Source organism: Musa acuminata, chromosome BXJ2-7, assembly GCF_036884655.1.
Source record: "Musa acuminata AAA Group cultivar baxijiao chromosome BXJ2-7, Cavendish_Baxijiao_AAA, whole genome shotgun sequence".
Classification (NCBI taxonomy): Eukaryota; Viridiplantae; Streptophyta; class Magnoliopsida; order Zingiberales; family Musaceae; genus Musa; species Musa acuminata.
Genome location: NC_088344.1, coordinates 8,905,543 through 9,028,816, shown reverse-complemented (window position 1 = coordinate 9,028,816; position 123,274 = coordinate 8,905,543). Strand labels below are relative to the sequence as shown.

The following is a 123,274-nucleotide window of genomic DNA, read 5'->3' as shown; positions in this document are numbered from 1 at the left end:
AGCTTTCCAGCAGCAAAGAGGAGAAGAAAAAGATAAAAAAACAAGAGAAAGAAAGAGAAGAAAACATTACTTAGGGAGGTTTTAGATATTGTGGACAGTGACGTGATCCTTGTATCCCAGTTGTTCTCTTGTGATTGTTGCTAGAGTTTAGAGCAAAAGATTATGATTTGTATATTTAGTATTTTCATAGTGAATTATCTTTAGTTTCACGTATATCTTGGTGTTCTATTTGATTATGATTTCATTTAATTCCGCTGCATGTCATGGCTTGCTAATATTTGTTCATATACAAAAATTATTACACTTTATATCCCATCACATGTGACACTTTAGATGATACATCTATGCTCACCGTTACAACCATTCAAGAAAAATAAGAGACGTCATCAAGGCCGGCCTTCTCCTTTTCCCTAACATATCCTACGCCAAATCGTCCTCAAGAACATGTACGAGGGTTTCTCTGTGGGCTAACTCGATCATTTTGAGGCCTACAACATACTCAGCAATACTTCCATTAGACGGATTACGATGCATTAACAAGCCAAATGTGGGTAAAAAGCTCAGTTCATTCCATAGTTAACCAATGGCCCCCCGTGTACACCTCTCATCACCTGTCTCCCTTCCCTAATCCATTGGCAAAGTTCCAAGCGAGGTGGGTTTGGCGCCTAACTTTGGACACCCAGCAGGACTCCCTTATCGTATCTCCTTGACCGTCAAAGATCGATGACCTCTTCTCCTTGTAGTTGGCCACGAACTCAATGCAACAGATTTCAGATCTTATGATCTCCAAGCAAATGTCAGTGCCTCACGACCTGTGCCATGTCGGATTGCCGGTTTTCGATGTAGGCTTACTTTTGACTGACGACGTTGCTGTGGATGCATCACGTATGCCGAAACTCTATTGGTGTTCTCCATCTTACGGGATTTTAGGCTTTGGTCAATGATGATTCTTCTTTTCACTGGATTATGATACTTCATTAAATATTGGTACGATACTAATATATTATATCTATTTATCGGATTCGAAATTTCAATCGGTATGAAACTTAGAAACCTCATCGAAGATAGTTTAGATACCTAAAGGAGGGTTGAAACATTATGATGTACTTTGTAAAGAAGATTGAGAGTAATAGACAAACCCAATCAACCACATCATGTTGAATATATCGCATTAAGTCAGCTCAATAAATAGAAGCAGAATCTCAAGTTCACCTCAGTCTCTGACAAGCGACTGTGGCAACCTGCACACCTCTACCGTGCATGCATCTGCCCAGAGAACTGCAATCAGCTGCCGAGGGGAAGAAACCTAAGCTTCTGCTAGCCTAAAAAGGTTTGGGAGACCGAGCCAGCCCAACAGGAAGGACCAGCGTCTTCCCCATTAGTTTATCATGTGAGAGAGAGTACGTTGCATGTGTCGGAAGTCTCCTGCACCGATGAACCTGCCTGCCTATCCAACACTACCATGACTACACATTAGATTAAGACTTTTCCCATTGTCTTCTCTCTTTGGAACTTGAGATGGTTCTGCTCCCACGCCTCGTTGCTGCGGGCATGATTCGCAGTTGCCACGAGGAACGGAGTTCCGATGTCTGCGGCCGTGTCACGAGCATATGTCCCCCGGCAAGCTTGTCGTGGCTGCATGCGAGGGAAGAACCTGATGCAGTCGGGCATCACAGGTGCTCACTCATCACATCGCAAGTTCCTTGCGATCTGCCACAACCTTTGAGTAGGAAAAGCTTGTAATGCATGAGGGTGAACCTCCAGCTGATGCTGCATCGAGCTGACCATTGTCTGAGACGGTATGTCGGTCAAGAGGAAAGAGTCTCAATTGCATGGAACACAAGTTTCCAGCTGATCACCAACTGAAGCGATCTCATCACCAATCCAGCATTATTGCCACACAGCTGAAATCTAAGGAACACTATTTGCACTAACCTTATCCTTGATATGTGATTAGGAATTGCAAGAGAAGGTTTCCTTTCAATTACATCAATTCTATCAATTATGAAACCATGGCTCAATGAATTAGGATACATAAATATATATATACATGTAGAGCTTGAGAGGAAACCTCATACATAGTGCTCAACATCACATGAAATCAGAAGAGAGAATTCAGAATCTCCAACAAAATTCACTTCCAAGAGAAAGAAAAAACTTTGATGAGTAAAAGAAGATTAAATCCATATCTCGCATACGCACGCGTTTCTCTTTTTCCTTTAGACTATACAACAACAAGAGAAGCTTAGAATTTGCAAAGCCGATCCTTCGAAATGAACAAATGAGTAAAAGACAGCACGGAGAAAAGAGGAGACGGAAAAGTAAAAAGGAGATGGAAATGTCACTTGTTGTGAAGTGGGTCAGGGCAACTCGGAACACGTCGCTTACTCTCATCGACGCCGGAAGCCGAGGTTGCCGCGTGAGACGGCGCCAGTCTTTTCGCGGTCATCACCTCCAGATCTCTACCGCCTGTCTCTGGGCGAAGTACCGGAATCGCCACCGCTCGGTAGCAGCAGCAGACGAAGATGGTGTACAGTACCACCAAGCAGAAGAAAGGCCTCCGCCTCCTGTTCATCTTGTCGGTTATCGGGAGCATCGATCGCACGGCCACCACTGCCCAAAGGCGTTTCTCGGAGTCTGGTGACGCTGATGATTGTCTTCTACTACTTGGCCTGGAGAGAGGTAACCACAAGAGTTAGTAAGGTTGGAGAGGAAGCAGCAGTCGTACCCATTTCAAGACGCAAAGAGGGAGAGGGAGGGTGAGAGTGGGATTCTGCTCTTGGCTTGGAGACACATAGTGCATGGCATTTGGGTTCGCGCATCAGCCACATGGAGAAGTGAGTCCCGCGTATAACGGGCTCTCTCTCTCTCTCTCTCTCTCTCTCTCTCTCTCTCTCTCAGCCAATATTTTACCTCTGATAGGAATGGCTGAAAGAGGCTGAAACATGTGAGTCCATAAATAATCATACAGACGTGATCTATATCTGTCCAAGCGGGCCCCATTGGTACGGCTTCACATGTGGCCTCACGTGCCCGCTGTATTCCTCTTGCGTTAAATGTCGCGCAGACATATCAAGATCCCAAAAAACACACACTTACAATCATTTCAACCACCTCAAATCACTCGTAAAGATGACAACCATTACGATACCAATATTAGGTTCGGCAGCCTAACCATTGCCATGCATGCATTGGTTTCTGCACACACACGCGCACAAGCTTTCCCCTCCCTCGAGTTGGAACTTTGCGGGCTTCTTCTCCTTCGTCCTTTGCGTCCTCAAACTTTTTGGCACCTTGCGCTTGTCCACTGCATCACAGTTTGGCTTCTACGTGATGCCTGCCTTCTTGTCCTCTCTCCAACCCATACTATGCAAGGGCTCAGTTGGCCGGAACACTAGAAACCTAACAGTGTCTTTTCCAGTCCACGGGGCTATAATATAGGTTGATTCTGAGGAAAGAGAAACACGTCTTCTTCTTTCTTTTTCCTTCTCGAGGAGGTGTGGGTTGAATTGCGTTCATCCATCAACCTTCTTGATTTCAGTTTATTCTAAGTTTAATGTAAATATGGCCATTTCCTCCTTGGTTTTACCCTATACATGCACATATATCAGTATGATAATATGCATGCACATAATATACAACATTTGAGGCCACATATACACGTAGTTTGTTTGTCAATCTCTAGTAAGAGAATTATTTCCGTGACAATTTATAGTTCGTCGTCAATTATAGTAGTTATTATTACTAAATTTTGTATCTTTATTGTTCTTTGCTGTTCTTTTTATCTGTTTTCATATAGGGAAGATAAACACCTTTAAAGTAAGGAAAAAAGAGATTAATCCCATAACTCTTCCTTAGCTAGGCTTGGGCAGAATAGTAGAGCAAGCACAAGTATTAGTAGCATAGTAAAAATATATATTTCATCATTAATATATTTTTTCTATCGGAAAAATCAATGTCTGCATCCTTGATACATTGCTAGTATATCATCAGAGAATTCTGAATTAGCTATTTACAAGAGATATATTGATGTAATAAATATATCTCCTGTAAATAGCTAATTCAGAATTGTGTAATAGGAAAAGCTTTATTAAAATTTTCGAGATGCATATTGATGTAATAAATTCCTTCAAGCAAATGTTGAATAATTAGGCCATTTTCTCTCCATTCTCCTGCAACGAGGATGATACAGCTTGTCGATTATTCTAGAAGCTTCTCGAAGTGTATATGTGGCTGGTAGATTCCATATAATTAAATATTACTATTTGATATTTTATCACATCGTTGCTTGCGCAGATGGCTTTGCTATAAGCCATATTAAAATTGGCTTCCTTTTAAGTGATGCTTGTGGAGATTAGGCAGTGGAACTTTCTTGTCTTTACTAACAAAAAAAAATATTAAATTAATAGAAGGTAAAAAAAAATTTACTTGATTTGTTGTAGCAAGATTGGTTCTCAAGACACTGTGCATGTCTGCCTTTTAAATTGAGGATAACTCGATCCTTAACTCCAAGCAAACTAAAGGTGATGAAATGCCTGATAAGTACTGAGTCCTCCCTCTCGCCCTCCTTCGTCTTCCTCCGGAGCTCCAGTAAGTGACGTGACGTGGCGAAGAGGGAGATCTAATGGCTCGAACCGGACCCGGGAGTTGGCCGACACCTTTTGAAGGTCGCTGCTGGAGACGGCACCATCGCCGGTGGTCTTGGACACATGGCGGATGTCGTATGGCTTGGGAGTGGCAGCGTCGGGAGGAGGCAAGCCGACGGAACCGAGACCGGGTTGATGATCCTTCCACAGGCCGGAAAATAGATAAAGGCGAGTAGGAGAAGGAGGATGCCAAACAACGGCAGCAACAAACTGCTGCCGTTTCACGTCTCGATCTTTGGAATATAGAATACACCAACACACCGCTACAAAGTACGACGACTTGACGAGAGGTTGAGATTCGACACTAATGTTTTGGGATTAATAAGAAAGAGAAACTTGATCCTGATTTGGTTACGTATGCATGTATCATTTTGAAAACTATTTTTAGGAACAAAAACACATTTGAATCCTGCAAACGAGGGTAAAAGGTGAAGTTTTGAGCCAAAAATAGCGCTGTGTCTTGCATGCGTGGCAGACGACGTGGAGGATGGAAGTGGTGGGATTTATAATAAGCAGCGGCACGTGGAGCCCACGAGATCAGAGGGGAAATGAGAGGACAAGGGAAGGCGGTGACTCGCATAGGACGCTCGTGACGGAATGAAACCAGACTCCGGTTTCCATGCGACTGTGGGCGCGCCCAACGGTAACACTAGTTGTTTATTTATTAGGAGTTGGTTCCCGGGAATGAGGTGTCCTCCGGCACCGCGTCCACCATCACCAACCCACTCACAACCTGCGCACCCACCTCTTCTTCCGTGTAATTCCAACTAGAGCAAGTGTAACGTCAATACTAACTTGTACTGCGCTCTCGGACAATACGCGCCAACGGAAGTTACGACTTCAACTAGAGCACGACAACACCTTCCTGATAACATGATGAGCCTATCCCGGGAAAGTGCGTCAGCTGGACCACTCACGTGCCGAACTGTCCCGTATTAGATGTCATCGGTGGTGCAAGAGTTAGGCAAACCAAATACACTTTCAGATTTCAGAAAATGGAAACAAAAACTTGAGAAGGTAATTCGAGAAGGAAAAACTCACCTCTGGGTATTTTGATGGCTAAAGAATTAGTCCGAGCAAGATGAAGCATTCTAAGAAGACGCAAATGGAAGGTTAATGGCCATGGTATGAGGTCATGGACGCTCGAGTGCTCCGCTCTCCACAATATATGGCCATGACTGATCATGGGAATAAGCTTTATTATACTATATCTAATTCTCGGACACTTCAGCGTTCTCCTGTTGCTCTGGACGACAGCATTTTATTTATGATGCAGTTGCCAAGAGACTATATACATATTCACATCTTCTCTACTTTATCCCTTTCAAGAACTACGGGAGCTGCCGGTATGCTGAACCACCATTCTCTCCATCTTCTTGCCCACCTCTCTGTGCTCGCCCTTCGTGGTGGCGACTGCCTCGTAAATATCTCCAGAAATATCACGAAGAGTATCAGTTTAGCTGGTAAAATGGCTACAGTCAATGCCATCAAAACCAGTGTGAGTACAGCTGTATTGGCCGCCTGTTCACCATGATCAAACAAGTTAACCAACAAATGTTAGACGCTAATTTTCGTGGTTTTAGTGGAGGATGGGAAGCATTTACATATGTAGAAAAAGGATCTTAAAACATCAAATAAACAAGTTCATATACATTGTTCATATATGTTTTGAAGTAATATACCATGTATTCGGCCAGTGGGAATTGGCATTTGACATGAACATCATGTAGGACATGCACATACACAATACTACTAGCGTGCAGAGGCTCATAACTAGAACTCAGCATAGCGCAGCACATACCGTAATGATGGTCTGATTCCAGCATGGTAAGATATGTCTGGCATGGCAATCTATGTTTATATCTCTAACAAATCGACACTACTAACTAGTGATATATAGGAAGACAGAGAACCAAACCACTTAGGAACAAGATGTAAAACTAGAAGCACTGGGAGGAATATAACAAATGATGCACCTCTAGACAATCCTGATTTTTCCTAACCATTTTCTCACAAAGATAAGGTTATGTAGATTTTTGAACTCAATAATGATTTCATTGAAACAACACATAATAAAATTTAGGAAGAAGGTAAGATAACCTGCGAAGAAACAGAGAGCAACAATGCTCGTAGCTTCAAGAGAGTAATATTCCCATTCTGGACAAGCTCTTCAACTTGAGAAATTGCATTCTGAACTGCTAGGAGCTGTTCCATAGTATTCATAGATGGGGGAGCCATCACCTTGACCTGATCGATTGGCCTTCCTTGATTGATAAATCGAGTGAGCAGTATGAATATTGCAACTAAGAGAAAAACCATGACAAGTAGAAAACCAAGCAATCCCCTGCATAAATTCAATATCATAAACAATCCACAAAATTTCTAAAATTATAGGGTTAAAAGTACCTTAAAATGGAATAATACTTTTGAAACTCAAATTAACTGAAATTTGACTTCCCAACTTTGTTCAGTCACCAATATTCACCTCCTACAGTAAGTGTCTAAGAACTAACAAAAACAACAACACTTGAGACAATGAACTGTGTTTAATGTGTGTTCTCGAGTTATTTTACGTACGCTACCATAACTTCACCTAATATCAATGCATAATGATCATAACTTGTTCAATAATGCCATACTAGCACCACATGAATTTCTGGTAACATCTTCAAATTTTACCGAGTTCTAGAGACTAGACTTGGGAAGACAACCCATCCATACACTCCCATACATTCCATGACTCCATTAAATTCTGAGTTTCAAACTCTATATATGTATGTATGTGTGTGTGTATATATATATATATGTAATATATATATATATGTATGTATATATATATATATATTCGCAACCTCTCCCATAACAGATATTGATGTAAAAGGCGAACATTTTTACTCTAATTTAGGACTGTAGAATCTTGTTCTGACAGTTGGTGTGTACTTCCATAATGAACACCAAAAATCCCTTTAAAAAAGTACCCTCTGGTCCAAAAAACAGAAATGAAAAACAAAAAAGCACAACAAATGGAAGAAAACTAGGAAACAAGACAAAACAAATAGATCTCAATTTTTAGAAAAGGAAAAAGAAAATGCCTGCAACTGCTTGCAATACAATTAAAACTTGGATGCTTCACTTGGTAGATCCTAACTCCTAGCCAAAATATTTTTAGATACATCATTTTATTTTCTGTTACATATATCTTGCTTTTGAGGAAGCCATGCCTTATTAGGCACCTTTTGACAATCTCATAATTCAATAAATTTAAAAGTCAATTTGCCTAAGAAGTGTTGTGTTCATCCATTGATGATTTTCCATCTAGCACCAACCTCATATTATCTGTTTAGAAAATCTCCTTGTTGCATTATCTTCCTCACATTTTCATGATAATATGGAAACAGAAGAAATAAAAATAAACCAAAGAAAGGAACAAGGGGAAGATACAGAAGCAGGAAAGTTTAAAATAGTTTCATTTTTGAGAAATGAATTGGTGTTGCCAATATGAGATTTAACTTGTGTAGATCATGCATGAGGGAAATTGGAATATTGCAAACCTACCAATATTCTAGGCCAAGAACAAGATAATAACCAATAAGATCAACACAATCAAATAAAGTTTTCAACTGCTCAACAATGTAATATTTCAAGTCACAAAGTCTGTAGGTTTTGAGACTGAGAGCTATAATGTTTTCATGCATATGAAAAGTATTTTGGTCAGTGGGCTTCTGAGAGGCATCATTTTTGCACTTCCAGGTTCAAATTAAGAAGGTAAGAATCAGGTCCGGTGCTACTGTCTAACAATGCAAATAAGAATGCACCTCAGGTTATCCAAGAGCATTAATTTTATAATTATTCTCATAATTATGATAGATACGGTCCGTTGTTGTTTGTTCACAGTATATGCATTCGGTAAACACTGATAAAAGTATCAAGACTTCTAAGCTATAAATCTTTCAAGTAATTGACCAATCATCTTAATGACCATTAAGTTGTTAAAATTCACAAACTTAACAATGCACGGACCGGCCATGAAGAACAGGAATAGGAGTTAAGCAAAAAAAGAATTAATAATATCTTGCACCAAGTTTGTGCATGTAAGAATTTAACGGATCAAACCTGAGAATGATGTAAAAAGATGCACAGCAAAATACAAACGACTTCACAGGGTCATCCCAAGATGCCAAAGTCACAAGGAAATTTCCAAGTTTGATAACGGGATGTAGCAATTCCTGTAGGTAAAAGTAAATAATAAAGTAAAACAACATTAAAGCAAGTAGCACACTGATGCCTAAGATAGTTGTTAAAATATTGAAAGTTTCCAAAGTCCACCTACAACATCTAAAAAAATAACCAGTAAAGGGGCCTTATTAAGCTTTAAAAGAGTCTACATTTGAGAAGAGAAGTGATGCGATGCAGAAATCATACCTTCATTAGTGCCAAATTGGTATCAAGTCCATCTACTTTAACCACATCAACTGTAGCCTGTGCTTGCTCAACCTTTTTATAATTAGTCATAGACTGTGTGACAGCTCTTTCTAAGGTTGTCATCTCCCCTACAATCATTTCACCAACAAGAAGACTTTCATCATTTGAGACTTGTGACACAACCCCCAGGTTTGACAATATACCCAAAGCAGATGTAGAGTAGTGCATTAAACTTCCAGAATCAGATTCATTAGTCCGTTCCAACCTCCTTGATGCTATCATACCAGCAAGTGTTTCAAGTATGAGGTCACCTCCAGGAAGCTGGTCACAGAGACTGAATGTTAAAAATGTCTCATATCTAATGATCTGTGAAGGAACTAACTCTACAAGAGCTTGTAATCTCAGAATGCCCAGCACAGCCTTCAAAAGCATTTCTTCTTTTTCAACACCCTCTATCTGGAACTTTCTAAGAAACCTATGTGCATAAAGAACTTCTCGCATGATAGCTAGCCAATAATCACGCCGAGAATGACCCGTGAGCTCAGGAAACTCCATGAACACTGGTTCTGATCTACAAAATTGAATATTTAATTAATACCGAACCAACAGTTAACCAAACATCACGTAACTTCCAGAATTCCTTGCTAAAACAAATATAAAAAAAGAAAAAGAAACATAAGTGGCTCGATTCAAAGTTAAGATAGCATAGCCCACAAACTGGTATTACGCTGATATTTAAGGCACTTACAAGGATATGGATTTGTACATGACTGCCTTGTCAAAAAGACGTGAGCCCCATGGACCTGTCAATTCAGGCTTGATACACTGTTTTAGATCATCTGCAAGATCATACACCTTTGGCTTATTGTAAGCCACAACTTTCAGAGCTTCAAAGTAGAGAGCATGATCGGTCAGTGTGAGTCTTCCTGCAAATACCCCGAAAATGGTAAAAGAAGATTTCTAAATCTAAACAAACTCAAGTCATTTACCAAGGATTAATTAAAGATATTGCTTATGATTCATTACCCCACTAAAATAAACTTAGTACAGCAACCCACCAGGCCATGCAGAATTTCCTACATGTTCAAGCACTGGTTGAGCAGTCAGTGTTCCATCCATATCAAGTATCCTTTCTCCTCTATGGAAACGAAGATCTGAAAGAAGAGATGATTCTGACTGAGTCTTCATTTTCTTTATTGCTCTGTACACCAGGAAATTTTCTAGACTTAGAGAATAATTGTCTAATATTTTTTTCAGAACACACAGTACGTTAAGATTTCCTAGTGTAATAATTCTACTTGGAAAAGCAAACAAATTGACAATAGCATTTAAGACCATATTCTTGCTTCCAAGAAAAGAAACATTGTTAAAATTCAGCAATTACTCTGAACGATCAGACTAATTTTGTATCGCTATGATGTGATGGAATCATGAAAATACCCGTCTAGATTGCGCAAATACTTGTCATATATAGCAAAAGAAAGCCTCCCTCCAGTTGAGGCTGTAAGCACATTGAAAATATTTGAGCAGTTAACTACATCTGCAACGGAGGGAATTGCAGGTGCTATCCGGGAAAAAGCTTCCACACCAACCGGTCTCTCCCCGCCCTCCTGCCAAGAGATCCTAAACATGAACTCTCAACCACTTAACAAAATCACTTACCTCTCACTCTCCTTTATCAGCATAAACTGTCTCACATTAGGATTTGTACAACCTCAGCTGATAATGAATGTTAAGACAAATGTGGTTGACTACCTTAGCCTGAGGTGAAGGAGGCGGGCTTGATGCAGGAGAGTCCCAGGCCAACATCATGTCGAAGGTGAGGCGGTGGAAGCTCTTATCGGAGAGGTATCCCGCAACTCGAGTGGACAGCGCGAGCGTTGTGAAGCAACAGTACTCCACCAAATTTCTCGCGTAACGCGAGGGGCGTCTTATAGCCTCAGACGCTTTGGCATCGAAATTATGCTGAATATCGTCCACAGAAACCCCAAGGATTCTGAAAATTATGGAAGGGAGACGAGAATTCGATGACTGATGTGTTGATCGGACAACTCGAAACTCTCATGATACAAGAAGAAAGGACGAGGAGGATGAAGGATATAATATTACAGGGAGCATCGGGCGACGACGAGGTTAGCGATGGGGGACAGGGCGGCGATCGAGGTGGCCTGGCGGCCGGAGGGCGAGCGGGACAAATCGTCGAACTCGTCGTCGCCGTGGAAGGAGGTGCGGCGGGTGAGCGCCCAGTTGAAGGACGACTCCCTCACCAGATCTTCCAGTAGATCCCTCGTCTTGTTCATCATCACCGTCATCGCCATCTTCTGCTTCCTCCCCCCTCTGGTCGGTTCCCCCAATTAAGAACCCCACCGGCTCTTATCATGATGCAACAAATTTGATGAGATGTGTTACGATGATCATCATCATCATCTCTCCTCGAGGATTAGAAGGGCAGATTCGGCTGGGTGGAATGTTTTCCACGTTACGATTAAATCGTAGCTAAAGTAGTGACTCACCACCCACTTTAGCTTGACAATACGATTATAATTAGATGTCCTCGTGGGGTCCACGTAAAGACTGTCCGAGTGAACTCACGACTTGGTGGTTCGAACCAAGCCGCGCACTCCGGATCACCTGTCAAGGACGTGAGTCGTGCCGTGACTCGACAAGCGAACCGCCGTCCCAGAGAAGAAACGGTCCGGTTTTATTTTTACTAGAAAAAGCGAAAATTCCTATTTTCAGGGTGAATTTTTGAGAAAAATTTCTTTTTTTTTCTTTTTTTATATTTCTTAAATAGCATCTTATTTGTCCTAATCCCTAAAAGGTCTTCTAATAAATACAATACTTGGTACATCCTATGGAGCGATTGTAATATATAAAAATATTATCTTAAATAAATATCTTTATTAATTTAGAAATAAAAATAGATAAGAGTATCTTAGAGATTTTTATGTCAATTGTGATATTTTTAAATAATTTTATAATAATTTTCCTATAAAGTTTGGGCTGTTTCTTTGTATAAGGTATCTTAAAAAAAGATAAAAACGGATTAAATTCTATTCAAATATTTTTTTATTACATTTGAAGCAACTATTGAGATAATTTATAAATTATCTCTTATAATTAGTTATCTTTAGTATTTTGATCTTTATAATTTTTTATATTTACGAAAGAAAAACATTTAATCTTTTATTCCAAGAAGATCCTTCTCTCTTTTAATTTTTAATCATGTAAAATTATCTTTTTAATCCTATCTTAATATTTTGTTTTCATAAATATAAAGATTTTAATATAATTTTTAAAATATAAAAAAAATAAGATATTAACGATAATTAATTATAATATATATATATATATTTATTTATTTAGTTCGAAAACATGTGATCCATACTAGAATAGAAAATATCTTCCGATCCCATGCTGAGGAGGCTCTCCAATGATACAACGTAAGAAGCCTCTTAGCATCTTCCAGAACCTGTCTTTATAATTATCATTGTACCCCCACAATGACAACATCGACAAACCGAAGGGGAAAGGATAGAGACATAAATGAACTCAACCCCTATTATAGAGCTCACCAAAGTCTATCCCTTGTTATCGACTTGTTAACTATGTAGAAGAACAACACCTTACTGCCCTTCTTTGTTTTATTTTGTAGGGTCAATCTCGTTCCAGTACATTAATTTAATCGATTCTATCTCTCTCACCGTTGATGGACGACCTTCATGTGACCACGTAATCATGGAGTCACAGAAATAATGAAACATATATATTTTTATTATTTTCTAATTTATATGTTAAATAATGGAACACATTTTCATTGTCACCAAATAATAATTGTGAAGTTGCAGAAAGAATCAAACATATGTTTGTTCTGATCCTTTTCCAATTGGTATGTTATGAAAGAATGGAACACATTTTCATGATCGGCACATATAATTTATAATCAAAATACCAACAAATTGTACTAATAAAGATAGGAAATTATTTATTTTTTTCTTTTTTTTTCTTGGGAAAAAATGAGTAGCATCATACAATATTGACCAGAATATATACATTACATAAAAGAATACATTTGTAAAAGTTTTATTATATTTATTCATAAAAAATAAAGAATATTTTTATATTAAAAAATTCTTAATGTTATATTTTTAAGTAATAATGCTTCCATAATTAATTTTTATTTATGGATGCTTTTTTTAATCGAACAAAAATATCTCTTTATCGTCAATCAGTTGCCCGAGGGTCATTATTTATCATAGACGTTATTGTCTCCACCTCATGCTCTCGTTGTGAGCAATGTCACCTCTCCTTATCACTATCGCCCATATCATCGTTTCTTTCATTTGCTTTCCAATATCGTTATCATCATCCTGCTTTCCTTACAATCATCTCATCTTCTAGTATCATCATTGCCCCCTCCTTTCTTGCTTATGACAGAGTCTCATTCTTCTTATCATTACTATGCCTTTTAATATTATTGCTTACCCTCATCCGACACCTCTCTCGCCTTCTAATATCATTGTCATCCTACCCTTTTTCATCGGGGGCAATAAATACATCCTCCTCCCTATCACTACCTAGCCCATCCGATCTACTCACGAGGCTTTCAACTATAACCTCAACATTGTTCATATTATCTTATGTTGCTTCCCCTTCTTCATTCTTTGCTCATATCGTTATCTATCATTTAACGATCCTCGAAGGGAACTGGTTAATCATAGTGACGACAAAAGTTATCGCTCGAGATGAAAGGTGGAGGAATATTTTTGTCTAATCAATAAAAAAAAGTTTTTAGGTAAAAATTAATTATAGGGGTTTTTCAAGATAAAATGCCAAAAAACATTAATTCGGAAAAAAAATCACTCTATACATACGAGTATACGACTGAATACCATTAAAAACACGGTCAAGAAAACAAATCAGAGAACAGTGCACGCCCAATTCCACTACCCACCTGCAATTTTAGCATCATCTCTCTTTCTCCTCTTCCTCGGCGCCTCTGCCCATCCAATTGTCCTCTATTTAAACACCATACTGGTCTCCTCTCCGGCACACAAGGCGCCATGGAAGAAGAGGCTACTATAGATCCGTCGCTCCTCGAGGCGGCCTCCGCCAAGGCCGCCGGCGACCCCAACCACGGCTGGCAGAAGGTCACCTACTCCAAGCGCCAGCGCAGGCCCCAGCCTCCGCCTGCTAACGACCACTCCAACGAAGTCCCCGATCGCTCCCATGTCTTCGCTTCCCTCGAGCAGAAGGCCCTCGAGCGTCGGCGCGCCATTGAGTCTGCCTCCACCGTGACGGAAGCTACCGCCGCCAGATCGACGCCCGCCACAGCCGCCTCCGACGTCGGGGACGATGATAGCGGCGCAGAGGCCCCTCCTGAGGCACACGAGAAGGGGACGGAAGCCGCCAAGAAGGTGAAGCAGAAGAAGCCCAAGGTCACCGTCGCCGAGGCCGCGGCCAACATCGATGCAGAAGATCTTGGTGTGTTCCTTGTCGAAATCTCGGTGAGAATCCAGACTCTTTAGGTTTCCTGGATTTTAGTGATCGGAATTTTAATTAGCCTTTACCAAAAATTTTGGCGATTTTATCCTCTCAGGCTTCCTACGAGTCGCAACAGAATATTCAGCTGATGCGGTTTGCGGATTACTTTGCCCGCTCATTTGCCTCCGTGAGCGCATCACAGTTCCCCTGGGTTAAGATGTTCAAGGAATCTCCTGTTAACAAGATTGCTGATGTGAGTTTGGTCTGCCTCTTCTGGGATTAATTTCTCTGTATTAATATTTTTTTTAGAATATAGTGTCCTCAAAATTCGTTCTTCTTAAACGTGATTTTATCTGAAATTTCTTGATTTGGTTTATAATCTGCTCAATTACTGATGAAAGAATATGTGAGTTTGGTCTGCCTCTTCTGGGATTAATTTCTCACTATTAATATTTTTTTAGAATATAGTGTCCTCAAAATTCGTTCTTCTTAAAGGTGATTTTATCTGACATTACTTGATTTGGTTCATAATCTGCTCAAATACTGATGAAAGAATATGTGAGTTTGGTCTGCCTCTTCTGGGATTAATTTCTCAGTATTAATATTTCTTTTAGAATATAGTGTCCTCAAAATTCGTTCTTCTTAAAGGTGATTTTATCTGACATTACTTGATTTGGTTTATAATCTGCTCAATTACTGATGAAAGAATATGTGAGTTTGGTCTGCCTCTTCTGGGATTAATTTCTCACTATTAATATTTTTTAGAATATAGTGTCCTCAAAATTCGTTCTTCTTAAAGGTGATTTTATCTGACATTACTTGATTTGGTTCAGAATCTGCTCAATTACTGACGAAAGAATATGTGAGTTTGGTCTGCCTCTTCTGGGATTAATTTCTCAGTATTAATATATTTTTTAGAATATAGTGTCCTCAAAATTCGTTCTTCTATCTGGCATTACTTGATTTGGTTCATAATCTGCTCAATTACCGATGAAAGAATATGTGAGTTTGGTCTGCCTCTTCTGGGATTAATTTCTCACTATTAATATTTTTTTAGAATATAGTGTCCTCAAAATTCGTTCTTCTTAAAGGTGATTTTATCTGACATTACTTGATTTGGTTCATAATCTGCTCAAATACTGATGAAAGAATATGTGAGTTTGGTCTGCCTCTTCTGGGATTAATTTCTCAGTATTAATATTTCTTTTAGAATATAGTGTCCTCAAAATTCGTTCTTCTTAAAGGTGATTTTATCTGACATTACTTGATTTGGTTTATAATCTGCTCAATTACTGATGAAAGAATATGTGAGTTTGGTCTGCCTCTTCTGGGATTAATTTCTCACTATTAATATTTTTTAGAATATAGTGTCCTCAAAATTCGTTCTTCTTAAAGGTGATTTTATCTGACATTACTTGATTTGGTTCAGAATCTGCTCAATTACTGACGAAAGAATATGTGAGTTTGGTCTGCCTCTTCTGGGATTAATTTCTCAGTATTAATATATTTTTTAGAATATAGTGTCCTCAAAATTCGTTCTTCTATCTGGCATTACTTGATTTGGTTCATAATCTGCTCAATTACCGATGAAAGAATATGTGAGTTTGGTCTGCCTCTTCTGGGATTAATTTCTCACTATTAATATTTTTTTAGAATATAGTGTCCTCAAAATTCGTTCTTCTTAAAGGTGATTTTATCTGACATTACTTGATTTGGTTCATAATCTGCTCAAATACTGATGAAAGAATATGTGAGTTTGGTCTGCCTCTTCTGGGATTAATTTCTCAGTATTAATATTTCTTTTAGAATATAGTGTCCTCAAAATTCGTTCTTCTTAAAGGTGATTTTATCTGACATTACTTGATTTGGTTCATAATCTGTTCAATTACTGATGAAAGAATATGTGAGTTTGGTCTGCCTCTTCTGGGATTCATTTCTCACTATTAATATTTTTTTAGAATATAGTGTCCTCAAAATTCGTTCTTCTTAAAGGTGATTTTATCTGACATTACTTGATTTGGTTCATAATCTGCTCAAATACTGATGAAAGAATATGTGAGTTTGGTCTGCCTCTTCTGGGATTAATTTCTCAGTATTAATATTTCTTTTAGAATATAGTGTCCTCAAAATTCGTTCTTCTTAAAGGTGATTTTATCTGACATTACTTGATTTGGTTCATAATCTGTTCAATCACTGATGAAAGAATATGATGAGTAGATGATTTAAAATGATAACGTGCATAACTATCAATAATCTTTGAAATATATATTGTCAATGATATGCTACTGCAAGTAGGATTAGATTGTTATACCTATGTTTTCTTATGCAATTGGCTGATCATCTTTCTTAGTTTGGTTATACCTATGTGCTCTTATTTTCTGTCAACACCCATGTCCTTTTCTTACGCCCCTGCAAATTTGTGCTTAGTTTTTAGTTTTGCTACATGCAGTGCAGCTTTTTAGCTGAGCGTAATAACATAGTTGCTTAATTTTTTGAGGAGCAAACATGATTCTGTTGTAAACAAAAGCCTTCTTCTATCGTTTTACTTAAAGTTGATGTTGGTCTTTTGTTTCCTTTTCTTTTCGATAGATGAGTATAACCCTATGTTTAGCATTCCCATCCTTGCTTTACAACAAGGATTGTAATTTCGGTCTGTACCAATATACCGAGCCCTATTCAGTATGCTATGTACCGAGGCGTATCGATGGTACGTCAGGTCATATCGATGGTATGCCCAAATTCATTAAAAAAATTCAAAAAATATTAAAAAAATAAAAAAAGTTATATTATGGTTTTAAAGTTAAAAATAAATATAAATTTAGTATAATTCTAGCAAAAATAATGTAAATTAGGAAAAAATAGTGACACGTGTCTCTTTCGAGTTTTGAGGAGTAGTTTTGTGGTACGTTCCAGATTTTCTTTCCGTTAATATTGAATTATCTATGAAGAAATTATTTGAATTGTTAGATTATTTTTTATACAATGAAACTTTAAGATTCATATGAATTAAGTAATCAATCGATGGATATACTTGGATCTGCAAAAAAAAAGAACGACGGGACTCCACGGGCATTGGATCGGGGCCTTCGATCCTATGCACAACAAAAGAACACTCTAATACCCGTACCGGTCCATTAGTTGACCGGTACATCGATCACCCGTTACTGGACGGAATATATATATATATTTATATTTATATTTATATTTATATTTATATTTATGTGTGTGTGTGTGTGTGTGTGTGTGTGTACCGAACGGTATATCGCACGGTATACAATATCATACCGTACCGAGCGAATGTCGAAACTCTGGTACGGTACGATATTTCAATCCTTGGTATTAACATAGTTAATTAAACCCTAATTAGTTCTTTCACCGTTATAAATATGTCAAACACCCTAATAGGTATTAAAGACATTTAATTGCCCTAATATCGATTATTTTTTGATTAAATCATCATTAAAACCACTAATTATAGTATTAAAAAAACTTAATTAAACTCTAATTAGTTTTATTTTACTATTATAAATGTGTTAAAAACTCTAAGAAGCATTAAATATATAATTTTGATCCCTTATAGGTCAAATTATGATGAAATCATCATTTGATACACTAATCACATCATTAACATAGTTAATTACTCACTAATTATTTCTTTTTCATCACTATAAATATGTCAAATACTCTAATAGACATTAAAGACATTTAATTGACCCAACATGGGTCAAATTTCGATATCGTCGTAATTAAATACACTAATCACAGTATTAACATAGTTAATTAATTCCTAATTAATATTCTTTCATCGCTATAAACATGTCAAACACCCTAATAGGTATTAAAGACAGTTAATTGACCCAATATCGATCAAATTTTGATTGAATCATCATTAAAACTACCGATCACAACATTAAAAAACTTTATTAAAACCTAATTAAACCTATTATACTATCACAAACATATGATCCAATCCTTAATATGCATAAAATATAAAAATTTGATCTATTAAGTATCTAATTTTTAAAAAAAATAATATTAAACGCACTAATCACAACATTAAAGACCTTAATTACTCCCTAATTAATACTATTCTATCATCAAAAACATACATATTAGACATTAAGTCATATACCACATAGAATAGAACAGGTTTAATCATCTTATAAATCAATAAAATTCTAGAAAGAAACCTCTTAATTAAAGTGCTCTTCTTCTTAATCCCCCTAAATTTGATCCAATCCACAAATCGTAGCTTTATTGAGTTTAGGAGAATGAAAATGTGAGACTAATAGAGATATGAGTAAAAAAAAGTTTGAGAGATTGAGAGATTAAAATGGGTTGAAAGAGAGGGAGGAAAGGATTTAGAAACCCTTTTCTAAGCCTCAAACAATCAAATTGACCATTTGAAATAAAACAATCTCAGCATTTGATTGGTAACGGTCAAAATTCGACTGTTATCGACTGGTACAGGTTGGTAATGATCGGATCTCGTCTGTTACCGCCTGATACATGTTGGTAACGGTTGGATTTTGATCGTTACCGCCTAATACAAGTAAGTAATGGTTGAAATCCGAACGTATCGATCGGTACACGTCGGTAATGGTTAGATTTTGATCGTTATTGCTCGATACAAACTCCGTATCGCCCGATACGGGATCAAGTGACTGGTATCTCCCGATAGAGGGCGGTCCGCATACTAGTATCCTATCGGACCAGTATGTACCGCCAATACTAGGTGGTACGCATCGGTATAACAAACCCTACTTTACATGATTTCTTTTTTCACCATAACATTACTTGATAACCGTGTTTTAATCCAGTGTGTGATATTCATTTATTTAATTCTCAGGAGACTTGGAATTCTAGGAACTTTTGATCGGTGGTCTCCAAAACTAGCCTTTAACTGTGACATTGCATGCATGTTATTCATTTTAAGTTATGCTTCGTAACTATATATACAGTTTGATGCAATAATGGAACACATTAGAAATTTCCACGTTACTTTAAGTGTTACACCAAGTTGGTTTCACTAATTTTTTGTCTGCTCTTCTTGTATTAGATGTATGGTCATTTTAATCCATGAGTAAAATCTAAAAGTGGTTGGTTATCTGGAACAGGTTCCACTGTGCCATGTATCTGACTCTATTTATAAGATCTCAGCTGACTGGATTGCTGAGAAATCCCCCGAATGTGTGGGTGACTTTATTTTGTGGTGTTTGGATGGCATCATTTCTGACATGGCAAGTCAACAAGCAACCGTTAAGGGATCAAAGAGACATGTACCACAGGCTCCTTCAAAAGCTCAGGTAACATTCAGCTACATGTTTTACCATCTTTTTTTTTTCTTGCACGTAAAGTTTTCCTGGTAGAATGTGTGAGCGAAAAAGTTGCTCTATGAATATAGTTCTTTTGCAAAATAATTCACACAGAATGCAAAAATAATCTATCGAGGAGATTTTGTTTTGATCTCAGTCCATCATGCAAATTAGAATCTTCAACACTTTCCTGATATTCATGTTTAACTTTGTTCCAAAATTTTTTAGTTAGAACGCTTAGGAATATCTTCACTTTTTGTTTTCTCTCACTTTTGTTTTCGCTATCGCCGTCTCTCATCGGTAGAGTCAATGCCACATCAAGAGACTGCTAGCAAGTGCCTTTCTCTCCCTCCCTTTATATTTTCTTTGTTACTTTTTCTCCATGTATTTCCTTCTTTCTCTTCTACCCTTCTCTAAACTATTCTATCTTGTCTTGCCCTCTCTCTGGTGTGGTGGCCTGTGTTTATCAGTTAGGAGGCTGCCACAATGACCAAGGGCTGCACTTGCAACATGCTGGTGTCAGCAGTGTCATTGGCCAGTTGCAGCAACATAGATGTCATATGCAAAGTTCCATAACAAATAAATATAATTGAAATAAGCATATATAATAAATAATAATCACAATGAGTAAATGTTCTCAACATAGCATAGGCCTTTATAGTAAGCCTCACCATGTACACGATGAAAATCAAGAGTAATACTGCTATGCCACACTTTGGCATGAGTTGCTGACAGGAAATGTACATATGGTGGTAGGTTGTAGACTATGGGGCAGTGTGCCTTTGGATGTATGTCACATCCAGAAATCATGCCTAAAGTTGGGCACCAAGTTGTGTCATGCAGCATCTCTAGATGAACAGTGGGAAGATCCCTATGGTTCTGAGTATTGTAAGCCACCTATTTTATCAAATTGTCTGACCTTGATAATCTAAACCTTTATAATTTAGCAACCCACCCCAGAGCCCTTATTGTATTTTCTGGACTTCACTTTTACAATCAGTTGGAGAATTGAAGTCCAAAGGTGCAGAATTGCAATGCTTTGACTAAAGATTTATAAAAGGGCATTGAGACGGTCACGAGGTCATCCTATATCACAAGTCAGATGAAAGCCCATTGAGTGTGCTCAAGCCCACAGGTCACAAAGGGGTCATTTTTCATATTGGTGGGGAAAATAAGCAACTTGTGAAAGATGGGATCAAACCCCACAAGGGTAGAGATATTCTATCATCCAAGATGAGGGATGGTTGCCATTTTTTTATAAAAAATTGCAGGTAGGGGTTGAAAATCGAGTGCAGGTACCACTGGACTCAGTGTTGATCCGTAAACTTGATTTAAGAGGATTTACTTTTGTTATTCATGCACAACTTTTACAAAGTCACCACACTGAATCACTGATGTTTGTTTGGTTAGGGCCGTTGGTTTTGGGTTTAAGTTGACCAGATTAAAACCATCAATATAAGGGATGAAAAATTATCGTGTTCATGAGTTACCAAATGAATTATGCACATTTTTTGTGTAGGAGTTTTTGAGAGATCATGAGGCTCAGTTTTCTCCCCCCCCTTAGTTGATGAGTCTTATTTTCTATTATAGTCATCATACATGACATAGCCATCTGCAGGTTGCAATATTTGTTGTTCTGGCAATGGCCTTAAGACGGAAGCCTGATATACTAATTAGCCTTTTGCCAAAAATAAGGGACAATCTCAAATTTCAAGGGCAAGAGAAACTCCCAATTATAGTGTGGGCCATTGCTCAGGTAATGTTACCACTGTCTTTTCTTTGCTGTTTGAATTAAGGAAGCAACAATTTAGCAAGAGTATTGCTGTTTAGCTGATTGATATCCTCTTTTTGTAGTCTTCTCTGGGTGACACAGTTATTGGAATGTATCTATGGGCACATTACCTATTACCTATGGTTTGTGGAAAATCTAGTGTGAATCCACAATCAAGGGACTTGGTTTTGCAATTGGTTGAAAGGTTTGCTGCGTGGCAGAGTTAGCCTGGTAAAGAAAATATGGTGTTTTGTCTGCTAAAATCTAGAATTTTGGTTGTGTTATTTGCAGAATTCTTTCAGGACCAAAAGCTCGACCTATTTTACTCAATGGTGTTGTCAGAAAGGGAGAACGTCTAATTCCTCCTGCTGCACTTGATTTGCTTATGCGCAATGCATTTCCTGCTTCAACTGCTCGTGTCAAGGTGTGTGTTCCTTTTTTATTGAATAGTGCCATCATCTTCGACAATTGAGACTAGCATTATTCCTGGAACAGGCTACTGAGAGGTTTGAGGCCATATATCCTACTTTGAAGGAACTGGCTCTTGCTGGTTCTCCTGGGACCAAAACCACAAAACAAGCATCACAGCAGCTCTTGCCTCGTACAATCCAGGCAATCCAAGAAGGTATGCCTGATAAATAAATGTGCTGTTCATATATTCTGTCTGGTCCTTTTTGGTTCATATATTCTGTTTGATACTTTTGGGTCTGGTAATAGTTGTACTTATGAATGTCACCTAATTATAGGTAATTCAGAGTTAGCAAAAGAAGCAACGGATATATTCATCTGGTGTTTGATACAAAATGCTGAATGTTACAGGCAGTGGGTGAGCGGTTCTGAGACAACTTGGAACCTTTCCTGTTTCTCTTTTATAATTGGAACACCTAATCTAATTGCTTTATTTGATGTATGTTGAAATTTGGATATCAGGAAAAACTTCACCTGGAGAATGTTGATGCAAGTGTTGCTGTTCTTAGGAAGCTGACGAATGAATGGAAGGATTACGCAGACAAAATCTCCTTGGGTACCCTTAGGGAGACAATCAATCACTTAAGGGCTAAGGTACATAACTTTGTCATTGGTTTGATTTCTTTTAGTTGGATCAGAGACTATATTTTCTGCTAGATAAATGATCAATTTTGGGTGTTGAAATTGGCTATCATGGACTTGCTAATATTTAAATATGCTTAGATATTAGAATTTGGGATATGTCCTCAATAAATTGATTAAAGGTCCTTTATTCTGTTATACAGAATGAAGAGGCCCTATCTGGGGATATGGGCATCAGCAAACAAGCATCCATCAAAGATGCGGACAAGTACTGCAAGGTCATCTTGAGAAAGTCAGCAAGTCGCTCTTGTTTTACGAAGTTTGGTGTTGTGCTCATGCTTATGATTGCAATTTGCTTTTCTCTCTTCCCAAATATGAAATTATTGGCATGGAAGAAACTCAATTCCGTGTTTCAGTTCCAATGACATCCGAAACAATCTCTAGCTTAACAACCTTTATCAACTGAAAAGAGCAGAGTAGGAGTTTTAGAAAGATGTTATTCTCTCTCAGTGGTTCTCGTATGCCATTTATTTTCTTGAAAATGATGTTACTGAAAAATATTGTTGAGATAAGGAGTGTTTCTTGGATCATTTTGGAATGTTTTAGGTCAACTGAAATGGTAGAAGCATGACTTTGTGGTGTAATTTATTGACCTTGCTAGACATTATGACAGTCTATATTTGATGGTTTTCTTCTACTTCCAGTTGCAGCCGCTTACCTCATCTTGGTGGAATGGTGAGTGTTGAAACTATTCAGTGCTTAATTGTTCTTATCTCTTATGCCTTCCCTAATTCTTTCACCATTTGGTTTTCTATAGGGTCCTTGTTCCTAACCCACTATCCTATTGTGAATTCTTTTTGAGTGCCGGAATTACGGCTTGGGTTGCTTCACAACAAGGAATGCTGAGCGTCGATCAGATGCCCAGTGATCTACAGTGAGGTTATTCGTCTTGCTTCTCCGACTGAATGCATCAAATAAACTGCTAAAGCGGCTTCTTTTTTCTTCTTCTTCTTCTGTTGGTTTTTTTTGATGGTACGAATGGGCTTCTTTTTTCTTCTTCTTCTTCTGTTGGTTTTTTTTGATGGTACGAATGGGCGTGTTATAGCTTTCTCGCTCACTCTCTTGGGTACTTGTTGGCAGTCGTAAATAAGGCAGACGATAATACCGTTCGACTGCCAACTCACGAACACGGCACGACTTGTTAGTGGTCAATGATCTGGCAGTGGACCATTGATGCTGGGAATAGCAGTGGCTGGACCAGTGATCGGCCGAGTCACATTCTATCGTCCCCGGGCCGCCAGTGGAGCGGCTCCATGTAAACCATCCAAGTGGTCGATTACCGAGCCCAACGAGTCGTTGGGTGCCGATTGCATCTCCGCCATGGCCAGTCAGTCGTCTCTTTCTTCTGCCAGTGCTCGCTCCACTTCTCCCGATCCGTGTGTGGTTTCTGAGTCGTCATCAATCAAAAGGGCGAGGAACACAATAGGAAAGCCTCCCTCGCTATCTCCCTCACATGATGTTTTTCGCTTATTTAAGCTGGCCCAGGAGATGAGATGGGGAGGTCCCTCATCGTGCTACTGCTCTTTCCGTTTCTCTCCATAGGAAATGTCCCCTCTCTTCTGCTGCCCCTGCAGCACCCTCGTCTCTCCCCGCCTGCCGTCGCCCTCTTGGGTACCATCGCATCCCTCTTCCTCCTTTCTTGTTGTTTCACATGAGTAATTCACCTGTCACGTAACTTTCCTTTCCTGAGATTTATGTCGCCGTTGGATTGAATTTGCCCCGATTTTTCATCCGTGTAGGCAACACTGCCGAGAATTTCTATCACCAGAGTGCAGAGATATGTTGGTTCAAGCATGAACAGTGATGCCCTCAAGGTTGTACCTCTCCGCAGCAAGCATCAACTTCACTGGAGTTTCATTGGAGGGTCGAGAATCCAACACGAGCCGAGGGGTTCAAGGATTGTTCGTCGTCAAAGAGGGTTTCGGCCGTCAGCTTCATGTAATTCTCTCGCCCTCTTGACCTATTAATTTTTAATGGTTGTCGAGCTTAACCAGATGTGTGTACTTCGAAGCTGTGTGGCTTGGCTGACTGTGAGTGACGGTATTCGTGAAATGTAGTGAATGAACATACCTTGGACTGCTCTAGAAGGATTATAGCAACAACATTTTGGAAAGAAGAACGTCATTGTGGAACAGTAATAATAATTTATGATTTATTCTTTTGGTGCATGATGAACTTCTAGACGAAATGAATGGTCATAAGTTCTGTGAACTTCAGGAAACTAATTCTTGCATAAAGTCATGCCCTCATTTAGTTGATATTGAATCAGACAAATCTTACCATTTATGTAATATTGAATTTTCTTTTCAATATGCTACTTGCTATGTTTGCCTAATGCCAAATCGTCTTTTTGACCTAATTTCTTCTTCTTTTGTTGATTGAATTGTTGTAATGGTAACATTGCATTGTGCAATTTTCACATAAATCTTAAGAAATATTTCTCACTTTCTTTTGTCTAATTAATATTGAAATTTTCACCTAATTTCTTCTTTTAATGATTGAATTCTTTCACGATAACATTGCATTGTGCAATTTTTACATAAATCTTAAGAAATATTTCTCACACTTCTTTTGTTGCTTGATGATCTAATATAATTAATATTGAATTTTCTTTTCAAGATGCTACTTGCTATGTTTGCCTAATGCCAAATTGTCTTTTTCACCTAATTTCTTCTTTTGATGATTGAATTGCTGTCACGATAACATTGCATTGTGCAATTTTCACATAAATCTTAAGAAATATTTCTCACACTTCTTTTGTTGCTTGATGATATAATCTAATTAATATTGAATTTTCTTTTCAAGATGCTACTTGCTATGTTTTGCTAATGCCAAATTGTCTTTTTCACCTAATTTCTTCTTTTGATGATTGAATTGCTGTCATGATAACATTTCATTGTGCAATTTTCACATAAATCTTAAGAAATATTTCTCACACTTCTTTTGTTGCTTGATGATATGATCTAATTAATATTGAATTTTCTTTTCAAGATGCTACTTGCTATGTTTGCCTAATGCCAAATTGTCTTTTTCACCTAATTTCTTCTTTTGATGATTGAATTGCTGTCACGATAACATTGCATTGTGCAATTTTCACATAAATCTTAAGAAATATTTCTCACACTTCTTTTGTCGCTTGATGATCTAATCTAACTAAAGCATGATTAGACACATTAATTGAAGTCAAGATGAATGCTATATAATTTGGTGTTATTAAATTTCATCTTATTCATAATTGTTGAATAGTTCATTGGTGCAGATGATGGCTACATGATACTAGAACATTTCTCCATTTTAACCATATTTTCATTGATGTTCATTAGGATTTTGCCAAGCATGCATAATTTGAATATTTTATAGATTTATTTGAAACATTTTCCAAGTTTGTTTTTGGTTGAGCATGTGAGTGTAGAACATGTTTATGTATTGATGGCTTCTACGTTTTTGATGCAACTCTCATATCCTGGTTACATATGATTTATTCTTTTCCAAGAATGTCACTAATCGAAAGTTACTGACTAATTTTTTGTACTTTTGTATTCTTTTTGTAAATGTTTGTAAGAAAATAATGTGTTTCCTAGTGGTCTTTAACTCAGGCTAAAGTCTCTTGCTAATTTTGTTCAAACTTACAGAATATAGTGATTTAAATCTCTGTGTAACAATGCTAGTAGGTACTATAGTTAATATGCCAAGTTGGCTTGATTACATTCCAGATATCATTTATGTTAGATTTTAAAGTGTCCTTCTAAAGAAATTCCTCGTGATAGGGCTTACAAGTTCACAGATTGCTAGCAATGCTTTCACTTGGGGCACGGTTGCTGTTCTTCCTTTCTACACTTTGATGGTATTGGCTCCTAAAGCTTCATTTGTAAGTACAGTTTTTGCAGAATTTGTAGTGAATAATACTTCAAATTGGTCAGTACATGAGCATGTTAGCATAAGTGCAAGCATAATAGCATCTGATGCCTATAATTTGTTTTTTGTTTTTTCAATATGACAATGTACAGACTAGAAGAACCATGGAGAGCAGTGTGCCATACATTGCCCTTGGAGTTCTATATGCATACCTTCTGTATCTGTCATGGACTCCTGACACATTTAGAATGATGTTTGCTAGTAAATACTGGCTGCCAGAGGTTTGCGCTTGGATTAAAGCTATGATGGTTAGTATTTTCTATGTTCTGTGATCTAATATGTCTTATTGTAACGTCTTCAGTTAGCTGGAATAGCAAAAATGTTCACCAATGAATTGACGGTGGCTTCAGCATGGATTCACTTATTGGCTGTAGACCTTTTCGCTGCAAGGTCCTACCTCAAACCCTTATTCTCCTTTTTTGAGTTTGTTACTGCAGTGAAAGAAAATGATGTATTTCCGTGAAGCAAGCATTGGTTTCACAGGTTTTTATTTGGTTGAGCAATATTCCAAAATTTTACAAAATTTTACCAGAATTGATCAATAACAGTTGAATTGCTCATGAGTTTTACAATTTGTTCCTGAATACTTATGTATTATTTTGAAAAACTACGATACGTTTTCCGGATAATTTTTCATTTTCAAATTATCTAGAACCATGTGTATTTGTTTATTTATTCACAACTTTCTACAATTGATTCCAGAATCAATTGAATATCTTTTAAGAAAATTAGCTTAATAGTGCTCTTGCTTCTCGTCAACTCTAATGACAGATCTGTGACCATGTTGTTCGGAGGTGAAACAATGTGATACCTTCGTGTCTTTCATATTTATCTGCGCCATGTCATCCATGTGCTCCATATAACAATTATTATCTGTGCTTTTGTTCAGGCAGGTATTCCACGACGGTTTAAAGAAAAATGTTGAGACCCGACACTCAGTTTCTTTGTGCCTACTCTTCTGTCCGATGGGAATTTTTTCTCACTGCATCACCATGCTGCTTGCCCAGATGGCCAATCGGTCGCATTGATGCTTAACGGCAGAAAAGTGCCAGCTTGATCTCCAATTTTTTCTGCTTCTGAGAAGGAGAGAGAACAGAAACCAAGATAATCCTCTCCTGTCACATTCATTTAGGTCAAACTAACGCAATCAGATATAGTTGTTAGTTTTCTGTCATAGACTATGGTTGCATAGTCCATGTATCTCATTTAGAAAATATGGTCGAACAACAAAGTTTCATGGTGAAAATGTTTAATTTGAACTTCTTTATGAGCGTGTCTGATCCAGTGCTTCTGCAAACTAATTCTTAGACTCCTGCTTCAGTGTCTGATATGTCAATATGGATCATCTAGTGAATATGTTTATCATCTGGTAAGCTTGTTCTAGTAAACAGCTATTTGTGCTGCAAGTTAATCTTAGTTTGGAGCTTATTTGACAGCAGCTATATTTCTCTCAGAGAAACTCTGGTGGAGCTCCTCCATTCTCATAAGACATCATCCTCAGCTTCAGAGATCAAAGGAACAGGTGATGTGTTCATCAAATTTTACTACATTTGTGTCCTGTGAGGTACATATTTAACCTCCTCTTTAAGTTCTATCTGAAACTTCTTATCCACACTTTCTTTTACATGACTAATTAGCGCTAACATATCTTGCGAGGTCGAGCCATTGAAGTTGACGAAGAAATTTGCATGAACGTTGGAAACCTTCGCACCTCCCACGGCGAAACCTTTGAGTCCTGCCAACTCAATCAGCCTTCCCGCTGACATTTCTGCACCCGAAGGGTTCCGAAACACCGATCCAGCACTACGTTCTCCGATCGGTTGAGTTCTTCTACGCCTACAGTTTGACATTTGGAACTGGTCCGGCTATAAGAGATGATAGACAACTGGGTCTTGGAACTGAGTTCTTCTTCTTACCTCTCCAGGAACGCCCTCTGACGCTCTGTTGCCGCGGTGCTGGGCGTCAATCGAAACGTGACCGCTACGATCGCAGCTAAATCCTTCATGTCTTGGAACGCAGACCAACGATACCCGAACGCTAGCTCCGACCTCCTCAGCACCTGCAACTCTCCGTCCATCGTCACGATCTCCACACTGTCCACCACGTCTCCCGTCTCCTGTCGCAGGATGATTGGATTAGGCTCGTTTCGGAGATGGGTCATTTCGTCGAACAACAGAGGTTCAAGAATCTCGATGAAGGGTCGATCACCTGGCAGTCGGCACCGGCATTCATGAACACGGCTCCGCCAACTGTTCCCGGAATGCCGCCGGCGAATTCAAGGCCTGAGAAACCCTCGGCGGAGCATCGCACTCCGAGCCGGTTGAAGTGGAACCCGCTTCCGACCCTGTAAACACCCGGTTCTGTCACCTCGAGCTGGTCCACCCGGTTGAGCATGACGAAGCCGTCGAAGCCGCGGTCGTCGAAGAGGCAATTAGAGCCTCTGCCGAGGACCAGGAACGGAATGCACCTCTCCCTGCAGTACCTGCAAGAGGGGGAAAAGTGAGTTCTCGACAAGCCACCCACCGCCCTGCACATCCTGTTCGATGAAATGTCCACTCACCGAACGGCGGCGACGAGCTGGGAAGCTCGCGAGGTTCGGAGGAAGTAGCGGCATGGGCCGCCGATGCCCCAGCTGCTGAGCTCCCTTAGGCACTTGCGATCGCAAAGGATGCAGTTCTCGATGAGCGGTTGGCCTTGTCGGTGACCGAGAACCACCAAAGATTGTGACTTCTTGCGGTGGGGAGACGGTTCTCCACCGGAGGGACAAGTGAGGAAGTGGTGATGGTGGGAGACGGAAGAAGGGGTTGGAACGCGAGAAGAGCCACAGGGGTTGGTCTTAAAGGTGGGCGATGAGAAGGGAGACGGTAACGCCATGCTTCTCAACCTCTCGAAGTGTCTTTGAAGCCTAATATCAAATAGTATACCCAATAACATGGGCTTTGGGCGCTCATCTATAATGCCAAGGATATCAAATGAGCAATTTCATTTCATTAGAGATCATGGAGAATTGCCTTCATTTATACTTAGAATTCCGTGGTTTCAACAAGAAACCTTCACACTCTCGTAGAGATTAAGTTTTCGTCGTTGCACTTTTGCTTCTTTTCCATAATGCAATCGAGCAGCGAATTGAGATACTTGGAATGCTCGGAGCAAAAACAATTGCCAGTGTTATATATAAATTGCACTGGTATCATAATTGAAGAGAGACTCCCAAATCCAAGGGTTTGATGCTGGGAGATCACTTTTATAAGATAACAAGTGACAGCATATCTTGGGGATTTGTTTAGCGTTGGACATGAAGGGGATAGCCGCCACCTATATGATGGTGGCTATGGAACAACTTTAACTTCGTTTACTCACAAAAAAAACATATTCAGTTGTACTGAATTCATTTTGAGTTGTTTACGTAACATATTGTCATGTTACCAATTAATACTGATTTCAATCTTCATACAGGTGACATCTCGAGAGTATGATATTTTCATCTCAAAAATATATTAAATATTTTTTATGCACACAAGTCTGGATTATTTCAGATATCAATAATATATATATATATATATCATAAATATATAAAATAATTATATCTAATTTATACCAGCTGAATTTATAAAAATAATTAATTTAAATTTAATAAATTAATTATCTCATCAAATTGGATCACACAATCATTCTTACTCAGCAAGGGGAAACATACATCTAAAGCAAATACCTCGGTACTGTTGTTATGCTGTGGATTGGAGCAGAGAGAGAGAGAGAGAGATAGCAAAATAATTGAGATCCGTTGATGTAAGGTTGATGCGAGTCTTTCATGAATGATGAATAGATACCCATTCATCAACTTGATAGCTATCAGCATACAACTTGTTGACGAATGAACCATGATGACTCCATAATTGAAGATAAGGTTGCGATGGTATGAGACACCAGTCTACATTGCGAGTCCCACCACCACTGTAACATACGACTGTTAGCTATTTTTGCTGATCCTGACAATGGAAATCATCGCGACTATTTTGCTCCATTGCTTGTCCCTTGTGAGTTCAGTTTCTTCACCGCACGGCAAGTCTGATGCTTTGCCACACTTATCTCCACCATGCCATGGAATCCTATATATTCCACAGCAACAGCTTACCTTGTCCTACCGATAAAGCTGGCACTGTACACCTTTTCTTTCTCGTATCACACACGTTTGGATCATGAACTCATGATGCCGTCGTACACGGCCTGCCAATCGCTGCGAGCTCCAACAAGCGTGGCGGTGGTGGAGTTGTGCCTCACGGTCTCTTCTCGGTTGTGACTCGTATGACTAATCGACCACTTTATGGTTCTTACATTTTGCTTGCTTGTTGGCGAACAAGGGTTGCAACCAACATGGATACATACGTCAATCTATTTGTCGATTGTCCCAAATCTATTGCATTTGATCCTCTAACATTGACACAACATCATGTTGTTACCATATATATGCGTATAATTCAATGTTCAAACATCAAACCATAAGGTAAATCTAAGAGAAGAGATCTATAGGAAGGAGATGTAGGAATGGAAGGCGCAGGAGTTCGTTCTTGGTATACTATATAGAGTGCTATCCTGTGAACAGCCGAGTCACGACCCCGTGGGTGCCAGTCTGAGCTGCAGATCCAAGCCAAACGAGTCGCCCGATTTCGCCGAGTCGGCATCGGCAGCGACCGGAGCGATGACAGGGAACCTCCCAAACGAGTTCGCGCTCTCCTCGGAGATCCGTGGGCCACTACCGGCGGCGGAGTATAAGAATGCAGAGGGGAGGACCGGCTGGCTCCGGAGGGCCGACGAGAAGGGGAAGGCGCATGCACGAGACGCTTGGAACGTAGGAGCCGCCCGGGAGAAGTACTCCCACCCGGCGGAGCCTGGGTTTCTGCGGAGCGGCAGCACGAAAGTCGGAGGCCAGAAGCAGCCTCCGAGGTGGTCGTGCTGCTGCTGCAGCATCATCTGGGCGCGCTTCAGCTGCTGCCGCTCCTTCTTGTGCGCGTTCTGGTGGCCGCCTAAGGCCTGCGAGTTGGCAAACTCGCGGTAGCAGTACTGGCACTCGTACTTCCGCCCGTCTGCGCAGTCGCCTCCGCCGGGGGAGGTGGCAGTCACCGTCGTGGTCGTCGACGAGGAAGAAGAATCAGACCTGAGCCCGGTCTCCTCTTCCTCTGACACGTGGAACCCGAACAGCTTCAGCCCCGAGCTACTGCTGCTCTTCTTGGACGTGCTCTTGACGCCTGACATATTTGGTTCTCTCTCTCTCTCTCTGAAGAGTGCACAGAGCGAGAACGAGTATTGCGACAGAGAAAGAGGTTTGCTTTGGTTTGCCTCTAAGATGAGCTCAGATCTCTTTATATACGTCAATAAGGATGATTCAACTTTCGGATACAGCGAGTATTATAAGCTAAGGAAAGGAAAGCAGTAATAACGCCAAAGACCATACTGAGACAAGAGTAGAAGTGGGTGGAGAGAAATATATCCATGGATACATAATATTTACAGACACGCCATAGACCGTAGTGAGAGAAAGAGTCGAAGTGGGTGAAGTCAAAAATGCTTTACAGTCTGTACAAACTTCAATGGTGATACCAATAATACGGTCGCAGAGATCTACCAACGATGCTTGGTTGTGTTCATCACTGGGTTTTGAAGGAGTTCAATAATGAGTATTTGCTATATACTACTGCTTGTGGGGACAGTGATGTCCAGATCCGTGGTTGAGGAACCACAAACTGGTGCGAGAAATCAAAGGCTGCTTGCTACATGAACTCCATTAATGAGGTAAGACTCACACCGCTTGCACTTCCTACCTAGAAGCATAGATGGGAGACCTCGGAAAAGATTCGAGCAACTTTAAGTTCAATCATAGATTTGGTAAACCGAATTCTTTTGACAAGAAGGAGGAGAAGAATATTAGGTTAGAGGCGAACTTCCAACCCACACTCGGCACTGCTTATTGAGTTATCTTCATCTGCCGCCATGGACGTGAACCTCGTGTTGCACATGTAATCTTCTCTGTCGAGGAGAATCCTTCTTACCTCACAAAGCTACCCTTGAATCTTGCTGACCACACACAAGCTTTCCATCGTCTTCTCCTCTACTCCCAACCCTTCCCTCCCACCAGCGAACAGATACATGCGAGTGCAAACAAAAGCTACTACTCCACTCGTACACATTCAGCTACAGAATTTGAATTCCCAAACCCTCTGATCATTGCCAAGAATCCTCGCTGTAGGTTTCTGCTAGGGAACATGAATGATGGGTGTGGGTAATGATGAAACCTATCATTCGCAAAAAGAAAGGGTATCTTCAACATGATTGTAATTAATTGTATTGAGATTAGACATTAAGGCCCCATCTGCTGTCTCAACTCCTCCCATCTATCTAGGTAGTCTCGAGTCCCGCCACGAGAAGTGCTTGAGCTGACCCTTTTAGATATCTGTCATGTTACCATCTACCAATACTGATCTTAGATTCTCTCCTTGGATTCAGCATAGTGAACCTGATCAAATCACCTGCTGACATCAAGGCCCTCTTCTCCATGTCCTTCCCTATCATGCTATGAGTCTTATCCAATAAAGTGAGTAACTTTATAGAACCTACACCTCTACTGTTCTTTCCGGAGACCTGTGTGATCAAACATGTCCAACAGAAAGCTGCAAGTTTGGGGTGGAATGCGTTATGCTTTTTGGAGATTGGTAGGTAACAAAGCAATAAAAGCTTTTGCATGATGTTTCGGCTAATCTGCATCTTCATATGGAGGAAAGGTAACGTCCTCATCTTCCTCTCTGTGGTTGCTTGGAGCAGTTGAAGACAGTCATGAAAACACTCAGTGAGCATCCATTTCACTGTTCTCGTTTGCTTTCTGGAATGGGAGAGCATGTTGCTGATGACGTAGAAGATTCTGGTAATCCCAGTTGAGGTGTAGCTGCCTGCTGATGCAACTGAGAAGAAATCTTGTGCCAGATGTATACCTAACAAAAGATGAACTCATCCATTTCCTCTCGATCGATGATGGATCGTCTGCAACACATGCCTGTACTGTACTTTCGGATTAGCTTGGAAGAGAGGAGGAGAGAAAGTAGTATGTTAGGTTACGATCAATCATAGGACAGACGTGGACGTCGAAAGATAGTTGACAGTCCAAGCAATGTGTGGGAGGGAGGGACGAGCCTTCATTTTTCCAAGTGAGATGACCTACTTCCACCAACAAAAGTGAGTTTGTGCGTAGATGTGTTTGAGCTCAAGTCATTCTACGGGCACAGTTCTTCGGTGGCAGTTGGCCTGTAAATTCGAAGACACAGACAGCATTTGCGGGAGACTTCAGTGACAAAATAAATTGACAGGTGGATGCACAAATGGACGTTCTTAAAAAGAGTAGATATAGGCATATGCTTGCTGAAACCGAATTACATGATATATTTATAATTAGAAAACAGAAAAAAATATTATTTTTATTAGATTATATGGTTTTATATAATTAGTAAAATATATTATAGACCTGATTAGATTCTAATAATAATTATCGATAAAATTTAAGATTTTTTAGAAGATCATTTTGATGAGAGGATACTAGATCCACTGCTCTTCCTTATAAAAAGTCATAGAGATGATATATTAATAATTATGATTATAAATATTTTGAATCTTTGTTATGCACTAATTCATCGCTCATAGCAGTCAAATACGAATTAAAAAAATATAAATATAGTTCTCCTTGTAATATCATTGTGGTTTTCAAATCCGATGATAATGTGCTTGTAGGTCAAATAAAGACTTTTTGAATGACATCAAAAGGTGTATATCGTAAATTTAATATATCGTTATTTGATTTTAATTTTTAGTATTAAAATTTTTTGCATAATAATAACATAATCCTGGTCTATATTACAATTTTATCATTCCCTTTGCATTTCTTTTTTTTTTTTGGCTGAATAAATGAAGGTGCAGTATTTTTTTTCTTTCTTTATAAATGACAGAGATAAGATTCGATTCAATATTATTATTAACCATCAAGAATTTGATCAGCTAATTTTTTTGATAAACTTTTTTCCATTAAAATGCGGTAGTTAAATGCTTAATAAATAAAGGACGAATGCTTAATAGTGCTTGGATTTATTTTCCCTATAGTGCAATTGTTTTGGTTTTTGCCTGTGGAGAACTCTCTCTTTTCGTTTTGTTCTTCTTGTCTTTTCTTGGTCGACTCTTAGATTTTGGTTCCTGTGTTTGGTTCAACTGGACCGATTCTTAACCCGTTCGACCGGCCCAACAGAGAACCGACCGCAAAGAAAGATGAGGGAAAATGAAAAAAAAAAAAGAAAGAAAGAAAGAATTGAGATTTTAATTTAATAATTAATGTCACTCCATCCGAAAAAGAAATAAAAATAAAAAATAAGAGTTAATATAAAAATAAAAAGGGTAATTTACGAAATTACGTAAAAAAAATTGATTCTTTTATATGAATCGATCTGATTCAATAAAATTTTATTTATTTGTTCGATTTGGTATGATCGAATCCTATTTGATCCGTTAATGTCTCTCTTATGAGTCTCTTCATAGGTTTTATTTATTTATTTATTTTTTAAAAAAATTACGATTCTATAAAACCCTAAAAATTTACTAATATTTTTTTTTGAAATATAATTCGCCCCATAAATAAATAATCAGAAAACAACTTTTCATTTTAATTATGAAAAATAGAAAAAAACGATAAGAATTTGGACGAAGGTCAAAAAAGAAAAAAAAAAAAGGAATTTAATTACGACAGAAATGCACCGTCACACCGGCGTGGCGCCACAACTGCGTCCCGTGTTGCTCGTCCGTTAACTGCGTCTGTTTCTCGAGTCTCGTGTCGTCGTGGCTTCCGCCCGTTACGAAGCGACCTCTCGGCCGGCCGCGGAGTCCTCGCCACCATGGCCCGATACAGGCTCGTGGCCGTGATCAAGAACCCTTCTGACGAGGACTTTCTTGTGGTACGTCAGGCTCCGCCTCCCCCGCTGCCGGAGGAGGAGTACCGAAGTTTCGTGGATTCCGATCTCTGGGACTTGCCATCGGCGCCGCTGAACCCTCTGGGGGGAGATCGCCGGTCGGAGACGGTTGTCGAGGGCGCTTACTCCCTGTTGGATGACCTTGATTTGGAAAAGTTCGATGTCGATTCCGCCCTCGATGAGGTAATTTTTGCTTCTCTTGTCCGGTTGAGCTAGGGTTACTGTTCTCTTGCTTTTAATTAATCTTTGGTGGAATAGTTTTTGTGTAACTTCAATTCAAGAAGACGGTCAATTGATGCTATATGTGTTGCAAAACCTAGTTGCCGTGATCTAAATTTGCTAGTATGAGTCTGCCGTGCCGAAAGCCGAACTGATAGGAAGACTTGGTGAAGGATGGGAGAAGGGCCTTTGGCGGCATCGATGGTGGCTTTCTAGTGCTTCAACTCTAGGTGATGATGGCATTGGTCAGGTTGAAGTACTCATGCCGAACATGTGAACTATCAGCCAAAGAAAACGATTATTTCACCTGATACACACTCTATGTCTGATATGTCTCCGGAGATTTTACGTTTATGTTGTTTAGCCAGAAAGAAACCCCAAAGGGATCGTGGGGACTTATCAGGATAATATATCAATCAACAGGTATCACTTGTACAAATGTTTGGTAACCAAGAAGTGCTACACATGCTCGCACATGTATGGAACTCATTTGTCTAATGCCAGTGAATCAGGTGAAACCCATCAACATGGTTCTGCTATTTGATGGTAACGTGTTTTTAAACTGATTTTACCAACATGGGTACTTATGTCATCCATCATCACCTATGCTATGATACTATCTCATGCTGTTTAATAAGATTCTGATGATGATCGATCTCTATGGTCTTTCAGTTTTTCAGTTCCTTGTATGGATGTACTGCTCTTTAATTTCTTTGCTGTAATGACATTTTGGTATTTAATATACTTGGATGATTTGACCCGTAGCAACTCTGCTGTGTCATTTTGATGCTATCTTTATCTGCTTTTATGAATTTATTTTCCATGGAAAAGTAGTTGTATCCATGGAAAACATACATTTGTTTGTCTCTTACCTGTACCGTACATCCTTTTTCACACAAATGCTTGTGTGTAGGTTTTATCACTATCCTATCTGGAAAGCCCACTCGAAGGACGATGGTCGGTATGGAAGTTTGTCAAAGAACCTGAATTTGGTCCAGGACCACCTGTCAATGTACTGTTTATACTTGGAATTGTAAAATCAAAGGAAGGGATCTTAAAAGGTACTTGTATATAACCAGACATGATTTCCTAGACTTTAGCATGATCTTGAAAGTTTATATAAATTTAGAAATGTTCGGTTCAGAACCCTGCATAGGTTCGAATTGAATGATGTAGTTATCATTGCATTATGTTGGTTATTCATCTGATTTAACATCAATTCTTCATTAAGAAAATAGCTGAAGATGGTATGTTCTTTAAGAAAATGCTTGATATAGGTTAGGTTTGACTTTAAAAATGAAGACCCAAAGAGGAATAATGAGGTTCCTGGTGGTTTAGGCTGTTCCTACTGAGTTGACGTTGTTCTGCAGAATAAAAATCTAAACCCATTTTGGGAGTTTAGGAACTTATAACCTTATTGCTCATATTATGTATTATGTGCATGTTGACAGACATGCTTATTTGATGACAATAGCATAGCTGAGATGTTGATCATTTATCATAGATCTAACTTTTCTCGGCATTTGAGGAAGGATTGTGGACATTCTTTATCTTTTTAACCATTATGCCTGTCATTTGTTTCTTGTAGGTTATTTCATTGCACTTAATTTATGGGTTTTATGTACATCCTTTGCCAACTTCACCATGAATTTCATGCTGGAGATCATTTTCCAAATATCAAATAAACTATTACCTTATCCCTTGGCAAATATTTTGTCCCAGGTAGCAGCATAGTTTCTGCTGATCTGTGTAGAGATATACTGTTTTCTAATACTAGTCACTAATTTATTATTTGGAAAGCAACAAAACAATTTGTTTGAATAATAGAAATTAATGAGTGTTTACTGGATTATTGATGTTGCTGATATAGACATGTGAATAGGTACTTTTTCAGGTTGTGTCTCTGAATAGTTTTTTCTATATGAAATTAGTCAAATCAACAACTTGCTTGAAGTTTTTTCTTACCCATTTATCTTTTAGATAATTGTGAGTTATGTTTGATCCTTGTGTTCTAATCCTTGGTATAGATCATAGTGCAGAAAAATCCTTTGGGCACGTATAACTAGATTAGGAATGAAAGTTTCAACAGTATCCAGAATATTAAGTGCTATATCAAGGATGTCTTGCTGGCACAGTATGCTGCCTGCATTGCTGTTAGGGATGTTCCTTTTGTGTTGGATGCATGTGTGTGTCCTTTTTCTTTTTTTTTTTCGGTTGGGGTTGGGGTTGTGGTGGAGATTGTTGGAACTTACGGCTTTGTTATTGTTGTTAGTTGTGGTGGGAATTGTCAAATTCTCTTGCCTTTGTGTCCTTCATCAGATGTTTTCCTCCAGAAAAGTCACTTGGAAGTATGCTGGGAATGAAGGTAGCAACAATTTCTAACTAAGGGAAGTTGGTGTTGAAGGCTCAAAGCCATTTGTGGAACAAAGGGTGACCTGTTTTTTTCAGATACTTCATATTGCATTTTTGTTTAGATTTTCTCACATAATTTTCATAAATAAACATAACAAATCAATTGAATATTATTTTGACAAAAGTAGGATGGTTAAAATTATGCCTGTCATAGTGGGATCTCATGCAGTTTATGTATTCTATTCTTGGATAAAGTTGCTCTGATGGCATTAATCTTCTACCTTGCAGTCTTATACTTCCATTTAATTTTGTTGAACTTTAAGTGTACTTGTTTTTAATAAATTTATTAAAGAGTTACCAAAGCATAATATGTGTTGTATTGGATAGTTCTACTAATTCTGGTGAAGTTCATCCCACTTGGTTATCCGCAATTAAGATTTTTGAGTGTAAAGGTCTTAAAATTTTTCAAGAGCTTGGATTAGAGCGTATAGCCATAGAGAAGCTTTGGACGGGGGAGGATTGACATATCTGTAAGAAGACATGGATCCCATGCTTTGTCAGTATGGACGATGAATGAAGAAGAGTTAGAAAGTGACGATAGGTTACAGTAAGTGAAGGTATCTTCTTCTTTTATGTCTGCAAAGTAAATCCCAAATTTATGACAAGTGAGGATATTTTCTTTCTCATATAATTTGTGAAGCAGAGTTGTAAGGATGGACAGTTTTGTCTCTCAGATCTAGCTTAGTTACTTGGAACACTGCCTAGTTGACCCTCTTGCTTGTTATGTATTTCTTGGGTAATTTGCAAAACATACGAAATTCTTGTTTCTTGTTATAGTACTTTAACCACATTGTCTATTGATGCTTTCGTAGAGTCATGCCAGTGGTTGTCAAAAGAGAGTGCCTTGATGTTGCTTCAGGAAGTAAAGGCAAGTGCCACATGTGTAGGGCCTTTTGTATTCATGGGAATTGTTCCTGGCGTAGCAAAAGCTACCAATGTTTCAGCAACTTGCACCTTGCATTATCAGGTTCTCTGGTTCCCCCTGACTTTTTGCCATCAGATGGTTTAAATACTTCAAATCATCTTGTTCTTCCTTCATTAACTTTTTTTCCTTGTTCTTAAAGTTATCTTTATTAGGTGCATGATTCAATTTTTCACATTTACTATGAGAAATTGTTGCAGGAACTTAAATGCTATGCTACTGTTTGCCAAAAAATTAGGACCTCTTATTACAATCATGCCATTATTTGATGTCTGATGAAAGCATATGCCGAACAAGATTGAAATTCTATAATAAGCGATATGTTGAAATTCCAAGTTATTATGGATCAGGTCTGCTAATCTACCTATTTTTGCTTTATTTTATGAGGATACTTGTTGATATTCCTGTGTATGCATATCTGAATTTGTCTGATCTTTGTCTTTTGATTGATTTTTAGATTAAACAAAATAAATTCATATTTTACCTTTTATCAGACTTATAAGATATTTCTTTATTGTTCAGTGAAAATATCTAAGTTCTTATGACATCATGGTATATTATTTAATCTGCTCTTTAGCCCTTATACTGGGTAGTTGAATTTCTTCATTAAGTCAAATAACTGTGTCTTACACAAGAAATGCTGCTATATTTAATTGCGAACATGCTTTTGTATCAGGAGTACCCTCCAGGTATCACACTTGTGCCAATGAAGAGTAGAACTAGAGAGCCATTTCACACTACAAATCTGATTGTAGTGGCGGCAGATGATGCAATTAATGAACAAAAAGATTCTAGCTTTGTTACTTAATTCTCTGCTTGTTGATCCTGGATGCTCGTCACGTTTCCATCCTGATGTAAGGAAATCTCTTTTTTTTTTTACTGATGAAATTTGTTTATAGTTATTTTTATTAATGCTTTATTGTTTGATGATTAAAAGACTTATCACTCAAAACAATCAAAACACATGATTTGTAGTCGAACAATTCTTTGATAATCATTTTTAGTTAAAAGTCATAATTTTGTTATCACAACATACAAATTTTTATAATTGGAAAGTGCTCAGCAAGGGTGGAAATATGTAACTCAATCTTGTTATTTGTTAGTCTCCTACATCATTGGAGCTTATTGATTCAAATTTACCATAATTTTTTTCGTTTAAATTGACCAGAATCCATTTTGATTTAAGTGTTGGTTAGTATATCTGAACTCTAATATACCTTTTGGTACATTTAATCATGTGATGGTTATGGAATGGTACGTTTTTTATTTGTACTGTGATGGTGGTCTATCGAGGCCATGGAGGGAGGACATTACTATGTTATCTTCAATCTCAATGTGATAGGAGTTCCACACTTTTGTCCTGTCATATTTATATCCATAGTGGTAAAGTTTAAGTCTCTAAAGGTTTTTTGGGCACATGTTGCTTCAGCATTGAGTAGGATTAAGTTACACCAATGACTAGGACGTATTGGACATGTAATTGGGATTATATTTTTAGCTTATATGATTATAATGTGATCGATGGTTGATTTTTGTATTGACACCATTTTTTATCATTATATGTGTAATTTTGGATTGTATCTAATGAGCTTATACAGGTCGATACTCATGGTATGTCATGTATCTCTAATTTCAGTTGATATTATAAGAGGACATACTAGTGAAGGGGTTTTGCTAAAATTGGTGAAGATAATTCTGAAAAGTCACTAATAGCATTGTCATCAAAGGGTGGGAGAATGTTATTTTTGGTGATATTATAAGAGGACACACTAGTCAAGGGGTTTTGCTAAAATAGGTGAAGATAATTCTGAAAAGTCATTAATAGCATTGTCATCAATGGGTGGGAGAATGTTATTTTTGGTGACTGCAATTATGCTATTGATGGCAAGTACTGATGATTTTATTAAGGATGTGTGACTCAGGTGATGACTAAGCATGATGAATGAACTTCAACAATCATCAGTCAAGAATGACATATGCACTCTGTGAAGCTTATATTGAGACAATGATTGAGTGACAATGATCAAGTGATGGTGGCAATGTTTAACACTTTGAAGACTCAATCAAGGAATTTTTATATATGTATTTGATATACCATTTTTTTATTCTTTTTAGAATTATATTAAAATTTGAAAGGTAATTAAATGTCTTTTAGACACATCGCACCCTCTGTTGCACATGGATGCATATGGTCCTCAAAATGGGAGTAAATGTTAGCATCGAAACCATTGCAAGGGATCCTTCAAGAATCTCACTTGCAAGTAACAGAAATTGCATCATTAATTGCTCAAACTAGAGTTTTCTCAGTTTGTTGTGCAAAAGAATTTCTATTAACATATGATTGCCCCTATAGATTCTCTTTTTCTATATTTTGTTTTATTTGTTAATCTACAAATGAAATGGATTGATTGTATCATAGCATTCCCTCTTACTATTTTCAAAGTGCATTGACATTTTTTTATATCTAGCTGTTCCTTTTTTCATTCTTATTTGTTCTCTGTGTTTCTTATTAGTTGGCAGATCTTGTAGCTAAATTGCCAAGAAAGTTAGTGGTGTTTGTCACTCATCATCACTATGATCATGTGGATGGTATGCCTTCCATTCAGATATGATTCAAATTTCATTATATATAGCTACTGTTTCTTCTAAGATATTACCAGTTTGCAACCCTACTTAAATATTGTCATGTTGATCGGGATGTGTTGATATGATTTAAAATGTTCTATTCCAGCAAAGCATCAGCTATGCTAGTCCATGTTGGAGTGGCCAATATATGGTTAAGCTAATTTTTGACTTGTACTGATGGAGATAGTGGTGTGTTAACCAGCATGATGTGGAACTATACTGTGTCAGATAGGTATCAGTGTGTCTTCATGCCATGTTATGCCAATCCTTTCTCCTACTTAACATACTGTTAGGGGGTTAGATTTTTATTTCATTCTTATATTATATTTGGCTCTTTTAGCAGTGATCATTTCTTAATAAGGACATTATTTGTCAGACACCACCATTCTCTCTCCCTCTCTATGTATAGATTAAGTGTTCTTGATTATCCAAGAAGACATTCTCGTTAAATCGTCTTTGTTTTAATTTTTGACCAGAACTGATCATGTGCAACTCTAAATTGACTAGCTAAAGCCTGGTTTATCCTTGTTTTACCCCAAAACAAGAGAAAGCCTAGCTTGTTAAATCATGTCTAAAGGCTCAACCTATACAAAAGATGAAACTTTATATAATTTCATGGATCTTTGACTCTCTTAAAGTACTTGTTGGGGTTTGTACATACCCTTACTTGTAAAGACAAGTTTGTTATATTATATTAGTTGTTCATACACCAAAAATGACAGTCTCATTTTTGGATGCATAATTGACTCGAGATCTAGGCAAACAAGTATTAGCAGCAAATACGTTATTGAATGCAGATCTAATATCTCTTTTTCTTTTTTTCTTTCATGATGTAGATTATATTGCTAGATCATTTACTTTCAGGTCTCTCGGTTATCCAGAAATGCAATCCTGATGCGGTTCTGTTAGCACATGAAAACACTAGTCGTCACATAGGAAGAGGTATAACTTTGTTTCAATTTTGGCTCTGTTGAAGTATATGAATTGACATTAAGCACACCCTATTTTGCAGTTTATCTTCATTATATATAGCTAGTCCTGATCGAAATGGGGTCATGCTACTGGTACAAATGAAATAAAAAAACATCGAGTTTCGAGAAAAAGGGCCACGTTTTTATTTGCATGTTCTTTTTTGGATTGATTAGGAAAAGTCTGTAGCATACTGAAAATAAAAATTATAAAAATTTCTTAGATTGTCAAGCTTTAACCTTGTCACAATCCGACCCGATGTGGGGACAAGAGTTGGCACAGGATTGCATTATATTGACATATTTGCACCTTTAAGTTTGAACCCAAATTTTTGGATAATAATAAGTGTTCTTATATATATATGTATGTATATATATATATATATATTCACCGTGCTTTGCATAATGTGGCAGGTGAATGGTCTCTTTGTCGCACCTTGATATCTGGTGGAGAGAAAATACAAATAGGTGATCATCGATTTGAAGTTATCTTTGCACCGGTATGAATGTGTTCAACAATTCAAAGCTATTTCTGTGCTGAAAATACATGTGTATGTTTATGTTACGTATGTATGTCCACATGTTTGCATGCATGATCATACGAAATATGTATCATTATATATGTGTAGACATATATAAAGAGAAACTATTGTGAAGAAAGATTTATTAGTGAAAATGTGAAATATCACTAGAATTTAGTTGAGAAGGTTAATATATAATAGAGCTCCTAATGATGCTTCGTTCTTGGGAAATGGTTGTGTATGTACCTCTAAGGGATGTTGTCACCCAAAATTTTCTATATTGGTCGTATGTAAAGGTACAAGCCTACACTAATGAGTGGGCTGCCGTATTCCAGTTGAAGGCATTTGAGTTTTGACCGAATTTATCAAAATTTCATGGTTTTGCTGATATTTGAGTCAGCTCTGGAGTCCTGAGGGGGACTGCTTTTTTAAAATTGTCTATATTTCAAACATCACTAATTTTTCCAATATACTTCGCTATATGTCAAGCCCTTGACTTCTTTTACATGCCTAGATTTGATATCAACCATATAATTATTGGTCTAATATGCTTTCAACTTGGCGTACGTAAATGTATTATGGTGTCTTCTTTTACAAGACTACAATGGACAAAAAGGAAACCTAGTGACATGGTTTTGTAGATTATTCTTGTGGAACTGAATTCCTTAAGTTGGATAATGATGAGAATTCACCAGATCAGCTCTTTAAAATATTTTTGCAGTCTAATTTATAATACCTACTCTTTTCTTGGCTTATATGTACTTACCAAGCTACTCTCTGAATTCAGGGTCACACAGATGGTCATCTTGCTTTGCTTCATGTTTCTACAAACTCACTCATTGTTGGAGATCATTGTGTAGGGTAAGAATTTGAATACTATCAAGGAGATCAGTATTGTGGCATAGCTCTATAACAGAAAAAAATAAATTAGGAAAATGAAGCATGCTCACATCTTGTTTGGTTACATGAGAGGATGAATATTTCTTCTTTTTTTCTTAGCCAATTTTTAAATGTTTAAACAACTTAAGCTAAGGATTTCCTGATCACTCTCATAATAAAAATCTTTATTAGTGAGCTCCATAAACATTCATCAGTATTCTTGTGAGCATGAATCTCATGCTACTTTTTTCCAGAAGTATGAGTGTATAATTAGTATTGAGGAGTAGTTTGAGTCTTTGTTTTGTTATATTGTCCTTTTATGAAGATTTTGCCACTGGAGTTTTATTTCATTAGCTTTAGTAAGGAATATAATCAGTGATAAATATCTCCAGAGATTTATCTGAATTATGCTGTATAATCTTACAAATGATTACTGTTAAGAGACTCTAATTCAGTTTTGCTGTTTCACCATTCTGTTACCTCCAGAATGTAAACTCATTTATTGTCCTTTAGGGATCATTAAATCAATAGTGAGAAATCCCGTTTTGTCACGGACAAACTTCTAAACAAGGTGTTTGATGTAATTCTTATGTATGTTCGTGTCTTTTGGCATGTTCATGCCTTGTACAGCATGTAAAGGGGCGGCTGAAGGCTTAATAGTCCCATTTTAGTTGAGTTGGTGGCCTCTTTAGGTTTATAAATAAAGGTTGTGTCATGTGGACACATGCGAGAGATTTTCGGTCTGTAATGGATCATTTTACCCTTTGTTGTGTAACTGTTCAGAGCTTGTAAAGTATGTTTGTAATTTGCATTGTCTATGTAGTGTTTTTCGGAGATGTTTGCTTGTGGATCCCGATTGAGACGTTTTCTCTAACCCGTTATCTCTTTCGTGGGTCCTAAGGGATAGGGGAGACTTCGGGGAGGCTGACCTTTGCGGACGGACACGCAAGGGTGCCGCACGACTTAGGCAAAACCAGCTAAGTCCGTGACAGATGGTATCAGAGCGGGACAAGCACTCATAGAAACACTTAGCATGCAAACGTGGGGGACCTAGCGGGGCTGCGTTGAGGGCAGTCAGTACACGCGCGACCGTTTGGGGGAAAACGGGCATGGAGATGTAGGGAAAAGGAGTCGCTCAGAGGAATGGCCAACCCTTCGCGCAAGAGGCACCATGAGAACAGGCAAGCTTGGAAGAATGTGGAGCGCACAAAGGTTGGGATGGCTGAGTTTGAGCTACAGCTCAACGTTGACAACTATACTTGATGGTGCTCAAGCCAAGCGAGGCGCTTGGTAAAGGATGAGACCATGCAAGATGGAATGAGTTGCTCAACGACCAAAAGAGTTATGCAAAGCTCACAGAGGTGAGGGGAATTGCTAACTCGAAGAATTTGGTACTCATGCATGGGCTTCTATGCGGACGATGGAATGTTCGTGGCCATCCCAAGGCGACCGAAACTCGACGCTATGGAGCATTGAAACTTTCTCTTCGGCATGTGAAGGATACGTCCGTAGGAGGCTGAAGTGTGCAATGAGTTCAGCATGTTGCTAGGCCTTGAGTGGTGCAGCGGGGGTTGTATTGACGTTGAGTCGCAATCTAGCAAGTGCGTTTGCAGGAGGTAGAACAATGCACAGTTTGTCCAGCAGATCGGAGTAGTCCAAGGGGATGGTGGTCTCTGAAATGAAGAGAGATGTTGCTCTAATGGGACAGTTATCCAGGAGGGATAAGTCCCGGCTTTCCAGAGGGAGAATCATGTGAGACGGACCTCACATGTTGAGGAGGAGTACCTCAACAAACAACAACTCCACGAAGCTCGATGGACTGAGCAAGCGGCGAGGAGTCGTCGCATGATCTCGCTTGAGAGAATGCATTGGTGGATGCATTGTGAGATCAAGTGGGGGAGCGACCCAAAGCAACACAAATGAAAGCACACTTGGAGTCGATGTGGAGATCGGACTCAAGGGAGGGCTGACCCGTAGAATGGTGGGCACGAGGACCACCATCGACTCAATGTGAAAACGAGGAGCGGAGCAACTTGGGTGTAACTTGGCGAAGTACCCAAGCCGCATGAAGGGAGCCAGCATAGAAGTTGGAACGTGGAGCAGAGGCATAGTGCTTTCCTTAGACAGAGGTCAAGGACATGAACTCTTACAGAGGCAAGAGTAGGATTATGTTGTTCCATGGGTCCTTTATTCTGACGGAGCGGACTCATCTTGCATGGTGCCAAAGACGAAGGGAGCTTCGGGGCACATGCACTTTATCTCGGAGAAGCATTTGATGGAGGAACTAAGGCGACTCAATTTGCGGAGGCGAAGTTGGGTTCAGAAGGCCTTAGCACGGGGCAAGAGGACGCAGAGGCGGGTACTCTTGAAGAATATGCCACAGTGTTGCCATTCAAGTTGCCATGAAGGAAGCAGTGCGCAGCGGAGATTGTGCTGGTAGGGGCAGAGGCCCAGGATCCAGACAATGGAGCATAAATTACAGTGAAGTCGGTGGACTTCGGGAGCTACTAGGCGACGGACTGTCCTAGAGCGGTGCTTCATCTAGGTGTGACCCAAGAGTGGGTGGATGAAGATCGATTGCCAAATGAGCGAACAAAATCGAAGGTGAAAGAGACCCTGCGATGTATTGGCAGAGGCCACACATGGAGGGTTCACAATTCGAGTTTATTCCACAAGGATCAGAATGCAATGGAGATGTCACCAGGAGGCGACATGGTGCAGCGGATCGTGGTGGAACAGTTCGTGGCAATGCGATACACACGACATAGCCCCGTGAGGGACTAGATCATACGGATGTATGATCGGGAGCTACTGGAAGTTCCACTTCGGTGAATAATACGACGGCAAGAAGGGCTATGGATTCAAGGAGTGAAGGCCATGGTACCGCAGAGGCGAGTCTTCCGGGCGTGCATCGAATTTTGCATCGGATGAAAGCCTTGGTCATCAGCATATCGGGGTTGTGTTCCACCAAGGGAAAAGTTCGAATGCAAGTACCAGTGAGTTCTATGGGAAGGACTTGATCATGCAGAGGTATGATCGAAGCAGCTGGAGAGTTGGACTGCTCCAGAGCTCATATTCGCTTAAGGGAGCCCGGCAAGTCAGAGGACAAGGTCGAGTAAGCGAACGTTGCTACCAAGGAAGCTAAGGAGAACAGAATTGGTGCAAACCCTATAATGCGATGGCAGAGACCATGCATGGGAGTTGCAGTATGTCTTTCCATCGACCAAAGGAGAGCTGCTTGGAGAACACAGAGGTGTTGAAGCAGGGGGTCGAAAGGGGCGAGGAAGCGACGACGAGTCAAGAGGGACTTAGCTACCCAAAAATCAAGCATCAGTTAAAATGGAGGTGGACTCAGAGGAGTGCCACGAAGACATATCTACTGATCGTGAAGAAAAGGGATGCAGATGCGAGGCGACGGATAGTAGGGCCATGGGCATGGCAGCGCCATGGTACCGCAGAGGCGGGACTTCCGTGAAAGTCATTGATCCCTTGCTCTCATGGAGGGAGAGCGCTTGGTCGTGAAAGGGGCCGAGGAGGTGGAGCATGCAGAGGCAATCTCCAAGTACCGAGACAAGGCTGAAGGGCAAAGGCCGAGGAACTTCGTAAGACCGGTGTCAATGAACTTCTCATCAAGATAGCCGAAAGTGAAGGACTTCGGGTCATGCAAGAGTGCATAACCAAGGAACGAAGCAGGCAGTACGCGGTGTTGTACCTTTGCTACTCAGTGGAGTAGGCGACAGGATTGATGGAGAAGACGGTACAATCCCAGAGGCGACCAAACCTATGAGAGAATTATTCCAAGTTGGGGTGAAAACTTCCCGCATTCCAGAAGTTCGATGGCATTGAGAAGGTGAATCATAGTAACTAACTTAACGCAAGGAGTGCAAACACTTCAAGTGCTTCAGAAGTGTGAGCAAAGAGCAGGCGAAGGCTAGTAACCAGCTCGATGCATGGAGTACAACCTCGAGGAGGCGGGCGAAGTCAAGTAACCTTTGCCTTCTCAACCCTTAAGAGAATGGGCGAAACCGAGTACCCCAATTCTCTTATCTATCCAGCAGAGGAGCTCTGCACAAGTTCAAAGACCCTTCGAAGATAATGAAAGACAATAGTTGTCAAATCCTCACCAACGGTGATCAGTGCTACTGAGAGTAGATTGTCCGCTTCATTTCCCAACGAAATGCCAATCGAAAGCGGAAGTGATGCGAACCTACTTGGATATGACAACTAAGTGAAAGGAGAGTCAATGAGCAAATTTTGTGGAGGAAGGACCCAAAACTTCAGAAGTTTGTGAGATGATGCTCGTTAAAGCTCCAACAAGCATCCACCCAGTTCAAGCAGCATGAGGCATTTGAGAGACTGGCGCAGTAAGGATGGTCTTTTCCTTCATCTGGGGGATCCGCAGGAATCAACAAGGATCAACACAACTCAGCTAACCCCACGCCAGAGTCAGAGTCATTGGTGAGTTGAAGCAGCATGGCGGATCAAAGGTTCGACTACTCAAAAACAACAGTGGAGAGCAGCTAGGAGCCAAGAGGCGCATTGTAGCTGGAGCAGAAGATTGAAGACTCAGCAAAGGCGAGGAGTTGCAGTGTCGACAAAGGCTTCAACGAGGACGTCGAAGGAATAAGTGGGGGAGAATGTCACGGACAAACTTCTAAACAAGGCGTTTGATGTAATGCTTATGTATGTCCGTGTCTTTTGGCATGTTCATGCCTTGTACAGCATGTAAAGGGGCGGCCGAAGGCTTAATAGTCTCATTTTAGTTGGGTTGGTGGCCTCTTTAGGCTTGTAAATAAAGGTTGTGTCATGTGGACACGTGCGAGAGATTTTCGGTCTGTAATGGACCATTTTACCCTTTGTTGTGTAACTGTTCAGAGCTTGTAAAGTCTGTTTGTAATTTGCATTGTCTATGAAGTGTTTTTCGGAGATGTTTGCTTGTGGATCCCGATTGAGGCGTTTTCTCTAACCCGTTCTCTCTTTCGTGGGTCCTAAGGGACAGGGGAGACTTCGGGGAGGCTGACCTTTGCGGACGGACACGCAAGAGTGCCGCACGACTTAGGCAAAACCAGCTAAGTCCATGACAGATTAGTGAGGTTATCATGCAAAACATCTTGAAATGGTACCTGTGGCAAGAGACGCAAGCAATTGATATCTAGATGCTGAAATTTGACCTCTCTCATTGATAGGTTTGGCCAGATCATTTGTAACACAAACCAAGAGATCCTTTGTTGCAGTTATGTGAGTTATTATAATCTCCCAGTCATACAATGCCATAGGGTTTCCATGCACCCTCTTTAAGATCTACTATTCACTTGCCATTACTTAATCATGACTCACCGGCATGAAGTACAATACCAGGATTCAGAATTATTAACTCTAATTTTGTTCAATACACACATGGAGATTGTCTGTAACTTTAGTTCATGTAATACCCTGCGTAGTTGTACTCGGACTGTCTTATACTGGAATAGTTTATTATCTGACTAATTAATGTCCTTCACACCCACATAATAGTATTTGAAATTTAAGGAACTAGGTGTCCGGAATGAACTTTAGTCCATGTAGTACCCCTTCATTGTTGTGCTTCGTACTGTCTTATACTGGAGAAGCTTATCGTCTGACTAATTAATGTTCTTCATGCCCTGATAATACTATGAAATTCAAGGATCTAGGTGTCTTGAATGATAACATATTTTCTACGTTTACTATGATGATAACTTCTCTGTGATCTTTTTTGCCAAATTTTTTATATTTTCTCAGGCAAGGAAGTGCTGTTCTGGATGTAAGAGCTGGTGGAAATTTGAAGGTATTTATTCTTTGTAGAAGGTGTATGGCAAAACTAATTTCTGCTGGGAAATCTTTTGATGGTTATTAGTATCTCTCACCATTACATGTTATATTTGGAGTTCCTTTATAACTTTATTTGACTTTTTTTATCTCCATGGTACAGCAATTGTTAACAAACTATCATATATCTTACCTCATCTTATATGACCTGATAAATTTCTGACATTTAGATTATTTTCTTGTTTTGTTTTATCATATTTTTTAATCACTTAATATTAGAATTGCCTTTGCTCAACAAAATTATTTTGTTTGCTTTCTGACAAGATCATGTCAGTTAGGAGTTTAAATGTTTGGATGTGCAGGAGTATTTCCAGACAACTTACAGATTCTTGGATCTCTCACCACATGTTTTAATTCCAATGCATGGTAGGATCAACCTTTGGCCAAAACGGATGCTTTGTGGATACCTCAAGTATGACACTGGTTACTGTATGCATGTCCTGTTAAGTAATTTTGACATCATTCTATTGATTAATTTAATGCTTCATGTCATGGACCAAATCTGTTCAATAGTTAAAAGGGGCACCCATTAGATAAAGTGCCTGCAAAGGTACCTGGAACTAATGGTACTTCCATCACTTTCTGGGAATTTTTCATGTAGAAAGGTCATGCTTCCTTTCTTGTGCTTGTATTTGTGCTACTGCAAATTAGAGGAATTGTCAATTTAAGAGATAGATTTTTGAGATTTTCAATATTCTCATCAACAAATATGGGAGAGGACAACTATTGTTTTGATTGTCGGGACTTGGTTTATGTTGAATCATATTTGTTTCAGTTGATATGATTATCTTAAGCTGAAAAGCTAAAATATTCTTTTAATCTTATTCTGAGCACTCAGGTATGACTCATCTTTGTCTAGAAGACTAAGGTCGACTCCATTGTCGAAGTAGCACATAAACTAAATCAAATTATGCTTTGAACTTACAAAGTCAATATTTTTGCATAAAAAATAAAAAAGGTTTAATGATTATACCTTCATTTTGCAGGCACCGAAGAGACCGGGAATTGTCCATTTTGAATGCCATTGAAAATGGATCAAAAACTTTATTTGATATAATTTCTAAATCATATGCTGATGTGGATATCAAATTTTGGCTTCCAGCTTCTTCGAATGTAAGAATTCATGTGGATCATCTTGCCTACCAAGAGAAGCTCCCAAAGGTAATTTCATTGCGTTATTTATCAAATTCCCTACCAAGAGAACATGATGCACATCTAGAAGTGCACCATCTTGACTCTGGACCTCTCTTGCCTCCTTAATGTGTGTCACTTTCACCCCTCATGTCTTGATCATGATTTGAGCCACGACATGAAGCAGAATGCTTTCTATTACTAAAAACTGATGACCAAGTGGTGAAGCTTGTGACTAGTTCTTGTTGTGATTGGTTGGTATTTTTAGCCATGAGTTACAATTGGCTGTGGTTATTAAGGCCTAACTGATAATTGTAGGTTTTAGTATATTTCAAAGTGTTATTTCCATTGAATGGTTCATATACTCTTTAGTCATTGATTAATTTTGTCTAAGCCATGAGTTACAATTGGCTGTGGTTATTAAGGCTTAATTGATAATTGTAGGTTTAGTATATTTTGAAGTGTTATTTCCATTGAATGATTCATATACTCTTAGTCATTGATTAATTGTCTGAACCATGAGTTACAATTGGCTGCATTTATTATACTTAATTGAGAACCGTAGGCTGCAGTAGATCCCCAACTGTTTTTCCATTGCATGTTTTATATACTGTTGAAGCATGCAGGATTTCTCCATGGAAGATTTCATTCACAGTTACGAGATGTTCCTTGAAGAAATGGGTGTTAGCAACACAGAAGAATAAATCAATATGAAGCTTGTCGGATTTTCTCCTCCTTTCTCTTCGATTATGGTTCGTCTTTAATGATGTCCAAGTGAATATATTGTAAGACTCCTCAATGATATATGAAACCTATAAAGAAACTGACCGGTGATGGATTCTTTGTTCATAAATAATGTCACAAGTCATTCTGTATTTGGTTGCAAATGATCTTAACTTGTATTATAGTATTCAGTGAACATTAATCCCATGCTCCTATATATGATAAACATTGACCACTAGGCTGTTCTATGATGAAGCGTTTACAGAAACAAACAAATTCCTCTTTATTAGAACATTAACCTCACCATTTGCATTGGTTATGCAGGATTTTTCCATTCAAAAATTCCAGGCATCCTGTGGGTCGCATTTTCTCTGTCGATGGTCATGGACATATTTGAAGAGCCGAGGCATTGTTAAAGTGATTGGAGTTATCGGAGCTGCAAGTTTTGCCATTGCCTTTGCTGTAAAGGAGAAATTCAGTGGATGAAATCTGAACCCCTTTGTTTTGATCCACTCGCTTTGGTTTGATTTCCTCGTGAACTCGTGAGGAACAGAGGAAACAAGTTAGATAAATGATCTAAGATGCACATGATCCTGATTGGGAAATTGTTTGCAGCGGAAACTATTACAAGCTTCGATGTGCATTTTTCCATTAGGTTTGTTCCTTCTTGAATTCAACACCTTCTTAGAGGTTGATTAGAAGCCACTCATTGACTTTAAGCTCATGTGATTCTTCTCTAAATTTTGTTTTACTAACACAAAACAGTGGTGTAACTTCTTTGTAATTTGTTTTATGCCACTTTTCGTCGACTCTTTGACGTGCCATTTACATGTATGATACATTCATTGCAAAGAAAGATGTTCCAAATGCAATCATACATTTCGGTGTTTGGCACGATACCTCTGGACATCTCCCAAATCATACATCTTTTCTTTGTTTATTTCTCGTTCTCTTTCTTGAAAGCCTGATGGCCATTCCATAGCCATCCTTGCGAAGCCCAGAGATTACAGGGGCTGTCACCTCCCACGCTATAAATATTTCGAGCCACTGCTCCCATTTGGATCCCATGAGAAGCGAGCTAACCCTGCAAACAGTCACAACCAATCCTCTTGCCTTCCTAATCAGCCTGTTCTCGACAAGCATCTCCTTCATCCGACGCAGCAACGCCTTCGACACCTTCCGCTCCGCACCCTTTCCGAATCACTGCCTTCAACACCCGGATTGACCGGAAGGAGACCCCGGAGGCCCACGTCCTCAAGGCCGACCTCCCGAGCGTCGAGAAGGCCGGAGACGGAGGATGGCAGGGCGCTCAGGAGGTCAAGACCATCGACATCTCCGGCTACTGTGAGCGTATGCGCCTCTGACAACGTATTAATACTGCGCTCTGGTTTGTCGAGGCTGCTCGACCAAGAGAAGAATCCCCACACGTCAGCTTGATTCACGAGCTCGGCACACGTCATGAGTGCTTTCGATTTGAAGGGGGCTCATTCTTCGTTCATGAATCGGAGCTGCACACGCAACGAGGCCGCCACCGTCAATTGTCTCCCAACGCGGCGATCCGCGCCTCCTCCTGCCCGTCCCTTCTCCTGCCGAAACGTGTCCTTGACGCCACGTGTCAGGTTACCAACCATCTGATCACTTGAAAAGGATACTGTAACCGTGTGCTAATGGCAATGCCAGGCTTCATTGAGCGGTTAAATTAAATTATTCGCTAATCCCTAACCCCAATCTTTCTCCTATTAATACCCCGTCCCACTGGCTTTGTTCCTTCCTTCCTTCCTTCGGTGCCTTCCTATCGATCGACGTCAGTTTGCAACCCTAATCGCGGCGTTTCTCCGATTCCTTTTCCTTCCTTCAAGATTCTTCCTGGTTCTGCCCCCCTTCTATTCTTTCTTGAGGTCGCTCGCTTGCCCTGCCGGTCGGGCTCTAGGGTTCGATTGCATACGACGTCTTGAGGGTTCCGACCCCAGATTGGGGGAATTTAGGCGTTCTTGACGGGTTGATCGGTGCCTGGGTTCTGTAGCCATGTTGGGCACGAGTTTGCAATGGGGACCTGCGCACCAGGGGGATCGCTCCTACATTGCCGTCAAGCCGCGGAGGAACCATCGCCGTCAACACCAGCGGAGCCCGCAAAGGTCCCGGTGCAACCCTTCCACCGCCGCCGCTGGAGTGTCCCCTGCCGCTCCTCCGGTTTCCAAGGACGGCGGCGCTGTGGCGGGGGTCGCCGATTCCCGTGACTCGAACAACCAGGCTGGATTGGAGGAGCCACCTTCGAAGCCCCTGTCGGTGGCCCCTCGGCCCTGTAACTTGGACCGATTCTTGGAGTCCACCACCCCATCGTTTCCCGCTCAATACTTGTCCAAGGTTCGGAAAGTTAAGGCTCCTTTTCGTGATCTTTTTTTGGTTCTGGGAGTTCTATTAAGGTTTTCTTGGTTTTCAGACGACGATTAAAGGGTGGAGGACTTGCAATGTGAAGTTCAAACCTTATTTTGCTCTTTCAGACCTCTGGGAGTCATTCAAGGAATGGAGTGCTTACGGTGTCGGTGTTCCTCTTCTTCTTCATGGCAATGATAGTGTCATTCAGTACTACGTTCCCTTCTTGTCTGGGATTCAGTTGTATGGTCAATCGCGCGCCCCATCTGCCAGTTCTAGGTATTGATTCTTGCGACAGTTTGGAGCCTTCCAATCATGATTTCTTCATCTTGGCACGAAAAATATTTCTTCTTGCTTTTGTTTATCCTCTTAGAAGTAGCTGCCATGTTGAATTGTTTATTGCATATATACGTTGTTATATATGCATTCTATTATTAGTGTTATATGTTGATTCTTCCTGATATGACTTGCCTATTGGATTTTGGTAACATAGAGCAAAGTAACTGGGGCTTGTTCAGCATGTCATCTTATCAAAGTAATTGGGGATCCTCTTATCTATGGAGTGAGCATTGTGAAATTCACAAAAGTTGAATATGTTATGTTGGTTAAATTCACTCTAGCACGTGGAAGATAGCACTTCTGTTAAGTTCACCATCTTTAATCATTTGCAAGTTGTATGTGAATACATAGAGTATATACGGAAATAGATTTGGATACATCTCTTTATCCATGGATTGATCTCTTTATCTTTCTTTGTTTCGAACTGATGGTGTAGGATTTATTGCTGTACCATCTGATGTCCTACTTATCTAAGTTGTTGACTAAATAGTGATAAACTGTCTAGTGTGTGTATTCAAGTTTTTATAAAAAAGGAGATCAAGATGCTGTAGAAGTTATGAGAAATTTGGAATGTGCTACTTGTCCAATGTTTGCATGTTCTTGCATGATCTCATATGATATTATCCTTCTCTGATGATACAATTTGGTTGTCACTTGAATGAATCGGTCAGCCTTTCCTAATATTGCATCATGTGCTAAGCTAATTGTTAGCCGATATCAAGTTCTGTAGAACAGTTCATGTTCAGGATGGATCAGACCATTTAAATCACATTGGTGGGGGGTTGGATAATTCAAAACAGATAGAAATTGATCAGACCACATTGAAACCTGAACGATTGGAATTAGCTAGTAATGATTGAGACTTGGTTGAGATGAATCAACTAGATTAAAACGTTTGAGAGTCGGTCAGATTGCCTGGAGTACAGTTCAAACTTAAAACTGGCTGGAATCTGTTTCAGACTCTCTGGAACCGGTCATGCATGATTTGGCTGATCGGTAACATGATGGAATTGGCCAGTGCAGCTGGAATTGATTGAAACTAGCATGGAATCAACTAAAATTGGTCTGGGTTGGCTAATTCCACCTGATGATGCCTAGTGGATCTCTGGATCGGGCACAGCTGCAAAAGTAGTATAACTGTGTTCATCATATTATTTATGAAATCTTGAAGTATCATTCTCTAGTTTTCAAATTAACTGGTTTGAGGAATCAAACTGAAATTTTTACATTTTGACCTTTTCATAATCTATGTTTCTTCTTCCGTAGATACAAGTTGCTCCTAACTGGTTAAGTCTTTTCATGCCCCATAAAAGTTATTTTCTTCTTGCATGTTAGATTAAAATATCACCACTTGACACCTAGATCTATCATGAACTCTTTGCTACATTTTGTCAAAGGCCATTGCATCTTTAACATTTTCTTGGGCTTCCATGTGCATTGGACATGGTTTTTTTTTCTTTCAGAATGGAAAGAGCCTATTTATGACTCTGTTCTATCCATCAAAAAGTAGAAAACCATATTGCAAATTTCATATTGTGAAGTTCATTATTTGTGGATATGGATGATGGTTACTCTGCTTGTTTCTTGTATAATTACTACTCGATAGTGTATGATTCAATATTTGTAATTATTTAAGGCTGCCACAAGTTAGCCTGTTCTTATTAATTATGCACAACAGGCAGATGAGTCAGGAAAGTGATGGAGATTGTCGTGATTCTAGTAGTGATGGAAGTGATGAATATGAGTCTGAAAAGGGCCCGAACTATTCAAGTGAGTGGATATCAACTGGTGGCACCAGTCTGAGGATGAATAAGTTGTATGTGAGTGAGAAGCAAGCACACAGGCAAGATGGATCCTCTAGCGATGATGATAATTTTGGAAATTCTCAATGTCATCTGCTCTTTGAGTTCCTTGAACAGGATCCTCCATTCATTCGTGAACCTTTAGCTGACAAGGCACGTTTTTCAACTTATTACAGGCATATATGTCCCTAGGGTTTTAAACCTGCTTATGATGATGACCTTTTGTGTCTCGCAGATTTCCGATCTTGCTAGGCACTTTCCTGCACTAAAGACACTAAGAAGTTGTGACCTGTTGCCATCCAGTTGGCTTTCTGTTGCATGGTAAGATTTATTGATAAAGTCTTACTTGCATCATAGATGATACTCAAATATTTCTATGTGCAGGTACCCTATATACCGGATACCAACTGGCCCAACCTTGAAGGATCTGGATGCTTGCTTTCTGACCTTTTATTCTCTTTCTACACCGGCAAAAGGTAATCTTTATCTTCTCCTTGTTTTTTTTTATTTAATGCTTCCATGTATAACGTCATGATATTTTGATTTAATGTTTCTTTTTCTTAGATGGAGAGTAGAAACAACAAGATTGCCCCTTTGATTATTGATTATGCCTATTGCATCAGTGATTAAAAGGAACAAATCCTTGAAGCAGAATGTTAGATCCTTTTTAAGTTAAAAAATAAAGAACATGAAACATCAGATGCTGTCTTGTATGATTTTGTACTTACGTGCTGTGCTTTTTGTGCAGATGATGGTAGTGCTTGTCCAAGCATTAAGCACTCGCAGGAGGTAGATGGTGTACATATGATATCTCTTCCCCTTTTTGGGTTGGCGTCCTACAAGTTCAAAAGCACTGTATGGACTCCTAATGGTGGGTCTGAGTTGCAACTGGCAAACTCCCTGCTGCAAGATGCAGACAACTGGTTGCGCCTCCATCATGTTGAACACCCGGATTACAAGTTTTTTGCTTCACATGGTGCATACCGAAGATGAAACCTAGCAGTTAGTGTCTAGGTTTTCATTGTCTAATGTTCCCAATAGGTTGAAACTGATGACTGAAAGATGGATGGGTACATATCTTGCAGGCCCTTCACTATTTTAGTGGGCCCTTGCATGAATGTTCTTGAGAGCATGATTTAGGAAAGTAGGGCAAGATAAGGAGAGCAAGGACAAAGATTTGTCGAAATAAAATTAAAAAAAGAAAAATGGGAAAAAAAGTAAATGGCAGAAAAGATACCTCTGCTGGAGGGCTGGAGGAAGGGAAAAGAGGAAAAAAAAAAAAAACAGGAAGGAAAGAGTAAAATAAGATGATGATGAGCTCGATGAATTGAAGGGGAACTGAACACTTAAAGCTGGTGAAAGATGAGCCGTGCAGGTTGGATCGCCCTGGGAACTAGATCTGGTAGACGACGACAAAGGGGTAAATGTTCTGTGTGCTTTTCGGTTCACGGATATTGGAGTGGACATAGATTTTTTTGTATTATGTCCTCATAAATCAGAAGGTCATGCCTAATAATATTCTTTGGCATGCCCGATGAAGCCCCTTGATTCCATCTAATTCAGGCTAACTTGATTGTATTTTTTTGTTCTTTTTCTTGTTCTGTATGACTGGAACTTTTTTAATCAATAGGAACTGGGCTTAGGTATGTTCGTGAATTTTTTCTTGTCCGTTGATCATTAACGGCATTGTCTTTCTAGGGAACATTTGTTTTGGATGCCACGAGCTCAGCTCCCGTGTGGCTTACTTATTCTGACCGACAAAGTGCAATCAATCCATGTGGTGGAAGCTAGGCTTGCCCGGAGGCATGAGAGGTGGGCATCGTTCAGCTGTTCGTTGCTCGATGCCGCACGTTTGTGTTGGTGATGACCCGTGTCGCTGTTCTCCCTTGCTTAAATCAGTCATCAAGCGGATTCCACGTCAGTTGTCGCGGAGCCGTGGTAGGCTGGTACTCTTGATTCTCGAGCATGTTGGTGAGTCGTTGTGGATATCGGTGCTCGTCCCTTCGTGCTTAATGCTGCAGTAGTTCACATCATTGTCTTCAAGTGAGCGCAGCAGCGAATGGCCAACGTTCTGCTTGGATGCATCTTAAGATATACACGATCGATCACCAGGTCGATGGTGCCGTGCGGCAAATAGACGGACGGCGACAATGATTTCATCGCCCGCCGTGAATGACGCAAATGACGCGAAGACGTAATCTCGACAGGGCAAGGCATTTCCACTATGAGGTAGCCAAGGTGATGAGGGTAATAATGACGACATGACGTGCCACGACGTCATGCCCGAGGGGGAGGGCAATAATGCCGACTCGATGTGCGTCGACGTCACCCGCTCTCAGACAACGACTTCCTCGTTGCCTGACCCTGCGCGCTTGGTCGAGGCAGAGGGGGACGACGACCGAGACTCGCTCATACCCTGCGGCAGTTCGGTTCTCCACGCAACACCAACGACAATGTCAGACGCCATCAGAGGTACGGTCCTGCCCCTGCAGGCAGGCACAACAGGTAGCACTAAACTTACCTATAAATATCCCAAAGTTCTAAATGAACGGGGGGGGGGGGGGGGGGGGGGACTTCTTGATACCAAAATCCCCTTCGCATCCACTGACTTGATCGTCGGAGGGGTCAGGCCGAGCTTCCGACCCGACCTTTGTGCAGGTGCGAAGCTGAAAGTCCCCACTGGATGCACAGGCGAGGAGTTTTTGCCCGGAGGAAACGACGACCTCGTCCCGACCGACCACTGAGAGACCTCGAGGGACGCTGCGCGAGATCCCCATCATTCGGACCCCTGACCAAGCCGCGTCGACCCCGAGATCACGGCATAAAATTGTTTACACTAACACAAAGGTACTCGCCACTATTAACTACTTCAACCACCAAAGTGTAGGTGAGTTTCAATGTTCCGTAGGACCTAACTCCGTTGCCTTCTTATTGGAGGAAAACGACACGAGATCGGAGAACTGGGACCCCGAGGAAGCTGCGACGGACGACACCAGCGATGCAATGCAATATGCCATCCATGTGGATGGATAGTGGTGGTGGCCCCATTCACGTCACATGCCTAATCCATTGAGGTTTGCCCCAGCGGGCGCCAAACTATGCCCGCATTCCTCCTCGGTCGAATCCACTCTCTAGTCCCCCCATATGGAGGGGAAGATCGAAGACTCCCCCACACCCATGTGCTCGCACACAACCAAAAAAAAGAGGTCGTCCGGTCTTCAAGGGAGAATCCCTCCCCACCCCCCCCAACTCACCAACCACCAGCCTCGCCTCATCTTAGTTTCAACATAAGAAACATAATATACACACACGACGACTGCAATCGAGCAAGTTGGAACCCAAACTACGATTTCACTTACTATCATTCACATAATGAACTGACAAGCTCCATTTTGCCCTACCTGCAGATAAAAAATAAGGCGTTGAACAGGGCAGCAGAGGGGGCTACTAACCTCATGTATCCATCGGAGCACATGAATCCCACCAACTTCCAGCAACATTTACTGGCCCAGCGACCCTCCCCGCCTGACTCATGCAGCTACCATGCAACCAACAGCAGTCCCACGTACATTCCTCTTATAGACTCTAATCTACCCCCCATTGCACTAAATCTATCTAATGCGATCGCACGGTATAAACTAGTTACACCGACATCACTTCAATAACTTCACTGTAGCAAAAGCGGGAAAATTGAAGGAATGCAGTGAATAGAAAAAAAAAAAAAAAAAAAGGAAAATAAATATTTGAAACACCACTTGACAGCCTGGACTTTTTGTCCTCATCGCTCCCTCCCTTACTGACCTATTGCTAACATCATCATTACTACTAACTATTACTTACTTGCTACTGCTGCTGCTCCTTTGCTTCTCAGCACTTGTTAGGGGAGAAGCCCACCACGGCGTTGTCGAGGTCGAAGCTGACACGTATCTCCTGCTGCTGCACGTTGCCGATGATGGAGAGTGAAGCCGAGGTCGGGGCGAAGGCCAGGCAGTAGGTACCCGCGTCGTCCACCGGGACCAGATAGTTCTTCGCCGGTAGCCGCAGCTCCTTGCTGCTCGGGAAGTGGAACCCCACCGTCGGCACCTCCACGCTCGTCCGCGACGACAGGTCGTAGCACGTGTCGAACAGCGACCACGCCGAAGCCGACGGCAGCGACGCCGTCCCCGCCCGGAACGCGTCGCGCAGCGCGGTGTAGGTCGGGCCCTGCAACCGCGTTACCGCGGTGCCCGAGTCTACGATCACGCCCCCGGCCCCGCTCTCGTCCATCGCGAAGGCTGACGGCGGGATGGACAGCATCTGCCCGCCCACGCTGATCCCAGTCAGGCCGACGTAGTGGAAGGTCTCCAGCCGGCGGTTGCGGAGGAGGGGCGCGGTCACCGCAGGAGCCTCGCCGGATCGTGCGGCCCCGGCGCTGATAACGAGGGTGGAGGAGGATGAGGAGTCGCGGTCCACCAGGCAGTAGGAAAAGGAGCGGGCCGAGATCTGGGAGGGGAAGGAGAGGGGCCCAGCGCCAAGGGCGAGCAGCCCGGCCGCACCGACGAACAGGCCCTCGTTGTCGTGGCCGCACCCGATGGCGACGCCGGAGACGGGATCCGACCGACCAAAGGTCAGCGTCTCCGTGGCGAGGTCCCCGACCGTGAACGACCCATCCCCGTAAGAAACCTGGTACAGGCAGATCCCCTCGCCGCCACTGGCGACTGCAGCTTCGGTCGAAGAAGAGCTCCGGCAGGCTGAGGCGTCGAGGGAGCGGCACTGAGATGAGTCGCAGGAGAGAGGGGCGTAGGAGGAGGAAGCGGAGGGGTCGAAGACAGGGTCAGTCTGCTGGTAGCAGTCGGCGCAGGGGAGGCACTGTAACCAGCTGACGTCGCTGCCGGTATCAAGCACCATGTAGAACGGCCGGGCGGGGCTGCCGACCCCCACCCGGGAGAAGTACTCGCCGCTCCCCACGCTGGTCCCGGAGACGACGGGTCCCTCGATCGAGTCCGCAGCGGCGATCGGGGCGGCCTTATCCTCGGCGACAGGCTTCAGATCGGACGCGGCGACTCCGCTGACAGCCAAGGCGGCTCGGGCAGCGATGGAGCGGACGCGGGCGGCGTCGCGGCGGAGGCGGGCCAGGGTCAATGCCTTGTAGTCTGGATGACGGTGGGCGGCGGAGGAGGGGAGGAAGTCGCGGGAGTGGAAAGAAAGTGAGATTGCAGCGGAGGAGGAGTGGTTATGGGGGCCGAGGTAAGAAGGGGGTTGGTGGGAAGAGGGAGAGAAGGTGAGGGCCTGGAGGGCTTGGGCGCGGGTGGCGGAGACGTCCAGTGTGGCGGTGGCGAGGGATCGGGTGCTCCCCGGCGGCAGATGACGCGCCACGGCTGGGTAGGTGGAGAACGTGAAATGGGACAGAAGGAAGAGGAGAAGGAAGTGGCAGCGGTGTGTGCTGTCCTCCGCCATCTGATATCAACGGCGAGAACAGAGGTGGCTCAGCGGGCGAGAACGTTGGGGAGCGAAATTTAAGGGGTAGAAGGGAAACAAAAAGGACATTTGGTTCACGTCATCATCCACCGCTTCAAAATGATACGCTCGTACCACAACAAAGGAAAACACCCCCCATCATCCACCGTCAACGTCACATCAAGATTGATTTATATCATCACCGCCTTCTTCTCGCTGGACCGCGCGCGATCAGGAATCATTGTACCCTTCTGGGAGGTACAGTACACCGCTTTCTTTCGCCGCGGGGCCCCCTCCGCTTGAGGCCGCACCCTAACTCGTGACAAGTTCGATTAGGGTGGGATACCACCACTCTAATCGAACTTGTCACGTGATTGGACAAGGATTTCGATTTGGGCTCGACACGGTCACCCTAATTGAATTGAGAGAAGGATTCAAACCTCATCTCCCTCAATAAACGTGAGATAGATCAAAAGCGGTATGGATCGATTGGGCTCGCAAATTTGGACTCCCAACTATTTGGTACAGATCGTTTGGGCTTTATTGGCATCTTAATAGTGGGACGGAGACCAATGGGAAGGCCCACCCGATTGACTCTACCCTCGTTGGCTCGTCTGCTCCTTCCAAGACCTAAATCCGCCTCTTTTCGCACCATCCTGACGCCCGGTAAGCCCACCAAGGAGGTATCCGTAACTCACAGGAATTCAAAACTACAAAGCTCTGGACACCGTGAGTGAGCAAAAGAAACGCAGATTTGAATGATTGGTTGCATTTTTTCCAAATTTTTGGCGTCTTTGACGCCATCCTGACGAGCGGTAAGCTCACCAGGAAGGTATTGCTAATATATAGGAGTTCATACCGACAAAGGTCTGCTCACTGCTGGTGGACATAAGAAGCTCAAATTTGGATGATTTGTTGCAATTTTCAAAAAATTTGGCCTCTAAGGCCATTATGATACGCGGTAAGCTCACCCTGAGGTATTCCAAACGGTAAGGTCCGCTCACCGGACGTGAACCTAGGAAACTTAACCTGGATGATCTATTAAGATTTTTCGAAATTTTTTCGCCTCTTTGACGCCGGCCTGACGAGCGGTAAGCTCACGAAGACAGGAATTCATGGATTACAAGCTCTGCCGACCGTCGTCAACATAAGAAACTACACAGAAGCTGATCTGGTGCAATTTTCGACATTTTTGGCCTCTCTAACGCCACTTTGAGGCGCGGTAAGTGCACCAAGATGGTATCCCGACTTCAAGGGATTTTGACAGAGTCGTATGTTTGGAGCGACATTATCGAAATTGCATAATAAATCGAAGCAAATTTGGTCTTCGAGCAGCTCTTCTGTCAAGGTTGGACCGTCTCCATCAAAGTCGGCCGCCATGAATCACCGAATTGTGGCTTGGTCGAACGAATTGTGGTGGGCAATGGAAGCTTTCTCGTTGGCGAGATGCAGGCCACTGTCTACCTTTGCTTAATAACATGGCAAGGCATCCTCGCGATCGCAGGGCCACCGTGTGCGGGTTGCAGCCACACACGCGAAGCAGCCTTTCCTGCATCGACGACAAGTAAACGGAAAGCAGGAGATCCTCCAAAAGGCGATGCATCGATACTTGCCTCTGTCCTTGAGCTCTCTGCTGCTTCTGCCGCCCTGGGGGGACAAGTACGGTCTCTCCTTTCTCCTCGGCGGAATGGGCACCGTCATCGACTCCCATTTCTTGGCGCTCACCGCCATCGTTACGGTTAGCCCCCCTCTCTGTTGTCCTCCTTCTCTTCTTTGGATATTGGGGGTTTCTATGTCGTCATCTGTGTTCTGTAATTGGGCAGGTGGGTTATCAGTTCCTTTTCTTCGTCGTCACGGCGCTCCTCAAATTCGACAAGGTCACGGATTTTGCCGGTAAATCCACCTTTTGCATGCGAGATTTTCCTGTAGACTCATGTCGTCGATTTGAAAGGTTTTTGTCACGGATTTCTCCGTACAGATTGTTCTAATGTTTTCAATCAAGAAAACTAAAATAGTGTTAAACACTAGGTAAAACTAAGAACACTTATAAAATATTTTTAAGTGTATGTACTTTTTGCTTTATGAATCATGATCTTATTTATAGGATCTAATGATAACTATGTCATCCATGATTAAGTTAGGTATAAGAATTACTCGTATGATAATAATTTTTTAGATCATGGGCTACTTAGGTAAAATTATTTAGAAAATGATTAGAACTATCTAAAACATGATAATTAGTTAAAATAACTAACTATGAATCAATTCTCAATACTTTCCTTTGATTAATAGTTATATATACCGATTTGAGATATGAAATAAACATACTTCTAAAATGAAAATGACTTAGTGAGAATATCTACAACTCGTTCATCTGTACAATAATATTTTATTATTATGACTCCACTTTCTACAAGATCTTGGATGAAACGATAGCGTATCTCTATATGTTTTATTCTTCTATGAAAGATTGGATTCTTCGTCATTACAATTGTGGTTTTGTTATCACAAAATATTTTAGTTAATTTATTTTTCTCTTAATGAAGATATATAAGAAGTCTTCTAAGCCATATTGCTTCACAAGTTGCTGATGTTGCAGCTACATATTCTGCTTTCGATGTTGATAACGTAGTTGTTGTTTGCTTCTTTGAACTCCAAGATATAACCCTTGATCCGAGGCTAAAAATATTGCTTGAAGTACTCTTTTTATCATCCAAAGCTTTTGCCTAATCATTATAAATGAAACCAAATGATTTACATTTAAAATTATGAAAATATCAAATGTCATAATCTGTAGTTTCAACAATATAACGTAGAATTCTTTTAACAGTTTTGAGATGATGTTTGCTTAGATTATGCATAAACCCTGGATATTATGCCAACAGAGAAGGTAATATCTGGTCGAGTATGAGTTAGATTAATTAAACATCCAACCTAACTTCTGGAGTACTTACAATTGTCAAACATGTATCATCTTCAAGTTTTAATTTCTTATTTACATTCATAGGTATTGTTACAACTTTACAATTAATTATATTAGACTTTTTGAATAGATCCATTGGATACTTTTTTTGTAAAATAAAAATTTCATCTGATCCTTGCTTCATCTCTAACCCAAGAAAATAGTGCAATATACCTAGATATAATATTTCAAACTTATTCATCATGTATTTTTTAAATTCTATCATAAAAGATTTAGATGAACCCATATATATAATATCATCAACATAAATGCAAACCATAAAAATATTATGTTTACCTTCCTTTTTTAGATAAAGAGTAGGCTCATTATTGCTCCTCTTAAGTTCATTTTGATATAAATAATAATTAATTTTACTGTATCATGCCCTTGGAGCTTATTTAAATCCATAAAAAGCTTTCTTTAGCTTATACATCTTTTCTTCATGTCCTTTAACTAAAAAATCTACGAGTTGAGTAACAAAAATCTCTTCTTGTAAATTTTCATTTAAAAACATAGATTTTACATCAAATTGATAAACATGCCAACTCAAGTGAACAGTTAAAGCCAATAAAGGTCTCTCATGCAACTGGAGAAAAAGTATCATCAAAATTAATATCTTGTTGCTGCGAATATCCTTTTGCTACAAGCTGAGCCTTATGTTTTTTTTATACTTTCATCTATATTATACTTTATTTTGAATACTTATTTCAATCCAATAGCTTTCGATCTGGTAACTTTCAGGTTTCATTCTTCTCAATTGACTTGATTTCCTCTTTCTTGCCTTTCATCATTCCTTTTTTTCAACTGCTTCCTCAGAACTTATAGGATCTGAAAAAACAAAATAAACGTTGAATCATAAATTTCTATTAGTGATCTGAATTTTCTTTGAGGGGTTTCATATGAGGAACCATTTAATGAATCTAAACTGCTATTGGGTGAGGCTGACGATAAACATGTTGGAGTAGGATTTATCACTTGATTTTGTAGAGTGTCTAATTTTGTTGGATTTTAAGTTTGTTTTTCATCTTTATTGGTCTCCAAATTCTAACTTGCCCTTTCATCAAACATAATATTTTTATTAAATAGTAATCATAACTTTGCCACTAATAAGATTATACAATCGATATGCTTTGGATTGTAAGGAATAATCAATTAAAATATATTTTTCAGATTTTTCATTAAGCTTATGATGGTTTTGTGAATTTATCAAAGCATAAGCAAAATAATAAAAAATTCTTAGATGGCTTATTTTTTACTTTATATCATACCAAGCCTCAAAAGGACATACCAAGCCTCAAAAGGAGTTCGGTTTATAATAGACTTTGTTGGTGAAATATTTAACAAATAAATTATTATTGTAATTGATTCTACCCAAAAATTGATTTGGAAGATGCTTTCTTTTAAGCAAACTTCTTGTCATTTCAACGATAGTTCGATTCTTATGTTCAGTTACACCATTTTGCTCCGATGTATGCGGTGTTATCAGTTCCCTACGAATATCATTTCTTTTACAAAATGAATTAAACTCATTAGATAAAAATTTACCACCTCTATCTGTCCGAAGTATCTTAATGCATTTACTACTTTACCTTTCTACAAGTGCCTTGAATTTTTAAAAATTATCAAATATTTTAATTTTTAATTTTAAAAATATCCAACTCATGTGGCTATAATCATCAGTAAATAATAGAAAATATTAACTTCCACAAAATGATTTTGTATTCATAGATCTACATAAATCAGCATGAATTAATTCAAAATAATTAGATGCTCTCCATGCTTTTTCAATAGAAAATGATTTTTTATTTTACTTACCATAAATGCATCCTTCACATATATTAAATATATTAATTTTGGATAATCCGAAATTTTTTTTTTTTTATTTAACAACCTTAAACTCTTAATGTTAAGGTGCCTATATCTTAAATATTATAAATTAAACTCATTTTTTTTAGTTACAATAAGAGCATTCTTTTCTATATTTGAAACATCAAGTGCAAATATCTTATTTTGTGTCATGCAAACATTTACTGTAATCAAACCAAATTTTTTATCTGTAATAGTGCATGAACTATCATCAAATATAACTGAATATTCGTCATTTATCAATTGTCCAACACTCAATAAGTTATATGATAAATTAGGAATATAGAAAATATTATCAATGTGTTTTATCTTCTTTTGATTTGTCTTCACCTCAATTGTTCCTTTACCTTTCAATTGGATTTTCTTGTTATCTCGAAGTCTAACTTTTAACTTATGAGTTTCATCAATATCTCTATACATTAATCTTATGCTTGACATAAAATTAAAACATCCACTATCTAAAAACCAAATATCATTTGAAATATCATTAACTTGTAAACGAGTCACAAACAACTTATTATTTTTTTCTATTTTCCTCCACATAGCTTATTTGCTTTTCTCTTTTCTAGCAATCTTCTTTCATATGACTATACTTTTTATAATAGTGACATTGAATTCCACTCGTATAGTATTTTTTATCGTAATTTGATTGCTTTTGTTCATCATATTCATCAAAGTGTCCTCTTCCTCTTCTTCTTCCATTTCCTCTACCATGAAATTCTCCTCTAGCATGTCCTCTTCCTGGTAATTTTTATCATAATTTGTTCATCAAAGTGTTCACAAATTTGCTTTTGTTCATCATTACTCGTGTAGTTTTTTTTATCATAATTTGATTGCTTTTGTTCTTCATGTTTATCAAAATGTCCTCTTCCTCTTCCTCTTACATTTCCTCTGCCACAAAATTCTCCTCTAGCATGTCCTCTTCTTGGTAATTTTTTTCTTCTTTTGAAGTAAAACACTCTATTTAAACCTAAAATAATTGTTTTTCACTTTTTTCAAGTAACCTTTGCAACCTTTCTTCATGTGCTTACAAGAAACTTATTAATTCATCAAATGAAAAGGTAGATAAATCTTTTGACTCCTCAATTGTAGTAACAACATGATCAAATTTCAAAGTTAAACTTCTCAAAACTTTTGTAACAATTATATGATAACGAAGATGTTCACCATAAGATTTCATTTGACTAACAATTTCGGTCACTTGAAAAAGAAAATCTTGTACCGATTCATTGCTTTTCATATACAAAATTTTAAACACGACGAAAGGTTTGAAGTATTACCATAATCACTATAGATAAGCCTTGAAATTCATTTTAAAGTATCAACAAACTTGTTTTGAGGTTGTAGCTGCTATAATTCTTGAGAAATGATCTCATATACATCTTGTTGAATGAAGAACAATGCCTTTAAGTCCTTTATAGTCTCTCTCAACCCGGTTTTTTCGTCTGGATCTATATATTCATTCTTTATTAAGTCCCAAAAATCCTGAGACTTGAATAGAGTCTTTATCTTAATACTCTAAAATTCATAGCATTTGTCTGAAAAAATGAAAATAAAGGATTGAAATATTGAATTGTCATTGAAAGTCATAATGCCCAATTCAGATTGAACTTGACTTTGATACCACAAATGGTGGAGATGGAGGAGCAAGAAAATGATAAAAACATAATATTATGATACAATTAAAAGATAATGCTTTCAATCAAGTAAACCAAAATAGTATTAAACAAGAAGCATGACTAATAACACTTACAAGACATTCCCAAGTGCACACACCTTTGCTTCATGAACCATTGTCTTATTATTAGGACCTAATGGTAACTATCTCATCCTATCATGTCATCCATGATTAAGTTAGGTATAGTAACTACCCCCATGACAATAACTTCTTAGATCATAGGCCAGTTAGATAGAATTACCTAGAACATGGCTAGAACTACCTAAAACATGGTAACTGTATAATATAACTACCTATGAATCAATTCTCAACATATTCTTATTGCACGAATCTGATGTCTTTATTGAGTGAATTGACTCGTTTTTCTTCTTCCTATTGGGTTAATCTACAAATTTCTTAGCATGCTCATCTCCAACCTTGATTCTCTAGTCTTAGCTAAATTATGAACTTTCAGAGAAGAAGCTCAAGGACTATTATTGTCTTGCAATTAAAGATGAAAATTGTTTATGTTTGAGGATGCAAATGGAAATTTTCGGATCATTTGCTGTCTGACAAATAGTGTCATGCTGGGTTCTATTACGTTCTGATCGAATTATTGGGCAAGCCTAGTGTTATGTTTCATTATGGTTATTGGGGTTAGTGTTGATAATTCAACACACAATCACAATTTGAGCCATATTTACTGATTATATGTTGCTCACCAAGGGCCTTTGATGTTTTTTTTTTTTGGTTAATAGTTATTTTTATTTCTGCTATTGCTTTCTTGTTCTTATGTTTTCAAAACATTAGCATCAAGGAATGGATGCTATATAATTTAAATTATAGATTGCCTTAATAATATACATCCGCCAGTAATATTTCAAAATCTAGCTAAAAATTTCTTTAATGAATCTGGAGTGCTTAAGCTTGACAATTTTTCTAGCTGAATAATTTGTTCATTTTAGTATTATTTCTTCTTTATATCAAACCGCACCAGTACATTCTTCAAATGATCAGATATTAGAATCTCTGTGTGAAAACAGAACTGTGACTAAAATATAATTGCCTTGCTAACTGCCTGTTACATCCACCACATGATGCTTCTATTAATGCTCATATTTTTTGTTCATTTGCAGGTAGCACAAATTTTGTTATACTTGCAATACTAACTCTGGTAGTAAAAGGATCATGGCATTTCCGTCAGGTAATATTTTTCTCATCATATCAGTTTTTCCCATTACATAAAGCGTCAAATGAAGAGTATTTGTCAAGGCCAATTAGCTGTGCAGTTATAGTTCAATTTCATTTTACTTATCTTTTAACTCTATATAAGATATTTCATTTATTCGTAAAATCTAAATTTGTCAAAGAATTATAATAGAAAAATAGAACCAAAACCTCCAAGAATCATTATTTCATTTTGGAGCATCTCTTTTATGATACTTGGAACATAAAAGATGCTAATAATGACTTTCAGGTTCTCCGAGTTTATTTGTGTAGGTTTACACATTCAATTCGACACAGAATATTTAAAGTTGCTTCTGATACTGGAGCTGAAACTTTCTTCCTTTTGCAGATTCAATCAGTAATACAAGATTTAGATATATAGGTGCAAGCATACAAATAAAAGTTTGTAAGCTTACTCACGTTTTGGGAGAAACAAATTGAGCCACAAATTAGCTTGCTAATTATGGTCAATTAAATTGCATATCTTGTTTCTGGAAGAATGTTACCCAACGAATTTAACACTATCTGAGCTTCATAGTGTGCAGTCTTTTTTTTGTACACATAAGCAAACAACCTTTCAATTTTTTTGTTATGTGGCAGTGATTGTATTTTTCTCTGATTTTGGCATAGCCGAAGACCATTTTTCACAATTATTTAATAATCTGAACTAACCTCTTCTTGGGGGACAACATATTACAAGACTTTGTATATGATATTCTTTCTAGAATTTATTGTTTAAGATTTTCTTTATTTTGTCTGAATATGTAGTTCTATCTTTCAGATTGTGCTGACTATACTTGTAGCACTTTGGGGTCTTCGCCTAGGAGTGTTCCTATTGATGAGGTATGCTTATCTAAACATGACAAAGTGGACATCATTTTTCACAAGTTTTCATATATTAAGCCTCATGAATTCTAGGGCCTGCTTTTAGCTGACTATGATATTCATGTCAAGATTCTCTAACTGTAGTGTGATTATTTTGTTTAAAAACTTGATTTTGTAAATCCATTCTCCTCATCTCCATGGAAGGCATGTCACAATTATGATTTTTAACTCATTTCGTTTGTTAAAATTCAAGCAATATCTTGAGGGTCTTAAATCTTGATGAAGTTTTTTCGTACTGGAATTAGTTTATGGTTGCATAGATCTCTTGAATATGTTCAGCATGAATCACTATCTATGAGTATATTGTTTATAAGTGAGCTCTATTTTGTAAAGCCATTTTCCTCATCTCCATGGAGAGCACGTGATAGTCTTGATTTTATCACTTTTCATTTGCTAATATTGAAGCAATATTTTGAGGGTTCAAACCTCAGTCAAGTTTTCAAACCTCAGCAATAATCATGATTTTAACACTTCATCTTGAGTTACCATCTCAAACATCACTGTTTATTGTGAAATAGTTATTGCTGATTCTGAGTTGCTTTTAACATATCAAATTGAATAATTGGTAATATATTAGAAATATGCCAAAATTAATGCTTGTATTCTGAAAGCATATGATTTCATCCTAAGAACAGTTGGTACTATCTCTTGTCTGGTCTCGATCAGGATCCTGCAGTGGGGAGAGGATCGGCGGTTTGATGAAATGCGTAATAACTTGGGGAAGTTGGCTGTTTTTTGGATATTCCAGGTTATACTCTTGCAAGTCAAATCTTGTAACTTTTAGGAAGTTGTCACTAGAAATTTTGTTTACTGCAGGCTGTCTGGGTCTGGACCGTAAGCTTGCCACTCACAATCGTAAATGCTAGCGATAGAAACCCATCCATCAAACCTCAAGATATTATTGGATGGATAATGTGGTCCATAGGCATATCTATCGAAGCCACTGCCGATCAGCAGAAGTTGCTATTCAAGAACTCTCCTGCGAACAAGGGAAAGTGGTGTAATGCAGGACTCTGGAAATATTCGCGTCATCCAAATTACTTTGGTGAGGTCAGTCAAATTTTATCTTCTGGCTGCTTTCTTTTTCATCCAATTTTGTTTATGTGCTTTGGCAACTTGTGCTGCCCAAGCGAACCGAAGAAAATACATTCTTTTGGTACCTCGTTCAGTAGCAGTTCCCTTTAATCATCTTGCTTGTCTGTATTGGGCAAGAAGATCATTCTACAGAACTAATTTAGAGTTAATATACAGTAAGAAGCATGGTAATAGGGTCCTAGATCGTTCAAAACTTTTAAGATGTTAGATCTTGAGTTTGAATGTTGCTTCTTCGACAAGCATCCGATGTTGTCATACAATTTTGGTTTTACAAACGTCTCACTTTGGTTTTATTCCCAAATCTCACTTTTATTGATGAACAATCATGTTGCATTTGTCGATTCAATTTATTGTATGCTTGCACAGATTTTCCTTTGGTGGGGAATATTTGTGGCCTCTACTTCAGTCTTGGAGGGTGCAGAATGGCTTGTGGTGTTTGGACCCATCTTCCTGACTCTCCTGCTTCTTTTTGTCAGCGGCATTCCACTTCTTGAGGTAGGCAGTTCTAGACATAAATCAAGATGTTAGTTCTCTTGACATTGGATTTCACTGTGCTAATGGTGATATTCTGATTCATCACATGTGGAATCAGGAATCGGCCGACAAACGATTTGGTAGCATGGCAGAATACCGAATCTACAAGAACATAACAAGGTCAGTTCTCTTTGCTGTAGATTCTGACCTTCTAGTGTGTCCCCCACTCACATCTACTCGATGATCGGCCTCGCAGCCCACTGGTGCCATTACCACCTGCTGTGTACGGAAGATTGCCTGCATGGTTCAAGGTAGCTTTCCTCTTCGAGTTCCCTCTCTACAGTCGAAGTTTTCCACACGAGGGGAGATTAAACTGATACAACTGAAGCTGTTCTCATTTCCTCTTTTCGGCATTACGTTCTTCCGAAATCGTGCTGATACCTAAACCGAAACCGAGGCATGTGTGCAATTCATGTAAACTTCTTCAATTCTTGTATCGACATTCTAAACTAGGTGGTGTTGTCAATCATTCATGTATAAATTCGACTTCTCCATACCTCCAACTAAAGCTTCCTGTCTGTATGGATCGCGTGTAATTGAGATGAACAGAGTCAAGGTTTATCTTGGATCATGCTGGAAGTTGAGTATTGAATTAGTTACATGAACAGAATTAGCCTTGACCTCGATTGCCAAACATGAAGAATCGATGATTATGATTTCTCAAAATCAGGAATTAGAACCGGACCAAATTTGGTCGGTTCTTCTGGCTTGAACCATTGGTTTTTTTAATTAAAAATAATTTAAATTTAATATATATATATATATATATATAATTTAAAATAAAAATATAAATATATATTTTTTAATCGTAAATCATCGGATCGAATGGAAATTAGAATTATCGATTTTAATTTTTTTTTAATTAGAAGTAGTAATTAAATCATTAAATTTGAAATTGATAAATCATTGGATCTATTTTGATTCTGATTCCATTTGAAATCGATGAATCGTTGAAACCAAACCGCTGTGTTTCACGTGCTGGTAGAAGATGAGATTTTGACCCACCGCCAGACTGATTTTGATGCATCAACAAATGCCGGTGCATCCACGTCTCCCCTATAGCAGACAAAACAAAAGGATAGGATAGGGTGGCAGTAGGTGAGCCACTAAATGCGGGAGAGTCACGAGACAAATCGGACAAAACTACAGCACACTGCCTTCGCATCTCTGCTTTCCCCCATATCGGAACCCATCTCCCAGCAAAATCCAAAGCCAGCACTCACTTCTGAGAGCGTCTCTGAGAGAGCCTCTTCCCTCTCCATCCCCTCCCTTGTGTTCATCTCGGAATGGCCGGAAGGAGAACGCACTCGCCACCGCAGCTGAATCTGGCAGTCCCGTTCCTCGCACTGCTCCTCTCCGTCACCACGCCGGTCCACGGCCTTAACATCGGCGTCCGGTCCGTCGACCCCGGCATCGCCACGGTCTGAAATCTGAATCACTTCTTGTTCTCTTGTTTCTTTGGATTGCTTGGACTCCACTCGGTTCTTCTTCTTCTTGTTGTCTCTGCAGAGCAAGCAGCAGTGCAGCAGAAAGTGCGAGTCCGATCATTGCACTGGTAAGAGCCAGAGACCCTGCGCTTTGCTTGACATCGAACTCGTGCTTCGCTTTCTCGTCGACTAACACATGTGTCCATCGATCGAAGTGCCACCCTTCCTGAGGTACGGCAAATACTGCGGCATCTTATACAGCGGGTGCCCGGGGGAGAAGCCATGCGATGCTCTTGACGCCTGCTGCATGGTCCATGACGCCTGTGTGCAGGCCAAACGTACTCTATCTCCCCCCCCCCATGTCCTTATCTTGTACTCGTATCTAACTTCATTCCGACGATGCTAACCAGTGTCGGTTTCGATGGGATGCAGATGACTACCTGAGCCAGGAGTGCAACGAGAACTTCCTCAACTGCATCGAAGCGGTGAGGGCATCCGGGAAGGGGACCTTCAGGGGGAACAAATGCATGGTGGAGGAGGTGATGGATGTGATCACATTGGTGATGGAGGCTGCCTTGTTAGCTGGAAGGGTCCTTCACAAGCCATAGAAAGGGCGGGTCCAAATTATTATTTTAGGTCTCTTCTTTTGGGGATCACACGTGACCCTACAGAGTTGGAAATGTTTTGGCATCATTAATTGTACTTCTACTCTTCAAGGCACGTGACCATAAGAATTCTTTTTTTTGGCTATCGTTTATAGTCTCAGAGCAGTTCCTATGATACATATTATTATCCTTTAATTTTTTTAATATATTTTAATCTTTAGATTTAAAAAAAGTATATTAAATTTTTTATAATTATAAAAAAAAATATTTAATATCATTTTATCATAATGGTATGGACTTTAACGACGAGAGATATAGTCAAGAACAATACGATGGTTAGTCTTATTGATGTCTCAAATTGACTTACTGGTTCGATCGAGTCGCTTCCCATTATAGTAATATTGATCATAGCCTGTCGTCACCGCTCACTGTCTGAGTCCAGTCGTTGGTTCAAACCCTTAATTTGGGCCGGGCTGGACTCACATTAAACCCAAACTAAATTAAACCTGTGATATATATATATATATATATCATAATGTTTGATTTGATATTCTAGCAATCATATGGAAATGAACTCTGGATGTGATCGATCGATCAGAATTGTACAAAGAAAAATAAATTATTATATCAGAGAATACCGTCGTCCAATCAAAGGCAAATGGTCTCTGCCTCACATGGCAATCCTTTGCCACGTAAACGTTTGCCTAACGGAAGAAGACGACATGCGTTGGTATATGGGCCGTCATCTTTGCACAGAACAACTCCGGCTTTCATCCACAAGCCAACAGGATCACCGCTACCAGAAGATGTCGATCATTGAAGCCACGCATATCCAAGACCGTGAGTTTAGCATCACTGCGCAACCCCATCGTGAGGGGCATCGCTGTCTCCATTTAGACTGGTTTTCTGCAGCTGCTGCACCAACAAGAACACAGGCAATCAATCCTTCAGTGTTGATGACGAGATCAGACTCGATCCGGTGGCCGTTTAGGCTCACCTTGGGATGATGGCCTTGCGACCCAGTTGGGACGATGTACAACTGCAAGATCCTAAGTCATCACGCCACCCTTTTGGCACAAGGATACAAGAGAGCTAAAGTTGGGAGAGCCACAGAGAATGGATCAGATTCCCCTTGTCCAATGGCGCTGAGCTTTCCAAATGCGTGTCATGAAACATTCACCACTGGGGAAGAAGGAACAAAAGCATTACTCGCTCACCAGCAAGCTCCGTTAGTGGGTAGTGATTAGTCGTTGCAGAGTTGGCTTTACAGAATGCATTTGGTTCTTCTCCTTTCTTCTCCTGTCAACATGCCTTTGCTCTGTTGATCATTGCACAGCGATGCATGTTATATCCATGCCACAATTTGCAGGTGATCGATCACCCTGCTGGCTATTACCGGTAGGCCAACCTCCAGTTTCCCTGTGGTTGCCAAGCAAAGCAATACCTTCTGTGTCACGCAGCCTTCCTATTTGCTTGTCCCGCTCGTGTGCTCGCATGGGTGTGCAATACTGCATGGCTATGGCCATCGTGTAGCTTGTCTTCTAAAATCTTTGTTTCCTCAGGACATACGGATGAGTCGAATGGCACACGGACTGTTAATTGTCTAAGCACACACAGATGCTTCCGGACGAGCTACTGTCCCTTTTTTCCTCTTTTGATCATTAGACTAAGCAAAGGTATCATCCGGCAGCTGATATCGGTGTTCACAATGCAAGTGTGGGTAGTGGATTCCACCATGTCGTACCATGGAACCTCTGTTATGTCATGATCTCCATTGTGACTCCAATGGCCAATTCTTTTTGCTGCCCATGCTGCCTACTTTTTCTCTTCTTGGAGGTTCTTAGATGCTTCAGTACATTGTGTTCATATTCTCTTCGTGTAATTCGTTAAAATAATATACGTATACCTCTTCCAAAAACTCACATCATTCGAGGAGCCATTGTTCTCGTTGTGCAGCCCAAGTAGAAAAGGAATTTAGGCAGAAAACAATTTCCGGCCATGGGTGCATGCGGATAAGATCAAGTTGCCGATCGGTGGCATGGCATGACGAAGAATACTAGTTTCCTACTTGTGGCTGTCGATTGTTGCAGTAAGATGAAGAAGATGATGATGAAGAATGGAGTACTACAGGCTTCGACAGGTCATGTGTCGGAACCTCGGAATAGGAGTGGGCGAATGGAGACATTGAAGACGATGTAGCAGTTGACCTCGAAGAGGCGGGGATGAGACCAGGAGAGACGTTTGGGGTTGAGTCCTCTGGGCTGGGGATTAGATCGGATTAATCTACCTTAGATCTGTTCTCATGGCCAGCAAAACTGTGACCGAAGCTTACTGTCGATCATAATCACTTCAAATCACTCGGGAAAAAAGACATCAACAACATGAACAACAAATGAGTAATCACAATCATCATATCAAGTCGTCCATTAAATCATGGTGTCAACATATAACCACGGAGTGGAAAAACAAAGAGAGACTTCGGTAGTTAAAGAGTGGCAGCAGACTGTCTGAATGAAACCAAACAGTGAAATGCCCTCGACACACTCCAACTTATTAATCGGATGATCATTACTATGTCAATGGTAATCATATCAATTTCAATAAGTGGGTGGATAGATAGATAGATAGATAGATAGATAGATAGATAGATAGATAGATGCATAGATCGGTAGATTAGTAGATAGATAGATAAGAGGGTAGAATGGATTCTGTGGCTCAGGAGGAAGTGGCAATGCAACAGGGCTCCCAGATGAACAATGGCTTGCGCAGCTGACTGCACCGCTTCATGCTGTGGAGCAGCTCCTCGCGGTTGCGCCGCTTGGAGGTGAAGAGCAGCTTGTTGTCGAGTGGCAGGTGGCGTTCGTCGTCGCCGAGCGAAGGCCGCGCTCCCACGTCGTTGTAAGCTTCAGTGGAGGCGCTGAGGGTAGAGGCTACCACCACTGCAGCTGCTGCGGTGGCGGGTGTCGGTGGTGGTCGTCGTGCCACTGTCGCTGGTGTGATAGCTTGCCACCGGCTGATGCTGTTGAGATTGCTCTGCTCGCACTTGGCGTTGCTGCTCCGCGGCGTGCCGCCGACGAACTTGTTGATGACGAGAGAAGACCGGAGGATCTTCATGGCGCTGCCGTTCTGTTGCTGGGGTTGTGTGCTCACTTTCACCTCGATGACGGTTCCCCTGTCGACTACTTCCACTTCCTCTTCTTCCTCCTCTTCGTCGTCGTCTGCCTCGTAGCAGTTCTTCAGTTTCACTTCCTCTGCTTTGTTCTCTTCAATTTCATCGATAACTTGGTGGTGCTCGTGTGGCTGTTCGATTTCGACGGTTTCGGAGGAGTCATCGTCGAAGGTGGCGTCGACGAAGGAGAGGAGGAGGCGACCGCCCTCGCGCTGAGCGTGGAGGTAGTTCCGGGAAGGTACGAGTACAGCCTGGACGACGAGGCGGCCATCGCGGCGATGGGGCCTCATGTGGAGGCAGGGCCCGTCGCGGCGGGAGAGAGATGGCAGCGGCGGAGGGAACGAACGCGACGGCGACCTCCTGCTGATGGAGCAATTGTAGTTGACCGATACGAGCTCATCCGCTTTGCGTTGCGGCACTTGGCGCTCCTCTGTTTCAGTTCTAGACCACAGTCCTCCTCGTTCTTCAACTACTGCCACCATCTCATGCACGTCGTGGTCTTCTTCTTCCGTCTTTGTCTCGTTCTTGGGCGAGTAATCGAAGTCAAGGCCGTCGGGAACCGAGGAGAAGTCGTCGGAGCCACTCTCCGAGCCGAGGCTCTCCGTGCACATCTGGAGGCTCATCTGGCTCAGCGAGCTCGAGGACCGCCTCATCAGAGGATGAACATAAGGAGCCGGCGGATCGGCGGCCACCGGACTAGCGCCCTTCTGCGCTTGGATGGCACTCCAGATGTCGAATTGCCCCGGCCGGTTGTGGTCATCTTCCACGACCATCACAGGGTCATCTTTCGTCTCTTCTGGCGCAGGCCAGCCGTACTTCTCCAGGTGGAAGGGTGATTGCAGCACAGCCACCGACATCTTCGGGCACAAAGTTTGGAACTCGATCGACAGGATATAGAATATGAATCACTGCAAGGAAAAGAAAGCATGGCAAAGCAATAAGAACTCGGAGGATGAGAGAGTGCAGCCCCACGGATCATATAATAGCAGCAGGAGAGGCGGAGAGCGGGAAGCAGCAAGTGAAGACAAGTCTGTAAAACTGTAGTTTACCTCTACCAAGGCTGTATAATACTGAGATGCAGTCGAGTTGCTGAAAGAGAGCAGGAAATGGAAGGTAGTGACAAAGAGAGAGGGAGAGAAAGAGAGAGAGAGAGGTATGATGTGATCCCTCTCCTCCTTTTGTCCACCACCCTCCTCTCAGAGAGAGAGAGAGAGAGAGAGAGGTCGGCTTGGCTTGAGATGTCTCAGAGGAGGCCAAGCTGATGAGAAACGAGGGAGGGGAGGGGAGGGGGTATTTGTAGGGGCGAAAGGTCAGGCCTTCTCCCTCTCTCTCTCTCTCTTTGGAACCTTTTGAGCCATGCAGGGGCCCTCCACCACCACCACCACTACTCCCTCCTTTTCCAGCTCTTATATATTGTCGATTTTTCCACCTCCTTTCTCGCTCACTCCGTCTGTCTGATCTATTTCTCACCCCCCATGAAACGAAAAGTAAAAGAAGAATTATGCTGCAATTCTGCTGCTGCATGAAAGGAGTGAGATATTTGAGAGCATGTGGTATGTGTTGGAGTGCCAATCAACCATACCTCGCTCATCTTTTTCCTTACAGGTAATGCTTTTCCTGTTTAGAGAACACTGATTATAATATTTCTTAGCGGAATAATCCCACAGCAACATGCCTCACCATTTAGGATAGGATATATAGCATCAGCAAACAATATTCCAGTGTACTGCCTGCAAGCATTTCAGGCTAGTGTTTTCCAACCCATTCATCTAGTTAGAACAAGGCTGGAAAGCCTATCTATCGATCTATCTATCTATCTATCTATCTATCTATCTATTAGAATCATATGGTTGATTATAGGCATCTGGTTTGAGCACTTAGCAACAAATATACTGAGATCCATCCCTTCATTTCTTCAGTTTGTGCCAATAAACGCATCCATTCAATGTTTCCGGTACAGCCATCAAGCTTAGCGTTCCACCCTATCTCACCTTAGCTTGCCCAGATGCATGTTCTCAAGAACATGTTGACCTTCTTCCTCTTCTCATAAACAGGTTGTATTGGTGCTCTCTCATTTCATCTTTCCCTATTCCTTAGCTGCATCCAAATCGCAAGCAGATCATTCACACACGCACCAAATGGATGCCATTCTTTGCACCAAAAGCGACGCTTTTGGACACGAAGCGATGCGTGCATGGAGTTAGTTCCAGCAGAGCGGCGTAAAAGAGGCTCAACGAGCCACGTGGAGCACAACGAGACGAACCCGTTGCGGTCGTACCTTTATTGGCCAGTCAGCGGAATCTCAGCCAGCGTGGACCAATGGCGACCCTCGGATCGGCGGTGGAGGCATCCCATCCTCCGGTGCTTCCTCGGCCTCCTTTCTCTTTTGGCGTGCCACTAACTCCGGCGGATTCGTGTGGAGTGGATAGGGAAGGATCATTCGGTGATGAGAAGCCACGAAGATGATTGAGCACGAGACATTCCATTGATGTGGCTAAGGCTTGTGGTCAAGTGGCCAGAATGCAGTGAGCACCGCGTGTTCTGACGAAGAAAGATGAGGCTGAGATCGATGCGCTCCGGCAGGAGCAGGACAAGCGGAAGATGAGACTGAGATCGATGCGGTCCGGCAGGAGCAGGGCAAGCGGGTCCGGATGCCCGTGCTCGGACCCAATAACATGCAAATGGTACGACCCGAATCCCTGCGGTCCGGGGACAATCTCCGTGAGATCTCATGGGTCACGTCGGCTCGCTCGCACTGCCACTGCTGGTAGAACCCAAGGAGAGGACTGCGTCAATCAATCGGGTACATCACAGAACAGGGGAAAGGGAAGAAGGCCACATACCAAACGTGGAGATGCTGCGAATGAAGGCCACTGGTCCAGAGGAGAGGTGGGAAAAGATGGTGATGATTCGGGTTGTGTACCTGCGGCACTTGTGGTGGTAGTGCAGCAGCAGTGTCCTGGGACTAATCGATGGCAACTGCAACATCTGATGCTGCCCCTTCCTCCTCCACCACCTCAATAATTCTCCCGTCTCCGTACGTGGACGGGAACGTAAGACCATACGGTCTGGCCGCAGCGTGACCCTCGCATCGACACGTCGTCTACGGCAGAGACACGACGTGACGTGCAATTTTGGATAGGGCCGATTTGCCCATCCAATCCCAGAACAGCTTCTTCTTCTTCTTCTTCTTCCCCGTGGCTACAGTGTTAAGAGCTACAGCTACAGATTTCTGCGTGGGGGGTGTTTTCTGTGAATACCATTGACAGGACTAGCACACCCGGCTGTGGTTCGATCATCCATTTCTTTTTGCTCATGCGAAAGGCAAACTGTTTCTCTCTAGAAAAGAAGCGAGCATCAATTCCAGATCTACCGGAGAATTGCGAACATCAACCTTTTCCAGAGACAGTTCGAGTTCACACAGCTGAAGAACACAGCAAAGCTGGAAAGCTTTTCTTCTCGATTTTATTCCCTCTGTTTCTTGCCTCGTTACGTAGCCAGTTGTTATCCACAGGTTCATCGCCATTAGCTCCGGGGATTGGACAAGAAGAAGACGATGATACTGAAGATGCTACTAACGATGTTTAAGCCCAAAGCACGAATCTCAGAGTAGCAAAACAGTCGCGTCCATATATGCAATCCTCGTACCGCTCAGTGTTTGTACGAGAAACTGGTGATATCATGCTACATTACTCGTTAATTGAACAGACCATCGATGGAATCCATGACGGCGTGCAAAGTTTTGCTCAAAGGCTTCTTCTCTGATCACTGAGATACTCGGCAGACAACATTATTGCGAATCTATGAGTTCAGCTTGGCCACACGGAAAAGCACCAACACAAGGCACTTTGCCTAAAGAAAGCCGCTTAAGACGCAATCATACATGCAATTATATTAGGTCCAGCCAGGAGGTGGTTGACCACTCCATTTCGGAGCTTCGATGAGGTCATCTCCACCGCCCAACCCACTCACTGGGAACATAAACCACCACACCGGTGTTTAGCTTCCACGGGCACTGAAAACAAGCACTGCCACCTAAACCTTCATCACCAAGCCACCTTCCTGCGGCCCCTGCATTCTCTGAGCCGTCGCACCTTCATCTCCGGCATGAAATCCAGCAAAGTATCCACCTCAAAACACGGGCAAGGACTTGAGATCCGGGGAGAGATCTCCTGTCCTGCCTCCTTTTCCCCAGGGACCATCTCCACCCTGGTGTGAGTGAGGTCTTTTGAGCTCATGGGAGAAGAAGAAAGGCCAAAGAACACTAAAGCTGTTCTCGGGTGTCATAATGGCGGGAGTGCCCCACCACCTGGGACGAATGCTACTTTGGCTGACGTCGTCGAAGATGGCAGGGTTGGTTGGATCTTGTCGGGCACTTGGACTGGAGATGACGGTGGTGCGGTTCATGCATGAAGACAGGAGATCTTGACAGCAGCGTTCTCGAGAGCCTTTTACAAGCTCACCCCTTCTGCTGTGATTAACTCGTCGCAGTGTAAGAACCTCGATGGAGGGTCGGTCCAAAAGTTCTCTTTTCGCATCGCTTGTTGTTAATAATAATAATAATAATAATAATAATAAATTCGATCACAATTCCCCAAGAGAGTATACAACCTGCTCACGATACCATCGTGCCTATCGATGTCAGTCGTTCTCATTCATCCAGATAAATATCTGGTTGCATCAGATTTGCATGCCAAGCCAATCCCTAAAAGAGGATTAGAAAGCTGAATCTTTGTTTTACCGAACAAGTGTTACATTTTGATTCTACAATCTAGCTACCTTTTACCTTTCAAGAAACAAATCTATGACATACAAAGTCATGGCCGGATGTTCCAAGGCCATGGTGGAACAAAAAAGTGGCTTTACCCTGTGTCCCTCCCTTTTCCCTTGTGTATTCCATCGATAATAACAGTTTCTCACAAAGGCAGAAAGTTCAAATGCATCAAAAGCCTCATTCATACGTCCGCTTTCTCTTTAGAATTGTTGGAAATATGGAGATAAATCCAATAAGGAACAGCACGACCAGCGTCTTCATGTCATACAGATCCCTAACTGATTTCAAGTCCCCAAGAGCGAGCCCGGCCTGCAGGTATATAGCAGTCGAGTGAAGTTGGGTACACATTATCTTCTAAAGAATATAAAGACTGCCAAGTACAGTTATAGATTGATTAGATTTCGGAAGGAAACCCAACCCAGAAAAATCAATAAAGTACAAAATGTATTCAATAGTTCACCAGAGATGGATCAACACAAATTGCCAATATGCAGGATTATCATATGCAAGAAGCTTATCTGGACGACTGTAAACTTGCAAGAATGTTGGTGAATACTGCAAATATTTCTCTTCTTCATTTTGTACATCATAGATGCAGCATCTTTATCATTGTAAATAGAGGGAAGAACCTCAACATTTTTTTAAGAGAAGATAAATATAATGGTAAATAAAAAGAAATCATAATCACTTTAAGCTTTCATGTTGCTATATCACAATGAGCAGACAAAGGCACAATTATGAAAGCAAAGATAAGATGGCCCCAGTCTACACATCTACCAAGTAGAATTACAACTCATCCCGGCAGCCGAAGGACAAGAGCCCAAGCTCAGCCTAAATCAACTCAGAACAGAGTCCAAATGACTGCCTTGGCAAAATTTTGTGTCAAAGCCGATCGAGTTGTGGAAAAGAGAAGAAGAAAAATTGTGATAACAATTATTTCACTGTCATGCTACCAAAATATTGAGGCAAAATTATGTTACATATGTCTCAGAAACAAGTCTGTGCACATATGTTTCATGGGTGCAAATATGGAGTTCAAATACTTGTGTGGACAAGACTACTAGGAGTAACTTGAGAAATAAGGACTTCTGATAATACCTTGTTCAACATTTTGTGGTAAAAGAGTTGGTGCAGGAGACATGACCAGATGCACCTTCACATTTTGTACAAATTCAGAATAGATGTGGGACTCAGAGATGGATAAGGTGTATTTCCACCAGCAAGGATCACCACGTTAAGTGTTAATCCTATCTATTACATTATAAAATAACCATTTCTCTCCCACGTTGTACTTGTTTAGCATTCCTTGGGGGCACAGAGCATGGTGATTCATCTCTAACGTGCTTCTCCAAATTCCACTTACAATGGAAGGCTAAAATTCATCCGAATATAAATTATGCTCAAAAAGGTGAAGATGTTCAGAAAAAACTTCCAAGAACAAAATATAGGTACAATATTCAAAAAAAGAAAAAGAATTGTAATGATCAACAGGAGAAACTCAATATAGAAGCCCAAAGAATAAAAGAAATGGATTTTGCATCTGGCACAAGTGAATTCATGCGACATCACCAAGGATATACATCCTATCTTATGTCAAGTAGTAGCAAGAAAGGATATAAAGGACGAAATACATAAAGAAATAACAACTGAAAATAGGCTAGATTCTAGTATATAAAAAGAAACTTACTCTAACGGTTATATAAGATGCTGGAACAAGACCAACCAAGGTTGCAAGAAAGAAAATGCGAAAAGGTATGTCAACAATTGGAGATGCCAGATTTATAAATGTGTTGGGCAAAGATGGGGTTATCCTCAAAAAGAGCATGTAATTTAGCAGCTTTTCTTTCCGCTTTGCTATCTGCATCCAGAGAAGAACAGATTCATCAAATAATTAATATATGTTATATTAAGATAAGTTGCCGATACCTCTGCTTGGAAAAACCTCAGCTTTTCAGGCCACATCCAGCTAACCAAAGGCCTGCCAATCAACTTCGAAAGAAAATAGCAGGATGAAGCACCGGAAGTTGCAGAGACAACAACCAGAATAACACCTTTCACAACCCCAAAAAGAGCTCCAGCCAGTAATGACAGGAATATGGTACCAGGTATCATGAATGTCTGCATAAAGATGTAGATCGAACAATATCCTAATATAAATTTGGCATGGTAATCTCTGGCATATACGGCCAGGTTATCTCTGCAAAACAGAATAACAGCGAGCACAAATGCAAAATTAATCAAGAACAAGATGTCAAGGACCTGAATTTTTTGTTTTTTTCAATAGATAATATCACAAGCATAACTTCTATATGACATTATAGATAGGTTATAATTGGATATCAACCAAACCCAAGTGCAAGGAGATTCTACAAATAAAAAGAAAAGAAAGAAACTTCAAACTGGAAAGCTCTTTGATATTTTTATCAGTAAGCCAAGGTTATGGCATAAGAAGATACTATAAAGACCAGAGATGTTGCCAAGTAATAGTTTGTCATACATTAAGAGCCATAAATAGAATCTGATCATGCTAACACAAACATGCTTTGCTGACATATACCACCTCATATTTATCTCAGACTCTCAGAACGGATGATATTTCCCTTCCTAAATGTTTCATCTAAGCTTTGGTACTATATCTAATTCTTATGTGCATATGATAATATTTTGTGGCATTACCACATTGTTTTATGGTCATGTTTTATTAGTGAATATAAAGAAACACATCCAAAGAAAATTATAAGTGAAATCGAAAGAGAAGCATTTCTTCATAACTTGAATAGAATGTTGGCACTAATAGATACCAACAAAGTAGTTCAGGAAGAGACGTGAAATGAAAGGATCATTTGAAACAGATCGGCAGTTTTTTGTGCAATGCACCATAAGTTTACCAAACAGAATTAGTCATATAACAGAACTACCCTCGGAGAAAGAGGAAGTAAATTCAAGGACATAATGAGGTGCTTCCGAGAAGAAAAAACACCGGGCATAACAGAAGAAAACATCTAGTCCTTCCAGTCTGTAAAAGATGAATGTGCAAACATAAATCAACCCAATAAAGCAAACCTATCATGATTCTTCATTTAACGAATATGCTTCTTAAAAAATTGAATGTTTTAAAATTTGATAACTAATTTTAAAATGGCTCCAGCAAACCAACAAAAGAGCTTTTTTATAATAAGATAAATGGCCCAACCATGTTACTGAACCAAACCTTTATGGCGCAAACTTTAGATCAACACAATTTAAATGCCCTTTCAGAAAAGAGAAGAGTTAAGTGTCATATCAAAACAAGCTCTATGCATTTGTTTAAAATAGAGAGAGTAATTACTTGCTAAATCTCTAATTTAAAAATCTACAATAACACTTGCATAATGCGAAATACCTATATTAGGCTCAGGATTGATTTAGTTTCAGTTTAAAATCAAAGGTCATGGAAAGACATAGTCAGATATTTCATCCTCACATGCTTGTAAGGGGCCCACCATCACCCACATTAGAATATGCAAATTAGGAGCACTCTCCAATAAACATTTGTTAACATAATTTTGAACAAATGAATTGGATATAAATGCATACCTAAGACTTTGTAGTGGAAGGATAAGACGTCATCTAGATGAAAGTAATTATTCAATAATTATGAAGGACGCTCATGTTACAAGCAAGTGGTTGTCGATAAGAAGCCAACATGAACCAAAAATTTCCACTTCTCAAGTAATCATCTCGTGCTAACAATTGCAATCTATATTTTAATAGTTTAACAATTGTCCAACCGGCAGATGTGCATCCAGCACTCTTGACTCGTGCGATATGATTCAACAGAGTGGATGATTGAGAAGGAATAAGGGAAAGGAAAAGGAGAAGAAAATAAGAGAAAGTAACTGCTTTGTCTAACTCTGTCAGCACATACAGTATTCTCCACTTGCAGCGCAAGTATTTCAAATATGAAGCACCAAGTACATATTATGGCGTTTACTATCTGCAAGGAAAAAAGCAGTATCTCAAACCAAGAATAACCAGATTGCAGTACAATTAACCCATATTCTAAAATTCCCCAAAGTTGTAAACATTTGCAGCGGCCTATCAATCGGCATCACGTGGATCAAAAGCTTCACACTTGGAACAGATTGCTTCAAGTTTCATACTTATATCAATGAAATACCTTTCTGGATGCGTGCAATGAATCATGATATGCGTATATATAGAGAGAGAAATTTAGAATCTGCTGTCTAAGGGAAAAACACAAGGAGAACAAGCATTCAACTGTTTCGGCAAGAGGAGCTCACTTGAGGATGCGAAGATCGGAGAGGTTCCGCGGGAGCCTGAGGATCTTATCATAGTCGGCCTCGGGCATGGTGAGGAAGATGCAAAACAGGCCGACGGAGAAGATGACGAACACGGTGGCCGCCGCGGCCGCCTCCCACCTCGTCAGGGGAATCCTGGAGGAGTCAGCCCTAAGCGGCTTCTTGGCCGTGGGCGAGTCCTCCGGGGCGGAGATGCCGCACTCCTCGTCGCGCAGGTCGGTCGCGATCCTGAGCGGCGCCATGGAGACGGGAGAGGGGACCAGCAGAAGCAATGCTGCGAGGAGGAGGGACCGATCGAAGTAGCTGCCGCTGCTTCATGAAAGGAGGCGAGATCGCATCATAGGAGGAGGAAGGGGGGGGAGATTCCACAAATCGATCTACGAAGAAGAATTAGGGTTCTCTCCCTATCTATCTATCTAACACTGTCGATGATGATGATTGGAACAGGTAAAAGGAAGATGGAAATAAGAAGAGCAGACGAAGAAACGAGGAAAAGGAGGGATGGACACAAGTTTCTTCTTCCATGTGTTGCTTTCATTTCGATATACGAATCCACGCCAGCCAGCCAGCCAGCAGGTGAGAAGGGAAGACGGCGTCCGCCGGTCTTTTTCTGTAGCCTTTCTTTTTTCCTTTTAATTCCTAATACGTATATAAATTTCGAGTCTGGTTATTTAAGGGTTGGCCTTATTTAATTGTAACTAAATCATAAATAAATGATCTCCAAATATTTTATGGTTACTAAAAAGAAAAGTCATATTAAAAAAAATTAACTCTATATTTCAACAGATATTTCAAAAAATATTTGATAAATAATATAAATTATAAATATATTTGATATTTCAAAGAATCGAACCTGACTTTATGATGATTTAGTTGATATCTCAAAGAATTTATAATATCATTCTATAATTTTTTAAAAAATATAAATTAATTTAACTTATAAAAACTTTTACTGTAATAATATTGATAATATGATCTTAGGATAAAATCTCATCTTTATCGCTTATTCTTTGTCAAAAGTAATACAAAAGATTTTTTATTTATGATTAAAAGTCTCAAAATCAAATCTTATTTATAATACCTTATTAATATTTTCTTAAAATCTATTTATCACATATTTATTATTATTATTATTCAATTATAATTGACTAGTGATATATATTGGATTATAAGAATGATAGGAACAAAAATGTTTTCATTTATAAAAATTATATTTCATTTTGATAGAAGAATAATTAAATACAGTATTTAAAATGTATATACATCTGCTAAGAATATGTATACTATGAATTATAAATATAAATATAAATATTCTTAATTTAACTGTCGAGAATATAAGTTTTTTATAGGACTCGATGACACCCAAAAAAAATCCCAATTAGAGGATTATAATTTATTGTTCTTGCTGTTGTTTATACCTAATTTTGTATTTATCTTTTTGTTTAACCAAACAACAAAAATACCTAAAGTGAATATATATATATATATATATATATATATATATATATTATTGAATCTCGTATTTAAGTATGATGTTATGTATAAGTTCATGATGAATATTGCAATGACTTGAATTCATTCAAGGTTCTATCAATATGGCATATTGATAGGGGGAGTTTGTTTAAACTCCGGGAGTTAAGGTTAATTCCGTCGTCAAGTGGTTGTCATCGTAAAAAAAGGGGAGATTGTTGAATCTCGTATTTTGATGATGAAACCACTTGATATATGTTTATGATTTAATTTGCGTTTTGAGTGACGCAGGATGCTTCGATCAGGATGAGATAATTAAAGTAGGAAAAATCATGTTGTGCCGGAGGAACATATTAGAAGATTGGACGTCAAGCCGATGGATCGGTCAACGTATCGACAGAAGGCTTCGGGCCGTGGACTCGGGCATCGGGCATCGGGCCAAGAAGAGCGAGTATTGCGCTAAGGATATCGGAGTTGCAGAGTCAACTGGTCGATTGGGCAATAGGCCGCAGGAGAAGATGATGCGCCGAAGAATCGGACAAAGCGTCGAGGGACCAATGACATGCCGAACAACTTTGTTAATTGCTTATGATTAATTGTCTCGATCGAAGTTTTGTTTTATATGTACAGGATTAACTACGATGGATGTAAGACATACAGCAGGAGTTGCTTCGGAGTCAAGACTATGATCACGTTGGGAGTTCGAGAGTTTGACGGAAGTCCGGACGGTCGTCGAAGGTTCTATGGGAACAAATCCGAGAAGTCCAGGAGCTTGCCAAAAGAAGCTCATCGGAACTCGCCAAGTGGATCGTCGCAAGTCCAGGAGTTTGCCGGAAGTCTGCAGGAGCATCACCGAGGGTTTATCGGATGATCAACGGAAGTTCGCCGGAAGAAGCGATTGATGCACCGGAGCAAGTTGCAGTAAATGTCTCAAACCATAATTGGGCCGAATGGATCAACCCATTCAAACCATAATTCCTGCTAGGCGGTGGCACCCTAGGGTCGATGGTGGCATCGCCCAGGAGATGGTCTCCCAGGAAAGCTGGGCGGTGTAACCGCCCCAGTCAAGCGGTGGCATCGCCTGGGCTCAGTCTCCGAGTGAGACTGGACGGTGTAACTGCCCCTGACAGGCGGTGGAACCACCTGAGCTCGGTCTCCGAGCTCTGCCAAGCGGTGCAACCGCCCCTGTTAGGCGATGGCACCGCCCAAAGGCTTAGTCTCCGAGCTCTGCCAGGCGGTGCAACCGCTAGACCCCGGAATTCTGGGAGATGAGAGTTTTGAGCTCCAAATTCAAACTGGTTTGGGGCCTATAAATACCCCTCTCATCCTTGGTTAATTCACAAGTATAGAGAGATTAAAAGAGAGAAAACATTGCTGTAATCTCTAGAATTTTTCTCCTCTAAATTCTAAGTGTTAGAATTCTGTTTAGAGAGGAGAGTGAGTGCTTGTAAGGGTTGTCTCCTAAACCCGGTAAAAGGAGAAGAGGGGTGTAAGAAGGAGGTTGATTTTTGCCTAGTAAAGGAAGATCATTAGTGGATGCCGGTGGCCTCGACGGAAGAGGAATCGGAGGAGTGGATGTAGGTCACGATTGACCGAACCACTATAAACTCCCATCTTCTCTAGTTTGCATTATATTTCTTGCTATTACCTTACTGCAAACCCCTTCAATAGCTTACTACCTTCTGCTCATTTACGAACGTGTTTCATAGTTAAGTATTTCCTGAATCGGCGTTAAGACGGAAATCAGTTTTATCATACGAACATCATATTTCAGTTTGCGCTTACATTCTGATTTCTATCTTAACTGCAAACTATCTTCCTTAGTTTACTTCAAATACGTTTCCGTAAGCTTTCAAAGTTATTATCTACATGAAACGACTTTTACGTCGGAATCGGATTTCAACATACGAACGCAGTTTTAATCGTCGAAAGTTTTCTATTGCATTAATTCACCCCCCCTCTTAATGCTCTTGATCCTAACATATATATATATATATATATATATATATATATATATATATATATATATATATATATATATATATGTATATATATGTATATATATGTATGTATATATATGTATGTATATATATGTATGTATATATATATATATATATATATAATTTAAACGTTGTTTTTTCATTTTTTTTTATTAGGGAGGGGATGGGGTGATAATAAGCCAAATATTAACTTCAAATAATTTCATAAAACTAATTGAGAACAATAAATATTAGTGAATTCTATCGACAACCCCTTTTTATTATTTATCATCTTGTTTTAAAGAACTTTTAATATTTTGAGAATATTCTTTATAAATAAATATGAATAATTTTTTTTCTCGAACGATATCGGATAGACAAACAACGTCTTCGGATGACGATAGATAAATGGATAAAAAAGAGGAGGAAGAGAGTAGGCATAGTCGAAGATAAAAAATAACAAAGAGAGAGATAGAGAGAGAGAGCATGGGGGAGGTGGAGGTATGGGAGAGTGGAGAAACAACAAGTGGGGAAGGGGAGATAGAACAGGGAGAGGATGTAACTAATAAAATTATCTATTATTTATTTTAAGATATTATTAATAGTAAAATGGTTGATAATGATGAAAAAAATTATTATGCAAAAGGATCAAATATAGTTTCTCAGACATTTTATACAACCAAAATTTATTTATTTATTAATTGGTCTCATATTTAAATCGATAATAATTCATTTTTGTATCTTGATATGATAATTATTTGCGATCAATTGAGATTTAACTCCAATCAATCGATCACAAGTGTTAGAAATATTCATATGTATAAGATGAAGAAATATCTTAAAAATACAAGTTTTGTATGACTGATGATGGAAGGAGCTGAGTTACGTATATTAGGTTTAGCCTATAACTTAGATACGTGACTAGTTTGAGGATAAAAAACTAAATTAAATGAGTCAAAAATAAAAAAAAAATAACTAAGGTAAAAAAAAAAAAGATTAAGATGATCAAATAATAATTTGACTAAATGCATCGTGAGATATTTATGTGTCATATAACATCGAAAAAGATATATAAAACAAAATGCCACATGAAAGACACTTTTAATAATAATGGGAAATAATCATTACAAAATTAATGTGTAGATTTTTTCTTCAATTTCAAGCATAAAAGGATTTTTAAAATATAATCGGTGAAATCAATTTTATCACATTGATACCAACATACATAATTTAATATAGTACTCATAATAGAAAATTAGTGTTTAAGAGGAACAGTGCAAGTGAGCTGATGCTGTTCATCAAGATTGAAAATATTCTACTTAATCGGGATTGAAATTTCATGCACGCCATCTGATGGGTAATGCTGCTCAACTCGTGTTCCATGAAAACAGGTGCAACTGCCAATTGTGGGCGTTGACATTAGTGTCTCGTCAACTCAGCCGATATCCAAACTGAAGTCAACGGGTTATAAAATCCAGAATAGTTCTGACCAATTGGATTTAGTTTGAATTCTGGAACCAATATCATCTCATCGAGTAACGAATTCCTTTTTATTCGTGTGTTTGGATGCAAATTTAGATGAAGCTCTGAAGCAAATCGTGTCATTGTAATCCCGCTCGATCACGAGGGTATCATAAAATCTCTCACCTTTGGCCGATGCACGGGTGTCACCTTTTGATAGTTGACTCTTTGGCAGTTGGTTTGTGGTCTCAAGTTAATGAACACAGTGGATTCCCCTCGTTGGTGGACCACAGAGATCGGTCAACGCGAGAAAAATGCCACACTCCACATAAAAGAACTGCGAATGACTATGAACAATATGAATCAGCAGAAAAGGTTGGAGCTTAGAGAGCATATATTCTAGATCGGAAGCTTGGACTATGAACTTTGACCGGAATCACAGCCAATGTCAGCATTTGCAAGGTTGACTTGGAATCTTATGATCAGTCCACAAACTCAGCAGATTCCTCTCATGGCTGCTGTGCCTTCTTCTTGTCGGAACAAGAAACACTCGTGAAGAGAGGTCCATTAAGCGCAAGGAAAACTGCTCCTTTGTCTGAGTTCAGAATTAGAAGAGTTCAAAACTTGGACCTGCAGTCGAGGACAGTGTCATTTAGAGTCAACCAACTTCCTACAAGTCAGCCAAGAACAATGACATGGTGGCCCGAGAAATGCATCTCAAATACGAATGACCTGCAGCAGTTTCTGAGGCATCTTTCCTTCTGTGATCATTAATGCACCGTGTAATGATATGAAAAGAGGAAGATTGGTCTGTCTACGCCATGAGATGACATGAATCGATCTGTCTGTGTCCCGCGAGTCACCTTCGCGTGCCTTAGTGGTAGTCAACCAACGGCACTGTTCAGACCGCGAGTTTCCAAAACCAAAACGCACACATCATCATCGATCCCAAGCACCGTCGTTTTATAATCCGAAAGATCAGATCTTTGATCTAAATTCCATTCCTTTCCTCAACTGTTTCGATCCTTTGTCTCTTTTCTGCTCTTCCCCTGCTCCAAGTATTGTGTTATTTTTCGACTCCATGAGCTTCAAGAACTTGAACATATCCTTTTTCCTATTTCTTTTTGTGATGGATTTTGGTTCATCCTGCAACCATGTTGTTCCTCGGCCGTAAAGAAGGCGCCTTTCGATTGGGGCGCGGGGGGATGGACTCGAAGCAGCAGCAGCAGCAGCGGCAGAAGCAGGAGGAGGAGGGACGACAGCGACGGCTGGAGCGGCGCAACGCCGCCAAGAACTTCGAGTACGGGATGGCTGCCGGTGGCGTCTCATGGTCCTCCTCCTCCTCCTCTTCCTGTTCTTCTTATCATGCCTTGTCGGACGACTCGGCCGCTCTTCGGCCCACCCGTTCACTCGACCTTCCTTTCTCCAACCAGACGAGCTTCCGGATTGCGGGTAGCATCGATGGCGAGGTGGACAGTCTCTACCGCACCCTAGGCCTGTCCGGTCCTGAAGATTTCGCCATTCCTCTCCTTGCCTGGGAGGCTCGCAAGGTGCGATCATCCTCCGACCTCCTCCACAAGAGATCCCCGATTTTCCATACGGATAGCCCAACCCGTCAAAATCCCACCCTTGCATCTCAATCTCGCATCTTGGTGCCGGATTCATCTCCTACTGTTCGCTCTTCCCCGTCCATCGAAGAAGCCACAAGACGTCAGGATGTGGAGGAGGCCACACCTGTGAAAAATTCCTGTGATAGTTCCATGGATCAAATTGCAGTTGCGGATGATGAAGCTGTAAAGAATTCCTGTCCATCTCCTATATCTGGGGGAGGAGATGAAGGAATTCAAGTTGTTCGACCACCTGTTCTTACGCCTACAGCAATTCTTTTATCGTCGCAGATAAATTCGATGCTGCCCACTCCCCCACTGGCGCTGCCGCCGCCTCCATCCATGTCACTGCCAGCCATTGACAGGATGGGCTCAGCTTGGGATATAGTTAGGTCTTTCGCTCCGGATGAGGAGGCTGGCGAATTTGGTGCAAGTCCAAGGAAGTCCTCAAGCTTAACCGTCGATGTGGATGAAGAGGACGAAAGAGATCTGATAGGACAAGCAGTCGGAGAGGAAGAGTTTGAGGAGCTGAGGTTAGGGGAGACCTTGGATGGCTTCACTGGGATGTCGTCGTACTCGCCGATGAATGATGATGATACACATAGTATGACTACAAAAACGATGTTCAAAATCTCACCAAATGGAAAGTTCAAGAGAAAAATCAAGTCATGGATGCGAGGTGTTCTTCTAGGGAGTGGTTCCTATGGGAAGGTATATGAAGGAATCAGCGAGTAAGTACTAACGGAAAATTGCAAACCTTAGAATTTACTGGACTTATGCTTTTACCTTAGATTCTTAATGCTGCATACTAACTGTGTTACCATTGCCTTTATTGGTCATCACTATGTTCTTTGATATTTCACATTATCCATTCTTTGGCACGTTATGATTGTCATACTAATCATCCCTATGAAACCATGATTTAATCTCAAATTCAAACTACTCTCAACTCAGGCTTGGCTAGGACCTCACTTAAAATTACCATAAACTGTCTGACACTAACTTGCTCCCACTATATTTTGAATCCTTATTTGCAAATCTAGAATTAGCAATGACGGCGTCAAAAGTTAAAAATGAAGTCCAAAATTATCGACTTGAGCAATCTAAATGACCATCAAATCTGCCTCCATGTGATGATAGTTACCACCCTATCACATTGACTTTCAACAAGATGGGATCCTAGAATTGGTAAAACAAATTTTTGATGATGGTCTGTGCTGTCCTTATAATTCAGTCAACTGAACCTCCAAACCTTGGGTAGTGACATGCACAATTGTTGCTTGCTTTGAACTATGTTTTTTTTTTCTTTTTGCTTGCAAATGATGAGAAATATCTAGTCAATTTTACTTCCCTTGATAAGTTCTTCCTGCTTAATTTGTTTTTGAGTCTGGTAGAATGTAATTCTTATAATGATTTTATGCCTTTCTCACTATCTGGTCTAATGAGATACATGATCCATTAACTTTGTTAAATCACTAATCCAAAATGTTTAAGCTTAAACTAATAGTAGTACAACCATTTTTATAAGTCAATTCAAATCTATGCCCACTTCTAATTTGAGATTTAATCGGGATGTTACAATCTTTCCAACTTTAAGGTCTTGAGGTCCTTGCGAAGGATCAGCATAAATCCAAAATGAGACTCTACCATGGTGTATGTGAATGGTGGCTCCATGTCATGATGTGTCATTTAGTCCCATCTACAGATAATCCTTTTATACTTAAGCCTCTCACGACGCATGGGTCAACTATGATACCGATTCTCCATATCTTTCATCTCCTTTTAGACTAAGTGGGGTTAAACTGTTATATTATTTGCTGATCATATATATGTTGCATCTCTACAGTGATGGTGTATTTTTTGCTATCAAAGAAGTTTTGTTGCTCGACCAAGGAATTAATGCACCACTTCAACTTGAACAGGTAGAATAATGTCAATATCTATGTGATTGTCTACCTATTATTGCCTTAGCTTTTGCTGTACTTGATACTATTTGCAACCTTTTTTATTTTTACTTCAGTTTTAGATGTTTGGTGGATCTCTTTTCGCTTCCTAATATGCTAATTGAATGTTCATCTAGTTTATCGATTATGTTGCTGAGGAACTTCTTCTACTTATTTCTTTCAGGAGGTTGCACTTTTAAGCCAATTTGAACATGAAAACATAGTCCAGTATTATGGAACGGACAAGGTAATTTGTTTTCTGATCTGATTATAGATTCAAGTGTTTTGACCTTGGATAAGAGTTGTGTAATGCAATCTGGAAATGGAACAGTTTACATGCAACACCTGTCAGTTTTTTTCCAAATTTTATATGGTTTTCTTTTTTGATATAATATGTATGGCACACCTGGAAATTAATTCCTTTTGCAGCTCATACAAAGTGCAGTAATGAATACCAAGATAAATTACATTTTCCGAACCTTTTGTTTGCAATTCTTCTTCTGTTACTGGAATCATGATTTTGATTGTATTGGAAGATGAGTGAGCACCACTTTTTTTCCTTATTTCATTGAGAAATTCATGTGTCCCTACATCTGTAACTTAATTTATGGATTGTATTGCAGGAGGAGTCAAAACTGTTCATCTTCCTTGAACTTGTCACACAAGGTTCCCTTGCATCTCTATATCAGAAGTATCATCTACGAGATACCCAAGTTTCTGCATACACATGGCAGATTCTGCACGGTTTAAATTATCTTCATGAGCGAAATGTAGTGCACAGGTGATGCAATTGTTTTTACTTGTGGAATTCTCCTTGAAGCTTCTGTGTTCTACTGTTTGTCTTCATGCATACTTCCATTATTACATTATATGTAAATATGATAATCGTTTTGGCTGTAGATCTGGAATTTTTAATTATGAGAATCAGGTTGGTTAAGTGTAGTGGTTCAGTCAACAAAAAATAAAAGAGCCTGTGATTTTTGTTGCATTTTAATGTCATCATCTTCATAAGAGAGAGAACATCATTTTGTTTCCAGAATCCTGAACCAGTACAAGCAGTGAAACACACATTTGCTAGCCCAATACTCTGCTCATAGTTATTTGACATGGGTCATCAATTATTTCTTCATGCTTATGGATTGTTGCTTGGCTCTACTATGCTTAGCTTTGTAGCATGCACATCTTATGACTGACACACCAATGAAAAAAGGAAAAAAATCAATTGATGTCATTTGGCACAACAATTCTAGACATCATAGCTGGTCTGGAAAAATATTTGAGATTGTTAACTTTTCATGTTACTCTGAGCCAAACTCTAGAAAGTGAAGAATAATATGAGTTGCATGATACAGCCACGTAGTGCAAGAACACCAGTTAAAAATTGAAATTAGACGATCTAAAACATCTGCAATTGAGAAATTGATACTTCTGTCATCAGTTAATTTGATATGACAAACTTAAGCCATATGCACTTCAAAGTTCATATCGTAAAAAGTTAATATACTGACTTGGTGTTGTGTGTATATGTTTTTTTTTTTTAGTTTATCAGTGTTGCATATTTGGTGAACCATGAAGCTCTTGAGAATGGTTGTATGCCTTAAAAAGAAACTATATGCACTGGATGTACATACTGTTTGGATCTTGGTGCTCATTACATGTGTAAAAGGTCATTCTGTACCAGTTTCTTGCCAGAGTTCCTAACATAGATAAATATTGGAGGTGAAGACTAAATGGCATATTTTATCCTTAAAGAGTCTCAATCATGTGATAATATTAATTTTATAGAATGTCTTCATCAGTTTCATTCCTATTTTGTATAATGCAGTTCCTAAGATTATCCTTTCCTTTTGTCAGAGATATAAAATGTGCTAACATATTGGTTCATGCAAATGGTTCTGTAAAACTTGCTGATTTTGGATTGGCAAAGGAGGTTGGTTTTTTATGCTTTTACTTTTACATGCGGCAGTTTGAAGGTCTGAAAGCTTTATGGTGAACACATATTCATTGCTGCTGTTTACAATTTCAGATAACTAAGTTCGACATGCTCAAATCGTGCAAAGGTAGTGTTTACTGGATGGCTCCTGAGGTAAAGCCCATCTTTTCTTTTATAATGCTGCAAATACTATACTGTAAGTGATTTGATGAAATTGGTCTATTTTCCAAATTGTAACAGTACATGGTTATAACCTTGTATCACATTTGTCATCCCACCCAATCTATATATCAAGTTAAATTAGTATAGAGAGTGCTGTTTATACGAAATTGGAGTTTGCAAGTAGGAATTTCCATATCACCTCATGGACTTGCCAGCCACCAGCATACATGGACGGGTGTTGTTGCTGCATAAACTAGTCAACAGCAGAAACCAGAGATAAAAAGAAAAGTGAAATAGTGAGAAGATGAGGAATAGAAGAACAGGCACCACTTACCATACTAATTATGATATATGAGTTTGACAATCAGCCAGTGTCACCAGATAAAATAATAAGAAATTTAGTTACCAATGGGTACGACCTATATGGTCTGGTAATGGTTTTTGGTCAGACCAGTCTATATTAAGTTAATTCCTTGCATATGATATTTTTGAGAATACAAACCTCCAACAGAAGGAAAGATGACACACCTAATTTTGGTTGATTAGAAACTGTTTCTATGTTGATCAACACCTATAAGAATTAAAGGAAAGAAAATATACATGGTTTGGCATGGTGCATGTAAGCGCAGAGCGGTACACCAAATACATGAAAAAAAACAACAGACACATGTTGCAAAGTCATGAATGAGATCAAAACAACATCTATATTGACGACTATGGATTCATCTTCATTTAACATCTCTACTTACCTATGATTGGTTCTTTGTGGTACACGATGTGATATTCTGGTGTGCTAGGTGGTAAATGACCTTAAGATCACCTGGTTGTAGTTGTCCTCTTAGGAAACCTTTTCTTTATTAGTATTCTAAAAATACAAAATCTGTTGCCATTCTTTTTCGTCTGTGCAGAGAATGCCATTTTGTTATGTTTTTCAAGTTTTGTCTTCAAATGATGATGGATATGCACAAGCATTCAACTTTTTTTTAATCTTAAATATTGTTGGATATTTATAAGAGTTTCAGTTCATTGAGATTCAATCATTTTCAGGTTGTTAACCCTAAAAAGACATACGGACCTGCTTGTGATATATGGAGCCTTGGGTGCACTGTTCTAGAGATGCTGACACGACAGATTCCTTATCCTAGTCTTGAGTGGGTGAGTGATTCATGGATCACAAGAAGTTGATTTTTGGTTTATGTTTCTCATATGATTCAGGTTGAATCTTTGTCTTGATTCCTTAACAGAACAACAGATGTGTTCAACACTTCAACTATCTGTAAATCTGAAGAAAATTAGATATAGCTTGAAGATTTTAAATAAATAATTAGTATTAGGTGCTAAGTTGAAGATAACTCAGAAACAACTTTAAGATCAACAGAGGTGGGAAGATGAAGCAAGAGAAGATTTACAAGATAAATATAGGTTGCATTTGTCTGAACTCCCCAAACACCTTATTGATGAGCGTCTTATGCGTGGGCTCACTCTTTGTTACAGTAATGCTTTGGGTCCCAGAAGTTTCCCAATGGAGAGAAGATAAAAGCTTAATTTTCCCACCCTCATCTAACAGGTGTTTTTATGTGATTGCCTTGATCTCAGCAAGGGACTTTCTTGGGGACTCTTTGCGGCACTCCTGTTGTTAACACCAGAAGGAATTCCAATGAATATGCAGTGTAGCAAAGCCTTAAGTTTTAGTTGTAATTTGTATAAGAGTAGTTGTTCAAAAGCAATTTAGTCACATGATACAGGCAAATGTAAGGAAAATTATAGTGCAAGATGGACCCATTTGAAATGATTTGCTGATATGAAACTTTAGTTTAGAGATAAGAACATGCCAGATCAATTCCCTGATTTTTTTTTAAAATTTAGTAATGGCTTTGTGATGCACATATGTTTGTTTCTGTATGTCCTCCTAGCTCCATGTATGGGGTGAAACTTCCTAAATCAGTTTAGCCTTATACCGTGTCATCAAGCTAGTCTTCTGAAATATAAAAAAATTGAGATCATTTTCTGCATATTGAGCATATAAAAACTAGTCTATCTCATCCATCCGTACATACATCGGCCAGTGCAAACAGCAAACCGCCTCTTAGAGCAGTCAAGTCTGGTAGTAGTATTTTCAGATTAGTGATATGAGACGGGGAGAAATACCAAAGAATGTTGCCGTAAACAATGAGAAGGGATGTGATGGATCCTAGTTTGACTGATGATGTTGCACTTAGCCAGGTTTAATAATGTAAAAAGTTCCATGTAGTAGTATTTTCAGATAAACCTGTTTTCTCTAAAGATGTTAAATAACAAGATAAATTTCCTCTGAAAACTATTCCATGTTTGCGTGTTCATTATATACTTATCTGTCATGTATTATTAGAAAGCTTTCTTTATAGAGTTTTGCATGGCTAAATGATAGAATATATGACAAAAAAAAAAGCATATATGTAGGCCTCCTTTTCTCCGCGAGCTGATTGTAGTAATAGCTTGCCTGCTTGATGATAACCGACTTTTAAATAGAGTGGTAATTCCATTTGTGGTTTTTGACTTCCAAAACTTGCTGGTTCCACTATATTCATGTCTTTAAAGATTAGCCCTACCGAAACGTTCTTTTCTCAACTGTCAGTGTACTTTTTAAAGTTTCGTCTATTCCTGATTCGCAGACACAAGCTTTGTTTAAGATCGGCCATGGTGAACAGCCTCCTATACCAAACTACTTATCGAGAGATGCTCGCGATTTCATCAGCAAGTGTGTGAAAGTTAATCCAGATGATCGGCCATCTGCTTCACAATTACTAGAGCACCCATTTGTCAAGAGGTCACTGCCAATTTCTACTGATTCGAAGTCCTCTTCGCATCTTCACAAAGAAATTTAAGAAGAGTAAAGAATTTTAATCATGCACCCCCATTTTCAGGGTGCTTGTTGTATGTATATTGGTTCCTTTACCCTCATTTTGAGCATGATTCTGAGCTTCACATAGTAATGATGTGGTTCAAAAGTTTCTTCATTGCATTCTTGCAAAGCTACAGGTGTACATGTCATACAATTGCATACAATAACAAATAAATGAAGCTTGTCTATATCTCTGTTTCTTTGTGGATGATTCTTTGAATGATGATGGCACAAACACAAGTCTCTTCCCTGTTCTTTTACATACTCGTCTGTGTTCCTTGCTTCCTGAAGCACAGTCTCCTGTGTTCTCGAATCAAAAGATCCTTTACTCATTTTCTTTATGATACCATATGTTATATTGACGATGGAGAAGAAAAACATGCTCCATCTGACTCGTGCAATCTGGGAAACATTTGAATACAACATTACCGTATGAAAACTAGAAAGAAAAGGAGACCTTCTTTGGGGGAAGAACAAAAAGAAAAAGTTCCTGCATCTCTTGAATCATGTGAAGTCATGAATACGCAGTCTCGCCATTTGACGGGGTCAAGTCGTCCCTGGATCCTCTTCACACGTTTTGACGAGTCTTCTTCCATGAGTCTTTTCATAGCTTTTACCTGCTGTGATCTACAGTGGTGTTGATCATGAACAGACCAGGGTTGTGAGACTGGTAAAGCTCCATTAATGGTGTCACCTTTAACTGAGAGTGTATTCTCCTTGGTGTTTGATTCCGAAGAGACGAGATCTATCTTCCTGGTGTGGTCAAGAACTCTATATGATGTATGATCTGAAGGATTTTAGACATGACTGAATCTTCTTAAAACAAAAGATTCTCTCAAAGTAACATCGTTTTCCTGATTTCAAAGTGTAATACTTGTTGGCATCAACAAAAATGAAATACTGGGGGGCGGTGATGAATCAGAGGAATTGCAGGGTTGGAGCCAATGCCATGCTGAGGTATCAGAGCTGACTGTTTCGGTTCTACTAGCCAATGAAGCCAAGGTGAGCTTGGAAGTCAATGTGGGCAAATGGACGTAAGAAACACTGCAGTGCGCACCAATAGGCCGTCTCATGTCATCTCCGTGGATTGCCACATTGAATGGTTCTGCTTCGAAGTCTTGATCGGTGCATGAAAGGGAAAATTTGCGGATCCAAAATTGACAACTTTGTTCTTGTCATCCTCATAGCAAAAGATTTTGTATATTAATATTGATTCTGAACGTTCAAGACAAGTTATTGTACTACCGAAGCCCACAAATTCCACACTTCCCATTGACCGAATGCAGACTTCCAATCTCCTATTTAGCATGCCGTCCACCGCCCCTTCTCCGCCCGATTGTGGCTCTTCCTCATGGGCAACCACCGCGGCACTCACCACCACCACATAAGCTCCTTCAACCCCTCATGCTGCTTCAGACCTTCCCCAACAGAAGACACCCCAAAGAGATCAGCTCCGACTGACAAAACCTCTTACTCCTCTTCTCACTCGAAGCAGAAGCGCCTGTTCCGCATCGGCTCCTTGTCCTTCACCCTGTCGTCGCCGCGAATCAGCTGGATGGGCCAGATAAAGAGATGCAGGCCATCTTCTCACGACTCCTCCTCCTCCTCCTCCTCCTCATCAGCCACCACTTCGTCAACCAGGAGTGGTTCTTGGTCTTCCAGGGGGAGCAGCAAGTTAATAAGGATCACAAAGGTTCTCCTGGGGAGGAGTGCAAGCCCTCCGGTATCCCCGGGGGAAGGAGCTGACGACCACAGTGCGTCCGGAGTTAGCATCAGCGTTGTCGACATGGACCCGCCGCTCCCGGTGCTGAGGCGAGCTGCAAGGAGTGAGGAATCGAACAGTTTGTGGGAGAGGAGATGTGGTGGAGCTGCACTCAGGGGCCTCCAGACTCAGCTGCCGCAGCAGCAACTCTGTGCTGTGGTGTTCTAGCTTGATTTGTCGATGGAGTTTCCTTAGGAGATGTGATCATGTGAGCCACCGATGCCTATGCTATTCTTCATCTTCATCAGTGAAGACTAGTTTGTTTAGACGATGATGAACAGGAACAGCTTCCAAGTTGCTTAGGAAACTCTTCGATGGACGTAAATTGTTGATGATTCATGTATAAACTGGTTGAGAATTAGTGAGCCACCACTCTGGGTGTTGATGCTGCTATGATCAATCTAATCTTTCCTTCTTTGTTGTGCTTCACATTCCTCTCCCTTTCTCCACCTCGTAATTGGCGAAGGTATCTGTGTTGTAGTGTCATGCGTCTGATACCGCAAGGTATCAGAGGCAACCGACACGGGACAGGGGGCAAAGCGGGTCGGGTCGGGTCGGGTAATGTTCTCTTCCGCCCGAATCCGTTTCCATGTCGGAGCAACAGTGTCCGTCTGGTTCATTCCATTTCGCAGTTACATAACGGCGATCTTTGGTTCCGAAACCCATCTGCGTCGCCGCCGAAGCGCCTCCCGGACGCAGACGCTGCCACCGCTGCGATCTCTGTGCCGCCGACGCACCGCACCGGTGCGCGGCCCGGCTTCTCCGCTGCTCCTACCTCAAGCCGCCGGCCGACGGTTGCGTCGTCGTCAACGTTGGTGGCGCCGCCGCCACGGTGACACCGTCCCACCGACCTCTTGGTCGCTGCCTCTGCCGCTGCCATCCATCTAAAAGAGTTCCCCATTAGCAATTCTTGAGAGGTATCGGGAAGCCAATAGTTTTTGATCGCCAGGTGCTTGTTAAATTGTCTTTGACATGGTATATAGTGTCACAAAGCGACGCTCTATTCTGCGTTGAATTCTCTCGCGTTCATAGGGAGTCCGAGGGGTCATTGGCCTTTTCGTCGTCAGGCGCAGCAAAGATTCCCTTCGCCGCCACTTGCAAATGAACGCCGCTTCTGCTCCTTCCAAGCTCTATTCTGGTAACTCCGTTTCCGTCATCTCTCTCTGTCTCTCTTTCTCTCTCGCGCGCTGTGCCTCTCTTTTTCTATCTCTAATGGGCTTCCTCCTACTCTTCCTCCTATCAAACCTTCAGATGACGTCAGTCTCATCGTCGTCCTCCTCGATGCTAACCCCTTCTTCTGGGCGTCCTCAGCTGCCGCCGCTGGCGACTCCGCCTCCTCGCACCACCCCACCACCACCCTCCCCTTCTCCAAGCTTCTTAATCATGTACGCCCTCCCAATCTCTGCCTGAATGGTGAGGAATCCCATCAAGACCTGAATTCTAACCCCAAGATTCGGTCTTTATCAGGTCATCCCATTGCTCAATTCCCTTCTCCTCCTCAACCAGCTCAACCAGGTCGTCCTTGTTGCCACCGGCGTCAACTCCTGTGGCTACATCTACGACTCGGGAGACGGTGGAGGGGGATCAGCATGTGGGAGTGTGCCCGCCATCTGCTCGGAGATTCTTCGTAGGTTGGAGGAGTTTGTGGTCAAGGACCGGCTCCAGGGGAAGAGCCCCGACAAGGTGGTCGCCACTGGTGTATCTTCCTTGCTCTCTGGATCGCTCTCTCTTGCACTTTGCTGTATCCTTTGATGGTTTCTTTGCTTTTTGAAATGTTTTTTCTTTTTCTTGTGGGTGTATGGTCCTTGATTGTGGAACAGATATACAGAGGGTTTTCAGATCCAGAGCTCGACATCCACAGCCTCGGGTAAGTTCAACATTCTGTTCTATTCTTCTTGTTTTCATAAGATTTGCTACTTCTTAAATATCTTTGTTATAATATAAGCCAAAACATGTTTGGATAATGCGAAGAGAATTTTCTGTGCATATGTAATTTTATACATCTTTAAGGGACATTAAATAATTCTTGATATTCTGAAGTTAGCATAACTTCTTGATATTAAACTACAGGGATATTAAATAATTCATGGATATTCAATGTCTTTACTCATTTTTCTGAACTGTGAAGCTAAGATCTCATTAAACAGGGAGAAGTAATCAGATGAGACGAGCATATTATGCTAGTTAAAATATAGATCCACTTTATGGTTATAAAATACTATGCTAATCGAAGAACTGTTTTGAACATGTCACTTATTACTTTTGACACGGTTGGACAATAGTGCCATCAACTCTTAAGAAATTTTGACATGCATGAAAGGACTTGGTGTTTACAAGAAAAACCTTGTAGTCCTCGGGGAGACATGGTTGGCATACTCATGACGTAGGATAGCTCAGGGAGCCATTTCACTCAGGTATGCCATTGAGTAGTTTGCCTAGGCATGCTCTTGGTTTCATCCATGCATGACAACAGTTTGCCATAAGTTGGGACTAGTGAGAACAGTCTTCTTCTTGATGATGAAATTCAAAATATCTTTATTATAGTTCTCAATGTCATTTAAGAAGTTACTGACATGTCTTGGTGTAACTTTAGCCAGGTGATTGTAATAGAATTAGATAGTTGAAGTAGACAGTTGCTTTTAGCTGTTCAAAAGGATATGCTTGAGCTTAAGAATTCTGCTCTGTTTTCCCTAAAATTGGTAACTTCTGATGTTGCAAAATTGTAGCTTTGTATGCTTTAATATGTTATTTCCACCAACACAAGTTAAGTTTTCCGATTGTTGTAATTTGCTGGTTAATTCATTCAATGCTTATTAGCTGTAATTTATCTATTATGGTATAAATTGTTTCTAACGTCTTCAGACAGATTTTATGCCTGCAGGGATCTCCAGATGGACCCGAACAGTATGTTATCCATGAAACATAGTGATATTGTGCATTCCTTCTTATATATTTGTTTCATCTCTGAGGAGGAGTATTGGCAGATATGTTGCAGTAATGAATGCAATATTCTCAGCGCAGCGTTCCATGGTACGCTGTGCCAAAATTAATATTATAGAAATATTTCATCTGCACTATTTGTACTTATCATTTGATAATATTGAAATGTATATCATGGTGATTGTTGAAAACATGTCTATGTTACATATGGTTCATAGATCTAGTATTGCAAATTCATTATAGTTAGGTTTCTGAGACATTCTCTTTATTATTGCATTATTTTCATAATTACCAGTAGAAAGCTTCTGCATCTTATTTGTTGGATTGACTATTTTATAGCTAGATTTTTCAAAACGTTTGTTGAACTGCCAACTTAGACAAGGATGGTACATCTAGTCTTCTAAGCTTCATTCAAATTAACTTCATTCTCCTTAGTAGTTCTGTAGGGTATTCTTTGGCAGGTTTACAATCTATTAAACACATCTTCTGAATTATCTTTACATCTTCTCCTTCTTTTCTCTTTAAATTGACAAAACAAACCAGGATATATGACCGATTATCTAGGTGCTTCAGTATAAAATGTGGGATGAAACTTCAGGACTCTAGAAAACTGACTGGTGGTCAGATACGACTAATCCTCTGATCTAGATGAGGATTTATTTTGATATAAAACAATGTAGGAATTCATGTTCTACATGAGGTTGCAAATTCTGATGCTCGGTTGATGAAACTTAAAAGCATGGAACCATTTTGAATCTGGTTTGGGTAAGTAGGTTACCAAAATACAAGTCTCACTCAAGCTTATATTTCTGATTTTTAACAACCTTTGAAAAAGCTATGGACTTTATTATGAACTTTGTCACTTATGTTAGCTGAGCAACATCTGGTTGTACTAATTTTAAAATAAAGTTTTATAACTAACATTGGACACCTCCAAAAGAATCTCATTGGTAAGTTTCACTCTGCAGCAAAGTGCATTTAAAACAGGGGAGTGGCCTGCACTTCTCATCTTAGCAAATGGGGGGCTGCGTATAGTGTTGACACCACTTTTTCTTGACTTTGTTTGAATTGATTTACATGTGCATTATGTACTTTGTTAATCCTATCAATTTCAAGTTTACTTTATAAAATTATTTTTTAAAATGTTCAGAACTTCAATTATTTTGCATTCTTTGCTTTTGATAAGTGACTACTTCATTAAAGTAGTGAACAAATCATTGATCTCTCAGATACCCATTGATTCCTGTGTCATGGGGGTTCAACACTCTGCTTTTCTTCAACAGGTTAGTTTATACAGTCCTTTAAGCTCCAGTAGCAATCTCAGTTTTTTTATAATTTAATTCCAGCACTATCAACTGTAATGAGTTTATTGCAATAAATTAACTTACAGGCTTCTTATATCACTGGTGGAGTTTATCTGAAACCACAGCAGTTGGATGGGCTATTTCAATACCTTTCGGTAAGCTATTACTTCTATTTTTCTGTTTGGTTACTTCAAGAGGAGAGGAGTATCCTTTTAAATGAGTTGGAAAAGTAACAAGTTGCACAAGTTAAGAAAATTTCTGTTTAGTTACTTCTACAGGAGAGGATATAAATGTTATAAACGCATACTCACCTGATATCAGACTATTTCTTGCATATGACTGTCGTTTGAACTTTAGTCGTGCTTGCTAGATAACTGCTACTTGTAGATATCATACCGTGACCATATTTGACTAGTGAACTGTTATGGATACTTTTGCCAACTTACATAACTTTACATCAAGATATCACAGATTCTACAATTGTATGAAGGGTACCTTAGGAGATTTCACTCTAGTTGCTGCCAGCATTTTTTCTATCCATCATCTGGATACTTTTTTGAATATGGTGGTTTCAACGAACAATGGACTTAAATATTTTACTTTTTAACAGGCTTTTGTTTAATAGATTGTAATTAGCTATTTTCTGAATGTGATTTTGTTGATATATATCCACCTTTACTTTGGAATATTATTGAGAGAGTTGAGGGGAACACTTCGCAAATATGTTATTGCATTTGAAGGAATTAACTGGTGGCAGTATAATCAGTATTTTTTAGTTACTGGCATTTACAGTTTATGATCTGTAATTTTTAGTTATCTTATTGGCTGGGATAGCTATGAATTATTTCTGTTTTCTACTCATCTCGTACCATGTTTATTTGACCTCTGGTGAAAAATATGCAGGCCGTTTTCGCAACTGATTTGCAGTCACGCAACTTTTTGCAACTTCCTAAACCTGCAGGAGTTGATTTTCGTGCTTCGTATGTGCTTGCAACTTTTCCATCTGAATGAATCCTATTTTTCTATATTGTTTCCTTGGGTCTTTGTTTATTATGCAACTTATTGTTTTATTTTCTCAGATGGTGCTTTGTAAAGAAGAAACTTATGGTTGAAAACTTGTTTGGATGCAAAGTATCTCTTTTCAGAAAGAGGAGAATAGATACAACTAGAAATACTTAGCCTATTCTGACTTTGTATTTTGTTGATATGCTTGACATAAAATAATCTGCTCTAGCTTCAAGGGCTTCCTATCATTTTTCATATCTGGACTACCATGACTGTTATTATCAATGTCACTTTTGGCAATAGCCTGCTACCTGCTATCATGGTTCATGAACTGGCTGATGCTTATCCAGACAATTAGTTGAGTCCTATCCCAAATCTTTGATCTTTCTGGGTTCGGTGAGATCGGTTGGATTTTGAGTGATCCTGAGCCAGTCCTGTTTGGTCTCTATTCAATCATGGTGGTCCACCTTAAACCGACTGGTCAAGTTGATACCTGCAGTCCTGTCAGTCCCAGCCGATCTTGCCTATTCGTGGTTAATTTCCATCAGATTTCATAAATCCTGACCAACATCCATAGAACACTGATCAATTTCTAGCTCATCGTGTTGGTTCTGGTTGATGTCTTGATCATCTTAAAAAATCTGTTCTATTATTTGATTTGGCCAATTGTGACCAACCACTAGCCTTGCATCTGGCAATGCATATGATCACTTATGCCATCAACGCAACCACCAATGCAACATAAAATTCTCTACTTCAATATTGGTTATCTGTGTTCATAATGTCTTGAGCACGAGGATAAAGGAATTTCTGTGATTTATGATGGCATTCTTATACCTTTTTGTATAAGGATAAGTGGATTCACTTGGTGATGGTAACTAACTATGGTACAGACAAGATTGGTCTGGTACTCATGTACACTCTTCTGTTTGGGTGGTTTATGGTTTGCTCAGAAAGTAATGCTATCCTATCATTCAAAATGGGGAAGAAACAATAAACAGAAATGATCGGAATGCCTTGTCAACTATAGGGGTTTCGGTCTAACCAACAAATGAAGTTATATGAACAAGTATATAAATTTGAGGAGTTATCAGCTGAGAATCTCAAAAGACAGATTTAAGCTAGCTGTGATGATTTAATGAATTGACTTATGATGTTGAAATCATTTACCTAGGGTAACATATAATCAGATGTGAAGAATCTCTACCATATTTTTATGTGATCGATATGCAAATGGTTTTATGGTATATGAACCTTTGTGCATAAACAATCTAGCTTGGTCCTCGTTGCTAGATTTTCCCTTTGAACTGACAGCCATATTCCCCTGCATTCTTGGTAAGTGTATCATTAACCTGGCATTGACATAGAGATGTTTGGTACCATGGATATTGCTGTTGCACATTTAATATTTACTACAATATCTTGCTGTCTTCACTCATCATCTAATATTTTACTGCATTGATACTTCACCCCAACTTTGTCACAGATGATTTTTCAAATTGCACAAGGCACCTACTTTCTTAGTTATTTGTCTGTTAAATATCTCAAGCTTCACAATTACCATGTGATCAATTTTGGTTCAGCAATTATTGTTTCTTCTTGCCAATTTTCTAATGCATCAAGATGATTAATTTGAGGTGGTCCATATTTCTTTTCTGCAAGTGTCTTTTTCTTTAGTCTCTGCTAATTGATAAGCTGTATTGAGACAGATGATCGTGTCAACTAATGCGTTTATGGCTTCTATGCATTGTCTGCCTATTCAGGCTCACATATAGATTAGCACAAAGATACAAACATCAAATCAAGAGACTTTAGTTATAATTCATTGCCCAAATAAAAAAAAGAACCGAGGGACTTCTGCAGATGTTTTATTATTTTCTTTGGTAATCAACATGAAAATTGTACCAAAATTGAGAAGTAGTACATGAATAACCAACCTAAATAAGTGTTATTATTGTTGGTTCACATGAATTAAAATAATCTTGAAATGCTTGGTTGTACAAAGGACTTACCATTTCTTCAAATTTGTGTAAAAGTGGATGGTGTGAAAATTCTGGAGAACGAATGTACTGCAATATTGGTATTTAGTGATCATCAGTTAAACTTGATGTTATATTGGTGTAATCCTGGGATGTTAGGAAGGTTGAAATTGTTTTTCCAGGTATATTATTTACATAAACCATTTCCATTCAAATATATACTTCTACCTGAACATAAGTATTGTGCTCAATCACCAGTCCTGACATGTTTCATGTAATTGTACATATTAATTTCTGTCATTTGGCATGCTGTTTACATAAACCATTCTATTGCAATATGTATGCCCATCTGAATGTAATGTGCTCAATTACCATCCCCCATATGTATTATTATTATTATTATTATTACTTTTGTTTTGTTTTATGTAATTGTACATATTCTGATATATTTCAGTATTTTTCTGGTTCATGTAGATGTTTCTGCCACAAAAAGACAATTGACATGGGCTATGTATGTTCAGTTTGTTTGTCAATATTTTGCAAGCATCACAAGAAGTGTTCCACCTGTGGGTTAGTATTAATTTACACAAATAAATTTCACTCTTATAGAAACTCAAAATGCAAACCATTTACATATGATTTTTGTTTTTTTTATAAACCGCATTAGCAGTTGATCACATGAATATATTTGTTTTTCCCATTTTTCTTTCCTCATCATGATTTTCATGTCACATGCTGAGATTGCCACACTGCAATTAGGCATTCCCTTCTGTATGACTTATTTATTGCACAACATGCATATACAATCATGTGGCAATGACAAATCTTCTGGTGAATTGTACTATGATGCATGGACAAGGTCCCAGATCCTTGTAACTTTGTGATGATGAACGGGCAGTGCTGATCATACGTATATTATTACATACATATTTCCAGGTATCAGTTTTTTGCAAGATTAGTTGTACGATGGATCTTTGTTCTAATCGTCTATTTTAGCCAGTATTACATGGTTACTGGTTATCCTTTCAGTCTGTTAGAAGGGACATGCAAATTATGGCTTGGGTATATGACCAGTTTTACATATTAATATGTTGGGTAGTTAAAAAAGGAGCATGTCTGAAATATAGTGTTGCTGAGATAAAGATGTTAAGATGGATGGGCATTGTACCTTAAAAGATGGAACCAGAAACATCTGCAAGTATTTAGATGAAGATTTTACCATATAAGGATAATGTGAAGAAAAATAATCTTATCTGAATGATTGAATCACATGAATAAAATTTTCTTTGTACGCAAATCTAACGTGACTTGATGTCCGAACAAGCCCTGGATAGTGTGAACTAGTCTTTGGTGCCGAGCTTACATCGAATCATTATGTCTATTTTTTCAGTAATGTTTGACAAATTTAGGAATTGCTGATATTGTTCATCAGTCTCATCGATATAACAAGTGTCCTCTCAATTTAGCTCACCAGGTTGTGATCTAACTTGCTGTATTTTGTTGGTACAACTCAGGTCTGATTTCAGTCAGGGGCCTACCGATGCTAATGCGTCATCGGATAGAAAGAGAAAGACTTCAGAGGTGCAGCCATGAGCAGGAGGCAAAATGCACATGAATTCTCTGTATTATTTAAGTTCATTGTGACGTTCAATACATGAGAGTTCCTAGGGCTAATCTGCTTTGTTTCTGAACAATTCTTTTTGCTGGATTGATGCACAAGCTTTTCAAACAAAGATTTATTTTCATTGTGAACCTTGCAAGGTTTAGAAGTCGATCACCTTTTGTGGTGGATTAAAGATAGGGAGATGAATCACCTTTTGCCATAGATTGTATGTATGTTCTGATGGTGAGTGCCAGTGCAATTGCTTCATCACGTCTTCGGTTCCGTTCAACCAGACATCCCCTGCCTCTGCCTCCCATTTGAGCTGCATTTACATCGGAAGTCACAAGCAGAGAGTCTAATATGATGCTACGAGAACTGGGAAGCTGTTCTTACCATGATATCATGACCACCACGGTTCTTCGTTAAACCCTTGGCAGGTCTGTAGGTGTGTCGCAGCTGACGAAGACCTGCACTCCCTCGTCGCTCAGGTCGATCGGGGGTTGCATCTTCCCCGCCCTGCAAGTGCCCACTCTTTGTGGATCGTCTTTCCAAGTTTGACTCTCGGTGGCAGGAATGAGCATGGAGTCGGTAACCATGGGAAGAGACACCACCACCATTTGACACCAGGTGGAAGAAGAAGAATCGCTACTTGGCATCAGGTGGATCACCTGCGTGTGATGCAAGAAGTTGGCGGCTAACTTGACACTTGGCACGGTTGACTTGGTTGACCAGGCTCACAACAACAAGTCAATCCTCCGGAAGTCGTAGTCCACCTTGGTAATCTCCTGACTCGTTCCCTCTGCCACGACGGATTCTAAATCCCAGTATATGAACATGTCCATCCATAGCCATATTATTTCCGCACTGCACTATTGCTTTTCTTGATGCCATCAACTGTGCTATCTGCCATAGAGTTATGAGTTTTAGCAGTCTCATCTTTTGGCAGACTAAGCATATCGATCTGCCTTTTTTAGGGACACAAAACCATGGAACAAAAAGATTTGGTCGTAACGACGTGCTATATCTAAAATTCCTTTTCATTAAACAGTTATATTTTAAGAACCACAAAGGTGGATTATTATTATTATTAATAAGGGTTTCACGTTATCTTTCTTGTGCATTTAATGCTTACTCCCATTTGGAACGTTCATTAATCACGGCATTGATATGAGCTAGAAAATAATGGAAAGAGAATAGAGAAATATTCATTACATAACCTTGAACCTTGGAATGTTGGGATCACTCGAGTGAGCCCGTCTCCTCTGGCCATGGAAAAAGCAAACCGGGTGGGATTGGGTTACACATACTGTATGTCAAGTTGGTCGGCCTGACAAAATTGACTCTATCAAAGGGGTCAAATTGAAGCTTACCAAATAGGATTCAATCGACTCGAAGCTGCTGCTTCGAATGGTAACCACCACATGCGAAATATAATAAGTGCAGCGTCAAGCTTTTACCGAACGCAATCGAATTCATTGGCCCAATCCCAAAACCGCTGCCGATTACCACCACGAGAGTTACATGCATCAGCGAAGCGTCGCTATGACCGAGTAATCAACGCCTCTCGATGCAAGCGTGTGAATCGTGCGTTGGCGTCTCACCTAATCTCAACCCCCAATTCCATTTGCTCCGAGTAATATATATGATATGTGGTCGTTTCCCACATTCACCTCCCCCCCCCTCTCTCTCTTTCTGTTGTTCTTCTTGGTTTGAGCCCGATATCGCGCTCCCGAGAGAAATAGGAGGCAGGAGAGAAGGAGAAGAGGGCGAGGAGGAGAAGGGGATCGGAGTCGATCGGGAGAGAGAAGGAAGCGGGGAGGGCGATCTCGATGGGGGACGCGTACTGCCCGGACTGCAAGCGGGGGACGGAGGTGGTGCTCGACCACTCGGCGGGGGACACGGTGTGCTCCGAGTGCGGGCTGGTGCTGGAGTCGCACTCCGTCGACGAGACCTCCGAGTGGCGGACCTTCGCTAACGAGTCCGGAGACAATGACCCTGTCCGAGTCGGCGGGCCCACCAACCCCCTCCTTGCCGACGGCGGCCTCTCCACCGTCATCTCCAAGCCCAACGGCGCCCAGGGCGACTTCCTATCCTCCTCCCTTGGCCGATGGCAGAACCGTGGATCCAACCCCGACCGATCCCTCATCCTCGCCTTCAAGACCATCGCCACCATGGCCGACAGGTTCGCCTTCTTCCGTTCTCGCTTTTCGCTACCGACTACTATGCCGATCTTTTTAGCTAAAGGTCACCGTTTCCGTATGAATCTGGCGTGAAGAGACGCCTTTAAGGATGGACTCTGACCCTTGAACGAGTATGAATTTTGGGATTTCCTTCGATGGCAAACCTAGCGTGTTATTGGATGACGAAAGATCTTTGACTTGTAGAATCATTAGACGTGGCTCTTGTCTAAATCGAAAATCTGGTTGCAGATTCATGGATTAGGAAGGATCTTCCATATCCCGAATTGTTAAAGAGTCCGTTGTTGCCTGTATTAGAAGGTTTCCTGCAAATTTTTTAATAAGGAAATTTCTTCTTTTTCTAGAGTCATTAGATTTGGTTGGCACCATTAGATTTGGTCTGTTACAGAAAGATAAAATTGGATCTCTAGATACGTTTCAATCTCTGTATGCTATGAATTTAATGGAAGAGAGGACAAATTGGGACAACTTTGTAGTGACATTTGATTCTTCCATCTTGGTTCTTTGATCGTTATCTGTACTGCCATTGTGCTAATCTAGAAAATAACATTTTGTATGTGAAGGAATTAAGAGGAAGGAAGACCAAGGGAAAATTGTGGTTGGGTTAACTCTCCATGCCATCTCTGACAAATAACTGATTTAACCAAAGAGTGAAATCGTAATATAGTAACAACTCTTGTTAAGTAGACTGGAGAGTTAATAGTGTAGGATATAGGGAGTTCTCCATTGCTTTAACAACCACAATGTTTCTATTGTCAGATCTGATCTTTTGATGTACATTTTTTATTTGAATATATTTATGTATCTTTGGAAACCTTTTCTTTTTTTCTCTCATGTGTCTACCTTAGCATAATGAAATGGCTTCTTGATGTAATATCTATGTGGTTGGAAACATTTTTAAGAATATAAATGACATTTATGGACATTCCTTTTTTTAGTTAAAATTTTAAGAGATTTGGGTCAGGTTAGAAAGTTCAGTGTTTAGAATAACATTGACACTTCTTTCGATTTACTATATATTCAGATATTACACAAGTTCTGATCCAGTGGTTTTTGTTTTCCAGGTTGGGTCTTGTTGCGACTATCAAGGTACAAGGTCTCCCTTGACATTGTTCCAAACCTCTTTTACCTCTAATTCTTTTCCTGGAGGTAGACCATGAAATGATGCATCTTACTGGATAAGCTTATGGCTCATGATAAACTAGCAGTATGCTTGAAGTTTTCTGTATGCTAACTTTCCATGAGTTTGGTAAGGAATGAGGATGAGATGGGTCAAAGTTTCTCTGTCTGAATCCTTTTTCATTGATTGTTTCTTTAAGTTCTATCTGCACCATGTTATCTCTTTGTCTATCATTTATTTGTTTGGTTGGAAAGGGACAATAACTGCAAATCTTCGTGACAATAGATAAATTAGATTGAATGAAACATAAAGCTCCGTTGGCTTTTAGACTCATTTACGAGGAATACAAGACAAGATGCTTTATGCAGATGATGGTTTTGTCATTCTTCAGTCCAAAGAGTTTTAATCTCAAGTAACTATTTTATTCTACTTTTCATGAAAATGTTTTTTCTATATTTTCTTTGTTTCTATTAACATAAAATATTTTTTATAATTTACAACAATATTCAATCATTGTGCGCTTAGATGCTAGATGACTACATTGGTTCCATTCAACAGCTTCGTAATATTGAGATGGTCAAGATGTTCATAGCTTTTCATCTTTGGGCCACTTTGAAAGTGATACTGCATAATTATTTTGGTGTTATTGTTTTGCTTACTCTGTCAACACCTTGCTTGGGAGCTAGGACTGCTAGGCTTAAAAAATTGGCAAGGCGCAGCTGTTTTTCTTGAAGACTTAAGTATTCAAAGTCCTTTTACTGATTTTTATGATTTCACAAATCACAATAGTTGCAATTTATCTACTTATGAGTCGAATGGCATTGCAAAGGTGCTGTAGGGGATTGAAGATTGTAAACTCTTAAACATTCAGTTATTTGATCTTAGATGTAGGTACATGGTGGTAATTAATATGGTACTTGTGTAGATGAAGACTTCTATATGGCAGGTCAGCATGCAGAAGAGTCTGATATGGAAATAAGTATCACTTTATGGGAACCACAGAATTTTAGAAAGGAAACAATCTTGTTCAAATGAGGAACATGACTTGGACAACTTTATGATGATCTTTTTTGTATGTCTATTCTCTTCGCTACTAGCTCGAAATATATGTTCTAGAAATGAAATATCAGTTGGACTGGTATGTATTGAACAATATTTATCAGTCTGACCAAGGGGTAGTAGTGGACCATATAGGTTGCTCCTGTTCAATATTTAATATCTTTTTTTGGGTAATACTGATTATACAGGTTAGTATAACTTGCAATATACTGATACCATGCCTTTTTCAATCAATTATAGAAACCTGCATACCGGAATTTAAACCCTTGATAATTCTGATTGGTCTTTTGATGATGTAATTTCTTCAGGACATGCCAGAGTTGGCTTGTGATCCTAGAACAAAATTCTTCTCAGGTTCTCTATCTGCGAACTTTATAAGCCGTGTCACAAAGATATCACACACACACTCTCTCTATCTCTCTCTTCACCTTCTCCAAGTTCTTTCTTTCATTGTCTCTATTACATTGGCCACCCACCCAACCAGAAATTCATGCTGCTGACAATAGCAACATATGAAAATCATAACAAAAAAGTCATATTTCAGGATATTTATGTAATTCTATCATAATTTATGATTCTGAGCAACAGATTTTGCTTTTCAGACTAAACATGTTCTTATATGTCAAAACCCTGACTCTAAGCTGACCTCTTATTGTCTCCTAACATGGGAATCAGTGCTCTGGTAGTACCGACGTCAGCCATTTTTTAGCAGTATCTGAGAGCCAAAAACCATGATCTTTTTTCCTTAGTTATGTGCATTGACATCGTGATTCAACTTGTAGATCTTTGGTTACATCGGACATCATTTGTTTGCTCCTTTTGGATCCTGTTTGTCAAAATATCACCCTGCAACAGGAAATCCAACTCTATTTCTGTGAATTTATTAAGTCTATTCTTCATCATATGGATAACTTATTGGAACTTTTATGCCACCTGTTTTATCCTTGACAATTTAGTGGAAATCAATTTTTATCTGAGTACCATCTGTTAATATTCTAATGACATCTTTAATTCTGAATAGTTGCTGACAATAACATCTGAGTAAGCTAAACATGTACAGTGAAGAATATTTAGAAAAATTCTTATTCCTTTGTAATGGTCTTCTATCCCCTTGCTTAGGATCGAGCCAATGAGATATATAAGAAAGTTGAAGATCTGAAGTCTGTTAGAGGGCGAAATCAAGATGCAATTTTGGCTGCATGTCTATACATTGCTTGTCGGCAGGAGGACAAGCCTCGTACTGTAAAAGGTTACTTCTTTCTAATTCTCTGTGTATTCTGGTTTTCTTCTCTAGTGGGTATCACTAACATGTATTTTCTATTTAATTAGAGATTTGTTCTGTTGCCAATGGTGCTACAAAGAAGGAAATAGGTCGGGCCAAAGAGTTCATTGTCAAACAGCTTGAAGTTGAGATGGGGCAATCTATGGAGATGGGTACAATTCATGCAGGAGATTTCTTGGTTAGTTTGAGCAAATTCTGCCAATTACTTTCTTTTGCCACATAAAATTGAATAATCTTGTTTTTTTATTCTTGATTCCTAATTTTTTTTCTTTTTCTTTTTTGCTTGTGTGTCTTTAGTTGTTTAATATGTATACTTATCATTTATCATAACTTTCTGCTGTGGTCCTTGCAGAGGCGGTTCTGTTCACATCTTGGCATGACTAACCAAGCAGTTAAAGCGGCTCAAGAAGCAGTTCAAAAGTCAGAGGAACTTGATATTCGGTATTACACTTGAAATAGCTTGATAAAGCTGATGGGCAACTGCATTTTAGTATTTTGCTTTCTCAGACAGAAGAACCTGACATAAGACGTTTCATTTTTAGAATATTTTGACATAAATAGGATGCTGCCTTTTAGTCTTATAGACTTTTCATTTAAGGTTGTGGTTTTAGCCTTGAGTTCAAACTGGTACCAAATCAAGCAATCCTATGTTTTTCAAAGATTGCGCATGGCCAACTGATTGTGCTCGAAGAGTTTGAGATTTAGTATGACCGATGATGCTAGTCCCAACGGAGGCCTCATTGTCGGTGCTACCACAGCTTGCTAACTTGCTGATTTCACACCTAATACAGAGGCTATATTGTCTTGAAAGTTTTTAATCCTCAGGGAACGGTACTTAAATTTTATAAAGCAGTTTACAGTTCTCAGTACATGTTGCTAGGAGAAAACGGTCAAGTCATAAGCTTATTCCATATTCATGCAACTTTTGTTTCATTTTGTGATAAATCAATCAGTCATCAGAACATATCAACATTGTTCATATGATTCTTCTCTTTGAAAGCTTGATGACCTTGTTAAATTGCAGGAGGAGTCCCATCTCAATTGCAGCAGCTGTTATTTACATGATAACCCAGTTGTCTGATGACAAGAAGCCCCTCAAAGGTTCTTCAGTCTCATTATCAATTCTGTCACCATTATTATTCTTTAACATTAATGTATTTATTCTTTAACATCAACATTTTTCTGCAGATATATCCCTTGCAACTGGTGTGGCAGAAGGCACCATAAAGAACTCCTATAAAGATCTTTATCCTTATGCTTCGAGGATCATTCCTACCTTTTTCGCCAAGGAGGAGGATCTAAAGAACCTTTGCAGTCCGTAACTTGTTCTGTGATCGATGCTATCATCTTTATCGCAGAAGACCTAAAGAATCTTTGCAACTGCAAATTATTCAGACGCAAGGAATTTGAAATTTTTAGATTTTCTGCCGAGAGGAATGCTGCATTAAGCATAATATTTTGCTAATAGGTGTATAAGAATTTAATTCTTGCCTACCAAATTGATTTTCACAGGTGCATTTTTCTCTTTTAAGATGAACTTGTGGGTCAAATTAAATGGAAAAGCATTAGATGTTTAGTGAATCATTTAGAGAGGCAGTAAGCAAAGGCTTTCGGTTCTTAAATGAAGAAAATTGGCCTGTCATAATTTTCACTTGCAATCTCTCTCAGATGCTTATTTCTTTTCCCAAAAAGGAAACAACTGTGTGTTATCTTATCAAAGATTGAATAAGAACACAATTTAAGTTGTTTTGCAAGCACAATTTAAGATGACCAAATGTTGATCATGTTTTCTTCCCAATTAGAACAAGCAATCTCTAAAAGAAATATTTGGAGCCTTTTTTTGAACTGATAAACTTCAGTTTACTCTCTTAAATTCTTATATTATTAAGATCCTGACTATGACTTTCCTAACATCATATAAGCTGGATTGATCTGCTATGATATGTTGATTCTTGAATAAGATATCTTATCCAAAGGCTTATTGCTGTCCAACAACAAATTAAGCCCAATTTTTCACATACCACATCATGATCTAATATTTCTGATCTCATCTCAGTAACTTGAAAGAGTTCCTCAGCTTTCTTTCACTTGAGAGCCTCCGGGCGAAACGAAAGAGGGCTTCTTCGTTCGTTTCCTCTGCTTCACATGGCTCGAACGTTCCATTCTCTAAGTTCACCCTCGATGCTGGCTTCTTAAGCAGCTCGTTGCCCATCTCCACCAGCTTCTCCAAGTTCTCCCTCGTCGATATGTCCACCGACGAGGCGTCGCCGACCAAAGTATCATCCTGCTCGAACTGACCACCGATTCACTACTACGGAAACGAGGGGTAGAAGCTATCGACATCTCTTCTGCAAGCAAGAACCCATTACCTGTATGCGTAGGTAATGCTCCTCGGAGTGGAGTGCTCGAAAGAGAACAGGTACGTGGATGTCCACCATGTCTGCACTCGCCTGAAAGAAGATGTCGATGATAGGAGTGCTTCCCTTGTTGTACAGCCACTCGAGCAAGCCCCACTTGGCGCTCTCTTGCGCGCTAAATTTCCCCTCTTGCTTGTTAGAACCATTCCCCAGAGAGATGACGAGGAACCTGCCGTTGTCCGCCGGCTGGATCGGAAAGAAGTCCGCATTCTCCATCAAGATCTCCTTCGTTACTTGGCTCATCGCAGTTAAAGTCTGTCCATCGTTCTGCGTTAGCTCCGTCCACCCTAATATTATGTCATGGAGATTCTTAAGTCTTACCGGGTTGTTTGCAGCCACACCACCGTCGACGAGGTTGAACTCCCGAGTGCCTCCTTGATGGTCTTCGGTCTGGAAGTAATGGCCAGGAAGATAAGTTGGTGCTGCAGACGTACCGATGCAAATGTCCGACAGGAGAGCGTCCTTCAACGGTGTGTACTTCGTCTGCAGTCACCATTCGTTCATGAATCGGGAGAACGTACAAGAAACGATCCATTCGACCGGTGAGAGAAGAAGGATGCGTACCTCAAAGGTCGAGAAGACGATGGGCTGCAGAAGCTTGATGTCGAAAGTGGGAATGACTATGTTGGTTAGGGTTTGGCTAAGCTTCGTGTCACCGAGCAGTTCTTGAATCTTGGAGTGCAGATACTTGCCGTCGTACTTGGGTCCAGTGGCTGCGTCAAACAAGTTCCACACGATACCAGCTCTGCATGAGGTGAATCATGGACGACTACTTAGTTTGAAGGATCACCATATCCGATCTGTGTCTTTGGAACTTCCAACGATGATTTGAGTCCATCATAAATCTATCTACGTATATAATTACACGAAGCTCACTTCTTTTGCGGGAAAAACTTGGGGCTATTATCCAGAAAAAACTGAATGATATCCTTCGCAGCAAAGAGCGGCCGGCCGTCGTTATTGGGTGCCGTAAGCATCGTAGTAACGAGGCCTCCGGTGCTCGTTCCAGCAATCACATCAAAATAGTCTGCGATTCTTGCATCCGGTCCGTCGAGTTCCTGAGATAAATCACACACCCGCCACCAAGTCAACCAAGACGTACGAGCATCGCAAGGAAGCATTACCACGTTGGAGGAGTGTGGATGAAGACCCAGAGAACGGTACTTGGAGCTTGGATTCGAGGAAGGCGAGGATGGTTGCGGGGATAAGCCCGCGCACACCTCCTCCATCTATGCTTAGAACCGTGACCAGCTTCCCCGGAGCAGGTGCAGGGTTCGAATCGATGCCATCACTGGTGTCTGCAGTTGGATCTTCGGCCATCGTCCGGGAGGGGGTTTGAGAGTCTTGTGGCATTCTTCTACACGAGATCTTTATACGAAAAGAAGGAAAGATCAAAGAAAGCCTTCCTGGATCTTGTTCAGCCATACCAGTCCAAGTGCCTTGTTATGGCATATATAGCCAACTCTAAATAGAAAATAAGCGAGTACAACTTGTGCCCCGGAGGTCACCATACAAAAAAAGGATGAAGAGCAGCACGTCATGCCTGCCTCCGGACAACATTTGACGTAGTCGTTCTGCATTCCACGGAGGATCATGGTCGTATTGCAAAGTATTAGCCACCGCAAGCATCTTCCTTTGGCCACCTCCGACCTTTTTTCGCATACGGGTCCGACCGGAGTATGGTAGATTTAGGCATCACCGATATCATTTTGACACTATCATTTTGACGCTAAAAGAAGAGCTAAGAATATTAGCTTATGGATCCACTCAATAAATGATCAAGTTGCTTTACTCTCGACACATAATACTTTCACAAGCTCGAATGCGGTGCTTGAAAGATATCTACGACTCCCCAAGTCTGAGTAATCTTACATGATTGGTGGATCGACAGATGCGTCTGTTGGCATTCTTCCAACTTGCAGTTATCCTACATAACACCTACGGAAATGTGTAACTTGTTGCATTAGTTTCCTGACTGTAAGCTACAACTTACAGTCTTTTTTATTGGTTGCGTCGGTGGGTGTGGAAAGAAATAGCCATCCTCTTCTAACCCCACTCTGTTGCATATATCAGAAACATGAGATTACAAGCTTAAGCTTATAAATACATGTAATCCACATAAAGAATTCTGATAGAATGTTGGGTAGTTTTTGATGATTTGCATGTGTAGAAGTGATGGCACGCTACACCTTCTAAAACTAGAACATGAATGAGTAAGAATATACTTTTCTGAATCGTTGTAAGAACTCTGTGGTTCCTTTTCCATATGTCTTAAGGAAATCGAAGAAGGACAAAACTAATATGAAAAAGGTAGGTCAGAAATATACATCCTACCGTTGATTCTAATGGGCATGATACAACCTGAACAGAAGGAGATGCAATGACAAGAATATTCAGAAACCGGCACTGGATGATATCGGATTGATTGGGAAAGATGGTAGTGATCGGTGCTCTTATTGAGAGAAAGATGGGGTCATTAGATTAGCTCATCATCGTTACATCAGATAAAAGAATACAATGAAGTAGTCACGGAAGAAAGCATAATGAACAAAGAACTAAAACCCTCACAATTTTGTTTGTCATGACACATGGAAATTGATTCTGACTTGGTTTCTTTTATGAGTATTGTCATGTCTTTATATCCTGTATTTTGCTTTGATCGAAGGGTAAACAATATTGATATCTTATACCTTGAATTTGAGAATGTCTTTAATTCATATCTCATATTATCTCACTTGGATCTACTCCTACAAAAGATTGTGTTGAGGGTGCCTTTGGCAAAGTCCCTTTGACTAGTTAAGTTAATTCAATTTGTTATAACCTAAAAAGATCCAATAAGAAGTCGAGTATTATAAATTTATTAGTTTAAAATGAAAATACACCTAAAATGATTTGCTTTATCTAGTGTTGGTTTTGTGATTGTGATTGTTACTTAATATTAAGCAATTTAATAAGAAAATATTCTTTTTTATACCATGCTGATGAAACATATCCGATTATTACTTCATCATCTTGGGGATGTAAATTGACACACCAATTCTATATCTCAAATTATAATTAATTAAAAATAATACTTATATTATCTATACTCTCATTCTTCTTCGGAGGTAAGAGATTCTCTATCTTATATCGTAACATTGATTTTACGGTATCAACACCTATTGTTTGTATAAAAATGAATTAAACAATATATCATATATCTTTTTGGGTTTGAGCGGAGGCATGAGAAAATGGGGGATGCTTTGGCCATGACGACCACCTTAGATGCTTTGATTTTTTTTTTTTTTCTTAGGGTGGATGTATCATGTACCAAAGGGATGATTTACGTGTATCATATATTTTAAATGATTTTTTCTTTTTGGGATAAATCACTTACAAGAGGGACACTAAGACATGTTAGAATACTTCATATGTTTTTTCTTTAACTAAAGTGAAAGTATCATGTTTGGATATACTAAATATTTTAAATATTCTTTTCCTATCATGTATCACACGTAAAAGATACGTTTTATGCATGTGAAATATTTTTATACATATCTCATAAGTAGACGTATCACATATAAAAAAGATATTTTAGACATAATAGGCATGATTGAAACATCTTGTATAAGAGGGACGATTTGGTTATGTCGAACAATTTAGTTGCATTGCATCAAATTACACGTAAAAGAAATGTTTGAAGTATGTGAGGTGTAGTGATGCTTATGTCTAGATGAATACATTGCGAATAAACGAATGCTTATATTTTGGATGGATGTATCACATGTAAGAGGGATGCTGGGTGTATTGAGTACTTCAATTTTTTTTTTTGTCTTAAGAAAATACAATATACACAAAAAGGATCTTTTAAGAGGACATGTTCTTGATAGGGTTTTTAGGTTCGATTTTCCTATGACATTTTCTTTTAGTGCTAATTTGATATGATCAATTTTGATAATCAATTTGACGTGATAAAATTGATTCGGGTTGTTTTTCGAGTGTTCTTACTTTTATAAGAGGAAAATAAATTCGACTAATTAGGAGAGAAAATATGCATATGTTATTTCAGTTAGAAAACATTTGTAGCTCATATTTTACTTTAGTTAGAAGATAGAAAATATTAATATTTTGTATCTCGTATTCATTTACTTTGCTCTTACAAAAAAATTATATTTGAAGGTGCATCGTGTAAGATATTTTTTATGGCTAAGTCAATTTCGAATTATTGCAAGGGAAAAAGACTCGTAAAGTTTGAGTTTTCAAATAACTTTAGTATATTCAAAATAAAAATATGTTAAAAAAACTTATTTTACAAAGTGTTGATTTTTTTAATTATTAAATTAGTTTTTGATAATCGAATATGAATTCTAATTCGGAGCCAAACGAGACCTTCATTGGCATGTGTCTTAGTTCAATATTAGAGTATGACTTATTTACCCAACTTTAAGGGTGTTGAATCATACAAAATTATATTGGTGGTATTATTGACAAATACCCCTTTGATACTTAAGCCAATTTAAAGTTCAGAGGATTTAGATGTAGGTTGAGAGCAATATTCAAGTGTGTTTGGGAAACGCACCTAAGGAGCCCTTTTATAGCAATATTCAAGCGTGTTTGAAAAACGCACCTAAGGAGCCCTTTTATAGTAGGCTCTCAGGACTATTACTCCCATGATCAATGTCGATTATGAAAAGTAATTATGTGTTTCTCTCGGGCCTAATTGTAATCATGTTGTATTGAATTTGAGAGGAGGTAATGACCCATTCGACTTGGCCATATATCATCGAGATGTTGTCTTTGTGATACTATGGTATTGATCACGTAGTGCTTAA

General features: G+C 39.8%; 15 protein-coding genes and 2 pseudogenes across 22 annotated transcripts; 10 read left to right on the top strand and 7 right to left on the bottom strand.

The window, feature by feature from the left end:
* Positions 1-5,825: 5,825 nt before the first annotated feature.
* On the bottom strand, positions 5,826-11,505 carry LOC103991451 (uncharacterized). Its single transcript, XM_009410923.3, has 9 exons — positions 11,178-11,505; positions 10,824-11,064; positions 10,509-10,678; positions 10,127-10,269; positions 9,817-9,994; positions 9,069-9,639; positions 8,760-8,872; positions 6,747-6,990; positions 5,826-6,167 (listed from the first exon to the last, which is right to left on the bottom strand). Exons 1-9 carry the CDS (start codon positions 11,384-11,386, stop codon positions 5,946-5,948), a joined length of 2,091 nt encoding a protein of 696 aa, XP_009409198.2. The 5' UTR covers positions 11,387-11,505; the 3' UTR covers positions 5,826-5,945.
* Positions 11,506-13,978: 2,473 nt separating this feature from the next.
* On the top strand, positions 13,979-23,385 carry LOC135617068 (uncharacterized). The gene is made up of 10 exons (XM_065116972.1): positions 13,979-14,575; positions 14,668-14,805; positions 19,670-19,858; positions 21,486-21,623; positions 21,722-21,843; positions 21,930-22,062; positions 22,134-22,263; positions 22,385-22,464; positions 22,569-22,700; positions 22,892-23,385. Exons 1-10 carry the CDS (start codon positions 14,132-14,134, stop codon positions 23,111-23,113), a joined length of 1,728 nt encoding a protein of 575 aa, XP_064973044.1. The 5' UTR covers positions 13,979-14,131; the 3' UTR covers positions 23,114-23,385.
* A 195-nt stretch (positions 23,386-23,580) lies between these two features.
* Positions 23,581-27,930, top strand: LOC135617070 (protein MAO HUZI 4, chloroplastic-like). Its single transcript, XM_065116975.1, has 7 exons — positions 23,581-23,720; positions 23,829-24,359; positions 24,488-24,686; positions 26,516-26,616; positions 26,756-26,884; positions 26,965-27,053; positions 27,553-27,930. Exons 2-7 carry the CDS (start codon positions 24,294-24,296, stop codon positions 27,689-27,691), a joined length of 723 nt encoding a protein of 240 aa, XP_064973047.1. The 5' UTR covers positions 23,581-23,720; positions 23,829-24,293; the 3' UTR covers positions 27,692-27,930.
* A 263-nt stretch (positions 27,931-28,193) lies between these two features.
* Positions 28,194-29,660, bottom strand: LOC135617069 (uncharacterized). 2 transcript variants are annotated; one of them, XM_065116973.1, is made up of 4 exons: positions 29,224-29,660; positions 28,872-29,145; positions 28,580-28,779; positions 28,194-28,499 (listed from the first exon to the last, which is right to left on the bottom strand). In XM_065116973.1, the coding sequence occupies exons 1-4, from the start codon at positions 29,595-29,597 to the stop codon at positions 28,208-28,210; spliced, it is 1,140 nt and encodes a 379-aa protein (XP_064973045.1). In that variant the 5' UTR covers positions 29,598-29,660; the 3' UTR covers positions 28,194-28,207. The 2 variants fall into 2 exon arrangements, with proteins under 2 accessions (XP_064973045.1, XP_064973046.1); XM_065116974.1 differs by having other exon boundaries at positions 28,357-28,519.
* A 1,440-nt stretch (positions 29,661-31,100) lies between these two features.
* On the bottom strand, positions 31,101-32,298 carry LOC103991831 (zinc finger protein GIS3). The gene has a single exon (XM_009411373.3). It carries the CDS (start codon positions 31,914-31,916, stop codon positions 31,272-31,274), a length of 645 nt encoding a protein of 214 aa, XP_009409648.2. The 5' UTR covers positions 31,917-32,298; the 3' UTR covers positions 31,101-31,271.
* Positions 32,299-35,455: 3,157 nt separating this feature from the next.
* LOC135617066 (uncharacterized) lies at positions 35,456-52,783 on the top strand (annotated as a pseudogene).
* A 308-nt stretch (positions 52,784-53,091) lies between these two features.
* On the top strand, positions 53,092-58,076 carry LOC135617067 (uncharacterized). The gene is made up of 6 exons (XM_065116970.1): positions 53,092-54,270; positions 54,347-54,558; positions 56,297-56,573; positions 56,656-56,741; positions 56,805-56,896; positions 57,169-58,076. Exons 1-6 carry the CDS (start codon positions 53,932-53,934, stop codon positions 57,411-57,413), a joined length of 1,251 nt encoding a protein of 416 aa, XP_064973042.1. The 5' UTR covers positions 53,092-53,931; the 3' UTR covers positions 57,414-58,076.
* A 2,056-nt stretch (positions 58,077-60,132) lies between these two features.
* Positions 60,133-61,927, bottom strand: LOC135617064 (protein ASPARTIC PROTEASE IN GUARD CELL 1-like). The gene has a single exon (XM_065116969.1). The coding sequence runs from the start codon at positions 61,854-61,856 to the stop codon at positions 60,288-60,290; it is 1,569 nt and encodes a 522-aa protein (XP_064973041.1). The 5' UTR covers positions 61,857-61,927; the 3' UTR covers positions 60,133-60,287.
* Positions 61,928-63,188: 1,261 nt separating this feature from the next.
* LOC103991443 (uncharacterized) lies at positions 63,189-72,653 on the top strand. Its single transcript, XM_009410911.3, has 9 exons — positions 63,189-63,594; positions 63,680-63,749; positions 69,478-69,545; positions 70,350-70,411; positions 71,120-71,201; positions 71,270-71,503; positions 71,915-72,043; positions 72,141-72,202; positions 72,279-72,653. Exons 1-9 carry the CDS (start codon positions 63,454-63,456, stop codon positions 72,397-72,399), a joined length of 969 nt encoding a protein of 322 aa, XP_009409186.2. The 5' UTR covers positions 63,189-63,453; the 3' UTR covers positions 72,400-72,653.
* Positions 72,654-73,233: 580 nt separating this feature from the next.
* On the top strand, positions 73,234-74,259 carry LOC103991442 (phospholipase A2-alpha). The gene is made up of 4 exons (XM_009410910.3): positions 73,234-73,503; positions 73,592-73,637; positions 73,725-73,847; positions 73,942-74,259. The coding sequence occupies exons 1-4, from the start codon at positions 73,369-73,371 to the stop codon at positions 74,115-74,117; spliced, it is 480 nt and encodes a 159-aa protein (XP_009409185.2). The 5' UTR covers positions 73,234-73,368; the 3' UTR covers positions 74,118-74,259.
* A 2,252-nt stretch (positions 74,260-76,511) lies between these two features.
* On the bottom strand, positions 76,512-78,546 carry LOC103991441 (protein FAF-like, chloroplastic). Its single transcript, XM_009410908.3, has 2 exons — positions 78,333-78,546; positions 76,512-78,191 (listed from the first exon to the last, which is right to left on the bottom strand). Exon 2 carries the CDS (start codon positions 78,138-78,140, stop codon positions 76,830-76,832), a length of 1,311 nt encoding a protein of 436 aa, XP_009409183.2. The 5' UTR covers positions 78,141-78,191; positions 78,333-78,546; the 3' UTR covers positions 76,512-76,829.
* A 3,443-nt stretch (positions 78,547-81,989) lies between these two features.
* Positions 81,990-86,974, bottom strand: LOC135617063 (uncharacterized membrane protein At4g09580-like). The gene is made up of 4 exons (XM_065116968.1): positions 86,341-86,974; positions 83,984-84,254; positions 83,745-83,915; positions 81,990-82,366 (listed from the first exon to the last, which is right to left on the bottom strand). The coding sequence occupies exons 1-4, from the start codon at positions 86,598-86,600 to the stop codon at positions 82,235-82,237; spliced, it is 834 nt and encodes a 277-aa protein (XP_064973040.1). The 5' UTR covers positions 86,601-86,974; the 3' UTR covers positions 81,990-82,234.
* A 5,149-nt stretch (positions 86,975-92,123) lies between these two features.
* On the top strand, positions 92,124-99,982 carry LOC103991439 (mitogen-activated protein kinase kinase kinase 1). 4 transcript variants are annotated; one of them, XM_065116967.1, is made up of 9 exons: positions 92,124-92,818; positions 93,167-93,606; positions 94,722-94,797; positions 95,003-95,065; positions 95,442-95,599; positions 96,673-96,748; positions 96,845-96,904; positions 97,961-98,068; positions 99,565-99,982. In XM_065116967.1, the coding sequence occupies exons 1-9, from the start codon at positions 92,423-92,425 to the stop codon at positions 99,775-99,777; spliced, it is 1,590 nt and encodes a 529-aa protein (XP_064973039.1). In that variant the 5' UTR covers positions 92,124-92,422; the 3' UTR covers positions 99,778-99,982. The 4 variants fall into 4 exon arrangements, with proteins under 4 accessions (XP_064973039.1, XP_064973038.1, XP_009409180.2 ...); XM_009410906.3 differs by having other exon boundaries at positions 92,127-92,598; positions 92,702-93,606; XM_065116966.1 differs by lacking the exon at positions 99,565-99,982 and adding an exon at positions 98,408-99,551 and having other exon boundaries at positions 92,124-93,606.
* A 1,163-nt stretch (positions 99,983-101,145) lies between these two features.
* LOC135618064 (uncharacterized) lies at positions 101,146-101,724 on the top strand. The gene has a single exon (XM_065118964.1). It carries the CDS (start codon positions 101,146-101,148, stop codon positions 101,722-101,724), a length of 579 nt encoding a protein of 192 aa, XP_064975036.1.
* A 475-nt stretch (positions 101,725-102,199) lies between these two features.
* On the top strand, positions 102,200-110,529 carry LOC135583257 (general transcription and DNA repair factor IIH subunit TFB4-like). Of its 4 annotated transcripts, none has more exons than XM_065116961.1 (12): positions 102,200-102,473; positions 102,589-102,694; positions 102,808-102,941; positions 103,024-103,297; positions 103,377-103,423; positions 104,423-104,460; positions 104,541-104,586; positions 105,726-105,779; positions 105,887-105,955; positions 106,704-106,780; positions 109,259-109,354; positions 110,299-110,529. In XM_065116961.1, exons 2-12 carry the CDS (start codon positions 102,658-102,660, stop codon positions 110,375-110,377), a joined length of 951 nt encoding a protein of 316 aa, XP_064973033.1. In that variant the 5' UTR covers positions 102,200-102,473; positions 102,589-102,657; the 3' UTR covers positions 110,378-110,529. The 4 variants fall into 4 exon arrangements, with proteins under 4 accessions (XP_064973033.1, XP_064973034.1, XP_064973035.1 ...); XM_065116962.1 differs by having other exon boundaries at positions 102,540-102,694; XM_065116963.1 differs by having other exon boundaries at positions 102,200-102,505.
* Positions 110,530-112,055: 1,526 nt separating this feature from the next.
* Positions 112,056-117,630, top strand: LOC135617061 (transcription initiation factor IIB-like). The gene is made up of 7 exons (XM_065116960.1): positions 112,056-112,569; positions 113,650-113,674; positions 115,884-116,013; positions 116,094-116,224; positions 116,399-116,487; positions 117,071-117,147; positions 117,235-117,630. Exons 1-7 carry the CDS (start codon positions 112,217-112,219, stop codon positions 117,366-117,368), a joined length of 939 nt encoding a protein of 312 aa, XP_064973032.1. The 5' UTR covers positions 112,056-112,216; the 3' UTR covers positions 117,369-117,630.
* A 463-nt stretch (positions 117,631-118,093) lies between these two features.
* LOC103991830 (patatin-like protein 2) lies at positions 118,094-119,783 on the bottom strand (annotated as a pseudogene).
* Positions 119,784-123,274: the final 3,491 nt, after the last annotated feature.

Bases quoted from the DNA above. Each gene is read 5' to 3' on its own strand.
- LOC135617061 (XM_065116960.1), top strand. From the start codon at position 112,217: ATGGGGGACGCGTACTGCCCGGACTGCAAGCGGGGGACGGAGGTGGTG. The intron at 113,675-115,883 runs GTACAAGGTCTC...CCCCTTGCTTAG, and splicing joins GTCTTGTTGCGACTATCAAG to GATCGAGCCAATGAGATATA. The intron at 116,014-116,093 runs GTTACTTCTTTC...CTATTTAATTAG, and splicing joins CAAGCCTCGTACTGTAAAAG to AGATTTGTTCTGTTGCCAAT.
- LOC135618064 (XM_065118964.1), top strand. From the start codon at position 101,146: ATGGGCAACCACCGCGGCACTCACCACCACCACATAAGCTCCTTCAAC.
- LOC103991442 (XM_009410910.3), top strand. From the start codon at position 73,369: ATGGCCGGAAGGAGAACGCACTCGCCACCGCAGCTGAATCTGGCAGTC. The intron at 73,638-73,724 runs GTAAGAGCCAGA...CATCGATCGAAG, and splicing joins CGAGTCCGATCATTGCACTG to TGCCACCCTTCCTGAGGTAC. The intron at 73,848-73,941 runs GTACTCTATCTC...GATGGGATGCAG, and splicing joins CGCCTGTGTGCAGGCCAAAC to ATGACTACCTGAGCCAGGAG.
- LOC135617064 (XM_065116969.1), bottom strand. From the start codon at position 61,856: ATGGCGGAGGACAGCACACACCGCTGCCACTTCCTTCTCCTCTTCCTT.
- LOC103991451 (XM_009410923.3), bottom strand. From the start codon at position 11,386: ATGGCGATGACGGTGATGATGAACAAGACGAGGGATCTACTGGAAGAT. The intron at 9,995-10,126 runs GTGGGTTGCTGT...GGGTATTTGCAG, and splicing joins AGGAAATTCTGCATGGCCTG to GAAGACTCACACTGACCGAT. The intron at 9,640-9,816 runs GTAAGTGCCTTA...TCAATTTTGTAG, and splicing joins ATGTACAAATCCATATCCTT to ATCAGAACCAGTGTTCATGG.
- LOC135583257 (XM_065116961.1), top strand. From the start codon at position 102,658: ATGAACGCCGCTTCTGCTCCTTCCAAGCTCTATTCTG. The intron at 103,298-103,376 runs GTATCCTTTGAT...ATTGTGGAACAG, and splicing joins GCTCTCTCTTGCACTTTGCT to ATATACAGAGGGTTTTCAGA. The intron at 103,424-104,422 runs GTAAGTTCAACA...GTCTTCAGACAG, and splicing joins CTCGACATCCACAGCCTCGG to ATTTTATGCCTGCAGGGATC.
- LOC103991441 (XM_009410908.3), bottom strand. From the start codon at position 78,140: ATGTCGGTGGCTGTGCTGCAATCACCCTTCCACCTGGAGAAGTACGGC.
- LOC103991439 (XM_009410905.3), top strand. From the start codon at position 92,423: ATGTTGTTCCTCGGCCGTAAAGAAGGCGCCTTTCGATTGGGGCGCGGG. The intron at 96,905-97,960 runs GTAAAGCCCATC...AATCATTTTCAG, and splicing joins TTTACTGGATGGCTCCTGAG to GTTGTTAACCCTAAAAAGAC. The intron at 98,069-99,564 runs GTGAGTGATTCA...CCTGATTCGCAG, and splicing joins CTTATCCTAGTCTTGAGTGG to ACACAAGCTTTGTTTAAGAT.
- LOC135617068 (XM_065116972.1), top strand. From the start codon at position 14,132: ATGGAAGAAGAGGCTACTATAGATCCGTCGCTCCTCGAGGCGGCCTCC. The intron at 21,844-21,929 runs GTTTGCTGCGTG...TGTTATTTGCAG, and splicing joins GTTTTGCAATTGGTTGAAAG to AATTCTTTCAGGACCAAAAG. The intron at 22,701-22,891 runs GTACATAACTTT...TCTGTTATACAG, and splicing joins TCAATCACTTAAGGGCTAAG to AATGAAGAGGCCCTATCTGG.
- LOC135617067 (XM_065116970.1), top strand. From the start codon at position 53,932: ATGTTGGGCACGAGTTTGCAATGGGGACCTGCGCACCAGGGGGATCGC. The intron at 56,574-56,655 runs GCACGTTTTTCA...TGTGTCTCGCAG, and splicing joins GTGAACCTTTAGCTGACAAG to ATTTCCGATCTTGCTAGGCA. The intron at 56,897-57,168 runs GTAATCTTTATC...CTTTTTGTGCAG, and splicing joins TCTTTCTACACCGGCAAAAG to ATGATGGTAGTGCTTGTCCA.
- LOC135617069 (XM_065116973.1), bottom strand. From the start codon at position 29,597: ATGTTATTGGGTATACTATTTGATATTAGGCTTCAAAGACACTTCGAG. The intron at 28,780-28,871 runs GTGATCGACCCT...ATCCTGCGACAG, and splicing joins ATGCCGGTGCCGACTGCCAG to GAGACGGGAGACGTGGTGGA. The intron at 28,500-28,579 runs GTAAGAAGAAGA...GTCAAACTGTAG, and splicing joins CAGAGGGCGTTCCTGGAGAG to GCGTAGAAGAACTCAACCGA.
- LOC135617063 (XM_065116968.1), bottom strand. From the start codon at position 86,600: ATGGCGCCGCTCAGGATCGCGACCGACCTGCGCGACGAGGAGTGCGGC. The intron at 84,255-86,340 runs GTGAGCTCCTCT...TCTGTTTTGCAG, and splicing joins TCCGATCTTCGCATCCTCAA to AGATAACCTGGCCGTATATG. The intron at 83,916-83,983 runs GTATCGGCAACT...CTCTGGATGCAG, and splicing joins TGAGGTTTTTCCAAGCAGAG to ATAGCAAAGCGGAAAGAAAA.
- LOC135617070 (XM_065116975.1), top strand. From the start codon at position 24,294: ATGTCCCCTCTCTTCTGCTGCCCCTGCAGCACCCTCGTCTCTCCCCGC. The intron at 26,885-26,964 runs GTTTGCGCTTGG...TAACGTCTTCAG, and splicing joins GTAAATACTGGCTGCCAGAG to TTAGCTGGAATAGCAAAAAT. The intron at 27,054-27,552 runs GTCCTACCTCAA...GCTTTTGTTCAG, and splicing joins GTAGACCTTTTCGCTGCAAG to GCAGGTATTCCACGACGGTT.
- LOC103991831 (XM_009411373.3), bottom strand. From the start codon at position 31,916: ATGTCAGGCGTCAAGAGCACGTCCAAGAAGAGCAGCAGTAGCTCGGGG.
- LOC103991443 (XM_009410911.3), top strand. From the start codon at position 63,454: ATGCATCGATACTTGCCTCTGTCCTTGAGCTCTCTGCTGCTTCTGCCG. The intron at 63,595-63,679 runs GTTAGCCCCCCT...GTAATTGGGCAG, and splicing joins CGCTCACCGCCATCGTTACG to GTGGGTTATCAGTTCCTTTT. The intron at 72,044-72,140 runs GTAGGCAGTTCT...ATGTGGAATCAG, and splicing joins GCGGCATTCCACTTCTTGAG to GAATCGGCCGACAAACGATT.